Raw genomic sequence first — 144179 nt, 5'->3', positions numbered from 1 at the left:
TTTTGATAATGAATCCACATAGCAGGGTATAGACAATGTGTGCGAAGTCCAAGTGAAATGAAAGTTGCACAATTACTATACTTCAGATAAATGCTGTATAACCTTATTTATATATGGAATTTGAACTTATACATATAGAAACAGTAATTACAATAGGGGCTTCCCGGGAGCTGGTGTATGGCTAGTGGTTGAACTGGTAGTGTGATCTTAGGAAGGTATGTGTGGATGGGATAGGCAGATTCTGGATGTGGACATTGTGCACTGCACAATGAGGATAATTAATAGTATTGGATAGGTATGTTACAATTTACTATGTGTATGCATCTCCCCTATTCTCAGTCCAAACACACAGTCTTGAATGTATGCAAATGATGATGGCTTTGTGAAAGATGTGCCAGCTAATAACATTTAGGTAATGGCGAACAAGATCTAAGTGTGTCAAACCATTACAATGTATTCCTTTATAAACATCATTATATTGAAAGTTAGCGTTGGAATAAAAAACATAAGCAAATCATTTTTATCAACTCTAGATATACTTTCCTATATGAACATTTGTGCAATTATAAAAAGCCCAAATATTGAAATAGACATCTGTGATGCACACACGAAAAAATCAACCCCCATGTATCATCTTGACTTCTCTGTCATCCTGCCTGTCACACCAGAAGGGATGAGATGTTTACTCTGCAATATATTTTTGAAGCTGGGTATGATCATTTTAATCTTGGAGACTGAAGAGGTGAAATCACTGTAACATTTTATGTAACAAGTGGTTTGATAGTGCCACTAAAAATGGGCTCTGTAATAAAAGCAACCCCAAGGAATTAGCTATTGTGTTGACATTAAAAAGACAAATAGAATAACTGTAATAATGTCATTAGAATTTATGTTTTCCAAGAATTATGCACAACGTTGTCATCTGCATTACATCTATCAGTATCTTTTGCTCAGATTTGAATGTCAGTTTTGAGATGGATGACAAATATGTTTTATGAGGCTAGGTAAATATTAATAAAAATTATTCTTCCTTAAGAATCACCATCTGAAACAGTGAACCAACCTGTGTCAACAACTTGGCACAAGTTATCCATATGCAACTTCTAATCTATCAACAGGTGCCACAGACTCCACCTTGAGAAGGCATCCAGAGTCTGACTAATTCCCAACCCTCCCTGGCTGCCTGCTGAAACCAAACTCTTCTCTGCTTGCTAGTTGCAATAACATGCTAATTGATCGCATGTTGCCAGCTTTGCTCCTCCATTAAGAGCCAACTAATTACCCTTCAAATTACCAGAGTGGTCCTTTGAAACATAACTCCAACCATGTTTCTCCTGGACTGCTACAATCCAATGGTCGCTTTCAAACTGAACAAGTGTGCACAATGAATTACACAGCTTACAAGGCAGGATCCCTTGCCCATCCCTCTGATTGAAATCTCTCTCTCTCCCTTCCTCCTCCCCTCCTTCCACCTCATCTGATCATCCTTCTAGTTGGCTCTTGATGGAATATGAACATGAATGGCCCATTGTGGGAGTTCACGATAACAGCCACATATTAACGATAGATCTTCCTTCCTTCCTTTCACCCAGGCCCTTTATTGCTACATTCTGTTTCCATCATTGAGCAGGATAATTCGTGACATCATATACAAAATCACATACTGAGCAATTGTCAGGAAAAGCTTCAAGGTAACAGAAGGAAATGGGCTTCAAATTTGATCTAAGCAGTATACTAGAAAAAGAAACCCAAACAATACCACTTGGATAGAACTAGCATTGATGTCATGGACACAAATTCCTCAAAACCCACTTAAATAGAAGGTAAATGCACTTGCTGAATTACATTTTAATATGCAGTAATATATGGAGTGGGACTCAAAATTTAAAAAGAAAACATTTGAACAATGGAATAATGATGATGGTAATGAAAAGCACCAGGACACGTTTTTAATCTTTGCTGGAGACAATCCTTAACAAAGTGTGCTGAATGACATTGACTTCCACCTTTACAGAGAAATTCAGATGTGTTTTCAGACCCGGAAATCAAGAATCCGGAATCACAAGACTGTTCTCAAAGCACAGCCCTGGTTCCTCTCTGTCAATAATAAAATATGTATTATTTTGATTATTATTATTATTGCGATCAAAAATCTTCCAAGCCTTAGTGTGTGTTCATGGAATGCTCTTTGTCCGCATTTTCACCTCTGTGAATGATCTTGCTCGTTGTATTTCATTGGATTCTCATTTCCTAAAGCCATGCATTCTCAGGCTGAGTTCCAGGACAGTGTCAATACCAGGAACACTACAATCCTGCAATCACACTCCATTCTGGCCATGATAACCACTCAGGACCTTACCTGTGTCTCCTTGCAACACAGTTAGCTCACCCAACCTGCAACTCTGCACCAAGTCCAAAGAGCTGTGGATCAGGGTCTGAGTCATCCAGCTGGCTGCCATGACACTGACTTCCAAAGAAAATCACAGAAGTGGGCAAAGCCATTCCATTTGTCATACCACCGCTTCCTCCTGATGCCAGCACACACACCACCTGCCAATCCTACGGTCCTTAGTCTGTCATGATGCCAAATTTTCTGATTCCCTTGGACTCCCTTCATCCCCCATAGCCTCCTACTGTTTGTCAAATGTTGCATCAGCCATGCTTTTACGAGGATTCTTTATTTTATATCTGAAATTTAGGTTTAATTAGTACCTTGCATTTTTATTTGCTGCATGCATCTGGCTATGCTACCTGTGTTACTCTTTAAAACTCAATGCCCCCTGCCTCGAAAATATGCATTACAAGCATGCAGAAATTCCATAATTTTTTTATGCCTAACCTCATTAGCCCTCTGCCCTTAATCACCATCTTCTTTCTGCTTTCTCTATGAAAGAAAAATTACAAATATTTTTGACCAAAGGAAATTCCATAATATGAAATTAAGATCCCAGGCAGTTTTCCTGATGCATTCTTTTACACACCGAACTGGATTCCTCCCATTTAGGATGGTTTACATCATCCATCACAAACCCTAACCCAGTGAATTACACAATTATAGGCCGTTCAAATTTCTTCAGTTCTCAACTGTCTCTAGCAGCAAGGTCTCTCAGAATTCCTAAGAATGAATTCATGCTTTCTCCACTGTCCCATGCCTTCCTCATGTAAGATCTATGCCTCTATGCTCTTGGTGCATCTACTTTGGTGTTTCTTTATGAATGGACAATCACCTATGGCATTTGAATTCTCTTATGTTTATACCCAGGAAGATTCAGAAGATTCACACACAATGTTCTATCCCCAGTAGAGCCACATCTCCTGTTTTTAACGAGGACATTTCTCACAAATGATATAAACTTATCTGAATTAAAACATCATTGTATCTTTCCTCAAGAGGTGTATTACTCCTCCACAGACTCATTCCCACAGGCAGAGCCAGCACTGACTCCTCCTTCTTGCTTACCTTAGGATTACCATGTCTTTAACCCACGTGTTCCTTCCCTGGGAACAGGGTGTGTAAAAGAACAGGGCTATAAATGGGAATGAGCTTTCTGCAGACTGGATTATCCCTCTGCTCTTCCTTCTACTCTTCTGTGTTCATTTCTTCTTTCAGAATACAAAGCCCTTATTCAGCCTTCCCAATGTGGACCACAAATCCCGATACCCACTATCCTGTGCTCCTGTCCTCAGGGACTTGGTATTTGTCTTCTCTATGCTCCACCGGGTTACTTTTTGTCAAAGCATAAAAATAATTTAAATATTAAGGATATACAGTATTCTTTTTAAGTATGAAATTATTATGATTAATATATGACATGAATGACATTAAGAAACATTTATACCTTTTCCCTAGGTCCTAAGTAAAGAACTCAATAAACTAAGACAACTAGTTTTTTAAGACCTAATGAGAAAAGATAAAGTGTGTATAAATACAATAATCAATTGTAGTGATGATCTTTTAAATAAAATTTTTGAAATGTATTTTACTTTATATAAAAATAAATTGACTAGAAGTTATACTTTCATTCCCAAGGGAAATTTAGTGTTATTTTGCAAAACCTTACATATATTAATACTTTTGTGACTGTATTAACTTAACGTTACCATTATAATTGCCTATAGCAATTAAAAATTTATTAGCTTATTTCTTACTTTCTTACCTTTTGCAGAACTAGAAATCTATTTCTCCTTTATAATATAACCTAATCTGAAAGAAACTTAGTTTTATTTATTTTTTTTATTCTCAACTCTGTACTTCATGAAGCTCAGAATAATAGAAGTGAGGAAAATGCATACATTTCTCTTTATCCTAATGAGTAAAATAAATTTTTACTTTAAATTGTGTTTTATTTACTCCTGTTCATATCCCTTGATTCTCCAATAGAGCTTCTTCTTCAGATTCCTCGTTATACTCCCTTTTCCTTTGGTCAGGAATATTTGGGCCACAATCTTTATCTTACTGATCTCAGCAGATAAATTATGTGATGCCATTTGAAATGCAGAAAGAGATAATCAACAGCCATAGTTCCTATTAAACACAAAGACAACATGATAATGAATGCATTTTCCAGCATCCTGATAGATATACAGAGTTTTACTTTGGTTGAGCCTTTGGAATCTTTCGTAGGTACTTGCATTCTATATGAACAAAATGTCATATTTAAAGATACAACCTCTTTGGATTTGCTGAGGAAGAGAAGTAGATCACTTTGGTATATTTCATTCAGATTGGCAATCTGCTTATTCTTTTCCCTGAAAATGAGATATGCATTTTACATCAAATCAGGCTGGTGACAAATAAGCGTTTGTTTCTGTGATATTTCAACTGAATGCTGATAGTATATTATTTGGGGATTCTTGTCTGAACCTTGTGCAACTGTTTAGGCCTTTCTGTAGCCTAGATTTATACTTATTACACTGATTTTACTGTTTGACTTCTTCCAAAAGAGATAAAAGACATATTTTATACTTTACATGTATATTGCCAATACTTTATTAAATGCCTTGATATGATACTAACTGTATATTGGCATATTTCTTCCAAATAAAGTGAACCAGGTAATATACAATAGGTATTAGCCATAAAGACATTGTGACAGAACACCTGTATAATAAGCCTTATAATCTCATAGGGAAATTGAGCCCTTATCCTAAAATAAAGCATGTACAGTAAATGCCAAATGACACTTGGCTCCTTTTGATCACAAGTCTCCAACTAGTCATAAATCTACTGAGTATTTCACCAGTATGTATTTTAAAGCAGTTACATTAATAAAACCCACTGTCCTGTAACAGGAATCTGAGCTTTAATTCAATGTTTTTGATAAATAACTCGGCTGTCACATAACTCAATTTTGTGTTCTATTTAATATCATTATGACAGAAAATATATCACCCATCCATACTTAATTCGTGAGTTACTCATCTATGGTTTCTGTTAGCTTCCTATGCCTCCATAGAAGTAAAGACATCATTTTATATAATTATATGGCTCTGTTATTGGGGGAGGAGGAGAAAAATAGCAATTAAACAGATGGTTAGGGGGAAACACGTACTCATTATCATTTCTCCAACACTCTGTCTGAAATTAATGTTGCTTTATTAAGATCCAAAAAAGAAAAATAATTGAACTTAAGTTATCTTCTTACATTTTTTTCATGTCAAATTGTTTCAGGAGAAAGTGAAATGACCTACTTCTTATTGTGTGCAAAAAAATGAAGTTTCCGAGGTAAGGAGACTTGAGTCAAACCTATTGAGTTAGATAATTTTTGAAAAGTTTCATAAAAATCTTCTTAAGTCAGTAAGGAAATTCTTAAGTATTTGTTAAAAAAAATCAGTCTCTCACTAGAGTACCTACCAGCATAGATGATAAATGATAAAGAATCTTCATAGATGATAAAGAATCTGATGAGTAAAAGTCCCTGGGCATAGCTGGGAAGGAAAGCAGAGCTGGGAAGAGCTGGGAAGTTGCTGGAGTTTGCAAAGCAGTAGACTGATTTTTAAGTAACAGATTTTCTACAACATCACTTCATAGATAAATGAAGAATGAAGATCGATTTTTTAATAAAATTTTGTGAGACATTTTGCAAACAGAAATCTTCTTCTGGAACAATGAAAAAATACATGTGGAATTATAATTTATCTTAGATGCGTCATATCGAAAAAGTCAATGTTTTCTTGGCTAGCGTTAGTGAATAAAGAGAAAATGACAGTGAAGCAGCACTTATTTGCGTGAGTTCCACATGAGAATAACAGGAAGGCAGGCAACTGAATGTAAACTGTGTCCAATTCCACATGAAGGCAGCCATGGAAACGTGGAGTTTTTCCTCCATTTCTCCTTCTCCATTACCCTATCATTCTGATGAACTTCCAGAACATGTTAACTATTCTCCACTTACAATATACTGTTCTTTTTTATGGATGTACACAAATATGGAGCTGAAGAATATTCCAACAAAGAGGCTGCCCGGAGGGCCCTTCACTCTTCATAAAGACCTTTTGCCAGAAACTAACCCAGTGATTTCAGACAAAGCCTCTCCTTGGTCTGCTTGATTCCACTCATGACATTTGCCATCCTGTAAGCTAAGCTTGATCAATTTACTTCCTCTTTATTCTGGACTGGGCTTTTAAATGTGTAACAAGTGGTACTCTAGGAAAAATTATGTATCTATACGTGTGTGTGTCTGTGTGAGAGACAGTAGATGCTAAAGGATTACATTGGAATTAAAACCATACACAACATAAGCTACAAATAATAAGAAAATATGCAATTATTTTTAATATGAATGCTATACCCCTTACTTTTTCCACGTGATGCACTCTATTCTATCATATTGAACCCTAGTGTCTTGTACCATCACCATCACAAGATTTTTTACTCAATTATGGTTTCTCACCTTTTCAAAGTAGTAGTCATCTAATACACATCTAACATTAAGCTACCTTACTCTATGTCAATTTTGTAAGAATAGAGTCTTCCAAAGCAAAAATCGAGCTCCAATTCTTACCATTTGCCCATTTGCATTGAATAAGAATTCCTACCATAACTAAATTCAGGCTGCAACAGTAAAAACAAAATAATGTTATGAATAATAAAAGCAGTTCAATAAGTGTTATGAAGACTAGTCAGTCTCAGTTACTTTTGCTGCAAATGTGAACTACATCGTGTGGATGGAAAGTTAGGTTGGTTTCTGTTAACAATAACATGTAAGAAATAATAGGAAAGGTAATAATGATAATGTTAATAAGTATTTTTAAAAATATTAATGTTTTAAAATAGCAAATATGTACTCTTCTCTTGACCAAAATAATATACTATATAATATTTAATACCATATAAATTATATATACTACTATATATTCTAGTGCTATAGTATAGATATCATACTATGTTATATACAAAATACATATATATATATAATAGTATTATAATATATAGTATTATATTATATATAGATATGTGTGTGTTTGTGTGTGTGTGAGAGGGAGAGAGAGAGATGCCATGTATGGCATCACATAGAAGCAATCCCTACTATCTAAAAAATTCTTCCCTCTACTACTCAAATATTAAATGTAAGCATCATTACACTATTTCCTAAAAAAATTTCTAAGAATGTTTAGAAACACGTTCTTCATTGTTTGAAGAAACTCATGGTTGTTATTTCTTTGTACTCTGTACTCTGCCTTTCAATTGCATTCCCACCTGTAATCTCCAGAGGAACACATTATTTCTATGTTACATACCACTGCATCCTTAAGGAGCTAGGCAGATAGAGAAAACTGAAGTACTACATGCCACACACACATTTGAATTTCAAGGACAAGGAATTGTCATTGGATGGCTCATGAAATACTTCTTATATAGTCTAAACATTTTATCTATAATTCAAATATAATATTAGATTCTGTTCTGGTTTTACAGTCTTGATCTGTAGCCTCTTGAAACATGTATGCCACATACACCATATTGAATTCATACTCAGAGGTACAAAGTTGCAATAGATATCATTTTACTTCATATCTCTGAGAAGTCTAAACAATATGTAGTATCTTCACTTTGGGGAGTTAGCAGTGTTTATTCTTTATTTTATTTGAGAGCAGAATCATTTTAAATGGTGAGTTTTTGCGTAGGTGACACTGTTGAGGTTATTAGTGATAAAAAGCAAGCTTGTATACAGGCAGTACTAGTATGATCATTTTTCTTTTCTATTCTCACAGGTCAAAAGTATGGTCTGTTCACACTTGCTGAAGGAAGTTTCTTTGATCTTCCACTTCACTCATCCCCTAATGGAAACTCTCCCTCCATAGCAATTATGTGGTTAGAGTCAGTACACAGAGGAGACAACAGGAATAACTGTTTCAGACCAAGAAGTAAATTCTGAGGACCAGAGCATCCTTTCCTAACTTTCCACTTTGTCACTTGAATATACAAATCATACAATTCCATATAGACTTGCTTTGACTGTCTCTGCATTATAGAGGATAATATGAAGTTTTTCCAAATTCTGTAACTCCGGTATTGATTTTATTTTGGTGCATTATGATTTGAAGGTTAAATTTTAGTTCTATAAATAAACAAAACTGTATCAACATAGTGGGCAAGTTTTATCCAACCACAGTATGGGTAAACTTGCTGAAAGAAATTATTGAGAGAGATATTAAATTTTTAGAGTATCACGCATGTGGATTTCATCTTTTCCTTGTTGTTACACATTATGTTGGCTGGCCTCTTTGTTTCAAGTTGTGATTGGCACTGAGGTAATAAATAAGGGAATGGTTCAGTTGCTACAAAGCAGGAAATATAGAGAAGTAAGAAACTCTTAAGGACAGCCTTTCTACTAAAGCAATGAAAAAAGTAAAGAACTATGAGAGGACTATTTTTTTTTAAAATTCTGGAAAATACACAAAGAATGACAAAGAGAAAAGTAAATAAAACACTTAAGTTCGGAAAAATGTGCTGACATGGATCCATTGCTTTTTAAGATAGAGACAATTTTAAGGGATTCTCATGAATATTTTTTTCTAGAAGTACACAAATTAATGAACTTGATTTTAAAAATAGAAAAACTTGGATGGATCCTTAATAAAACTTTTCAGCAAGAACAGTGAAATCAGTGTCAGATGGTTTCACTCATGAATATAAGCAATTATTCAAGCCTGAAGGCTACTCACTTTCCTAAGGTCTTTCACAATGTGAAAGAAACATCTTTCAAATTATTTGATCATCCAGTATTACCGACATGCTACAACCAGAGACTAGTATTTAAGAATTAAAATACCTATGGACTAATATTCATTAAGATTACATAGAAATAGAATGCAAAAGCATAAAAATAGTATCTTGAAGAAATTCCATACTTTGTCCAAGTGAAATTTTTCATATAAATGTAAGATTAATTATGTATGCCAACCAACTAAAATAAACCATCATACAATCAAATGCTACAAAATATTGAATTATAACATACATTTTATGATTTAAAAAAAATCAAATAAAAGCCCCAGCAATGGGCAAAGAGACACTTCATCGGTGGTGTTGGGGCTTTTATCATTCAGGTGAATATGTGATAAACCTTTGTGCATCCCAGCTGGGTCAGTGGCCAAAGCTATTTCACGCCTGGAACACAGAAAAAAAAAATAAATAAATCATCAAATACAGTATCATGTTAAAAAGAATTTCCTCTATTTGATAAACATCACTTTCCACCAAGTGCTGGTGACTTACTTCTGAAATTGTAGCTCCTAGTGTTAAGTACCTCAGAAAACTTATGTCTTCAAGACTCCATCTTGAAACTCTGGTTTCTCCTCAGATTGCATAATCTTTTGGCTTTTACAAAATAGCCAGTCATAAGTTGTGCTGGAGGTGTGGCTCAAGTGATAGAGCACCAGTAATGAGCAAACAAGCCAAGGAAAAGGGCTTGAATTTGAATCCCAATAGTTAAAAAAGAAAAAGTAATTTTTTAAATCTTCCTGATACCTAGGGATAATCATTAGCACTGTGGCTGAAGGACACTGCAGACCAAAAATTAGAACAACAACATCACAATAAACAAACCAGGCCTGGTGGTATGTGCTTGTAATCACAACTACTTAATAAACATTGGCAAGCATATCAGAACAATTTTTTTCATGAGGAAAGACACAATATCTTTTTCAAAAAGGAACTAAATAGAAGAAAGGAGTAAGATGATATAACATTAAAAACCTAAGTCCTCAGATTTTAAAATTATCACTCAAAACAATGAAACCAATAGAATTAAATGCACCCATGGAAGTGTAAATACTGATCATTATAAATATAAAATTTTCTTGAAAAAAATTAAAAACAGTCATATACATGTATAGTAACATAAAATAGAAACACATTCTACAATTAATATGTGCTCATAAAATGTATTTATAGAGAAATTAAAGCCCTGAATTATTCTCATGTTTGGCAGATAAGATTTAACAATGTTATGATGACAACAAACCATACCATGCTTTCATGAACTCATTCAAATCAAAATCCTAATTTCTGTTTCCACAATAATTGACAAACCGATCTTAAAATTCATATGGTATTGGAAGGGAGGGTGAATCACAAAAAAACTCTGCTGAACAAGATAAGAACACTTTGGGCTGGGAAGGTGGTTCAGTGGTAGAGCGCTTGCCTTGCAGGCTTGAGGCCCTGGGTTCGATTCCTCAGCACCACATAAGCAAAAAAGAAAAAAGCCGGAAGTGGCGCTGTGACTCAAGTGGTAAAGTGCTAGCCTTGAGCTGAAGAGCTGAGGGACAGCGCCCAGGCCCAGAGTTCAGGCCCCACGACCCGAACCAAAAAAAAAAAAACAAAGATAAGAACACTTTCTAATCCCACAAAATAATTGCTTGGTAGTAAGCAGGGTAGTGCTGTCCAGTTCCAGTGTGGTTTTGCCCCAAGATATGTCAAAGGGGTCAATGAATTTAAAATTGGGGTTATCCAAACTAAATCTCACATCCATTTTAAAGTGATTTTCTACCAGAAAGTATATACAAGATGGAGAAATAAAGGCACAGAGCCTCAATTACGTGATTTTTTTCTGAAAGAGTAAAACTATATGCTGTAAGAAAGACACCTCCTCAGCAAATGGTGCCAAAATGACTACTGCTACCGCATGCATATGATAGAATCTAGTTCTCTGTGTCCCACCCCAGCTCAACAGCTCTATGCTTATGACCATATAGAATGCTGCTACTCAAAAGGAACTCCAAGCTATGGAAACTAGGGAGTTGTTTTTAATGCACAGTGTAAAAGTACTTCTTTTCCTTTGGCTTATCCTTTGTTGTCACTGTTTTGTATTTTGGAACCCCATATCTTTTCTATATGTTTGTCTGATTTGGGGAAGGAAAGGGGAATCACAAAACGGTGAGGCAAAGGGTAAACCGATGCAACAGTAATCCTCAATAGACATTGTTGGAAATGAACTTTACAACTTGGGGTGGGGGAGGGAGAAGGGAAGTCTGGGGGAGGAGTGGAAGAAAAACAAGGTAGTCAGTAACAATGTTCAACAAGAAATGTACTCATTTCCTGACTTATGTAACTATGAACCCCTCTGTACATCACCTTTATAATAAAATTAAATAAAATTAAAAAAGAAAGGCCCCCCCCAAAAGAAAGAAAGTCAAGTCCAAATGAATCACAGATTTCCCTAACATCTGATGCCCTGAAACTACTAAAAGGAAGTGGGTAAAATTCTGAAAGATATAGGCACAGGTAATTATTTTCTGAATAGGAAAATCTAATTGCACAGAATATGAGAGCAAGAATGGACAAATGGGACTACATCAAATTAAAAAGCTCTGCATAGCAAAAGAAACAATTATCAAGAGATACCCACATAATGGAAGAAAGTCTTTGCCAGTCATTTAGAGGATAAGAATTAATATCTGGAGAATATACAATGAAGTGAAAAAATAAACATTAAAGAAAAAACAACCTAATTAATAAATGGGCAAGTGAGTTTAACAGTCTCAGAAGAAATACAAATGAGTAAGAGAAATGTTGTACATTCTTGGCCATAAAGGAGATGCAAATCGACACTACACTAAGATTCTATCTTACTCCAGTCAGAATGGCCATCATTAAAGAAGCAAAAACATAAATGCTGGAAAGGAATCTGGATAAATGAACACTCATACACTGTTGTGGTTGACACATAACTAATGGACTCACTATAGGGGCTGTGCAAAAAAAAAACAAAAAAAGCAAACCTGAGAATTTACACACCATGTCACACCCTAAAGGGTTACTAGTCCTCGAGCCTGAACTTCATTAGTTCCTCGTGACAATGGGTGTACATATTAGACAGGGGGCTGCTTTTGCTCCTCATGTAACCCTGTTTCTGTGAAAGTAGACACACTGTGGCAATAGATATTCCTGGTCTCCAAATGGATCAAGCCTCTATACTAACTAAAGGGCAATGTGTATGCTCCCATGACATACAAGTCTTTTACCATCCCCAAGTCCCCTGGAAGGACAGAGGGAGAGACTGACTGGCTGTAGCCCAGCAGCTGCTTCCACAGCAAAGAACCCTTGGGGGAAGAGTTCGAAGTTCCTTATTCTGAACACACACATGGGAATGTCAAGACCTCTGACAATTTCTCTTGTGGTGTTCTCTGAGTTCATTGGCTTGCTGGAGGAGCCTCCATTGTAGGAAGAGAAAAGTGAATGGAAGTCAGCATTTGAGAAGGCTGCGATGCTGGTCCCCAGTAAAACCACCGGGATTGTTCTAGAAAAAACCTTCACAGTATCCATGGAGGGCCTAAAGAGATATGAAATTCAGAAGGAAGTTCTGACTGTTGCTCAGCTAAGCAACAGACCTTATGAACTGGCAGATTTGGAAGAAGGGAACCTGCAAAAGTAAGCCAGAATTTTCTCATTTGGGGCATATTCTTAGCAGTAAAGGAATCAATATGGTGGCCTGAAGTCTGTTTTAAGTAAACGCATTATGAAATTGTCCTCAAGGATTTGGAATGGAAATACTGTTTTAACACCTCTTGCCTATGAACAATATCCTCATCAGAGGATGGGATCTCTCTCCTCCCATAGTCTGTCTTACGTTCCTAGATATGTTATATATATATATATATATATATATATATATATATATATATATATATATATAATGTATACATATAATATATATATATATATGGGGTTAAATGTATAGGTATATATCGTATGCATACATGTGTAGAAGATTTAGAGCCTGAAACTTGCACTGGACAGATGAACTGCTTCACGTGGTAATTATAATGCAAACTATTGTGACACACATATGAGAAAACATCATGGGCTCAGGCAGCGATGTCACACCGTGTTTCTCATTTGCAGACTTCTCATATGAGAAAGTGAAGAGAAGGATCATCTTATGAGCAGAATCAGAAAAATCATTCCACACTATCATGTGTGTTTATTTGGGCAAAAATATACTATTTTTTAATCCAAGGCTCCAACGGTCAAGTAAATTTTCCATTACGAATAAATATATTGTATGCAATGAAGTTAATGTTAAGTACTTAACATTTTCAGTGAAAAGTTGTTTTTGTCACAATGACTATCATAGAAAATATAGTGGCAACATACTAAAGAGAACGGCAAAATTCCTGCAATAAATTGTTGTAAAAGGGAAATAAAACCCCTTATAAAAGTCCAAATAAAAATAAAAAAGTGAAAATTAAAGTAAAAATGTATTCTTCCCCTTCTTTTCAGAACAACCTCATTTCTATGTAAATATTCCTATCCCTCTTATTCTTGAGCACTTAAATATGTAAGACTTGAAATATAGTAGAAAAGGGACAGCTATTGAATACAGAAATTATAATCATTTTTTCCTACAAAGCCTATTATCACAGGCAAAATTACATTTAACTTTTGGTTCAAAAGCCAGACTAAATTCAATAAACTCTGAATGTGTTTGTATTACAGGATATATTTCACCTTACAGTGTGTACATACCTCCTTAATGAAGACAAGTTAATTGAACAGAGGAACTCTAGGAACTTAATTTTCGCCTATCACCAGCTCTATTTTTTTAAGCAGTCTCCAAAACATATGCCACTGTGTTCCCTGAGCATTGCTCTAATTCTGCTTCATTTTGGCTATGGCCAATTTTATTAGTTGGTCTTTTATGCTTCCCATATACTTAGGATTAGTACACAGTCTTTAAGGAGAAAAGAAGTACTTGGGGGCAGTAGGCTCTCTAATATAATAAAAATGACCATCTGTCATCATAGGTGAAAGACTATCTTTTACTTGTTTTGCAGACTGATGGTGGGTAATACCTAAATTCGTTTGAGTGGTTAGTGTCAATTGTTGATTATTATATGAGCAGAGATTTCTGTTTTTAGAGAATCACACACACATATGCACATATATATGCATACGTACACTTCACTTCTGTGAGATAATGGTTTGGAAGATTAAAGTGAAGTAGACTCTAGTAGAGAATATAGAATCTTGACAATTAGTTTTCTTTATGTCTGCCCATGCCATATGCTTTCCCTTACATGCAGGAAGATGGACTCCTTTGTTACCTGCCATGTATAATGCTCAATGGTACTTCACGCTAAAGCCATGTGAAAGTTGAATAGATGAATATTAATATTTTATTGGGAAAAGATGATAAAATATTTGATTCCTTATACTTGAAGAACACATGTGCACTTGTGTGTGCATGCACAGATGTGTTCATGCTGTTTCCCGAAGCCCAGGGCCCTCGGAATAATAACTGTTAATATTCACTGACTGTCACAGGAGAAAGGGGGTTGTATGACACTTAATCCGCAAAGCAAATTAAAACGGGTTTGGGGCTTGACATTCAATGCAAGCCTTTGAGATGAATGAAGGGCTTCTTGGATAGGTAAACAGTCCGGGTTACCACTCCTTTCGGCTTGATCTTGATTCAGTTTTTGTTTTCTGCCTCTGAGTTAACGCGTCCTTTCTCACTTCCACAGAGTTGAGCACCCCCTGTGGGGAGATTGTTGAAGTGCATATCCCCAGAACAATTTCATCCATCTGAATACTTCAAAGGTGCTTGTGTTCACTCTCTAGAAGGTACTGTGTGCTCTATATTGGTTGCTAGAACATGGTGATAAGGAAGATTTGTCTCCAGAATGCTTTGTCCTTCCTTATGCAATTTTGTATTGGGCCATCAAAGGTGACCTCCCTGTTTTTCAGATCTGTGTCCAGCAAAATGTCTGGGGAACTGGAGTGAACAGTGAGAAAAGTCTCCTGTGTTTGGAGACTCTGGGCATGCTCTTCTCCAGCCTTGCCCTTTCAAAGTACAATAGTACTGGAGTAAGAAGAAATAGAGAAGGGGAGATATACATTCCCTATTTACACATAGGAAACGAGTATGAAGGGCTTTCCGGTATTTTGGTATTTCTGGTTTCATTTTTAAGTCTCAATTAGAAATAATATTTGATAATATATCTAACACATATCAAAATGTGCACAATCTAAAGTTTGAAGTCATAAAAATGAGATAAATAGTTGTTTTGCCTAAGATGGAACAGTTTATCTTACCCCATTTGGTTGATAGCTTACTAAACAAGGCAAAGTTATGTCATAGAACACATCTTACTCTAACTCCACAAAGTATTAGTAAGCAGAGTGAAGATTATAAGGAAAGGAAGAGTGATGGTAAATGGTTTATTATTGGGGTGTATTTAATATTTTACTATTCTATCAAAAAATTACTTGGAAAGCATAAAGTTATTAAAGTATCTCAAAGCAGATGCTTCATGAGAAGAACAGTAAATTCTTTAAAGTATCTTCTTTCTTTCCAGGTGATCTAGAGGCAGTAACATTGGAGAGGGAGGAGAAGGAAAGAAAGAAAAACACAATAATTCGCATTACTGCGCATTTTGCTTTACTTTAAATTGAATGTAATTGGTTGTCACAGAAGATCAAAAGGCTGCAGAAGCAAATCCAGCATGTGCTTCAAAGTTAAAGGCTAAACCTATGAAAAGGTACTATCATTGACACCAGAGTTCCAGGAAAATAAAAATGCTTTTCGGTGGCTCATGCCTGAAATCCCAGCTGCTCAGCTGAGATCTGAGGATCATAGTTTGAAGCTGGTCTGGGCAGGAATAGCTCAGAGACTCTTATCTAGAATCAACTACCCAAAAGTCACAAGTAGAGTTGTGGCCCAAATAGTAGAGCATTAGCTTTGAGCATAAGCGCTGAGAGATGGTACTCACATCCAGAGTTCAAGCCCCAGGATGAACATGCGCGCACACACACACACACACACACACACATTTTTCCCACTAAGGGACAAACATAAACTGATAAGCAATTCAAACATAAAGCACATCTCATCTTAAACTCATTATATCGGTATTCATGACACTATCTTAAACATCAGGACTCTTATTTGATATTTGTAGTAAAAAATAAAATAAAATGTATTTGTTATACAGCATCACACCATTCGGAATCTGCCACAACCCTGATAGATATGGCACATTGGATTTGAGGAAATGATGCCATCGGCCGCAGGTCAGTGCCCAAGTCAGCTGATTCTGATTATTAAGACCATCCAAGGCCCCTAACCCCGATGCCTGGAACACACACAGGCCCAGCTGGCGGCAGCACGCAGCCTCTCCCGAGGCCCACACCTTTTGTCTGTTAGCAACTTTTGCTCTCATCGGGGTCACAGCAACCCCCAAACGTGCAGCAACCCAGCAGCGGGGAACAGGATTAGGTTTAGAGTGCTTAGCAGAGGCCGCTGCCCGCCGAGTGTGCCAATTATCCCCAGCACAATTGGGTGTTAACCAAAACCAGCTTCGTGGGCCTGTGAGGTGCCAGGGCCGTGGAACAGCACCTGGGAGCCCTCACTGTGAGGAGCGAGACCCAGACCCCTTCATTCTCTGAATGGAAGCAATGGCTTTGAATAGCAAATAAACTGTAAGGGTCGGTGTCCTTACACAGGACAGAGCAGGAGGCCAAAATGGAACCTGGGAATGGGATTGTCTCTGCCTTTTGACTTAAGTGATGTATTTAGACTCAGGCAGCAAGCAAATAAGCAGTGCCTACAGCCATTCGAGTCGATGCTGCAGTGCGGGGAGTTTCTCGAATTAAAAAGTCTGTTTCTTTTTGTTCTCTTTACCAGGTTCCATGAAAACAAGGAACTTGAATATCTTCCAGCTGTCCCTTATTTTTTCAGTTCCGAAACAAACAAGTGGACTGCTTTTACCATACAGCCATAAGCTATGAACAGATCAGCAGTGTAAAAAAGTCACATAATTGTAGGCATTGGTGGCTCACGCCTGCAATCCCAGCTACTGAAGGAGGCTGAGGTGTGAAGATCACAACTGATCATCAGAATTTTCCATTGTGCTCAAGACCCTTTCTCTCCCACACCCTCTCTTGCCCCCTTCCCTGGCACAGATTCCTCGTCCCCCGAAAACATTTCATTCCGGGATGAAATGTGTGTCTTGGAGAGGATTCAAACACATCACCTGTGACTTGTCCTTTCTCTTTATGCCCAGAGATTACGGGGAGATATATTTTCTCATTTTATACCAGAAGCCCATTTGAAAATACAGATATTTAGCATGTTATCTGGATAGGTTTAGAGGAACAACTTACTTAATTATGAGCTGTGTATCTGACTTTGATGCTCTGAGTTCTCCATCTGGGGTAGTTGGCTATTGTGAGTAGCAAATCAGAGTCCCAGAGTTTCACTGAGCTCATGATATCACCTCATTTTTCCAAAGCCACCAGCTAAGACTCCTGCACCTTCGCACACACTCAGTTCAGAGGTGATTAGAAAGTGTTAACATTGATCCTCTTTGAGTCGCCTTTCTAATCTCTGCCACAGGGAAACTTTAATTGTCTATGTTTACTTACCACCTGCTTCTTAAATAAAATGCATCATATAACCATCTATTCTGAAGAAAATGAATGACCCTTGCTTCATTTCTTGAATGCTTTCCTCCTTTCTCAGGAAAGACTGCTCAGTATTTCAGATTTCTATTTGATAACTTCTAAAACTGATAATGCAAGGTTTTCTCCATTTATCACTAGCTTGACCAGTAATTTCTGTACTCCTTGCCCTCCCAGGAACAGGGTCTATCTCCAGCTCCAAATGATGCCAATAATTCCATACTTTCTACTTTTCCACTTGAGTTATTTCACCAATTCCAGGAACTTATTTCTGCTCTCAGTTTCTATCATTTTTGCAACTTTCAATAACACAATTATAAGGTTCTCCTGTCCACAACATTGATATAGGCAACCTGATATGAAGTCACAATCAAATATTCTGAAAGATAAATGTTTACATTAAGGTTTGTAGCACCTATCTTGTGCAATTTATGGCTCTTCTTAATTTCTTTTCTTTTAATTTTTTAAATAAGTTTTTTTTTATCATAATAGATCTTTTAATGACTATTTAAAAAAGAACCCACTATGGTGGTTGTTTTGGGGAGGCATCTTTTTTCTTTAAACACTTAGCGCATTAAATAATCTGCAGAGAAAATTAAGTTCTGTACAAACTAAGGGAACCATTATAACACACCCCTTCCCCCTGCCAAAGCTCAACGTTGCACTGGTCTCTGCCAAAAATATCAGTTTATACATTAAGACAGAACCCATAGCATTATGGAGTTCACAAAGTTTCTCTTCAGATCATATAAATATTTCGCCCTATATAAGTTTTTTATTTGTGAAAATATTGTACAGAGGGATTACAGTTACATGAGCAAGATAATAAGTACATTTCTCATCAAGCATTCTTGCCTCCTCCTTTGTTGACCCCTACCATCCCTTCCCTCCCACCTCCTCAACTACATCCTCCCCCCACCTAAATTGTAAAGTTCATTTTTTCAACATAGCATCTTGTACATCTCATTGTTGCAGTGGGTCCACCTGTATACCTATTTAAACAATTTGTTTTTTCCCTTCTCCTCCCCAAAGTAGATTAGCATCAAATACAGTGGAAACGGGTTATACCGTGGGGGAGGGACATACAAAGCAACCAAAAAAAATCACATGGTACCCTATAAATATGTTAGAAAAATAGCAAGGAAGAAAAAACCACTTGTGTTCCTATCTTGGGGTTCATTTCACTTAACATCATCTTATCTGACCTTTTCTGCTTGTCCCAGCCATATACTAGTTATTGCAAATAAGGGAAACTATGGGACCTATGTTTCTTTAGGCCTACTTCACTTAATATAATTTTTTCCAAGTCTTTCCATTTCCTAACAAATGGGTGATGACATTCTTTCTGATGGAGGCATAGAATTCCATTCTCTGTGTGTGTGTGTGTGTGTGTGTGTGTGTGTATGTATCATATTTTCTTTTTTTATTGTGAAAATACTGTACAGAGGGGTTACAATTACATGGGCAAGATAATGAGTATATTTCTTATCAAGCATTGTTGCCTCCTCTTTTGTTTCCCCTTCCCATTCCATCCTCTCCCCCGCCACCCCCAATTCTTCCCCCACCTCCCCCTGCACAAAAGTTGTAAAGTTCGTTTTTGACATAATGACTTGTACATATCATTGTTACAATGGGTCCACCTGTATTCACATTTTCTTGATCCATTCATCAACTGAAGATGCTGAACAGAGGGGTTACAGTTCCATGAGTAAGATAAGTACATTTCTTGTCGAGTCTTGTCCCTAATTTCTAACAATGGCAAACTCATTCTTGAAATTTAGAATAAATCAACAAATGTTTTATGTTTTTTGATTTGTTCTCTCTAATCCCTGTCCTTTCATTATCTACACACAAAAAATTCAGTCTAAATTTCCATGCAACCTTTTCTGCAGCACTGTAACACATTAGTCAAGCTAGCTAAAAACTATTGATTTTCTGCCACTTCTACTAATTTTGCCCCAGCTATTCTTTTATTTCCCTAATAGCCACTATTCAACCAGTGGCTTTTGAGATCCTGTTTTATGCTTTGAAAATATGACAGATTCAGTCTTGGCATCAAGATGCTTGTAGGGCATTGTTAACAGATAAGGATTAAATACAGATGTCATAAAAAATTCAAGAGGTTCTCTGAAAAAAAAATAAGTTGAGCAGAGTACAGTGCCACACACCTGTCCTTCCAGCTTTCTGGAGGTTAAAGAATAATCAAGAATGTAAGGTAAACCTGAACTACATAGAGTTTAAGCCAGCTATTGACCTCAAAGACCTCAAAGACCTCACAGACCAAAGCACAATTAGAAAAAAATGGAGGAGATAAGCGAGGTTGGAAGAGATGGAGGAGCTTTTGAAAGCTGTGACATTGGTCAAGATGCATCGTACTTATAAACTGGCATGTTTAATTGAGACCCCTTTGTACAACTCCTTAAAGAACATAAAATATAATTTTTTTAATGCAGTCATTACACTAAAAGCCCAAAGTATCAAATGAAATAAAGATTTCAGGACACTGATTAAATATGAAAAGTTGTGATAAGAAAGTCAATTCACAAAATATTCCAGTTGAAATGGGAAGAAAAGAATGTCATAAAATATATGCCCATCAACCAGTAGATGTAAATTTGTTTCTGTTTTTAACTTCTGCTTTAATCTCAGCTTTAATTGGTAGCTGTCTTCTAGTAAGCAAAAACATTCCTGGAGATAAGAGTATAGATCCAGGGACCCCAGCCTCTCCATCTGCTCCCTCCAGCCTCCCTCCAATGCGACAGAAGGAGGATTGCTGGTAATTAATTGGAAGGCAGGAAGGGCAAATGCAGGAGGCACTTTTGGCATGATTTCCCTGTTTCCTCTCAGCTGACTCCGTGACCTCAGCCACTTGTCCTCAGGGACAGGGATTGGTCCTGCAGCTCTCAAGAGTGAGACCTTCCCACGCTGTACTTCCATCAGCCGCCATAAAGTCTGCACTCCCTTTCCCAGCCTCAGCCTCAACCCCAGCCTTTCCCTCTGTTCCAGTTGCTGTCTGTTATCTATCTGTCTGTTATCTACTGCCAGTTGTGGATCTGTATTTAGCCCTTACACACATGGACTTTGAACCACAGACAGACCCCTGGGCAGGCTTGGGGAGTCCTGGCTGGCTGTTTCTTTCACTGATAAGACAAGAGGCTCAGAAGTGTGTCATGACTGAAGCAAGTCTCCCAGCTACACAGGGCACCAGCCAGGCCTCTATTCCATGTGTCGGAGGATGGCTTTGGGAACATCTGAAGATCTGAAACAGGCCTGGTAATTAATAAGTTTTATAACTAAAAGACAGATCTGTGCTGAGTGACCTCTGAGATCAGTACTGCTGGCACTTTTCCTATCCTTCCAGTGAAAGGCATCCCTTACATATGTCTGCCCATGGTCATTTATACTTCTGTTCCTCCTGTACCCCACATGCAGTATCTTCTGACATTCAGTCCAGTTTGTATGTAAGTGAATGTGCTGAAGACTGTGTTTTGATAGAAAGGCATGGGATTCTTTTTTGGGGGGAGGGTGTTCTATTGGAATTTGAATTCAGGACCTTGCCTTTGCTTCGCTCACTTGCTGTGCTGGTAAGCCATACCTTCAGGCCTACCTATTTTGGAGATGGATATCTCACAAACTTTGCTGCTCAGGTGGGGCTTTGAACCCTGATCTTCTGGATCTCAGCCCTTTGAATGGCTAGGATTTACTAATGTTAGCTACTGGTTCCTCACAAAGTTCTGATTGTGTTTGGATATTTTAATTATATTCAGGTAGTTGGGCAAAGGAATTGCCACTCAGCAGAGCAGTTCATGAGCTCAGTATGCCAGAACAGTACTTGGCTTCTCTTGTGCTGAGAAGAAGCTCCTCACTTGAATGCATGGAGAGGTGTAAGCTCTTCGCCCAGGCCACTATTTCTGTACCATTACTCCTTCAGTGGGGCTGGTGAAGTGGATGTGCCAGCCAGACACACCCTACCCAGAGATGGAAATGAGGAAGGCACCACCCTGTAGAGATTCCACAGGGAGTTATGGAAGGGAATAGAAGGATGTGGCTTTTAATTTGCTTCTTGTAGGAAGGTCTTTTTGACTTATTCATTTATCTATTTATATTTGTCAGTTGTGGGGCTTGAACTCTGGGCCTGGGTGCTGTCCCTCAGCTCTTCAGCTTAAAGCTAGCACTCTACCACTTGAGCCATAGCATCACCCCTGTTTTTCTGGTGGCTAATTGGAGATAAGAGTCTCATGGACTTTCCTGCCAGGGCTGGCCTTAAACCTAGATCCTCAGATCTCAGCCTCCTGAGTAGCTAGAATTACAGGCATGAGCCACTGGCACCCTACTGCTTTTTGAATTATTTTGAATCTGAGTTTCACACTCCTGATTCTCCTGTCTCAGCCATCTGAAGGCTGGGTTGATCGACATGTCTTACCACGCCCGGGCTGTTTTCTGAACATGTACTCTGCAGAGATTCAGCCACTGTGCCATAGCCTTTCATGGGATGAGCACTGTGAACGCACTGTCCTCATCCTCGAGGGGTTTGTTCTCTCCATTGGCAGTTGGAGAAAATGAAGCACAGAGAGCTGACATAACCAGTTAGAAAAACAGGAGTGATAACTCAGACCTAATGTGTCTGTCTGACTTAATAGCTTTTATCCTTATCATCGAATACATTCTCTCCATGTTTAATTAAAATGCTTATAATAATCCCTCTCCTTTGCAAGACTGTGCCTCGTATGTATTATTTCCTCTCTTGTTCTCCATATGCGTTCCAGGGAGTCTAAGAATGAAGTTACAATCCATATCTTTCTTAGGTGGTAGACAAACAGTGAGGGACGGATTTGAGTAATTTGTTTTCCATTACTTGGGGGTGTGTTTAGCCTGATGGACAATGCCTGGTTTTAAAGACCTTCTAAAGTCATGTGCAAAACGACAGACAGATTTGTTTGGCAAAGGAATAGACACCCTCAAGACACCGAAGGCAGCGAGTTTCTGAGGAGACATGGACAGGCTGATGTCCCCTACAAAGATTTCCTGAAATTTTTATTTAATCAATAGAAAGAAGTAATTGAATGATTCTCCTTCAGCCCAGAGACTAACAGGTTAGCTCTTTATTTAATTATTCCAAAATTTACATTATGTGTTACTTGGAATCCTGATTTTGTGAAGACGATGTCTATGTTCTGACACTCACAAACTCATTTCTCCAGAAGGACTTAAAAAGAAAGCACTTTTGTCTGAGCACATCTTATCATATAGCAATTTCGAGGTGATCAAACACTCCAAAGACTTAATTTGGATCATTTAAAGACTCTGCTACAGTATTATTTTCAGATTAGTATTTGACCTTTTCATGTATGCATTCATTAGCCTAGCTATTTGTTTACAATACAATTCCATGTTAAATATAAATAAAAACAAGAGGAAATTTGTCATAACTTCTGACTTCGAGTTTCACCATAGGAAATTTCAGTAGTACTATAAGACCTGACTAACTCTCACTCTGCTTCTTTCTTGATACATATGCATATGTATACATACATACAAAACAAGTCTCAACAAGAGAAGGAAGTACATTATTTTCAAGTGCATATAAAATATTCCCCAAGGTAACACATCAAAAATTAAAGTATGATCTTCATCTACAATGGAATATGACTAAAAGGCAAAACATAAAATGCTGTAACATTTACAGATGTGTGAACATAATACATCCCAAATGAAATCCATTGGTTAAGGAAAGAAGATAAGAAAGGAAATAATCAAACATTGAGGGACAAAATTAAACAAGGCCAGAACATAGTGAAACTTTGAAATGCAGTAAAAATAGTGCTGAGAAATATATAAACTATATTTAAGAAGATAAAATTATTTGATACTTTTATTTTTATAAATTGACACTTATGATTAGACATCAAGAATATTCAAAAATTTTCCCTGAATTTGGAGTAAAAAAAAATCCTGGGCACTAGTGACTCACACCTGTAATCCTAGCTACACAAGAGGCTGATATCTGAGGATTGCATTTCAAAGCCAGCCTGGGCAGGAAAGTCCCTGAGACTCCTATCTCCAATAAACCACTAGAAAACCAGAAGTGGCACTGTGGCTCATGTGGTAGAATACTGGCCTTGAGCTGAAGAGCTGAGGGACAGTGCCTAGGTCCAGAGTTCAAGCCCCACAACAGACAAAAAAAGTAACAGTAATGGTTTCTTTCTCTTTTGATATCTCTTTCTAGATTTTCTATTTATTATTGAAAAGACTGGGATATGTATATATAATGTAATTCTTTTCTATTAAACTTTCTTAATTTTGCTATCCTTTATACTTTAACTTGCTATACTTTGGAGCCCTGTTTCTTAGTGTATACATATTTAAATTAGTGTATCATGTTGAAAAATTGTAGATATTTTACAAATACATGTGTGCATGTATTTATCTCCTTTAGCTTTTGGTCTTATCATCTCTGATACTGATGTAGCCCCTCTAGCTCTATTTCTATTGACATTGGCATGGAATACCTTATACATTCCTTACATTATCAACCACATTTGTGTCTCAGATCTAATATGAGTCCCCTGTAGTGGGAACCTGTTGATTCATTTTATGTTGAGTTCATTCTGTCCATCTGGGCTGTCTGTCTGTGATTTGGGAAAACTATACTCTAAGGTGTCTCCTACCTTCTACGCAGTCTTCACAGATGACTGTATTAAGGAGGAATGAACAAAGGAAAAAACAAAACATAGACATGTCTTCAGGGTTTCATAGGACGACCATCTACACATTCATCAGTATTGCACTTTGCTATCTTAGCCAACTTGACTCTGCTTCTTGTCCTGACTCACGTCTCCATTTGTTCTTTCTTCATTGTTCTACATACTTCCAGGGTATTGATATGTCAGAATCATTATAATTTGGACTAGTGGCTCATGCCTCTGTTATCCTAGCTACTCAGCAACCTGGCAGAGGATAGGGTTCTACCAGCCCTGGTAGAAACAAATCCACAGAATTCCATGCGCAAATAACAAGGAAAATTTGGCTAGAGATGTGACCTGAAGCTTTAGAGCACAGACTGTGTAAGTTCATGATAATTATTGCTTTAAAAACCATAAAATTCTAATGTTTATGTCATCTAAATGTTGATATTTGTTTATAGCCATTTTAATTCAGATCCTTTAGGCTCTCATTATAAAAAATCAGTTTCCAACAGAGACTGGACATTTTCAATTCAGTGTCGAGAGTCTACATTTTGCTTAAACATTATGTTTTAGCCAGTATTTATGATGTTGCTTTGGCAAAAGACCAGTTTGAGGAAAGACTGCCGATTATTTCCAGGCAGAGTTAGAAGTCAGCATTCCCTCCTGTCTATTGACTTGAAGTGGATGACCTGCTCTACTATTTCTGTGCAAGTGTGTGTATCTGCGGTGTGTATCTGGATAGAGACAGGTATTTTCTGTTTTCTGTTGTGTTTGGATACCATAGAGCAGGTGCTTTCTGGAATTTGTATTTTCTCTTTTGGCTCCCATTGCTTGTCTATAGCTACTGGCATTTCTATGTGGCTAGCTTTCCCATAGTAAGTATACCATAAAAGAACAAAAAGAAAGCCCAGGAAACCATTTCCAGTCATTCCTTGTCTCTAGAGTGCTTTCACTGACCTACATTCCTTCATTCTCACTGCATCTCTGTTTCTGTCTGTTATGTATGCCGGCTGCCCTACACCTATATAAATGTGTGTGTTTGTATATGTTTGGTTTGCTCACCAGAAGAGGAACATGGCAAAGCACATCTACTCCTTCTTCACCAAAACACAAATCTTTTGTGTAGTATTTTCCAAAGTACTACACATCTGTACAGATGAGAATTAAAAAAATCAAACTCCGTACACTGCAAATAGTTGATGTGACTTTTAGTTTATAGATCTTACCCATCTCTTGTTAGTTGAAGAAATTCTGTAAATTATATCTGTGTGTTTCCCATCGCCTAGATTTAGGAGACTACATCCTTACAGGGTTGGTACAGACACTCATTGGTCTTGTTGTGTCCTGAAATGAGAAGCATTTGCAGAGACTGAAGACAAAATTTTGGAAAGAATGCTTGAGAAGTGCTATTGATTTATTCCACCTTGAAGTACATAACCTCTAATAGTCTTTTTTAATGGAAGGCAATTGAATGCACATTTCCTCTGCAAATTGGGAAACAAAAATAATAACCAATAAAAGTTCAAGGAGCACCTATAAAGCCAAAATCACAAACAGTCAGTACCATTTTCTGGAAAAAGGAATATCTGGTTGTAGTGTTATGGAAACATATTGCAACTCTTTCCTAACTGAAAGGTAAAACAAAACGAATGGAGTAGTAATCTAGCAGGTGCAACCCAAAGTATCCTTTTGTCAGGATATTCAAATAAATGAACTTTTAGTAATAACATATGTTTTTTAATGTCATTTAGGGACCTATAGCACATTTGCCTTCTTTATAAATTTATTTACAGCTGTTTTTCACCAAGTGCACTGAAACCGAATAATACATATTTTCTAACTCAAAAGAAATTTCCAGAACAAAATGTTTAAATCTCTTGTGTATTACCCTGCTCAGAAGAAGGGGAGAAGCATGTCCCCCTCAACTCTGTTTAAATTGTATGTGGTCTGCTATGTGTTTCCCTGTGCTTATTTTTTTTTTGTCCTTAAAAAAGGATGCTTTTGAAAAACATAGATTGTGCCTGAAAGGCAAGATAGATATTAATGTGCTAAATGGAAATAAGAAGTGGAAATTTGCCCTTGTGAAGACAGTGTGACTTTGACCAAATTCAGTCTCCATTATGGGAGAAATTAATCAAGCATCAACATATGGTATTGAGCTCCCTGCCCCCTGGGCATTAACAGATCTCCCTTCATGGCAGTCTGTGTGAAACCATCTTTGTAGATGCCAGCATCTCCTTTATGCTCACCAGTGTCCCCGCATACACGCAACATGTCATAAGGATGGTAACAGGGGAGTACTCCTCCTTAAACAAAGTATGTATTTCTCACATTTAGAGTGACCAGATTCCAAAAGGACTGTGGATACCAGCTTTATTATATCCATAAAACTGGTTACATGAAAAAAAAGTACTCACAAGGAGAATTGAGGTACAACACACTTAGATTTATTTTTTAATTTAATATATATATATATTATTGTAAAGATACTGTATAGAGGGGTTACAGTTACGTAAGTCAAGTAATGGGTACATTTCCTATTGATCATTGTTACCTCCTCCTTTGTTTTTCTCCTACCATCCTTTCCCTCCCCACCTCCCCAACTCCTCCCTCTGCCCCCCACTCTGAGGCTGTAAAGTTCATTTTCAACATGGTGTCTTGTACATTTCATTGTTACAATAAGTCAACCTGTATTCTTATTTCAGCTTTTTGTATTTCCTTTCCCCTCCCCCAATTAGAAAAATGTATATACAAGATGCATTCATTGATTTCTTCACTGAGACAGCCAGGGTGATAAATTCAAATATTGAGCTATTCCTTGAGCAGCGACATGTAACTGGCATGCTGACATATGTAGACACACGAAGGAAGAGAATGGAATGTGGGAGGCACCTATGGTAATACAAGAGGACTAAGACAATTGACAAAGACAAGGCATTGTAATAATGTGAAAATGCCAGAGGATTTTATTCAGGACAATATGTTTAAAACTGTGATTCTGTGAGGCCTTTTATCAAAAGACTTACTTATCTGAGGTAAATGAGATAATATGGATGAAACCCAGTGAGAAATTCTTGGAAAGCTGTTGGCGAGTGTGATGCAAACACACCCACAAACACTTGTGCAGTCCAATAAGAGTTCAGGAACATGAAGTTCACGCAATGAAAAAACAAAACAAAACAGGATGAATAGTTAATAATTCCCAGATCCCTTCCTGCTTCCTTCGCCAGGCGATTTGGCTTACTACAAGGCATAAAAGACACTTTTTAGCTGGAATATTCTGTTCACGGTATTAGACTACATCAAGTAGAATGAGACTTGCCCAGAGGTATTTCCTTAGAGAAATATACTCAGGCAGTTACAATGCTACTCAATACATCTAGGCAGTTTTCCCTTGAAAATGAAGATACCTTCTGAAATTCACATCCTTATTATAATGCCATCCATAGATTCAAAAATATCTCCTATATCCTTACATACATTTGAGGTATTTAGAAGGTCAAAAAATATTAATTAGCCATCCAATCCTCAATATGAAGACAACTCCCACTTGTTGTTGCTATAGAACAGTCTATTTGATAAGTTATATAATTTTTCCATTGCAAAATATGCATTTTCAGCACATATGCCAAGTTCTGATAAGCAATATTGGTTGCATATATTTTCACTTATTTTAATTGATTGTATCTTCTGTGCTTGTGAACTGCTGAGATACGGTTTTGTGTTTACCATGTCAGTACAGATGGTTCAGCCAAATTGGCTGAAATTTGGCAAAGAAATTTTAATAAGTTGCTTCATAGTTGAGTAAAGTTCTAGACACGTTACATGAATTAGTGACTACAGTTGAACATGGCCTCTAGAATAACATTTGATCCTATATATTGTTGAACCATCATTATAAATTAAAGCTGATCAATGGTTGAACTATATTAAAAAGAAGTAAGAGAAGTGTGAGGTTATTAGCAAGTCATTCAACTTGGAAGAGATGCCCAAAGCAGTGTAATTACTCTCAGAAATGAAAAATGGATTTATGATAACAAAGATGAAAAAATATCTTAAAAGACTGAATTCAGTGCTTGACTTTGATTTATGTTTCCAGCTATTGGGTTTGTTAGTTTGGACTGGTTTATTCCATTTAGAAAAATGAAGACACTAGTGGCATTTAATATTGCTAACTTTTGCATGTATACCTTCATCCAAATAAGCTTGAAGTATTCTGATACTTTTCTGTGGGTCTGGAAGATTTTGCATAATTATTTTAGTGATTAGTATAAATGCCTATTTTACAAAACTACCATGTATAATAATGTAGCCATTTTAAAACTAATTATTTTAAAAATTAAGTAAGTTGTCACATAACTTATTAAATAATTAGAATAATTAACTAATATGTTTGTCTTAACTTTTGAAAACTGAAATTAAATTACTTAACTAATAAGTTTCTACAGAGGCAGAGAAATAACCACATAAATCCTATAAGATTCTTTACAAAATATGTGTATTCAAATTTTTTTTATCATAAAATAATTATGTTAAGGTCAAACATTTATTTTCTGAAGTATCCTTAACAGGATTTTTATACATGGAGAATTCATTCCAATTGTTAACAATATCACTGCTTACATACAAAGCTCTTTGTACTTTCAGCATATATTTTTTTCAACTCTTTTGAGAGATCTAAATGACGAACTTAAAAAGTTTAAATCTATCATGCATTTTAAAAGAACTAATATTCCGGCTCAGGACTCTGGCAATCACAATGCCATACATCTGCGAAAGGAATGGATTCTGTAGAACCCTTAACTCCAAAAACGCAAACTTCAAAAGGTTCCAGAAGATGTATTGCATTCTAGCTAACGTATCTGTCATGCACAAGAACTAGTTAACTAATTTGCTTGCTTTGGGGTCTTTTTTTTCCTTGAAACTATATATAATTCTTTGACTTCAAACTCATAAAATCTGTTGATGAGATTCAGCTTCAGAGGAATATTTCCTGACTCATAATATTTCAAAAAACACATTTCTGGAAACTTTGCTATATTAAATCTTATTAATACAGAGGTCTGGAGCAATCATTATTGAGTTGTCATCAGAGTCTACAGAATATAAATCTAAACAAATACATCTAGTATAAAAAGAATTCTTTATTAAAACCACCTTTGTTTAAGGTTCTATTACCTCAATATGTGACTTTGGTGTGTTTAAACAGGGCTATTCTTCATGTCACTGCAAATGGTCTGGCTAGCAAGCATTCCATCAAAGCTTTATTGAAGAGTGCCCGAGAAGTTATTCTTCTCTTAAGAAATGACATCAGGTCAGACAATCAAACTTCTAAGTAACAATAATTAATGTATAAATTTCTCTCAAAATTTTAAATTTTTCTTGTTACTCATTCTGTTTTCTTCCCCCTCACATTCCTGAAGATAAAATCAGTTGTCAAAACTGAGTATCTATTCTTAAAGCAAAGCCACTAATCAAAGGAACCTGAGATTTATAGGTATTAGTAGTTTACTTTCTTAGGCTACTTACAATACTGACATTTGATCCTTACAAAATGCACAGTTGGCTTTTTTTAAAAAATGTGTTTCCAAGGCAATGAAAGGCCTGAGCTTTGGAGCCCCACAGACGATTAAATGTGATTTGCTACAGCTAACAGAGCTGCAAGGTGGAAGCAATGTCCAGAAAAGTAAGATCTGCTTTTATAGAACCCACTGTCCACAGTTATGCGTGAAATAACATTTCACTTTTCACATGTTAAATAAGGAAATTCTGAGATCTCTCCACCCCCCCCAATTATCACAAACTCTGACTTGGCCATGGCTTTGTGACATGCTTTAACTAAACCACGATTATATAAGTGTTTCCACGACATTAATGGGCAAGGATAGAATGCCACGTGTGATTTTATTTCAAAACAAGGAAAGCACCATCTGCTTTCTCCAAAGGATGGGCAGACAGAGCTCGCCAACTTTGGAGCAGCTAATTTGCACTGCAGTTCAGCAATGGAAGCCATTCTATATCGGGGGGGGGGAATGGAGCTCACCACCTTTTTAAAGGAGGAGGACATTGAGTCGAATCTGTGCTGTGAAAGATTGAAACTCCTCTTGTGTACTTTTATTCACTCTTCATTTTCATAGACTATTGGTTCCCTTGTGTGAAGCAAGACTGTAAAACTAGATAACACTGCTTTCATAGTTTGAAATTCTTCCAGATGTGTGAAACCAAAACATGAATACATATGCATCTATTTCAACCGTCCTGAGAATAACTACTCATTCTGTGGCAGAGTTCAAGACATTAAAAGATATCACAAGCTATCTTTCTATATATAATTTATGCAGGTAGCTTATATAAATATATATATACACATTTATTAATCTATCTGCTATAAAATTGGAGAATCCTCATAAATCCTTGAGAATATGTTATTAGAGTGTGCGAATCCTAATTGTACTATAGTTTCCTAAATTTACTTTAAGAAATATTTTATTAGAAAAAAAAACAAAATTAAAAAGCATCTTAAACTGTCGCCTAGATCTCACTTCAGGCTGCCATGCATTTTCAGACCAACCTCAGAGATGGGATTAAGAATGGATTATAGAGGTTGACCTCAAGTTTTCATTTTGTTTGTGTGCCTTCCTCTAATGCTGTAGTTTCCTCAGACCTGATTATTGTGGAGGGTTTAGACAGAAGTGGAGTGGTTGGAATTCAATCAATATGAGACCCAGTGCAGAGAACAGGCTGGGCAAAGTGTTTTGAGATGCTATTCAAGCCGGCTCTCCACCTGAAGAATGGTTCTTGTTCTGCATTTCCCTGTAATGCACTATTGATCCCGAGAGCCTGCAAAATCTCCTCCCAGCATGCACTGCACCCAGAGATGGCTATCCCATTAAATTGTGGGCTTCCATTTGGAAAATATGTCATTTCGTAAAGCCAATTACTCTATAACATTTTACACCTACAAATTCATTTCAGAATATGTCGATTAATTAATATGTTAAACCACCAATGCAATTCTTGAAATTGCTTCAAGGAAAACGTCACCTCTTTGAATTCTTGAAAAGAAAAAAAAAACTTCATACCACCGGGAACCATTTTCTCCTCAATTCATTTTTACTATTTTTCTGATGACTAACATCATTTTTTCCAACCACATTAAAGCCATATTAATCCCCACACAAAACAAAAGCTGGATAAATTATTGCCCTACTATTTTTTGGAATGTTTCCACTGTTAACTTTCCTCCATGTATCGCTGTGATTTGCTTTACATTATCATTCTGGAAGTTGTAAACTTTTATGTTGCTATAGGTAGTTCATTGTTTTCTTTCTTTTCCACATGGTAGCTTTTGAAATCTTTCTGTTGTTGTTGAAAAAGTTCTTTCAAGAAATGTGAAGTAAAAGCATTACAGAGTGTAAGTACTTTGCAAGAGATTTTATTTCAAACTAGAACAATTAGAAATTAGGAATTTGTGACACAAAAAATTCAAATAATTTCCAGTGGAACTGATCATATCTATCTCAATTCAGACATATTTCTGGATCTAAAATATTATATATAAGATAATACACTAATTAATTATGTCTACTGTGAACCACAAAGAATTTGAAATTTCAGAAGAAGAGGATCAATTTGAAGTGAATGATATTTCCACATTGTGTTAAATAGCATTGTGTAATTAATCACATTTGATACCAGAATTTGAACTCAGGACCTGGCAATTTTGTTGCCACTTGGGACACGTACCATCCTTTTTCACTTTCATTATTTTTCAGACAGTCCAGTTCTTTCGCCCAAGGCCTTCCTTGTGGAGTGATACTCCTTTCTATACTTCCTGCACCGTTGGGTATATATATAGGCATGGACCTCTTTGCCTTGTTTTTATAACATTAAGTTCTCACTAGTTATTTTTTTTCCCAAGGTTGGCCTCAAACCAATAGTTTTCCATATCTATCTCTCAATCTGACAATTAATTTTTTATAATTTCTAAAGCAGTTTTGGGTTTTTACATTTTTCTAATATTTGTAACTCCTTTAATAACCAAACCCAAATAAGCAAGAGGGTTTAAATAATAATGTAATGACTACCTAGATGTTGACTGTATAATCAAAAGATCACTAATTTACATGTGTATTTAAAAATGACCATGAGAAAATAAGGAAAATTGTCATGCTCTCTAGTGTTTCTGTAACTATAAACAAGGCTATTTCTTATAATCAGCATACCATTAGCATTGTAATGAAATTAATGATTATTCCCTAACCTTATCTAGTATTCAACCAATGCTCAAATTTCCCATGTAATTTTTCAAATATATTAGCTATTTTAAAATTAATTGAGCAGCAGAACAAAATTTAATGCATATCTCTAAACTGTGAGTAAAAAGTCTCTGATGGAGAATATCCAAGGCCATATAATCAAATGTGAATTATGGGAAGAAAGCTCTGTCTGTGATTATCAATTTGAGATGTCCATTAGCTTACTTTTTTTGAGTAATATGACCTCATTTTATTTTAAGATCACATTATATTCAGAGATGTTGCTTTTTTGTTAGCCACTGGGTAAGGGCTTAAAACCTATCCTTAATTTGGATAATAAGAACTTCTTTTCTTTGAAATACCATTGAGTGTAATATCATTCAATATCATACTCTATGCCTCATCATGAACTTTGAATTCTAAACCATGTAAGAAAGATTGTCAATTTTATGTCTTCCCATTTCTACTCTTTTCAAAGATTTTATCATCTCTTTTCATGTGTTTGAGCTTAATTGGATTCAAATATTTTTTGCTTAAATAATTCATTTTAGCCATTTAAAAATTTTATTTTTAACTTCAAATAGGTTTACAAATGAGTTTAGCATTAAACAAACAAGTGCATGAATTCAGTGAGTGTTGATCACCCCCTTCATTATTCTTTTTGGGTATGCTTACTAGCAATACTTATTTTTACCTTACTTTATTTGGTAATGTCTAAATCAGTATAAAGCTAGTGCCACAGAGAACAAATTAATGACATTCCTCAATATCTATTGTTCAACAAAAATGTACTTTTACTGTCTATATCCCATGAAATCGGATGAGAAATTGGCTATATCTAAACTGTCATTCATGTTTGTTCCATTTTAATGACCCTTTCTTCCTTCCATTTTTCTTCCTTCCCTTTCTGAACCCTTTCTCTCCCTTCTTCTTTCCCTTCCTTCCTCACACCTTCCATCCCTTTTTCCTTCCTGGATTTTTTAGTGTATTTTTTTTTTTAATTGTAGAAATACTATACAGTTAAATGAGTAAGGTAATGAATACATTTCCTATTGTTACCTCCTCCTTTGTTTTCCCCTACCATCCCTTCCCTCCCCACCTCCCCAACTCATCCTTCCCCCCTGGATTTTTTGAAATCTATACTATCTGGTGATCAGTCAATTATGGGACATTCTGAAAGATCCCACCCCCCCAAAAATAAATGTAAGCTTATTGACAAAAAAAAAAATCAATGTTTCAGATAACGTTTTTAACCTGAGTTTATATTGCCTGTGAAGTATTGAAGTTCTCGGAGAGGTCTCCCTCAGCCTGCTCCTTGTAAGCACCATCTTCTGTGGGCCTCAGGGCACACAGAACATTTTAGCGTGATTCTAATAACTCAGCCAGATTTCCTTTGTGTCTCAATGCTCTAGACAGGGTGTCCTAATACAAGTCAGCTTGTATAAAATATTCAGCATCTGATTTTGATAGGAAAATGTTCAAACTAGCTCCAAAAAACTGTAGAAACCACAATATCACCATGTGTCTGGTCTCAACTTCCAGGGAAAGTTTTCTATGTATACATATTTTTTTCTGAAAAAATTTCCAATGTATGCATTGTCCTAATTTTCTATTGCAGATTTCAATTTATAGAAATTTCTAGTATCTTTTTTTTAATCTGGAAAGACAAAACATGATTTATTTATTTTTTTTTAATTTTATTTTATTTTATTTGAGAACATACTGTACAGAGGGGTTACAATTACATGGGCAGGATAATGCATACATTTCTTACCAAGCATTGCAGCCTCCTCCTTTGTTTACCCTTCACCTCCCTTCCCAGCCTCCCCCCTTCCCCCCACCCAATCATAACCCCCCCCCCCACCGACATTGTAAAGCTGGTTTTGACATGACATTTTGTACTTCTCATTGTTGCAACAGGTCCACCTGAATCTTTAAACGACTTGTTTGTCAAAACATGATTTAAAGAAAAGACTTGAGTAAAGTTGGCCACCAGTGGCGATCCTTGCTACTCAGAAGGCTGAAGTCTGAGTACCATGGTTCAAAGCCAGACTGAACAAGGAAATCCATTGGATCTTTATTTCCAGTTAACCACCAAAAAAGTCAGAAATAGAGCTGTGACTCAACTTGTAAAGCTTTAACCTTGAGCAAAATAATCTCAGGGACAGTGTCTAGGCTAGGCCTTAAATTCAATCCCAGGAAGGGCACACGCACACGCGTGCACGCGTGCACACACACACACACACACACACACACACACACACACACACACATACAGTTAAAAGTCAGATTTATGTCTCATCTTTCAGTTTTTGCCAAAATGTTAGCTTCATGGCTTTTAACAGGCCTTTAAATGCTTCCATTTATTATCACCCTATTTTTTTAATGTTAATATAAATGTCATTAAGTACTGGTCACAGAGTTAAATCTATATGTTGTAAAAGTAAATAATTTTACAACAAAAAGTTATATGCAAATTTGACTAAATAAATGAATTTTAAGAACTACTTAAAGACTGATGAATTACATATATTCAATAAAGACTGGTAAATTATGTCCTTAGGTATGACATATTTCTAAACACATTTTATATTAGAATTATTAATACTTTAGGGAGATAGTAGTTATCTTTCGGGGAGAAAAGTGCCTTGGTAACAGAAAATTCGATTTTAATTTTAAGATGAACACAACACAAAATTTTAACCTCTCTGTCACAACTGATAAAGAGGCAGCCCCAAAGTCATATTCTTAAGGGAGAACAATTAGATATGAGATCCTTTACACCGGCAGCATCCAAGAATACAAATTGCTTATATCTACATACAAGAAAACACTCCTGGGTGCCATAGAATGTGTTGTGTATCTACTCTGTTTAAACCATTATAATGAGTGTTAGAAGACTTCAACTCCCAGTGGAAGGAAGCTCTAATGGAAGGCCAGGAGAATTTGCCAGTATTTGCAGTCTTGTAGGCTCCTTCTATTGCATGCTGCTGAACTATTTAAGGTTTTCTTTTGTTAACAACAAGAAAAACTTTACCTAAGCCTTTCATTATCACAAACCATGATTATTTTTTTGTGCAGGTTTTTGTCTCCATGTCTAGGCTCCCAGTAAATTAACTAGCCTTTTAGATACTTAACAAGAATAGTAACCATACCCAGAGTCACAACTACAACTTACTTTCTCTCTCTTTCTCCTTCTCTCTCTCTCTCTCTCTCTCTCTCTCTCTCTCTCTCTCACATACACACACACACACACAAAAACACATTTCTATGCTTCTAAGACTTTCCACTTGCTAGTAGAGCTATACTTAAATATCCTAAAGTATATCAAGGTTATTGTCTTCTTTTTTAAAGAATAAAATAAGTAATGTAGAATAATTATGATGGGAGATTATTTAATATTTGCATATAAAATTGAGTCTGTGTTAGGTGCTTATATAAGTAAAAGACAACTGCAGGCAGGTTCAGTGAACACATAACATTCAAAGAAGAGAAAGACAGAGAGAGACAGAGAGAGAGAAAGAGAGAGAGAGAGAGAGCAGGCACTGGGCTTGCACTAGGCTTGCAGTAAAGTTTGCAGTTCTAGAGGGGATGCTGTACTGTCTCTTCTGCTAGCTCTGGACCTTGTCAGGAAAGAAGTGAACTGACTCCACACCGCAGAACTGACTCCACAGTTTTCAGGAAGCAAGAGATTTGTGCATAAAATAGCCTCTAATACTGCACATCAAATTTGTTAGATAAATGACGTGTTCACAAATCAACATTCAAAACTCGATTTTTAAAATAAAATTGGGACAAACATGCTTTCCATTAGAACTTTCATTATCTATGTTCTCTGGATGGAAATAAAGGATACAATGCTTTGATTCTCATTCAGAAGCACACAAAAGTTCTCTCCTATACTAGGACAGACTGGCATATAGCATAGAACAGTAATCAAAATATCCTAATTCAAGCATGTCATTAATTAATGAAGCACTATGGGACTGTGGAACAATTACTGAACTCATAGCCCAAGTTGTAACATGCTGTCCAGGGGAGAATAGGAGGTCCCTAGATCTAGCCCCAATACTGGCACAAAGCAAAATAAAAAGAATGAAAACCAAAATATTCATAAATCAGGAGTCTTATGAAATGACACACTAAGTACATCCAGAAATCTTAACTCCGTTCCAGATTTATTGGAAATACAAGAGATACAAGGATAATTTTAATGAAATCATACCTTCAGACAAATTCATAGCATATTTTTATATTAGACATTATTGTTTGATCTTTTAAATAGAACAGTAATAAATTAGATGGAGATGCTTATCTAGTTTGAAAGACTAAGAGATATACAAACCAACTAACATAGACAGACTTGATAAAATACAGATTTTTTTAAAAAATGTTATGAATAAAATTATGACTTTCTTTTGTAAAAGATAAATGATCCATGATAGTTGGATATAAAATGGACATCTAAAAATCAAAGATTAATATTTTTCATATTACTTATCAGTATTGTGATTTTTGCCATTTTTTTTGGATTCATGGACAATATTTGATAGAGAATTTATACACTTGAGAATTATTCTCAAACTTTAGAGTGAAGGGTACGAAGGTTTATTTTGCCATTGTTTTGACTTTTTGGTATGTTTGACATTATGTGTTCATGATTATGGAGGGAAGAAACTTCTGTCTCTTCTGGAAAAGCTAAGGGAAGTTCCATATATAAATAAAGACTTTGCTTTTCTTCCCTTCCTGCTAGGTTGGGCATAGTTGATTTCCTTGTCATTCCTTCATTTAGGATGACAGCATGCATGTGGATAGCCCAGTTTCTCCTTCTACCCAGGAGAAATACAACTGAGGGTCACTGGCAGATGGGTACAAGGTAAGCACTAAACTCAGGAGCATAGGTTCTAGGGAGGCCCTTAAGGTGGATGGAGGCCAGTGCACTTTTATCCGGGAAGATAGAATAGGACACAAAGAGAAGAGGCTCTTGGAGGGTCCAGGCTGTGTATTCAATCTTCACTACCCTCAGGTTGCCTGGGAAGCAGTTCAGTAGACATGATTGAAATCCTTAATGAGCTCACTTTCCTGAAGAAGAACATCCTAGATACATGGCGTGGTCCTGATTCTATCAATGGAGAGGACCTTAGTACAGAGCTGATATGACTCTGAAGAAAGCCCCCTGTGGCCTGGAACTCACACCCAAGTTCTAGATTCCTCTTTGGGACCTATGGGCATTCTGTACTCATCTCCACAACCATGCGTGCCCATTTTTGAAGGGAGGGAACCTCCAAGCATAAATGGAACCAATTGCTTTCTTCTTCGGTATATCCCCAACCAGTGTACATCTGCAGAGTGAATTCTGCACCGCTGTGAAAAGGATAAAGAACGAAGGGTAAGTGAAGAGAATGTACTCTTGCCATTGGGAACAGGACATGTAAATGTCCACACTCCAAGTTTCTGGTAAGTTCTGTGGGAAGAGAAGCACGAGGCAGCATGAGGCCTAGGCTGATCATAGAAGAAGAAGACAAATTAACTACCTGAATGCAGGAGGAGTGTTGATATCATGCTTGATGCTTTGGTATTGATCTCAGAGAAGCAGAGGACACCGGGGTGGTGATCAAGGGCTGGACAGCTGGGGTGTTGAGAAATGTCATTTTAGGGATATGCACTTTCAGTTAGACAGAAGGGAGAGTCATGAGATCTATTGCACTATCTGCCCACTGACCACAGGGAGTGACAGAATGTGTTCTTAAACATACCCAGAGGGTGGATATAAAGGATTCTCACCAGGGAAGTATAACTACTTGAGGAATATAGTTGTAATTATCTAGATTTAGTTATTAAACAAAGTACCTACAATTCAAGGCATGTTTGTGACCAAAAAAATGCAAAAGTTGCTTCTGATTTTCTACTGTATATGACAGGAGGTGTGGGAGGCATCTGTGACAGTTGCAGCCATTATCTGTCTGTCCAAGTGTGTTACATACAGCTCACGATTCCCATTGAGTGTAATGAAGCTAAGGTACCAAAGCAGGGCCTTCTGCTAGGGACTCTGCAGGGAAGATCAACATGACTCTTGTCACAGTTTCAGACACCAGTCAGGTTCTGGATAGATTTTTGAAAGTAAAATAAACAGGATTTACTCACAGACTGAGCTTGGATTTCAGAGGAAAGAGGAATCAACTCTAACCCCCAAATATTTGCTGAAAGGATTATAATTAAGTTGCTGCTTCCTGAGGCAGAAGGATGTCAGAGGAATGAGATAATGAGAAATAATCATAGTCCTTTCTTTGCACAGATCAGACTCTAAATTCAACATCAAATATTGCCTGCAGTAAACCCTTGTTACTTGCTGATGTTCTATTGGGACTCCCATTGCTTAGATTGACAGGTAGCTTCATGTACAAGAGCAGACATGGCTATAATGCATTTGGACCAGGCATTCCAAGCCAAAGGGCCAGTCTATAGGAAGGAAAGAAACCAGAAAATCACTTGTATGTGGAACTGCAGTTCGTTTTGTGTATATGGAGTGGAGACTAGTTATAGTAACGACTTCCATATCAAACTGGTTCAGAATGTCATCCAAGAGTTATGCCTCTCTTTACTTACTGACAATATCACCAAACCAAAATTTTACATCCAGTGGTGCCTACCTGTTTTCACTTTAAATTGATTGTAAGTCAAGTTACCCACTTTTTCTGTCCTCAGAGAACTTATGGTCAATTGTGATGCCCTTGGGTGGAGATGCTCTGTCCTGAGCTTCCATGGCAAAACCCCTGTATTCAGGCCTCTCCTACTCATTTGCAGCATTGGAATTCTCATCCAAAAATGTGTGAGAGAGAAGAGGAAGGGGAGCAAGAAACTCCAGGTTATTGCCTCTGCTTGCAAAAGAAAAAAGAAAAAATGAGTACATTTGAATGCATTTAGCATGCCAAAATATGTACTTGTTATGTGAGAAAAATTTACTATTGCATGTAATTAAGTTCTGGTTAATAATAGTCACAATTCTGAGTTCTCTTTGTACCAAAAAAAACCTTTGTCATCGTGGTTCATGATAGCATTTGGATCCTGCAGTCTCATTAGGCTAGTGCCCAAATTCAAGAATATTAATAGTATCTATTATGCACTAATCTGCACATACACTTTAAAAATAAAGTTGATTTACTATGGCTCATGGAGGAATTAGAGAAATGGGATTCCTGGTTACTGGGGGAATGAGGGGAGGAAGTTATATTTCATTTGTCATTCATGCTTTTGTAGTAATACATGGCTCACTCTATTGCTAAATTCTCTGTCAGAAAATAAATGCTGGAGAAAATCTGTATTCAAATGGCGGTGCTAGGCTTGTGTCTGCCATTATGTATATTGATGATCCTGCCTACTTATTTCCAATGGCCTACATGCAATTCTTTATTTCTATATCATAATCTACGAAATCTTCTGGAAGCTAGAGTTTTGGAATGTAGATATTTGTCTCTTCAGTTATGAAATGTTCCCATCACAGGGATAAAAATAGCTGAATTTTATGCACAGACAGGAGAATTTCTGATAACCTGGGATGCATAGTGTCATAAAATGTGATTAAAATCAAGTATACTTTTAGTAAATCTTAGCTGGATATCTCTATCTATCTATCTATCTATCTATCTATCTATCTATCTATCTATGTCTGCATATGTATATATGTTTATGTATAAAATACATGTAAGTCTGAACATCTGTATTATCATCTTAAAAACTGGAATACTTAAGGAAATAAAACACACCTTCTATCACTTCTACATGATCTTTCTGTAGTGTTCTATTAGCAAAATATTAGACATGATGGCAAATTAAACTTAGCAAGTTGGTTTTGGCTTATAGAGTTGAGGAATGTCACCTGTCCATTGACCAGCACTCTGTCCTAGGCTGCTTTCTATCACAGGGCCAGCATTTGGCATTAGCAAGGACACACGAGAGTTTTTCTTTAGTTGGAACAGCCTAACCAGGGTTTGGCAAGCTTTTTTAAGAGAGATCCAGAGAGTAAATATTTATGACTCTGTGGTCCATGTGCTCTCTCTTCAGCATCTCAGAGCACACATAGACGATATGTAAAGAATCACCTTGGCTGTCTTCCATTAAAATTTTCCATCCAAAAGAGGGTGCAGTCAAGACTTGATCTGAAGGACCTAGGTTTCTAGTTTGGACCTAAACAAGATACCAGCTCCATTCTCCAGCCACGTAAGAGCTTCCAGCTGCCTCCTCAATTAGAGAGAGTGCATGCTCTTCATCATCAAAGAGTGATGTGTACCTGCCACAGGAGCACCAGCCAGGTAGCGGCAGAGGATGTCGGCACTCAGCACCAGCAGAGTGGAAAAAACGAAAATAATAAAGCAGCCTCGGGCTTCCCCAATGGAAAATTATTTTAAACTAAAGCAGCCCTGTTAAAGGAGTTTTTAAGATGTCAAATGGTGCTCTCCCTTATACTTACATCCCATTCAAAATGAAGGGAGCAATAAAACGTCATCTTCGTTGGGGCTCTTTCATGAATATCTTTGAAGCCTGAAAGAGACCCATGCAAACATATAGAATATTTATATTAGGATGCAACATATTCTATATTATGCATGCATACAATTTACTTTTTTGTGAGTACTGGATTTTGAATCCAGGTCTTGCACTTGTGAAGCAGGTTCTTTACCACTTGAAGCAGTCCTTTTTGCTTTATTTTCTTTTCCTTAGAAGTCCTCCACCCTCTCCCCAAGTGTGGCCTCAGATTCTCCTTCTGCCTTTCCACATAGCTGAGACAACAGGTCTTGATGTAGAGAGAAGGTCTCATTACCTCTTTTCCCAGGCTGGCCTCCAACCATGATCCTCCCATATCTACCTTCCAGACAGCTGTGACATATACAATTTTAATAATAATAATGCAGTTGCATTAATGTGCAAAACCCCTTGCTATCACTCACTATTGAAGCTTTGCTTCTGTATAGAGGTGGAGTGAATTTATTGGTGGTGATGTTCTTGTGAGCACGAATGCAAACATCAATCGCTCTATGATTCGTGAGGCTCTTAATAATTGAAGCAGCAGTTCATTAATCAAAACGTAATTTGCTTCATGAGAGAATGTTTTAACATATGCACATATTATCTCAACAGCTGTGTGTCCTTGGGACATTCCCACAAACCCTCAGAAATGATAACTGAAATGATCACTGAAACCAGTTATTCAGGCAGAAGTATGTTCTTGCAAAAAAAAAGTCTAAGATTTGGAGTCAACCATGGCTTCTATTACACATAAATTATGTGATGCCAGGTAGTTGACACGGCGTCTTGGAGTGTAAATTCCTTTACTTACAATGCAGGTTATCATTGGCTAATTATTGTTTGGGTCACCCACAGGATTTCCTCACTCCAGACCCCAGGATTTCAATCTCTGCTTTACCAAAGAATACCTAAGGGAATTTAGGATAAACACATTGTCATGATTATTTTAGAAACTAGGACATGAGCAAAAATGGTGATGTTTTCAGCATAATACAAATAGGCTGTGATAGTCTCTACAGTAATAAAGCAAAATATAATTCACATCTAACAACCTAGATACTAACATATTGCTGCAAAAAAGGTTAAAATACAGACAAGCCCTCAGAGAACTGATATACTATTGAAAATAGACTTTAGGGAAGAAAATTGTGGGTATTTGTGTACACACAAATTATATAGATTATGGATAAGTTATATATTTATAAAAACATGTTATATTTATGATATTTTATTAAATTTAAATATTAAATTTATCTACTAGTTCAAATAATACTATGTCAGTTGCTTTTATCAACATAACTCCCGAAATTAACAAGTAAAATTCTAGTTACTGGTATCCATTTATATGCCATAAAAGATATACTTTGATTCTAGATAGTAAAATAATTGTATAGTTGAAGTTACAGTCAAATCTGATAACAATTTTGTATAAATACGTTCTGCTAAATCCAATATTCTAGTGTTTGCATGACATTTTCTTACACATTTCATATCTAATATGAGCTTTCCCTGCCAAACACTCCCACATACCCCATCCTTCAAAATTCAAATGAAATTTGGTTGAATTCCTTCCACAGGCTGTGGGTAATCCACGGCATTCTCAATTGTTTTAATGAGCTTCTGACAGTAATGGAAGACCTATCAGACCCTGGTGTTTGCTCATTTCCCGTGTGTTGACATTGACTTGCTCTTTTTATTGAAATCATGCATGATACTTCAATGTCATTAATTTTAAGATTTTTTTTAAATGAAAGATTGCGCAGACAGGTACATTTTAAATCGCTAGGTGATTCCTTATTTTCCTTTTTCCTAATCTTTTCCCAATAACCCTTCTTTGGAAATTCAACCTGCACAACTTTATAATCACAGAATAAAACAAACTCCTCCACCTCTCGTTAATATGCTCTGACAAATAATCGTGCACATTCAGCGAACCTGCCCTTTATGGAGTAGGAACAGAAGAGTAACATCTGGGAGACCAAGACAAAGGCTGTGAAGAAAGACCAGGGTGAAGAAGAAGAAAAAAGGAAGGAAAAAGTAGAAATCTTCCCAATCGGTCAGACTTTATTTCTCAATATCAGGCAGAACCTAGTGGTGCCAAGCTTTATCTGTACTGGGAGTTTGTGACGTGCCCTGGGAACACCTTTGCATATGCTGTCCCTAGTCCTTGAAATTCAACCCTCTAGTCCTTGAAATGCAACCGCCAAGAAGGCTCCTTAGGAAATCGATGTGAGGGAAACTAGTCTTTCCTAAATTCTGATGCCACATTTACTTTTCCTTATTTGTAAATGGAAGCTAATAGATGCTTGAAATAGCATCGAGAAGTGAAACAGACCATGTAGGGAGAAAGTGTCATGGTAATTTTGTCACTAGCTGTGTCTTTCCGGATACAGAATGCCTCTTTGTTAAAGGGAGCTGGCTACTGACACTCACAACTCCTCCTGTCAGATGGTTCACCAATGTAGCTCATCTCAGAACCTATAGAGTAAGAAGTCCTGCTCATGTCATATGAAATGCTCTGCCATGACTAGAACAGAGGAATTATATATAAAGGAACTTATAAAACTATTAAATCCTGTGTTTATTTTCTGTTAACATGAGTGCATATGTATGAATATGTATATCAATGTATGCAAATATAGTTACCTAGTTGTTTAGTAATACTTGTTTGCTTATTCATTTGTTCTTGCAAGAAAATCTTAGTGCTTTCTATACACAAGCATTTCTTTGAAGTAGGAAGCTTCAAGGACCCCTGGCACTCAAAACTTTAAAAAATTAACTTACAGCAATTTTGCATCTTGCATTATATCGAACCTTACCAATGAGTTACCCATGGATAAAGATAAAAATGGAGAATCACACTGATATGTATTAAATCCACTATAAGTTACTCATTTGATCATGTCTTGACACTTCCTTCTCTAAATAATAGTAAAGAAAAATGTTGATGAGGTCGGAAAATGCTTTATTACTGCTTGTGTAATGATCAGTGACATGAGGTTAATGGATATTTAATCGATCTTTGAATCATTTGTGATTGGAAAATCATTAAATTGTTTCATTCACTTTGAGAGCTACACTCATCACAAAGAAATTTAGTTGCATTGAACTTTGGCCATGAATTTGAAGGGCATCATATGGCATAATTAAATAAATACATAAATTTTACTTTATAAGGTGACTATTACCCTGCGGGGATATGCCACATTCTTGGTTTACATCCAGACTCCAGAAACCTTGGCAGACTTTTTTTTTTAAAAGACAAATCCTACCTCTTGTGAAATATGCCATTATATGTTCAATATATACCTACGATAGAGCAGAGTACATTTCTTTTGGAATATCATCTCATTATGTCATCTACAGAAAGAACCAGATGCCGTTCTCACCCACGGTATAAAGGTTGTATCAATACCTTTATCTCCGCAGCATGGAGGTTCAGTTGTAGCATGAATGTCAAGTTGAAAATCTGCAGTCTGTGAAGAGAAAGTAAGATAATTTTGAACTAGTCAAGCAGTCATGTAATCTACAGGAGCAACTCCACACATAGTGAGTAGAAGGTTGTACGTAGTACACCCATGGTGTGATGTGGTCTTCAATGCATGAGCTCTGCTTTTGTACTTATGCTGTTGTGAAGTGTCTTCCAACGCTGCACTATGTTGGTCTTTTGGCTTCGGCTGCATTAACTTCTACATAGCTGTAATGTTGGACCACCTTGTTCTCATAGTAAAATATATTAATCTCCTTCCTAGGAAAATAGTAAATAAAACTGCCTATGGTGTTAAAATGCTTAATAAAAGATCTCTGCCACGTGACAGTAAACTGCCACGTGTTTTTCTGATAATGCAAGAGGAAAACACAGAAAGTGTGGTGGAGTTCTGCATGTGTCACAGCTGCATGGAATCTTTACAGTGTTATTATGGTATGTGAGGTCTATGAGCATATGTGAAGATGAGATCTACGAAATGACATGCAATCAATCACTAGTTAGATTTTTTTTGCTCTCTTTTCTCATAGCTGTTGGCTGACATGTGAAGCCAGGGCCACTCCTAACTGAAATCTGTCTGAGAAATCTGTCTATTTGAGACGTTGCTCACATTCCGTCTTCACCGTCTTAATACCAATAGTTGCATCATTGAACCATTTCATGAGACTTTGCATGTATGGATAATATTGGTCAGAGATTGGTCTTGGCTTTGAAGCTGTGAGCACAGAGAAATGAATAATATTGTACAATACTAAATGTGATCAATTGCCCCCTGTATTTTTCTTCTTTGCAGATACTGATTTTCTATGTACAATTATAGATTTGATATTTCATCCCACACCTTAGGATAACATTAGTTGCAGAGCTTTTAAAGGAAGACAACAAGGATTTGATTATGATGCATTTTTGACCAGATAATATTTGATGATTGATGATCAACAGCAAATTCTGAGTAGTTTAAAAACATTTTTCCATGAAACATTTTGAAAGTGCTCTGGATTAGAATACAGAGAATTATGTAGAACCTCAAAGTCATACCAACATTTATAGATCTCTATACATAGAACTTTCATTGATATGTGTAAATATATATGGACATATATATATATATATATACATATATATATATATGACATTGGGAAATTCTGGATTTTTCTTTTTTCTCTTTTTTTAAACCATACTAATGACCTAATTCCTTTAGACAAATACAACAACAACAAAGTAATCAGTGTCATTGAATGTCCCTGAAATCCTTCCATCATTTATGAGGTCAATTCTGAGAAAGGAATCCCCCATTTCTAATCCTCAAACACAAAGAGAACATCCTAAGTCAAATCCACTCATGTTCACCTTTTTTCTTATTTCCTCTTAGTTCTGTACATTTTTGGCATGACATTCTTATTATTTCTCTGTATCCTACTTAACTGTAGCCAAATTTGGGACTTTCACTACTTAGTGTTGGCCCAGCTGTAAGACAGCACTACAAGTCTAATCACAATGCCTGTGTGCTCATTTTTGGTTTCTGTAGTAGTTTTCCCAGCACCTCAGCTGCTGTTCAATCCTCCACTTACTGAGGACAGAGATCTGTGACCGTGAGGACAGCATTAGATCACAGACATCAAGGAACCCACCCAGCATCCACTTCTGAGTGTGAGTACCATAGAAGGATGTTTATAGAGATCTAGTCATCTGGCAAAAACAAGACAAGTTGTACCTGTGGTACTGGAGTCATTTAAGGACATCCCTTCCTTCAAGATAGTTACTTGAAGTAGAGTAGTAATCACTGGAGAAATCGGCGTTGGTATGACCATCACATCTCAACACATGGTACCACTATCCATTTATTATTTCGTTTTTATGGATGATTTCCATTCAATTAGTTGATCTTCTTGGCTGTGCTGTTATTTGTATTCAGGGCCTTCCTTTCACCTTCCTTTCTCAGCTAGTGCTCTTCCACATTGCTAGGCCTGCCTTTTGCTGTTTATTTTGGAGACAGAGCCCGAGGAACTTAGCTGACTTAACTGGTACCTCCAGGGCCCCAAGCTCCCCAAGCCACATTAGCCAGTATTTTAGATTTGCAATACCTAGACCAAACAATGGTAACTTCAAAGTTACCCAGGTAAATACTCTCGGTTAGGAGATAATATATTTTAAAAATACACAGATTAAGAAAGAAAACAGTATCCAGTGAGACAGAGCAGACGAGAGAATCAAGAGACTGACTATAGAAGAAAGTGATCAGAGCTTTGATGGGTTTGGCAGTAGGATAGCGTGTTACCTTTCAGATTCTCTAATTATTTACAAATACTTCATTTAGAGGACTTGCTCTATTAGTAACTCCAGAGCAAAACACAAACTGTCACTGGTTTCTATTCTCTAATTCTCAAAGCCTCTTCATCTTTCATTTGCAGTATGTGCTCCTGTTCCCACAGGGCTGAATTTTACATGAAGAAAATGAAGGGTTGCCCTCTATGAATTGCATAGATTTTTGAAAGCAGTTCCTTGACAAACAGTGATCTGCATGAAATGGAGCAACACATAATTCATCTGCATTGTGTGCTTAAGATTATATAATCCTCAACAAAGTCCATATTCATCCGAAATAAATTTTCCAAATTGTGCCCTCACAAATGTTATGCAACTATTCATATTCATATATTCACATTCATAAATTCACAATGTCTTTAGTCTATTTCTGAATTTATAGAACAGATAGATGCATAGTTGAGTTATTACTTTGCTGTTGAACCCTATCATTACATACACTTAATGTAAAGTAGACAGAATGCCTTGATTATTAGTGATATTTCAAAAGAACTTTTAAAATTATTTTCATTATACTGAGGTTAAATTCATGTTCTAACAGTTGTTATGCATATGTTCTAGTATTTGAGACATACGGCAAAACTTTTTGCTTTAATTATTAGGGGGATCGGATCTCATTTACAAACTCCACTGTGATCCTCCTATTAATGATTCCCATGTAGCTAATAAAATGGTATGCACTTCCACACATAGCTGTTAGTTGAGATATTGTCTTGTAAACGTTTTGTTCAGACTGTGATTCAACTCCTTGGGCCCATTGCTATTCTCTAGTAGTTGAACTTACTACCTGTGCCACCTGTGTTAGTTCTAATGAAAGAACTTTTATCAAGAAACTATTTTTTTTAATTTGATAAATTGTTTCTGAAATTAAGTACTTACTCTGTGTTTAGTATCTTTCTTGGTTTGGTGTCTACATCAGCCAGCAAGAAGAAACAGTGCCCTAATCTTGGAGTTTCTACATGAGAAGAACTACCTGATGGTTACACAATGCTCTGGCTCAGGGTTCACCAATGTCACCACTTTGGAAATAATGCAGAGTGATGTATGTATACTAAGGTTTCCAGAGTTAGACAATAAGAATGTAGGCAGTGGAGGCATGGCTCAGGTGGTGGAGTGCCAGTGAGTAAAAATGTCAGATCCTGAATTGGAGTCCTGGTTCCAGATAAATAAAAAAAAAAGAAAGAAAATTGTAATATAAGATTTATAGAAATTATACTTAGCCAAGTGTTTGATGGAAGATATTTTACATATAATATGGACACAATATTTATATGTTCATTTCCTGATGAGATTAGCCTCAGAGTGGAACTTGGCAAACAGGGAGTTTGCTGAGCCCATTGGTTTAGAGGAAATTCTATAGTGACTGGCTAACCCCACATAACTGGATTCCTCATAGAACGGGAAATTTGAACTCAAGCATGCATGTCAAGACAACGTCAGACAATGATGAAGGCAGAATGCATTAGTAATTTAATGCCTAGGTCTGGAGCCAGGGGACAGCCATGACAGAGACCATCCTCATGGTTCGCGGAACCACCCACTGTGTGGGCATGTTAGTTTTGAACTTCTTCCTTCAGAACCCTGAGTTCATTCATTCATTTGACTCACATGACCCAGCTGCTGGAACTTAGAAGAATGGCCCCTAGCAGATGTGTAGTAGGAAAACTTCTCATAGGCTTACAAACCAGATCATTCCCATACAAGCAAATACATCCAAAGGACGAACTAACTAATAATTGTATGAACTGATACTAATTAATAGAATTTTTACATTGGTCCCAAGAGCTTCAGAGGCCAATGAACATATTTTTATAGTGGTACCATTGAGTGACAAGGCGAGGATTCCTTTCCCCCTAACTGCATTGCATAACACATCCAGCTCTACTCTTATTTCCTGAATATCTGTTAACCAGTTGTTCAAAAGAGCTTCCATTTAACAAAGTAGTGGATGAATACATTGCATCTGTTCCACATCACCCTTTTCAATGTTCTCCCCCCCCCCCCCCCCCCCCCCCCCCCCCCCCGCCCGTCCCTTCCCGCCCCACCCCTTCCCTCATCTTTGATAATTTTTGTGGAGTATACATTGAACTCTTGACTCCATTGGTGTCTCATTGGCAGGTATTTATCTATAGTTTAATCTGGTTTATAAGGAAATGGTTTTCTTATGGAGAGATAATTGGAAAATTTACCTTTTGAGATCAAGTTTACCCTCTCTCTCTCCCTCCCTCCCCCTTCCTGTCCAGGCTGAGCCCCTTCCACATCTGCTGTCTATGTTTATCTTGGAATATAGGCTGTCTATAACTTCATCATCTGCCTAGTTGTGCCGTGAGCTTTCCCTCTGAGCTCTGCTACACTCTCTCTGAACATACAGTGTCCTTTAATGAGGTCATGGCTGTGGTTCTCTTTCAAGGTCATTGTTCTCAGCTTGCAACAGTGTCTGCTTCTGCAAACCTACAAAAGCGTACCCTGCCCCCGAGACCGCACACCTGAGCCTGCTCGCCGCCTTTTTGCTGACTCTCAGCACTTTTCGATAATGGCTTTCCTTATTAAATTTTCTGCAGATTCAACTCAATTCTGGGAATTTATGACTATCATGTTTGCTGCTTTATCATCCTTATTTTGCATGCTTCATTTTTTTTTTGAATACTAGCTTTTATTTCTCTGAACTCCACACCTACCTGCTTAGGTAGGGCATTCCTGCCATATGTTCATTGCCTCTCTCTTGGGTACCTCTGTGCTTCTATTTGCTCTGCACTTAGCACATGCAGTCCAATTCTGGGAATGTTCTGGCTTTTTTTTTTTAACCAATGAAGCACATAGGATTTTTCTATTGTCTGTTTCTACTGAATAAGTTTGCCGTTGTTTCTGTATCTGTACTTACTTTTGTGTGTTTGTACAATAGTAAGCCTTGCATTTACGGCCCTTGCTTTTTCCCTCAAAGTTGGCAGTCTTTCACTTGAGCTATAACTCCACTTCTAGCTTTATGGTGGTTTGGAATCTCATGGAATTTTCTGCCTACGATGGATTTAAACCAGTATCTTCAAATCTTGCCCTCCTGAGTAGCTAGGATAACAGACACAAGACATTGGTACCCAGCAAGTTGATTATTTTTGTTTGATGCCTGATTTTACCACCGTAATCAATAGGAGAATTTGATCAGATCTTTTGCAAATAATGAATCACCAAGGAAACTTGTGTCTCACCTACTATTGCATGTCATTGTTGGGATGTTCTCTGACTAGACACATTGAAAATGAGTGTGCAGATGTCATGGCAAAACAAGGGTACTCTTTTTCTGGCGTAAAGTGTTATTTGCACTGAACAATTCATATAACTGGCCCAACATCTAATACCGACTTAGCCCTACCTGAACTTATATTAAAAGAGGATTTCCAATATAAGGGTTTGGGGATGTGTTGGAAGTGATGTTGCTATTTCAGTGCAGGATACTAACATCTTGGGGTGAAGGCTTTTCGTGGTGACTAACCTAAAACTCAGTCATGGCTGTGTCTTGCTTTATCATGACTAGAATGTGCCTTGCGATCTGAGAACCTTATATTTGCTCTGAGTTGAAAAGGAAGTCTGACATTATCCTCATGTTTCACAATACTGAAGTTCTCTCCAGTGTCTGAGGCTGATCTTTGTCAACCCCAGCATCTGGACACTGTTTCCTCTCTTTAGATTGGCTAATGAAGCCCCCAATTAAATGTATTTGCTAAAGGTGTCTATACAAAATTGATGTGATCACCAGAACTTTGTTTTTAATTATTAATGTGAAATGACAAAGAAGTAGTTAATGAAAAGGAAGTTCACATTCTGGTTACAGCTATCTCATTGCGTGTTACTGGCTGAGTGAAATTCAGTAGGAAATCTGTTCTGATCCTTATGAATAGATCAGTCATCTGTACAATTATATATAACATTTGGATTATCCAAATGGCTGCTTTTAATATAGGTAAAGTGGCTTGCCTGAAATACCATTAGGAATATAAGAGATCATATATTCAGCAGGAAAAAGGAGACTGAGGGTTTTTATTGTCCATTAATGACAATGTATTTGCATATCATATAAACAAATACACAAATAGGTAATGCAGTCCATTCTAAGACACTGGAAATAATCTCCATGTAGGACACCCTGGTGAAATAAAAATTCTATAACCTTTAAAAGGAATGAATAAATAAAAGGAAAGAAAGCACAGTCCTATGGTTGGCTAGAGTCCTTGTACCTGGATAAATGTATTTTAGCTTTCACCATGCTTTTCTGAATTTTATTACTCTTTGCATTCTGACTACTAACCAAAAACAGGATTCTTTCAGATTCCTGGGCAACTTGCCACTACTTTGGGCCAAGGGGCCAATAAAAATCATTAGCAATACATAAATTTTATCCAGTGGGCTTTCCTGAACATGTGTGAGTGTTGTAAGGTTAGAGTGCTGGAATCCGCATGCTCTGTCTCTTGTTCTGCTTCTCATTTGCAGATTGACTCAAGTCCGTCATATGATGATATTCCAATTTATATCAAATGAAGATCAATAGACGATTCATATATACTGATAAAAATTGTTGATTAGGTGGACACATTTACTAATGAAAAGCAACAGATGAGACAATTAGTTCTAGGATTTTTTTAAGTGTAGTAAAATGGTGCATATTCAATATTTTATTTATTTATTTATAGTTAGGCCAGCATGAATATGAGCATCAGAGGAAAATGTAGAATAAAGTGAGCATGTTCATCATTATCGTGAGAAACTACATCAGCCACTATGAAACTGATGATCTCTACCTTACCTTTGTGCTTTTTGCATCTGAAATCACATTTTTTCACTAGATTAAATTTCTATAGTCTCTTGTCAATGTTTTATAAATACTTTGTATTTCCCTTGTAAGAGGAAAAATGTTTTCTGTGAAAACATTTTTACCTAATTCTAGTATAAAATTTACTGACACAGGAAACTCTAGAGCACAGAGATTTTGAAAGATGGTTAGAAGTGTTTTTATTCTGATGTTAATGAGGGCAAATATCTTACCAGGTACCATATAACATTCAATCACTCACAGCATTTCTAGGGACCATAAATTCAGCATAGCTCCAACACCTATTTAAATACACTGAATAGAAGCAAGAAAATAATTATTAAAATTTGAAAAATAGAGAACACAAAAATGATAGCAATAAAATATTAAAATATTAAAAACCTGGATAAACCTCGTTTTGAGGCTGCCAATTTCACTGTTATTATTTATCTCACTAATTCAATTTCCAGAGCTTTGTTCCTTTCTGCTAAATACATATGATGTCTTTGATCCTAGAATTCACTGTTGAATTAAAAGTCTAAGTTTTTCCTTTGGAAGAAAAAAAATCAAAGGATATCTTTCTCAAATTTTAAACAGAAGATGACCAACTTTAAGCTGAAATAATCTAGAAATAGTCATCTACTTAAAAGATTATTCAACAAACAACAACCCTTTTGTGCACTAATAAATTAATAAAATTGAAGACAAAATTTCCTTTCCTTTGTTCTTTGTTTTAATTCAATATGTTATCAAAGGGTTAGTTTTTCTTTCATCAGCAAAGTTCAGAGGATCTAAAATTCGAGAAATATATTCTACACTCTGGCAGAGTTTTATTAAATTGTTCTAAACAGATGGATATCTATTTTTAAATCTCTGGGAAAAGAGTGATTCACACCATGACTAGGTAGTGAATTCTAGCATTCATCTTAATCTTGTGATCCTTCAAATATTTTCTGTGTATATGCATAAGTTTTTATTTACAACAGGATGCAATAAAAACAATCAAAGTTAAACTAGTTATTAGGCTAAGAGTGTAGAGATGAATATGTCTCCGTTGGAATGAAAATTGGATAGAAGACTATTTTTTTTCAATTTTTATATTTCCCTGTACATTTCTCCAGTGCATTAAAATATTTTTAAAAGTAATCTTTGTCAAATTTTAGCATATTTAAATTGCAAAACAATTGTAGAAAAATTAATTTACTTTAAAAAATTATTGTAAAGATACTGTGCAGAGGAGTTACAGTTACATGAGTAAGGTAATGAGTACATTTCCTATCGAGCATTGTTACCCCTACTTTGTTCTTTTCAATTAAATTAGATATAAGTTGATTGCCTTTGGGCCATGTTTATAATCCTAGCTATTTAGGAGTCTGAGATCTTAGGATCAAAGTTGAAAGCCAGCCCTAGAAGGAAAGTCCTAGAAATTCTCCAGTTAATCACCAAAAAGCCAGAAGTGGAGCTGTTGCTCAGTGGTATAGCACTAGCGAGGGACAACACCCAAGCTCCAATTTCAAGCCCTAGAAATCACACAGACACAGACACAGACACACACACACACACATACTCACACACACACACTCATACACTTAGATTTTTGTTCCTTAGTGGAGCATAAATCTTCATTCCTAAAGTGTATTTTTTTCCACTTATAATGATTTTTTCCAGATGGCAAACAATGAACACTAGAAATGATCAATTAGTGATAATCATTGCTTTGCATTTTTCTTTTCTTATTTAAAATATCATCTGGAATTAACATGAATCTAGATACCCATGTGCAGACATTTAGGTTGCTGAAGAGTGTTAACACAGAAATTACCTGAACAGCTTGTTTGGAAATCTTGCACTTAATTTTTTCTCCATGAAATTATACTATTTTTCCAGCATAATTTCACAAAATCACTATGTGTAGTAGATACAGTAGTGCTTTTCCCAAATGCCCACTTCAGAATTGATGGATCCAACTTTGTCTACCTGTAGTAAGCTAAGGACTTGCAGCTGCCTGCTTCAGTGGTAATTGCCATTGGCTACAGAGAATGACAGAAGGACAGATCTAGCCTTCTCCTAGGGTTGCCTCGTAGCCAGCCATTGCTGAGAAGGAATATGGACACCTGGCGCTGTGGGCTCTATCTCTGATTGCTCCAATTTGGAATCCCAACTCCATAGCACCCCAAGCAGTTACATTGTAACTGACTGGCCTTCCTACAGTTCTTCTTTCCTGATCAGTTAGATTGGCCTCCTAAAATGATTCCTCAATAATGTACATGCAGGAAACACTCCTTCTTTGTGTCCGTTTCTAGAGAACCCACCTTAGGACTCCTAAGTCTTGGCAATGGTAAGTCTTCATATTAAAATTCATTCGGCAATCTCTGTACACAACTTGTCAGTATGTGTCCTACCATTTGTTTAAATGTCACCTGAATTGTAACACCTTCTTATGTTTTCATATATGTACTGAAATAAGTCCACAACTATACTTGAAAAAAAAAACTCTGATGTGAAAGATCTGGAAGATGTTTCATATTACCATGACATTTAATGTATTTATTTGTGCAATACCTGTGACCTGGTCTTCAATATAGGTACTTACAATAAGAGAGCGTAGTATTGGTATGTAATAAAAGTGTTTTACTTTGGCTCCCAATACTCCTATTGTTCTCATCCTTATTTGGATTTTCTTTGCATTTTTATTCATATTTACATTCATTACATGTATCATTGAATATGTCAACATTATAAGCCAGCTTAATTAATTTTTTCTCTTTATAGCAAAGGTGCTGAGTGGTGGGGGTGGGTTAAAATGAGGTAATGAGTACATTTGTGTTTAAACACTGTTACGCCCTCCTTCATTTTCTCCACTTCCCCCTTCTTAATCCCCTCCCCCCAAGTTGTAAGGTACATATCCAGTTAATTATTTTTAAAGAATAAAAAAGTGAATCAAAGTTCATAATCTGTAAAAATCAATGGCTGCAATGAGGAGAAGACACTGTTTAATTGATAGAGGTAGGGACTGCATTGGAAACACAAACCAGTGTTGAAGAAGTATCAGGAAGCAGGCTGTATTCACACCCCATGTAAAGTCATGTCTCGACCAGTTTGGCTATAAGTTAATGAGAAAATTCCAGGGTACAAATTTGGAATACCGAAAGATATCAAGTTGGCATTGATTGACAACATAGGGAAGTTTATTTCACGATTGTACCACAAAACAGACTCATTGAACCCTCTTCACTGTTTCAGGGAAGATAGCAATCCAATATATAAGTCTGTGCTATGAATCTTCCAGAATAATATTACAATGGAACATAATAATAATATCTGGAGCAGGAACATAAAGAAGGCGGGGCTGAAGAAATAGGACAGCAAAGGTTCAAACTCAGAGATGTTTTCAGAGGAGAAGACTGACTGCATCTGGATATCTGGATGTGAAAGACAAGCAAAGTGACTCAAAGAACTCCAAGCTGGGCACTGGTGGATCACAACTGGAATCTTTGCTATTCAGGGAGCTCAGACTTAAAAGGTTGGTGATCAAAGTCAGCCAAAAGTTACAACGGAACACCAAAGCTTTTATTTGCATGAGTGGACACATAATCCCAATGATGAATAACCTTGGGTTGAATTTATGCCAGTTTTGGAAGAGAAACATTTGCCACTGGATACACTACTACTACCAACAGGAGGAAAAAGACAGCCTTAGGTCAAGTACAGCAGCCTCATTGTGAAGACATGGTGGGGGCAGAAAAGCATTTTGGGTAATGCTCAGTAGAACAAAGCATATTATCAAAATTTTAGAGATTCCCTTCTTTCAGTTTCAATAGAATATTTTTGTTTACAATCCAAAACAATGGCCTAATTCCATTGCCAAGGTAATAAAACCCAGTTCTTCGTGCAAGTATTATGTTCTACCTCTATTTACTCAATGTCTTCTTTAGGTTGCCTAAGTTCAACTTTTTTTTTTTCACACTAAATTTATCTCTGCAATGCTTCTTTTGGAAACTGTCTCCTCAGCTTTCTTCGTATGTCACTCTAAATAGTCTGGATGTGTTTAGGCCATCCTCAAAGGCTTTGCAATGAGCCATTCACCAAGTAGAATTTCCTTGCTCTCCTACCCTTGACCATTTTGAACAAGGTTGTGATGTTAGCTCACATCTCTTGGGTTCAGGAACTGAATGCTCATGCTCCATTGCCCATACCTTTACCTTCGTCTCCAGCTGATTTTTGCCATCCTTCCTCTCCGCCTTGCCTATTTTATTTTTAGGAGTCCTGTTGCCATTTCTTGTTTTTGCTTTGAAATAAATCTGTGGATGTGACTAAATGCAAAAACAGAATATCCACTCGGTTGCTTCTTTTCATATATTTAATATAATACACTACCTAGTTATATAACAAGTGATATGTTAAAATGAAAGCAAGCCTCTCTTCCTTTGAATATATTTAAATATTTAAATTTTTTCCTGTTCCAACAGAAGTCTGTACAGCCTCCACATGATTGCTAAAGCTCCAGGATTGTGTGAAATTAGTTTATATATAAAATTATTATAATATATTGAGAAAAATGTGCTTTCTTTTCTCTTTATAATTTAAAATTCTTATTTTTCTATAGACAGTGTATTTCAACATATTATAATTCTACTTCAGACCACTACCATGTGCTATTTCGTATATATTCCTCCACAGTACGTTTCACTGACTAAGGTTAGGTCGCTTGTGAGATTTTTTTATTTCTTTCTTGGAATAGAAGTACATGATTTTTTTTTTCTAAAAGACATATTATTTCTTCCCCACCACAAAATTCCCTATGTAGAGTTTGAATCTTTTAAAAGTCCGTGTCACAAATCCAACTTCCATGTTTGCGTTTTCAACTGGCTTTTTTTTTCTTCTTAACCAGTAAAAGGCTGAAAGTTTTGGGCTAAGAAAATTTCTCACAGTTGAACCTGAATCCTTGTGCTTTTTTTGGGGGGGAGGGCAGTGGTCCGGTTGTGGGGTCTGAACTCTGCCTGGGCGCTGTCCCTCAGCTCAAGGCTAGCGCTCTACCACTTGAGACACAGCACCACTTCGGGCATTATTTTCTGCTTTTGTGGTGCTGAGGAATCAAACCCAGGGCCTCAAGCATGCAAAGCAAGTGCTCTACCACTGAGCCACCTTGTGCTTTGAAACTGATCCTGCAAGCTTCTGGAGTCTTTCCCTCCCATACTCAAGATTGTGATTCTGGCCTTCTCTGTATTTGCTCTCCTGTGCTACTCAACTGGAAGGGCAGACTCCCAGAAGGCAAGATGTGGGACCTCAAAGTCCTCGGGTCCCATCTGCTCACCCCATGAACTGGCAAACTGTGGCCCAGAACACTTAAACCACACAGCTCACTCAAACTGCTCACTCAAACTCACTCACACCAGCTCACTCAAACTGTCTCTGTGCAACTCCTCCTCCCAGCCTCAGCCTCCTTCTCCTCTCTTCCTCCTTAGGTATATTTTGCAATCTGTATTTTTTAAATTTTATTTTATGTTGTACAGAAGGGTTACAGTTATATTACTTGTAGATCATTGTAGATCATTGTTACTCCTTCCCTTGTTGTGATTTGTTCCAACCTTTGGGCCCTTTCAGAGGCTTTAACTCTTTTGCTTCCTTCCGAGTAAAAGAGCCATTACAATGCATTTGATCACAATGCAGCATTCACCTTCAGAGGAGTCGTCCACCCTTTCCCCAGATATTTGTGGCTATTTCAACCCTGTGGTTATATTTCAGTATCTTTCCTTTGGCTTAGTACTTTAAATTGACTGTGTGTGTGTGTGTGTGTGTGTGTGCGCGCGCGCGCGCGCGCGTGTGGGACGCAAGTCTGTGTATTGCCTTTCTTGCGAGGCTTAAGTTTGGGTCTTAAATTCAGGGCTTGGGTGCTGCCTCTGAGCTTCTTTTGCTCAAGGTTAGTGCCTTATTGCTTAAGCCACAGCTCCATTTTTTTCTTTTGGCAGTTTATTGGAGATCAGAGTCTCCTAGACATCCCCACTTGGGCTGGCTTAGAAATGCAATCCTAAAATCTCAGGCTTCTCAGTTGCTAGGATTACAAGCTTGAACCACCAGTCCCTGGCTTACGGTTTTTGGTGTTTTTTTTTTTTAACTTTTTCTTCTTGATTTATCTTCTGCATTCTATGCTTAAAGAATTGAAATTCTGTAAGTCACAGTCCATGTGTATATATTCTGGTTTTCTTCCATTTAATCATTAGCTTTGCCTCTTATGTGAAGACCCTGGAGAAAGGAAGGGATCTGCGCAGGCATCTCTTTTTTTTCTATTTTTTCTTTTTTTTTTTATTGTGAAAATACCTACTGAGGGGTTACAATTACATTGGCAAGATAATGAGTACATTTCTTATCAACCATTGTAGCCTCCTCCTTTGTTTCCCCTTCTCAACCCTCCCCATCCCACCCACTCCTCCCCCTCCCCCCCAGCCAAAATTGTAAAGTTCCTTTTTCGATATAACAACTTGTACATCTCATTGTTGCAATGAGGCCATCTGTATTTCATATCAAGCATTGTTGCCTCCTCCTTTGTTTCTCCTTACCATTCCTGCCCTCCGATCCCACCCCATAACATCTTGTACATCTCATTGTTGCAATGGGTCCACCTGTATCCTTATTTAAACAATTTGTTTCTTCCCTTCCCTTCCACAAATTATACCAACATCAAATACAGTGAAAACAGGGGTTATACCATGGGGGAGTCATGGGGGAGGCATGGGGAAGGGACATACAAAGCAACAAAGAATCATCTTATAAATATGTTAGAAAAAATAGGAAGAAAGAAAAAAACATTTGAGTCCTTATCTTGGGGTTCATTTCACCTAACAACATCTCATCTGACCATTTCTGCTTGTCTCAGACATATACTAGTTATTGCAAATAAGGGAAACCATGGCACCTATGTTTCTTTGGGCCTGGCTTACTTCACTTAATATAATTTTTTCCAAGTTTTTCCATTTCCTAACAAATGTCATTCTTTCTGATGGAGGCATAAAATTCCATTGTGTATATATACCACATTTCTTGACCCATTCATCTACTGAGGGGCATCTGGGTTGGTTCCATATCCTAGCTATGGTAAATAATGCTGCAGTAAACATGGTTGTGCTGGTAGCTTTAGTACGGTCTTGTTTGTGATCATTTGGGCAAATCTGTGCAGACATCTTTGTCTCCTTTTCTCTGCCTGACCCTATCTCCCCAAGTCTGCTCTGGTGGACTTCTTTCAAGTTGTAGTTTCCTTGTCTCTAATACTCTCATTGTGCCTTCCCATTTCTTTCCCATCTTTTTTTTTTTTTACTTACACATGTCCCTCACACACACTGAAAGGAAGTGGCATTAATTTAGAAGGCTACCATCCATAGCTAGCTGTTTTTAATCGAACATGGCACTTTGAATTCTCAATCTCAGTCCAGCTGTTGCGTGCTTTGCATAGACAGAGGGTCTCTTTGCATGGTGAAGGTGACAAGCACACATTTTATTGGAAAAGGGACTATGTCCCTTCCTTCCCAGCCCAATGCACACTTCCTGATTGCACACTGTCCCCAGATGGGTTACAGTACCTTGTCAAGTTTGTCTTCAGTTATTAAATTATCTTCTTTTAAAAACAATGACAATCCTTCTTTGTTTCAGTTAGAAAGTACTTGGTGCCTAGCAAATCCCACCCTATCCTTGCTGTATTTCTTATCTCTTGCTACACTGTACAGTCCCAGCATAAATCCAGGTGGTTGTACTATCTGGAAACAGCAACTCGGCTCTGCTCTGCCTGAGTTCACAGGCACTCCAACTCAGGGCCCACTCTATTGATTAAACCATTCAGTATTTTCAAAGCCTTTCAATTTTGGTAACATTTAATTATTTTATTGTAAAGATACTGTACAGAGGGGGTAAGTTACATGAATAAGGTAATGAGTACATTTCCTATCAAGCATTGTTACCCCCTCTTTTGTTTTTCCCTGCCATCCCTTCCCTCCCAACTTCCCTAACTCATCCCTCCTTCTGCCAATTTGTAAAGTTCATTTTCAACATAGTGTCTTATATGTCTCATTGTTACAATGGGTCAACTTGTATCCTTGTTTCAGCATCTTGTTATTTCCCTTCCCCTCCCCAAATTAGAAATATATATATATATATATATATATATACACATATATATATGTATATATATATACATATATATATATACATATATATATATACATATATATATATGTGTATATATATATATATATACACACACACACACACACAAATATATATAAAAGATGCAGTGCACAGGAATCAAAAACAGTGAAAACAGTGGTTATACTGTGAGGAAAGCACATACAAAAGAAACAAAAAAAAAAATCACATAGTACATTAAAAACAACAGCGACAAAGATCAAACCTCTTGTGTCCCTATCTTGGGATTCATTTTGCTTAGCACTATTTTATGTGGCCATTTGTACATAGCTTTTGAACTTTTCTACATTCTTGTTAGGATTATCCTAGATATATACCAATTCTTGCAAATAAGGGAAACTGTGGGCCCTATGTTTCTTTGGATCTGGCTTACTTAATATGATTTTTCCAAGTCTTTTCATTTCCTAACAAATGAGGCAGTGTCAATCTTTTTGATAGAGGCATAGAATTCCACCCTATGTATCTATGTATGTACGTATGTACGTATGTATGTATGCATGTATGCATGTATGTATGTATACATATATGAACAACGTTTTCTTTTTTCACACTAGGTCTTCCTTTTTCCTTCATAGCTGGATAAGTTTGAAGTGGCCATGTCTTGTCAGCAGTTGCCAGTAGAGTTGTAAGATGGCATAGATCAATTCATATTTAAGTCAAATATAGTAAAAGCAACTACAGCATTGGGTGATTGGTCTAAGAATATAGACCTTCTCAGGGATGAATCAGGAACAGGTTTAGATATTTTTCAGCAATGTGCATACTGAAAGTTCATTATGCCATCTTTCCACTCATCTATAGAAACTGTATATTTGCTGCCTGACAATGGACCTGTCACAGGAAAAATTTATTTGTTAACATCAGCCATAGGTGAAGAGGCCTTTTAAGGAAACGTTACACTTAAGCTGTGGTTCAGGAGTTGACCCCTGTCCAGCATATGAGGAGAGACCTTAGGTTCAATCACACACTACTACGAGAAGAGAGCTAAAGACCATTTATCTCTGTACTATCACAGCATCACAAATCCACATGAATAAATGTAAAGTGTAGCAACTTGCTCTGTCTTCTGTTGTCATCATGAAATTACTACAAGAATCTGACTTATCTCCTACGACTCATACTTCCAACATAAGCTATGCTGTGTTAAAAATATGATGGATTTCTCAATAGAAAATTCTTTTTACAAGGCTGACATAAAAATGAAATTATCTCTAAAGTATTTACATTATTAATGAATTCATCAGCTTGTGTCTGTTTGCAGTGATTTCTGTTATGAAAAGAAATATTAGGAACCAGATAAAAGTAGTTAAATGAAGCTCAGCCCTCTTAATTGATCAACATTCGTCATACCGTTTATAAATATGTATCAAGAAAAAGCAGGAATCAAACAATGATACATTCCAAAAAACCAAATGGTTCTACAGAAAAAAGTAAAGCCATATCATATATATTTTTCTGGTTTTGTGCATTTATTCCTGAATAAATTTAATTCTTTCCACAATTACACATTAATTTTAGGAAGACATGCAGTTTTAGATCAGTGTTTTGCTTCATGTGTTTGTGAGCTTAACAATTGTTTGAATATGCTATTTCTGAGAAAACATATATTAAGTGATCAATTAAGATTCCATCATTGTCCAAGGTCTCTGCATTTTAAGGTTTGTAGAAAAGCATTCTGCAACTGAAATTAGAAAATGTTAAGTGTAGCTTATTCTTTGCTATTAGTTTACTTGGTAAATATGAGTCGATCCATTACTACTGCTTGCTTTTAAAGTTTAAACTGGGGGTTTCCACATCAATTAGAAATGACAGAATACCATTAAGATACTTTAGAAATAAAAATCATTTTGCACACACATCAAGTATTATTTTAAGTAATGAATAGCTAAGTACTACCACAGAAAATGAAAATGAGTTATTTTCCAAGTAGAGGAAAATGAATTCTTGCTGGCATGGAAATGAGTAGGTAATGCCCCTCGTTCTCTAAGGAGCTGTAACTTTTGAATTGTCATTTTTCTGAGTTGTAATAGAAATCATCTCAATTGCTAAACTGCTAAGCATTATGAATTGTGAAATATCTCTGAACCGGAAATATTATAGGAATCATTAGTATTTTCCTTAGAGCTACCTGGGTTAATTCCGGTTGTTCATAGAAAGGGAGCTCAATACATAAACGAGTAGAGCCACAGCTAAGCTACCTCTCAGGACCTGCTATGGATTTAAATCATAGATCTTTTATACTTTAAATGCACTCTTTTATACTTTCTGAAGGCTTTTTTATGTAACATCCGAGAATCTAGTGCTGTAGTTTGTGCCCATGGAAAGTTGTAAATTGATTAATCTTAAAGCCCTTAATCTGGAGCAAAATGTTAACTATATTTTTCACAACTTGAACTCTCTTTAATGTTACAGGTAAGTAAAATGTTATGATCTTTCAGTCAAATTATCATGTATGGAGGTTAAACTCTGAAATGAGTATTTGTAAACATTGGTGTGTTCAAGTGTAATTTTCCTATTGTAATTGTTGCTGATGAGATGGAAAACACACAAATACAGGAGCTGAAACAATTATACATGTCTACCATATTGATCTGTTTATTACAATTCTCACTGATTCATAGGAAGGAACTCTTACTGTTTCATGAAGGCCTGATTCCTTTCAAAAGTTGCTTTTGAAATAGTCCATGAGCACTGCCCAAGCATTTCCTGTACCCCAGAAGCTCTTCGTGTCTTCTTTTCTGTTTCTTCTCTGCTCTTCCTCCATTCCCAAAGAGAAGATGAGACTTGTTCTCCATGCAAGCCAAAATGCCGCTCTGTGTTCTGAGCTAACTTCTAATTCTATTAATTTCACCAGAATGGGAAACAGTTGAAAGAACATTGAAGCTACCAAAAAAGCTGTAGAATATAACTGCATCCCATGTTCCTCTTGTCTCTATTGCCAAAATGTTCCCATTTGTTTCTTTGAGTCTTTGGTATTATTTAGCTTCCGCTGGCTTTGGTTTTCTTGCTGGGGCTCTACTCCAATAGTTTGCCTTTCTCGCCTGCTTGCCACCCACCTACTGAAACTGCAGCCATTCTGTTTGTTAAGTGATGGACCTCAGAGGTGAATTTTCTTTCAAAGGCAGGTACTCATTTGTCCTTGGGGGAAATATTCCATTCTCTACAAGATGTATCTGTACACTTCCCCTGTGTGATGACCCCTATACAATCAGACCACTAACCTCTGGTTAAATCTGTGTAACCCCAAAACGATTTCGACTTTACCAACTTTGTTGATGTACAAAACTGAATATTCAAAGTTTTGGCAGTAGATGGTGGTGAATCTTGTTCAATAGTTGAACTATGATGACACAAAAACATTTTTCGGACTAAATGGCTTTTAAAAAATATGGAAAGCCAAAAATCGTATTGATCTATATTAATTAGTTTCATAATATACAAAATAATTTAGTTTTCAAATAGTTGAAAGGAGCCAGTGGCTCATACCTGTAATCTGAGCTACTCAAGAGGTTGAGATTAAGGATCATGATTCCAAGTGAGCCTGCACAGGAAATCTATGAGATTCTTATCTCCAATTAACCAAATAATCACACACACAAAAAAAAGCTGAAAATGGATTTGTTGCTCATAGTGGTAGAGTTAGCTTAGAACTCTCTCTCTTTCTCTCTCTTTCTCTTCCTCTCTCTCTCTCTCTCTCTAACATACACACAGACAAGTTTTGAGAAGTAAAATACTTAAGATATGTATTTTAAGAAAGTAAGGATATACTGAACCTTTCAAAGAAGTCTTGAATAACCTAGATATGGTGGCTCATACCTGTAATCTCAGCATTCAGAGGTACAAATATCATGAGTTAAAGCACAGCCTTGGCACTTTTCTGAGTCTAAAGGTACCTTATTTGGGGTCACATGGCAACCAACATTTAATTCATAAACAGTATGATACAGTGTGCTGTGAGAATTAGCTTTCTTTATCTGACCTTTTCAAAGCTGGATTTTGGCATGATTTACCCTTAATAAAGGAAGTTTTGTGAAAACATAGCTGCTCTCCTCACTTTGCTGACTGTGTGTTGTGAGTTCTTATGCTATAGAAGAGAGCTACGTGAACTTCAGCAAGTTTAGGTAGCTGTTATAAAAACACAAGGACCATAAAACTTCTTACCACAAGTGCTTCTTGCCATCTGACTCTCAGCAAGGAAACCTTTTCCAAATTCTCTTCTAGAATCTTACTTTGCTAATGGGAGGAATGAACTCATGATCTGAGATGTCCAGTAAGCATAGTGTCTTTTAGTAATTCATGTGTATACTAATTGGTTCAAACAAATCTCTCTGAAGTCTGAGCTCTACGTTTGTTAGCCTTTGGGAAAAACAATTAAAACACACAAAGCCTTAAGTATTGGAAAGCATATATGCTAAAAATATAACATACAGACTTATGTCTGCTTGGCAAACTCTATTATTGGCACCTTATGAATAAATTAGTAAGGTGATACAGAACCTGCAATTAGAGAAAGTGCTGCTTTAACACCTTCTAAGTGTGTTGTCTCCTGGAATTCTTCTCATGCTTTTTTCCTTCTGATCTCAAAATACAGGGAGGTCTATGAACCTGTCTAGACCACACCCCAGCACAGAGTTAACAGCTATCAGTGACTCCCTGGTTGTAACTCAGCAGCACGTGGAGATGGCATTGTCTCCTCAGTGTCTGTGTGCTGCTCAGATTATTGCCAGGCATTTTAATATATCATGGGAAATTGAAGAAGATAATGACTCTATTATTTTAATTGGTTAACGTTATCTTATCTTTGGAAATGTAATACTTAGTATGACCATATGTTGCTAATAATGATATTAGCAATGACTAAAACGTTCTAAATATATTATTAGGGTTTTGAACAGCACAATATAGTCAGTTTTGTAAGAATAAACACTTGGTGAACATCTATCTTCCATATTTTCTGACATACCACCTTCATTTCTAGCAGCATTCCAAAAAATGTTTCCTTCCTAACCTTGGTGTAAAGATAGAGGAAGATGTTTTAATCTGCCAGACTTTTAACCTGGTACCTACAGATTATCTGTTGTAGAACAAAAGCAAAGAGAAGTAAGCATCTAAGAAGGAAGAAGACGCAGAAACATTAACAGAGAAAGTAAGTAGGAAGCACAACCAGACAGAGAGGATAGAAGTAGTAAGTGTTTCTACAAAACACATTATATAAAATTCTGAAACTGTTTACAACTAAAACTGAAATTTCTGACTTTCGATCTTTAGTAACGGATATCTTTAGCGTAGTTTTACTGCATAAAATAAATGTAATATATTAGTATGTAGTTTATAATGATCAATTTACGTATGAATAGTTGTCAAATCAAACCCTGAAAATGAAATGAACATGCACACCTGCATGCACACATGCACACACACATCCACACATCCCCACACACACATTATCATTGATTTGATTCCTGAAAAAAAATTTAAGAATACTCTCTCAAACTTACAATATTTTATCTCTTCCTCATAAACACAAAAAACAATGGAGAAAACAACGTATCTGAATGCCATTCATACATGAAGTGTGTATGTGAATGTTATTTTTATATTACAAGTGAGAGTCTTTGTTTTATATTGTACTTTCTATAAATAAGCCTGCCAACATTCATTTTCCTTCATTAACCTCTATGGGTCTGTCTTTCTCAGCTGATGGTTTAAATTAAAACTTAGATATGTTTCAAACACTGTCTTCTCTTCTACCCAGCCTTTACTTTAAGGAGAAAAATCACCATCAATTTTTGGAGCTCTTGATTACTTATCTCCATGAAAATTCATATCTAAAAATTTCGGAGGGTAAGGATCCTGATTATTTGAAGGAGAAAACAATGAATATCTATGTCTACTCCTGACTGTCAAATGTTTCATTTTCTGTACAGTGGTGGTAGTTCATTCTCAAAGGAGACACCAGGCCAGATTTTGTAGACAAAATTTGCAAAGGTTCTGGTCCAATTCACTGCTTAAATCACACATAACGATCTTTCCATGGGAATTAAGATGTCATCTTTGCCTAATGATGTCAAATAAGTTTATCATTCAACAAATGTGGAGCCAGTTGGGACAGGGCAATGTGTGGAATTGGACTCACCTTTCCTGTCTGAGCAGTTCATTTCCCTTGGTTTATAAATGACATCGTGAATATGGCTTCATTTTGGTAACAAGAAAACGTAAAGTTCCCCTCACAATCTGGAAGAACAAAATCAATCCCAACATGGATCTTAAAATAAGAACATCTGTCTGCAGCAGGAAACAGTAATGATTTATGGTTCCGACATCATTGGTTGATGTGTTGTTTCACTTTAGGGTAATTTTACAGCATTTAATCGACTATTCAAATCGACATAAACTGAGGTAATGCTCCCTAAAATTGCCATAAAAAAGAACAAAAAATGTAGAATATAAATGTCTGGTTTCCTGTGTGAATGTTTTGGTTTGGAAATAGGCATTTGTGTGGAAAGAGCGGAATGATTCCAAACCCAAGCAGGCCTCCAGACAGCTTTGAAGTCGTGACGCTGTTTGATGCCCATGCACCGGGGAAGAGTATGTGGCTGAGCGGCCCAGTGGCGGAGCTCAAGGGCCAGTTTCTCTGCTGAGGATTTTGGTTATGGTTTTAAATGCACACATTTTTTTCTGTAGAGTCAGAAAAGCTACCCAAAGATCAATGAGTCCCATGTGGTTACCTGATTTCTTTGGCCAGAAATCTTTTTTTTTTTTAATGTTTTAAAATTCTTAACCCAAGCATACAGTCTCATATAAAATTGTTTCTGACCCTAAAACACGACCTGACTATGGAATACTTCAAAAAAGTTCGAAGAGCTCTAAATTAATACCACTGTATTAAAAATACAGTAATTCCAGAAGACTGTAGGAGTCTGTCCTGAAAGTATGCTGAAGTATGGAATCTGTCATTTGTGAATAGAACTAAGACTCAGCCTGGAGAGGGAGCTGAACACAAATCCAAGCATAGAAAGACAAATAATCTCATGTTTACACGCAAAGGTGGACTGGATAAACACTGGCATAGATTTGAGTGGAGTCCTGGCTACCAGAGGTTGGGAGAACAGAGGGGAGGGAGAGCTAGAAATTGGTTAGCATTGGTTTCCAATCACTGATAAAGGAACGAAGCTAAGTCCAAGGCGAGAATTGGTGGAATGTGTTTATTACGGATGTGAAGGACATGCCAAAAACGTTAGTGATGGTAGAATCTCCAGATATTGCCTGCAGTTATCGGAACTAAATATTTTTGTGGAAAAAAAGCCTCTCATCACCTACCTTTGTAATCTCTATTTCACAAAGAAGGGATGTAAGCTTCCCTAGAACTTTTCCACACAATAGGGTTCTCTCCGTTTGAGTAAACTGAGGGCTCAAGACACCATTCCACACGGGTCCTAAACTAACATTAGTAATATTAATAAAAAATACTTAACAACATTACTAGTTCTATTTCATTGGTATTAACAGATCAAATTTACCCAGGGGGAGGGATAGTCTGAGTCTCATTGGCCTAAGCTGGATTTCTGACTCTTCTGAGCATTTCATCTTGCAGTGTCATCTCTTTTTTAAATCTAATATTATTTTATTGCAAGACTGATATCAAAGGGGTTACAGTTATATAAAAAGGTAATGAGCATTTCTTGTTGAACATTGTTACCCACTCCCTTGTTTTTCCCCTACTTTTTCTCCCCGACTTCCCTTCCCCCAAGTTGTAAAGTTCATTTCCAACATAGTACTATATCATCTTAAATTCCCTTCTTTCTCTAGCAAATTATGTCTCTCTATCTTTTTCAAACATAATTTTTATTTAACTTCCTTTTGGAGACAAATGTAAGCCTTGCCTTTCAATGTTAAGGTCAAAATTGTTTACAAAACTGTTAAATACTCATGTATATGTGTGAATAGATATACTGGAAGTTTATATTCTATATATTTTGTGTATAGTTATTGGTTATGACAGAGAGTGAATTCTTCAAAGCACCTGGTAACATGGTTTATTATCTTTCTGTAGGTTATTCTATAATATTAAAAATAAAATGTTACTTTAACATTAGCTCTTTATTGGAATTCACAGACAATATTACATTGTTAATATTTGAAAAAGTAAAACAATTTTTTTTCTTCTTTTTTCCAGTCCTGGGGCTTAAACTCAGGGTCTGGGCATGTCCCTGATCTTTTTTCACTCAAGGCTAGCACTCTAACGCTTGAGCCACAGCACCACTTCTGGACTTTTTGCTTATGTGGTGCTGAGGAATTGAACCCAGGGTTTCATGCATGCTACATAAGCACTCTACCACTAATCTACCTTCCCAGCCATAAAGCCCACTTAATTCAACTTTTTAAGATGATTTCTATGTTGTTTTCTATGTCCCTCCCCCATGGTATAACCCATGCTTTCACTATGTTTGATGTTGGTATAATTTGTAGAGGGGAAGGGAAAAAAACAAACCGTTTAACTAGGGATACAGGAGGACCCATTGCAACAATGAGATGTACAAGTTGTTATGTCGAAAAACGAACTTTACAACTTTGGTGGTGGGGGGGGGGGGGGCAGGAGGATCAGGTGGGGGAGGGGCAGTATGGGAAGGGATGGGAAGGGGAAACAAAGAGGAGGCAACAATGCTTGATAAGAAGTGTACTCATTATCTTGCCCATGTAATTGTAACTCCTCTGTACGGTATTCCCACAATAAAAAAAACTTAAAAAAAAAAGAAAGGCACCAACAAAGATTGGATTGGTTGTGGGGCTTGAACTCTGAGCCTGGGAGCTATCCCTAAGCTTTTCAGCTCAAGGCTGGTGCCCTACCACTTGAGCCACAGTACTACTTAAAACAATTTCTCCTACAATATATATTAGAAAAAACTTAGAGCCTTAGATAGGTGTTGAGATGTAAAAGAATTCCAAATTTTATTATGAGAGGAAGTTAGAGAAATTATTTTTCTTATGATATTGGAAGTAGCTTGTAATATAAGTACATGAAGATTTGTACATTTTTATATATCATAAGGTTTAAAATTCTTTCAAGGGAAAGATTCAAATCACAATTTTGCTTTTACTTCTTTTCTTCTGATGGACAACTAAGTTTGTGTTAATAGATTTACAGAAATGAGTCCTTGCTGCAAATCATGTCTTACCACATGAAAATATACTTAGTAGTTTTTTTCCAAATTTATTTTTCACACCAGATGAAAGTTATGTCATTCTAAACTATTATCTATTTTTTCTAGGTATATAAAACTGCCCATATAGTCCCTCAAATTATTTCTATGTCTCTAAAAGGGTTTCCTATTATTTAAATGTACCTTCTAAATTCAACTTCACTGAATGCTGAAAAAGACTGTTTTCAAACCATTTTCAAGACACGAATACACTGAATTTTGGAGGACAGGATCAAATGTGGGGTAGTTAAGGCCACTGGAATGTGGATTGATCATGACTATCTGAACAGTTTGTCGTCTCTGAAGAATAAACACATTCTCGATAAATGTGAAATCATACAAACAAACACTAATCCTAAAACATGTAAAGTAATCTACAACCAACACATTTTGTTCCATTGACAAGGCTGTACACAGTTTGCTTTTCCAAGTTAGTAATACTTGACAGAAGAAAACGTTAAATAGGAACATGGAGGATTGTCAACTTGAAGATCACTTTAGCCCAGACTGAGCATGATATAAAACCAAGTGAGTTTGACAATTTTTCTTAATAAATTAAAAACTTTTTCAATAACTTATATGGAAAATATATTTTTTGGTTTCCTGACCTTTTGTTATTAATTAGAAAAATTATTAACTGGGTATGTTTCCGGACATTAGTTGAGCTTAATTTTTAGACCTTTCTTTTTATTTTCAAGTGATCGTACACTCTGAAAAAAATGTCATGCACATTGTATATATGTCATAAATATCAAAATGAAAACACTTTGCAATTAATTTATATAATATAAAAATATAAAAATGGTTATAGGAATTGGTACTGAGGAACATAGCTGGGATTACCGTTCAAAACATGGACATAAATACTGACACATCAACTAGTTCCAGTAATCTGGTTACTCAGAAGACAAAGATTGAGAGAGTCATAGTTCAAGTCAAAGACTTCATCTCACCAAGAAACCAAACATGTTGGTGTAAGCCTGTTGATGCAGCTACATTGTTACCATAAATAGAAAGGCCATGGTCTGGGCTGGCTTAGACTTAAATGAGAGAATCTATATGAAAATTAACAGGCAAAAATGATTAGTTGTGCAATTCTGCCTGTTCTTAATTTCAAAGGAAAATACTTCTAAAAGCAAGCAAATAATCCAATTAATAATTAAAATAAGGAAAGAAATGTAGACTTCAAACATAAAGACCAAAGATCAGCCCACAGATCCAAGTATTCATGACTGTAATTTTGACAATTAAGGTCAAGTTACAGAGTGTAAAAGTTCTGGTGGACTGGGTGATAAGATTCCTTTCTTCAACCCAATTCCCACCCAATATTTTAATGAATGAATGGGAGTTTCACAGAGTTACTCAATCGTGCCATACACCTCAGGACAAAGACAGTTTATCCTACATACACCCTCTCTGTGGTAGACAGCTGAGTGCTTCCACCGCATCGGGATGCCCCTTCAGGGCGGAGGAAATGACCAGCTGCTAGGAAATATCAATAAAGGCCACAGCACAGGAAGTTAACTATTTATCAGATACTTGAGATGAAAAAAAAATTGCTATTTCATGGTGACTTTTTATCCCTGTACCATCTGGTCCTGAGGTGCTTATTACATTGATTATTGACTCATTAAAGTCAATGAGGTGAATAACACAATTAAACTTGTTTACTTGTCATGTAATTGTCAGTTAATGTTGAAATGTAACTTGCAGCCTCCGTACTGCACAACCCAAGCCCATCCCAACTGCACTTAGTGATATCTGAAATTAACCTCAGATTAGTATCACTCAGAATTATAGGGTAGTTTAAAATGTATGAATAGAGGAGGCTGTTTTTTAATACACACATTCCACATACAGTCACAATGCAAATTAGCCCTCATAATTGAAAGATTAGAACATAAAAACTGTCCAATAGGAACCAAATACAGAACACATTGTTGATGGATGTATCTGGAAAGAGAATGCCTAGATCTATTCGTGGAAGTATGGCAGCGAGAGGAAGCAATTGGCAGAGCAGGAGAGTTTGTCATCATATGCCTAAGAAGTCATTATCCCACAAGCTTTGAAAGTCACACACACACACACACACACACACACACACACACAACTGTAGTCATAGAAATTTTAAAATGTTATCTCAATCACAAAAAAAATGCAGAAATGTCTTCCAATTTAATATCAAACCCAGGTTTTAAGACCTTATGAACACTTATGGATGTATAATAATAAATGATTTATGGTACACATTTTCAGATGATATCAATGCCTGATTAAAGCCTAGTAGAAATGATCTTTCAAATAATTTAGCATAAATTGTAGACCAATAACAATGTAAGAGTTTTAATATTTTGAAGCACCCCAAGAACATTATTAACCATTAATCTTAAGTAAGGAGCACATTGAAACATATATTCCCATACACCTTATGTCTTGCTGACAGTGGTTTTTTGTTTTTTGTTTTTTGGGAGGGTCAGGTCTTGGGGCCTGAACTCTGGGCCTGGGCACTGTCCCTCAGCTCTTCAGCTCAAGACTACACTCTACCCCTTGAGCCACAGTGCCACTTCCAGCTTTTTTCTTTTTGCTTATGTGGTGCTGAGGAATTGAACCCAGGGCTTCATGCATGCAAGGCAAGCACTCTACCACTGAGCCACCTTCCTAGCCCCCGCTGACAGTGTTTTGAATGTAAAACTCAATTCACATTGTAAACTATTTTCATTAAGTAGCAATGATGTGGACAATCAAACTCAACTAGCTATGTTATTATGTTATTATGGATAAATATTACAGCTCTTTATGTTAGGACACTAAAATAGAAGATCAATTAATTCCTATAAATACCTATGACATCAGTGGAAGAAAATACCAGAAAAATCATCTTTTTGATAAATCTCTCCCAATATTTGAGATACTTAACTGTTTAAAGGTGATGAAATTATTTCTTCATTTTAACATACAAGGGGAATTTTTAAAGAGCTAAGATAACTTCATGCTTTTCTATGATCATGGTTGTATTTTATTTTTTTCTTATTGGTTGTAGGTATTGAACTTGGGATCTGGGCACTGTCTGTAAGCATTTAGACTCAAGGCTACTGCTCTATCACTTTGAGCCACAGCACCCCTTTTGGTTTTTTGGTGATTAACTGGAGGTAAGAGTCTCACAGACTTTCCTGCCAAACCTGGTTTTGAACACTGATCCTCAGATCTCAACCTCTTGAGTAGCTGGGAATTCAGTTGTGAGCCACAGAGCCTGGCTTAATGATCATAGGTATTTTTCATATTCAAAATATATAATATTTCAGGGTTGAGATGAGTCATTTGTTTTAGACTGTCAGAGGACACTGATTTGTCATACTAAACAATGTTTCCATGTATATATGAGATAGAATTGTAATGGTTACTGGTTATGCACAAATAAGGATGTTGGCTGATCTGTATACATACTGAATTTATTGATAATTTTCAAATGGTAAAAGTCCATTCCATTAACGAGTTCATTGCTAATCGCACATTACAAAGATACTATATAAAACTAGATTAATTTCAGTTTGGCTCAACCTCAGGACTAACTAACCCATTCAAACACATGCAGTAATTATGTAAAGAAAACAGTCCATTTACTCTTTTGCACAGGGAATTTAAATTATGTAAAAATAAACATACATTCAGAAACTCTATAAATTCTTGGTAGATTCAACTGAAAAAGAGTTGATGACATACTTTAGAAAAATTTTCTTGTAGGACATCAATCTCTGCAAATACATTCTACTTAGAAAAAAATTGTATAAAACCAGGCTATTAATTGTCAGATCAAGTAACTTTCTTATACAGGGAAATTGATCCTTAAATGGACACTGGGGATGAAATAGCAGCTAATCCATATGGACTAGCGAAAGTAAATACAGGATTAAATATTTCATCTCAGAAAGTGAGAAAAGGAAGATTGGAGGCTGTATAGCTCACTTAAAGCATCATTAATAGTTACAACAAATAGGAGCGAAGCTGACTTAACTGTGAACAATTTGGGCTGAAAGAAGTCACTAACTTTAAAACATATAGGCTTTTATGGCAAAAATATGCTTTCTTGTCTAATATCAATAGTAATTTTACATACAATGAATGTTACCCAGGAGGGGGAAAAAGCATTTTTATGAAATCAATGGTATATAAAATGCATAGTAATTTTTTATACCTTGTGAAAAATATAAATGTATGTCTCATGTGAGAAATAAATTTTGAAAGTATTATGGAACATTTTCAAATAAAGTGCAATAAAATGCTTCATAATACAGAGTAAGTAGTAATACATTCAGATGTGGAACATAAAAGTAGACAAGTAACACATCCACAGGAAGGCAAATTACTATCTTCCAAACTTTTCATTAGCCTGAAAAGGTCTAAAAGACCATGAGGTCTGCAAAGTTACTCAGAAGGACTGAAGCTCTATATCTCATCCAAAACCTCAAAATGTTTAATTCATTTACAAGCCCCTCATTTGTCCCTTTACCTGTTACAGATGAAGACTTTTAGGATAAACTTAGAACACATCTGCCGTGAATTGCTCAGCATCGTGGTTTATTCTGTGAGAAAACAAATTTCCAGATTTCATCTAAAGAGCTTTGAAAATTACCAAAGTGACTCAATGTAACTGTGAAGGATTTCAATCCACTCTGGTGTCCAATGTTTTAATGGTGTGAATGTAAATGAATCAAAACCATGGAGATTAAATTTCCATTAAAATACATAGTCTCAAAAATCAAGGGCAAAGTAATTCCAAAAAGATATTTTGGTACATTAACTTCAAGTGTTTCATAGCGGTGCAAGACATCCAGATAAAGGAACTGGCAAGAAGCCTATGACATCCAGTTGCAGGACACTTTTGATTTTGCACTCAGAAAAACTGGTGCTAAAAATGTACAATGAAACACTCAGATTCTGACACAACTTCACAAAACCTTATGGATAATAACATACTTACACATATGAGGCCAAATAATGTATCTGTGTCTTGTTTTTTTTTGTATAAAATGGACATTTTAGTTGAAATTAAGTGAAAAAGTATCTTCCTATTCAATCGTATCTTCCTATTTAATTATATTTTAGATTGATTTACTACCATGTCACCTAGAAAGGTAATCAAATTGAGGAACCTAAATTATAAAAGAGAAATGGAAAATTGTTGTATGCTTGGACAAGGAAATGGAAAATAAAGTCCATTTATTTACCCTTAGAAAACCTGTTTTTTTAACCATATTGAGATACAATTTGCAGACCATAAAAAGTTCCAGTTTTGTGTTGAGTTGGATGATTCTTTAGAATATTTGCTGTTATTCAATTATTACCATACTTTTAGAACATTTCACCTTTCCAAAAAGAAACTTTATTTTTATCTGCAATCACTATTTTCTATAACTATCCTCTACTTCACTGAACAACCATGAATCTTCTTTCTGGCTCTTTGTGCCTGTTCTGCACATTTAAAATTATCATAACCATATGATAACATGTGATGTTATTTGTTCACATTGCAGCAACGATCAATATTTTCAATATTTCTTATCACCAAGCGATATCCCAGAAGGATACCACATCACTGGATTCATTCATCAGTTGAAGGATATTAGGGCTTTTTATGGTTGATGGCATTATCCACACACAGGTTTTATTCATGTTTCCATTTCTCCAGGGTATTTGCCTATCAATGCAACTCCTGAGTCACTTGGTCACTCTACATTAAACCTGTTGAGGGAATGTCAGACTGTGTTCTCATAATACATATGCATTGAGCTTGCCTCCAGCAATTTGTGAGCGTTACGAAGTCTCACAGTCTCACTCATATTTGCTATGGTTGTCTTTTGCTTCTAGCTATCTTGGTGCATGTGAAGTGGTTTATTTTTATAATTTAAATTTTACATCGCTAGTAGTTATGGGAGAGACTTGTGCCTCATCTGTAGAAATTTGCATTCCAGAAGATGTCTACATCTGCCTGGGCAAAGATGTGTAATATCATATGTAATATCATATGAAACATAATTTATGACAGAGCAACATTAGGAAATGCATGGATAAGTAACACAGAAAAAATGTAGTAGCAAAGTTCATATTCATGTGTCTGAAGGGACCTCAAGTATGAAAATTAACAGAATTCCCTGTGAAGAAGGTCATTATTAGAATCCTCTTACAGTGGTTCATGCCTATAATCCTAACTACTCAGTAGGCTGAGATCTGAGGATTGCCACTTGTTCAAAGCCAGCCAGGGCAGGAAAGTCCATGAGATTCTTATCCCTAATTAACCACCTAATAACTGGAAGTGGCGCTGTGGCTCAAAGTAGTAGAGCACTAGGCTTGAGAAAAAGAGCTCAGGAATAGTGTTGGAGCCCTAAGGTCAAGCCCCAGGAACAACAACAACAATAACAAAAAATGTTAGTAGAGCTACTCTTCATTAAAGATGACTCATTAGGCATAAAAATCTAAGGCAATAATGAGCTTAACACTTTTCAAAGAATCTGAAAAAGCCTGGATTATAGTGACATGAAGACTGCATAACTCCATGAGCACTGCTTACACAATATCTCTAACCAGGCAGATACTTAAGAAATGCCTGTAGGAACTTATGCATTAGTCAGAGACACATAAATGATGTGTTAAAGGACAGGTGTAATTTCAACAGATAAACTATTCTGTAGCTTCATTACTTTTAACTTATTCATTTATCATGGAAGCCAAGAGGCCTAATGGGAAGGTCAGGGGTGTGGAAACTTTTAGGGAAAAGGCAAGAGGAGTAGACGCATGATTTGCAACTTTCCCCCAGAGTTTGGTGAGTGATGACATGGTTCCTTTTTATTTCAACTTGACGAATCCGAGAGTCTCCTTTTCTTTCTACCAATGCCCTTTGTGATTTTGGTAGCTCCACTTTGGCCTATTTGACCTATGGTTTCCCCTGCTTTCCTAGCTTGGAAAAAAGAGTCATGAACCCTGAGATCTGAGGATGAAGTTAGGTAAGTACTACGGTGCAAGGAAGTGGTATGCCAGAATGACCAAGTGAGGATTGACTGGTATATTGGCTACAATGAAGACCCAGCTCTGGAGTACAGTTATAAAGATGGACATGCGGTACACATCTGCTCGATGCCATATCTGTTCTCTTTAAGTTCAGTCTGGTGTTTTAAGTTGCCACTTCTCTTTCCCCTGGCTCTTGGCCCTAGTAGCAGATGGTCTTTGCCCAGATTTCGCTCAGCTACTGTTTTAGCCCCAAATTTTGAAATATTTTAAGAAAAAGAAAATAGAAAATGTGCATGCTTCCTAAACTTCTTTATATATTCAGAACTGGAATTATGAGCTTGAAAGCAAGGCATGCTATATAGGCCTTTCTCCTTGTTTCTGGCCAGCCCTCAAGAATGAGTTTATAGAACTAATGTTATGGAAGATGAACAAGAATAAACATTATTTTTTAAAGGTGATAACTTTATCCAAAGTAATGTATTTAGTTATGAAACATGAGGCCTTAACCTCTACCCCTCTCTTAAGGTAATGGAATGTACAAGGAGCCTATATGCTCCGTTTCGTGTGTGTGGTGGTTTTATAGAGAAGGCTACCAGGTTCACTTCTCTGTGGTCTTGTATGATGACTCTGGCAGTTTTCCTGCCTGCCTTTCTATCTTCTTTCTCCCTTCCAGCTACATCAGTTTGTTTGCTGCTCTGGGGGACAGCATCTTTCAGCTTTTTGCTCTTGCTTTTCCCTCTGCATAGAATCACCTTTTTATATCTGGCCATGGAGAATTCTCACTCATTTCTAAAGGAGTAAAGGCTGGACTCTTTGTTTCTTTTAATAGCCCTCAATGGCATTTTAGAGAATTATGTGCGTATGTATGTGTTTGTCTATATATATATATATGTCAACTTCCATTAGCTACAGTAAAAATTCATGATGGCAGGAAAAAAATAACACTGTATATTTTCCTGAAGGACCACTTTGGAAGATGTAATGCCTGTGTTGTTTTCATATTGGCCTAAAATTGTTACACTGGCTATCTGCAATTTTTCTTGATGACGGAGATATCTCTACAGTTATTTTTATTTGAAGAAGTGGACATCAGTTAGTTCTTTCTTGAAAGACAGACATATATCAGTTACAAAGTCTTCTAGATAATAGATTGGAATGAGTGTTCACCCTGCATTACCCATGAACATGAGGAACAGGCAATAGATTTTGCTTTGGTTACAGTATCTGTTACAGAAGGGTAATCAAGAGTAATAAAGAGTAATAAAAATGAAGATCAATTTTTTGAGTTCCAGGTATATTTTAGATATGAGACCCTTGTATGTTGTAAGGATAGTGAAGACTTTCTCCCAATCTGTGGGCTTTCTATTGATCTTGCTAGCTATGTCCTTTGCCATGCAGAAGCTCTGCAACTTCATGCAATCCCATTTGTCCAACCTTTTTTTGATTTGTTATGTTTCTGAGTCTCTTAAGAAAATTTTGGCCTGTGCCAAAGAGATCTAGGATTCAATTTCATGCAGTCGCATTTGTCCAACCTTTTTTTGATTTGTTATGTTTCTGAGTCTCTTAAGAAAATTTTGGCCTGTGCCAAGGAGATCTAGGATTTAGCCTATTCCATCCTGTAATGTTTTCAGAGTGTCTGCTTTGACTCCGATGTCTTTGATCCATTTGGAGTTGATTTTGGTGCAAGGTGATATATAAGGATCTAGTTTAGTTTTCTACAAATAGTTAACCAGTTTTGCCAGCACCATGTACTGAAGAGGCTGTCTTTCTTCCATTCTATTTTTTTTAGCTCCCTTGTCAAAGATTAGATGGTTATAGGTCGGTGGGTTCATTTCTGGGTTTTCAGTTCGATTCCATTGGTCCTGAGGTCGGTACTTGTGCCAGCACCAAGCTGTTTTGATTACTATGGCTTTGTAGTAGAGTTTGAAATTTGTTATTGATATTCCTCCAGCACTGTTCTTTCTGTTAAGGATTGTTTTTGCTATTCGGGGGTCTTTTATTGTTCCATATAAATTTTTGGATTGCCTCTTCTATTTCCTTGAAGAAACAGGTTGGAATGTTGATAGGTATCACATTGAATTTGTAGGTAGCCTTGGGAAGTATTGCCATTTTCATGATGTTTATCTTTCCAATCCAGGAGCAAGAGAGGTTTTTTTTTTCACTTTCTAAGTTCTGTTTTGATTTCCATTTTCAGGTTTTTAAAGTTTTCATCATAGTGTTCCTTCACTTCTTTGGTTAAGTTAATTCCTAGGTATTTTATTTTTTGTGGGGCTATTACTAATGGAGTTGCTTTCCTGATTTCAGCCACACTTTTATCATTGTTGGCATACAGAAAAGCTATTGATTTTTGAGCATTAATTTTATACCCTGATACTTTGCCAAAGTTTTGAATCAGCTTGAGACAAATTCTCAAAGAAACAACTGCCCAATAAATACAATGCTTGATTAGAAATGTACTCATTATCTTGCCCATGTAATTGTAACCCCTCTGTACAGTATTTTTAAAATAAAAATAAAAAAAGACTTAAAGAGAAACTTATTTGAAGAGGAAAGAAGAATGACTAATAGACACATGAAGAAATACTCAACCTCCCTAGCCATAAAAGAAATGCAAATCAAAACAACATTGAGATACCATTTCATCCCAGTTAGAATGGCTATAATCAAGAACTCTAAAACAACAGATGCTGGAGGGGCTATGGACAGAAGGGTACCCTACTGCATTGTTGGTGGGAGTGTAAACTTGTTCAACCACTTTGGAAAGCAGTATGGAGGTTCCTCAAAAGACTCCACATAGAGCTCCCCTATGACCCAGCAATCCCACTTTTGGGCATTTACCCAATTGATCATGAACAAGACCATACTAAAACTACCAGCACAACTATGTTTATTGCAATGTTGTTTACCATAGCTAACACATGGAACCAACCCAGATGTCTCTCAGTAAATGAATGGATCAAGAAAATGTGGTATATATACACAATGGATTTCTATGCCTCCATCAGAAAGAATAACATTGCCCATTTGTTAGGAAATGGAAAGACTTGGAAAAAATTATATTAAGTGAAGTAAGCCAGGCCCAAAGAAGCATTGGCCCCATGGTTTCCCTTACTTGCAATAACTAGAATATGTCTGAGACAAGCAGAAATGGTCAGATAAGTTGATGTCAGGCGAAATGAACCCCAAGATAAAGACTCACATTTTTTTTTATTTCTTGCTATTGTTTTTAACATATTTATAAGATATTTCTTTGTTGCTTTCTATGTCCCTCCCCCACAGTATAACCCTTGTTTTCACTGTATTTGATGTTGGTATAATTTGTGGAGGGGAAGGGAAAAAACGAATTGTTTAAATAGGGATACAGGTGGACCCATTGCAACAAGATGTTATGTTGAAAAATGAACTTTACAACTTTGGTGCGAAGGCGGACAAGGGACTGGGGAGGGCAGGGTAGATGGGAAGAGATGGTAAGGGGAAACAAAGGAGGAGTCAACAATGCTTGATAAGAAATGAACTCATTACTTTGCTCATATAACTCTAACCCCTCTGTATGGTATTTCATAATAAAAGCAATAAAAAATGAAGGTCAGTTTATTTAGGTAATAATGAGAGGAGCAGAATCAGAATGATTAAAAATTCTCATGTTAAAGAGAATAATAGAAAGCATCAATGGCATTTCTGCATATTGATCAGTCCTGCTTTTGACAAAATTACTCAGCATTCACTCTTTCTATGCATTGCATTGCATCCATTGGCAATGCAAATGTTCAGAATGTAGCTTCTGATAACTGAAGCATCTTAATTTTAATCAAACTAAACACATAAACAAAGAAGCCAAATTTGAGAGAAACAGAGACAGAGAGACAAAGAGAAAGAAGGAGGTAGGGACAGAGGAAGGAAGGAAGGAAGGAAGGAAGGAAGGAGGGAGGGAAGGAAGTAACAATTCTGTGAATCACAGGAAGTTGAACAATATTTGGTAAGATTTTTGAGTTTATTTCAATGAGAGAGAAAGGAGATATTGCCCCCTTGTAGGTAGAATTTGGGGTGTTGGTACCCATGTTAAAATTCATGGTTCAAAAACTTACCAGCCCCAAATATGGCCTGCCACAGAGTTAGGAACTGTGGCAGAAAATCATGGACAGGTTAATTCTTAACTACATAAAGGATTTGAGGTTTGGGAACAGGCAGTACTAACAAGGACTACTTACCAAAACAAGCAAATAATTCAGTATTAAGAAGCCATTTTATGTTTTACATTATGCAATAAACAGTGAGAAGGAAAATTCAGAAGAATGAATATGTTGATAAAATTAATGATGTGCAGAATAAAATCCAATATCACATATGGAAAATTCTCCCTTCAATAACATGATCATATATAGACTTTGGATACATAGAATAAGAACAGAATGGATGTTATTAAAAGGGACTTAAGTTCATTTATGCAAATTGAGATTAAAAATAAAAGCAAAACAGGTCAATATTAAAATAATGATATGGGTGACATAAGAGACATGACACAAAAACAGATTAGCTTTTGGAGGATGGAATAAATTACTGGTAGAAGTTTCATACTTACAAGTAAGAACACAGAATTACTCAGTTTTTCTCTGTATTGTGTCATGATACAATACAGAGAATAATTCAAAAGCAAGGGGAGCCAGATAAATGTGTGTGAACACTGTTCCAACCATTTTTCATTCTTTTCCAATTACCCATGGACCATGAATGAGAAAGACAGAGTGTGTTCTGCCACTTGTTTCCAGCAATGCACTTTTGGATACAATGTTTTATTTTCTTTAGGAAATCTGAATCTCTTTGGTTAGAAGAGGAAAGAGGAACATAATTCTCTCTTGACTATCCTGAGTATTTGTTCTGATGCTGATTTTCCAACTACCCCATAATCCTGACATAAAATACTCTATGTTCCCAAATGGTCTGACCTCCATTTGCATTCAAGTTGGTTTTAGTAAATTTATTAGAATAACTTTCCACTTTAACTCATTCTAAGTGAGTGAGTTGCCTTTGCTTGCCACTTTCGCTCACTCTAAACCATGTAATTTAAAGAGAAGGACAAATAATTCGAGTGCTTCATTCCCTTTTCTAAACAACGTGTTATTTTTCCCTTCTGTCTTATTGAAAATTTGAATGGAGCTCCACCATGTTGCATGGAGTTCACTCACTTGGCCCCGCTCATTTTTGCCCCACACCAATCTCAATTTCCTCTGTGTATTGCCAACTCACCTCTAGACACGTGTGAACCATGCATGCCCAGAAAACTGGTTTTGCCCAGATCTTCTCAAAACTCTCACATGCTGAAAACTGCATATGTTAAAACTGCAGGTTCTGAACCCTTCAGTGTGAAGGTTACCATACTTCATTTCTGATAAAAACAGATTGGTTGATCATTCTGGTCCAACCAAGAGCTCATGCTGGGAGAGGAATAACAAATTACTACTTTAAAAACTAGTCTGGTTTTTCCTTGAGCCAGTTCCACAAATAATTGAGCAACTAGAAAATTTACCAAATAATGATAAAGGTTTTGGGGAAGATAGGTCCAGACCCTTCATTTTTCTTTATTCCTTGTCTTTTTCTTCATCCTTTGCCTTTCCTCTTTTTTCCTCCCATCGTTCCTGATCAGAAGTAAAGCAAAATCTCATGTTCAATTTCTTGTCTACCAGCTAAAACCCACCAGGCTTTGGAAATCCCCCTCTCCATTGAGCTCTTAGGCACAATCCCTTACATCTGTAGTACTCTGGTTTTATTGTTCTTCTTATCTATTTCTCTTCCTTTCCTCAGCCTTCAGTAACTGTGTGCACTCCTGAGAACTTAGTTCTTGTATCTATGTGATGCTTTGGCCCTGGCTTTTCTTCGTCTTCTACTTTCTGGTAATTTCCATCCTGGATATCTAGACTCTGCTCTTCTCTTAAGATTTAAAAGCTTCGGCCACCCAGTGAGCACCAGTTCTCTTGTTGTACACATCTCCTTTACTATCTTCAACACACCCAGTAGTCACCATCAACTTCTTTTGTCTGTTTCTGTCCTCACCCCTGCCAAGTCTCCCTCTTTCTAAATTTAAATCTATTACCGAAATTACAAAAGCGAGTAACTTAAATTTGACCTCTTCCCTTTCCAACCTCTTTCCAAAATAACAACAACAACAACAACCCTATTGTGATTTTCTCATTTCTTGTCTGAACTATTTTTATAACCTCCATAGTGGACTTCTGGCTAGCTGGATTCCCTCAATGTTCCTCTCATGTGCACATTGCTGACAAATTTATGTCCTAAAAATTAAATGTGAATGGTATTTCATTGAATAAAAGACCTCTGCTCTCATTAGAGCATTCTATGTAGAATTCAATCACCTTCATATGGCCTTAACACAGTGTGTAACGAACATTATGGTTTGGCATGACACTTGCTTATAGAGGTATGCCTTCCTGCCAGTCACCACAGGGGATATTTGGGTGTTTTGCACCCAGGGCCTAGACAATCTCTGCTCATAATGTCACACTATTTCCTGCAGAGGCTCAGCAGCAGCCACAGTCACAGGGCAGACTCAAGTCAAGGCATTTGAGACACAGTCATCACAAAGTATTCCAAATTGTCCTTAAGACCTTTATTTTCTGCCAATAAGCTTTCAGTTCATATGCTAAGAGCTCTATCTTGCTGATGCTTAAAAAGCATATCATTAATTCTTTTAAAAAAAGGTTGAAAAGCAAAACTATGCAACTTAAAGATTTATTCACTTAAGATTTGTTTAATTACAAATCTGGGAATGGAAAGTAGTATTCCAGTAGCTGTTCATGTTTCAGTTTATGTAGGTACTATGCACATTTCAGTATATGCATGTATACGTATATATGTCTGTAGAAACAGAGAGAAGGTAATCTGAGGTACAATGATATGAACATTTTTATTTTTATTTTGTCAGTTATGAAGCTAGAACTCTAGACCTGAGAGCTGTCCCTGAGCTCTTCAGCTCAAGGCAAGCACTCTACCACTTGAGCCACAGCACCTTTTCTGGTTTTCTGGTGGTTTATTGGTGGTTTATTGGAGTCTCAAGGACTTTCCTGTCTGGGCTGGCTTTGAACCACAATCCTCAGACCTCAGCTTCCTGAGTAGCTAGGACTACAGGTGTGGGCCACCAGCTCCTGGCTTAAATATATTTTGATTGATAAAAATCCACATGATACAAATAATAGATGTCTTTCAAAGACTAAGAAAAATGATATTTTGCATGTAAATTAAAATGAAATTATTTCCTGAAATAAAAACATATAAGTATATTGTTGTTTGACAATTTTCAGACTTAATCAAATTAACTGCTAATAAATCTTGTTTCTCTCAGGAAGAGGAATGGCATATTGTATTTTTGAAAGCAACGAAATTCCAGTGTATGTTTTTAATTTGATTTTCATTTGAAAATATCACAAGTCTTCATGAAAGCTTTTATAACCTGAGTATTTTCTTTGTAGTCTACTTGATTGCACACACCTTCCTCTAACTTCAGCCAACTAATTTCATCGTTTTAGGCAAACCAACATGTCTTTTTTATTTTTCTTCTCATTCTGAGCTCAGGTCTTGAATCATGGCTCAAATAGTTGCAATCGTGAAAATGAAAGGCCAGTACTTGATCCTCTAATCTTCTTGAAAATATTGACTCTGTGTCCATAGATGTTCATCATTGCTAGGGGATAAATCGGTAAGACAATCTTAATGGATTTAGATCAGTGAATACAGCCACACAGGCTCCCAGGGCACAGGCTAATAACTAAGTCAATATGCTCAAACTGCTTGTCTGTGTGCAATGATTTTATTAGAGAAAAGACATATTGGTCCATTTCTCCTAATTGTTTTAGAGGTTTGAAGTCTTGATGATCATTTCCCAAACTGATTTTAAATGGGAAAAAGACATGTATTAGTTATTCTCGTTATGGTTTTTTTCAGGGGGGAAACTGGGTTTTGAACTCAGAGCCTTGCACTTGCTAGGAAGGTGCTCGATATGGAGCCATGCTTCCAGTCCTTTAATGAAAGGGATACTTTTTTTCCCTATCTGGCTGTTCCCTGCTGAGTGGAGGTTTCAAAGGGGCCCATGACAGCTGTCAGGGAAGGCTGAGAGACCCAAGAGATTTCTAAGCAGTTGGAGTGATGCTGGTCCTCAGGTCTTAGGTGGTTAGTTTTTATATCCATGGCTATATGTAGTTAGAATTGAACTTTCATTTACTTTAAGTCCTAAGCTGGGTGCCAAGATGATAGAGGAGCTTGGTGAGTTCTTGTTCTCCAATGGAAATAAAACCAGGTATGATGAGTAAAGTTGTAAGGCCTTTATTTAGTAAAGTGAAAGTTAAGACCACTCAAGAGAGTGAGCATCAGGTCTGGGAAACAGGTTATCCCTGAAATGGTTATTTTTGATATAGAATCTTACTTCCTGCACAGACATATGCCTCAATAGGAATTCACCTATTTTAAGCTTCTTACTATAGAAAGATTAAAAGGAACACACCAGCATGCTTATCTTGCCTCCATAAAGATGAAATCCTTTGAACATTTCTACCTGTGTTTTCCTGGAATTACAATCTTCTGGACCTCATCTTCCCATATAGCTAAGATGACAAGCATGCATCTTCATTCCCAGAAAGGAATATGTTTTTTTTTAATTGTGAAAATACCATACAGAGGGGTTACAATTACATCGGCAAGATAATGAGTGCATTTCTTATCAAGCATTGTAGCCTCCTCCTTTGTTTCCCCTTCCCATCCCTTCCCATCTCCCCCGTACCTTCTCCCCACAACCAAAATTTGTGGAGGGGAAAGGCAAAAACAAATCGTTTAAATAGGGATACAGGTGGACCCATTGCAACAGTGAGATGTACAAGTCCTTATGTGGAAAAACGAACTTTACAACTGAAATATGGGTTTTGAATGGGCCTCTCGAACTTTCCAGCCTAAACTGGATTAGAACTCCCTTTTTCAGCTTTCCAAGCATCTAAGATCACAGACATGAGGCCACCAGACTCAACCTTTGATCAAAATGATAACAAAAACGTAGCAGAGAAATATGAAATTCCAATACAAAGGCCAAGAAAGTTATCATTTCAAATAAAGTGAAGACTGATGAATGGTTCATTAGTCTTATCAGTTAATCTGTTAATGGTTAACAGATTAAAAAGGTTTCCTCTTACTATATATAACATTTACTAACCATACAATGCTATTTACCATCAAAACACTGCATGTTCTATCTATTTCCATCTTCTAGTAAAATAGATCTTTCTGGACCCTTCTTCCTGGACATGTTCTTAGGCCTTGAAACAAACTCTCCTTTCAGTGACAGCACAGATCTAGGAAACCATATTCTCTCTTGTTACCCAGTGGTGTCAATTTTTATTTGAAGAAGAGAGTGATGTGCAGCTGCTACTCCACCAGGGTGACTGGCATATCATTTCAGAGCTCCATCCTAATTAGATCAATAAAAGTTAATCCCTATGAGAGTATAAATAAGGCTTGCCAATTACACACTTAATTTGCAGGGAAGAAGTACTATTCTCAGTAAGTGGAACTATTAAGACCAATCCATTGCTCTTCAACATTCATTTCTCTGGATCGCTGAGCTGCAGTGGTACCCAGTTAGAGGTGGGAGAGGGTAAGGTTGTGAAGATGAATGGCATGTTGATGCTTACGGAGTCATTATGAAAAAATAAGACATAGTGTTGCGAAAGGCATTGATGCTTGTGTAATAGATACTCTAGGTGCTTCTTTAAGCCTTAGTTCAGAGACACTTACAAATGTCTGCATTAAAATGACTTAAAAATCACTTCACTATAGAGGTGCTATATTGGTCAATGGGCAATACTGCACCACAGTCAGGAGCTCTGTCTGTGCTACAGATATAGTTTAGATAATTTTGTCATCATTGCTAACAATTAAATAGGCTCCCAGAGCAGTTCCAAGTATCTGAGCAGATGTGTCCATCACCAGTAGATCCACTTTCTTTTAACCAAGAATCAATCTGTCTCTGTGCTTTATTTGTCCTGAAATATCATCCATTACAAGGCAGTTATTTATTTCATCATTGAATGCAAAATAACTCCTCTTCCAACTAGGTAATAAACAAATGTTAAAAAAAAACTTGGCAACTGTTCTGATAAGATAAACCAATTAGGGTATTTTCTTATTTGATATATTGTTTGGAAGAACATATAATTGTTTTTAAGTTGAGCTTTCCGGTCTTAGATATTACTGTCAGCATTTATTTTAAAGTAAAATAATCTAAAACTTCAATCTTTTTACATTTAGGCACAAACACATATAGGCACATTAGATTTGTAAAGATATACACTTGGAAAACATATTATTGAATAATCATGGCATTTCAAAGCTAGTTACAAGCATGCATGTTAGTTATTCAAAAATCTTGATGCTTAATCAGTAAAATAGAAATATCTATCTTATATTAAGCAAGGGAATGCATTCCATTTCTTTTAGGTAATAAATAAGAGTTACATCAAGGTTTATGAAAGTATGAGTAATGGATCATAACTACTGATGTTTGACTATACCTAATCCTACTGACAGGACATCGCTCTGTTCTTCTCTGTCACAGGCAGATTCAGATCAGCCTCGCTCTCTGCTCTGCACGTTGGGGAGCAGGGACATTTCCTTTCACCTCAGGCCACCAGGGAGATGAAAGTTCATCCCTGGATGTCACGGTGGAAGGTGACATGGCCTCTGTCCCAGGCTCCAAGTTTCTGTACCTTTCACACTCAAGATTGTATATACATTTTCGGTGCATGGATTCAACTCCATTATATTACCTGTGCGCCCAGAAATGAAAATGATCACTCATCTACGAACATACCTAAAAATCAAACAAGAAAACAAAAGTATAATCTCCAAACCAGAGACTTCAACCCATGGAAACTGAAAAGTAGATTTTCGTTTGCTCTCTGAAATTCTATTCACTTTTATGCAGAAAACTGGTGGCATTGTTGATGAATACAAATCACAAGATTAAGAAAGACATACTTTTTTTCAAACTGAACAAAACTGGGATACAGTGATGTCAGGACCCTTGACATGGTGGCTGTAGAGTGGGGAATGCAAGCTCAAAGTTGAGCTTCATAGTGGGCTTTCACTTGGTTGGCTGCTTCCTGACCACGATCTCAGATGATCTGCTTACATTTTTCTGGGCCCTGTAAGTGATCTGTGTGGCCTCTAAGAATTCAGGTAACACTTTTGTTCAGAGACACAAGCCTTCAAAAAGGGGGGAGGGGGAAATATGATGGAAAAAGAGAAACTGAATAAAGTGGTGTCGCTGACTGATGTTGACCACTTACAGTTGGAAGAAAGTTTTACAAACAGCTATTCTTTTCAGATCGGCCCTATTGAGCAACATTCCTGTGGAATGTTAACATGACTCACTGAGAGCCCTTCAGATTTTTTTCCTACTTTATATATTCAGATTTACAATAGCAGATGACGATTGATTGGCCAGCTGGGTTATGACAGGCGGGCTTGCTCCAACTCTCAGAGGAGAACTAACCGTCCTGAAGTAACGGTTGTTTCATCATTTAATCAGAGAGTTGAATGTAATTGCATCAGAGGAACTCGGCATTCACACACTCACGTGACTGCCTACAAACTTCAAAGCTGAACTTTCTGAAGAGTATTTGTTTCTTACGGAACTAAAGTAAGAATGAGCTGTATTGAAAGGGTGAGGAAAGCTATACACAGGGGACCTCTGTTTTATTGTCGTTTAGCTCATGGAGCAAATATGTTTAGTGGTTTTGGTCTACTTCCTTCGAAAAATGTCCACATTAAAAATGACCACCCAGGTTAGCAGAGTTTGGCAGAATACTCACATCCTAGGAAACAGAAGTCTCTCTCCAGAGCCAATGTCCACTTCCAACTCTTACTCCATTCCTTTTCCTTTGGGAAGAGATTTAAGTAGAATCAAGAGAAGTTATTCTATGGGCCTAAAAAATACAATAAACGGTGCACATTAAACCCATAGCTATTAAATCAATATAATTTATTATCCTCCATTTTTAACCATAAATGAAGACCGTCAACTATGGGATCAACCAAGAGTGAACTATTCCCCAGTTGGTTACAAAATTTATTTGAGTGTCACAGAATTGTGACCTGGTAACCTGCCTGGGCTAATAGAGCCAGAATGTGACAAATGAGGAGGTAGCTGGTCGGTATAATATTCTTTCCTAAAACAGTATAGCATTGTCAGAAAGTCTTACAATCATTATTCCCTGTCACAGTGCCATAGAATGGATTGTCAGCCTCCTTCATTTGTTTTACTTTCCTTCTTCTCAGCAAAGGACTGACTCTTGCTTAACTTAAGAGCTCTAAAGCCAGGAAAGAGCCTTTTCTAGCCTTCATCTAATTGTAATTTTGGAGCAGGGAATTTTGGATCAGGGTGAGAGTATGATGTTTGCTTTGAAGAGCCTGGACAGCCCACATAAGATAGTATTAAGCAGCATGGTTTCTTTGAAATACTTTTATCAACATGGTGGGTTTGAGGAGCAAATTTCTGTAGAGGACATCACCATAAATATTACTGTCCTAAAGAAAATCCATGTGATAGTTTCAAAGTAAAATAAACTTTTGGTTTCTAACAAACTGAGTCAAAATTCTGAACAGATTAACAATGATATATATTACCAGATGGTTTCTAATTTACACCACTGGGGATTATTATAGATGTGGCAAATAACTTAAGAGTTTGCTCTACTTGCTCAGTGAAGTGAACAGGAAATATTTTAAGATAAGTTTAGGACATGTTAGCAGAAATTGTAGATTTGTACTAATTTGATATAAAGGAACTAGTTCTCGGGGTTTCAAAATCATTCAGTGAACTTTCTTCCTCTTTGTCCTCTTTCTACTCTTTGTTCCCCTCCTTCTTTTTCCTCCTCTTTTCTCTTGTTCCTCTTCCTCCTTCTACTCTTCCTCCTTCCCATCTTCCTCTTCTTCCTCATCTCCCACTTCCTCTTCATTTCACTTTTTGTTTGGAGAGAAGCTGATGTGAAAGAGATTTTCTTATCAAAATGTTGCATGTGTTCATAGATGTGTTCAGTATATTCTCCAATAAATCTCTGTGCTGTTTAAAATTCCAATATAAAACTTCAGTGCAATTTTTAAAATTACTTTTTATAATTGTGTTGTGCCAGTCCTAGGGCTAGAACTCAGGGTCTGGGTACTATTCTTGAGTTTTTTTTCTTTCCTCATGGCTAGCATTCTATCACTGGATCTACAACTCCACTTTCAGTTTTTGTTTTTGTTTTATTCATAAATTTCTTTGTGTGTGGTTAAGTGGAGATAAGAGTCATGGACTTATTCTGCCCAGGAAGGCTGAGAACTGTGATCCTCAGGTCTCAGCCTCCTAGGTAGGTAGGTTACAGGCATGAGCTACCAGTGCCCAATTCTTCAATATTTCTTCACCTTGGCCCAGTCATGGAATCCATTATTTACATCTTCAGGAACCCAACTAACTTTTAAAATTCTTAAAGGAAATTATTGTGGATAAAATCTACAAAAAATCCTATAGAACATTATGATAGAACCAATGAGAGATTGTGAATTCCTTGGAAGTAGAGCCTGAATAATCATTTTAGACTTGGAGTTTACGTGCTTGTCTTCCAAAGGAAATCAATTATTGCTTTTGAGTTGTGGGAAACTCGCCATATTTTGGTGACATTTTTATTTTAGCTGCAAATTTACCTGGTCAAGTGAAACCACTTGAGATTTGATATTCAAAGTTTTACTCACTTTGTCAATAACTTAATTGTTGGTCTATTTGACTTTCAATCCATATTAAAGTGGCAAATCATGTTGCAGATGATTACATTAATCAATTAAAGAAACTGAAAGACACATCACATTATAATGCAAATACTTCTGTAATTCAGTGACTAATGTGAAACAATCTGTGATTTATTTTTAGTGAGAAAGTTTACATCATTCCAGTTTTGCTAACAATGGAAAGGAAACACATCTCCCCAGTAAGTGGCATTTTCAATACCATTTCCATCACAATTCTCTACTAATTTTGGTTTTTGTTTCTCTCTCAGTTGAATAGAACAATTTCTGTCTCATTATGGTCTTTTTCAATTAAAATGAACTCATGTGGATGGGTAAATATTTGCATTGTTATAATATTGGATTAATAGCACTCACAGACACAGCAATTAGGTCTGCCATACCCACATTTAACATGTCCAATTTTAATCAAGTCTATGGGAAATGCAACTGAATTTTTTTCTCATAGTCTTCTTTGGTATTGCTAGAGGACTTTATTTATTACACATGTAATATTGTTCCCACATTAGGTGTCATATGAAATGGGAGAAAGCATGAAGAACTGATCAACTCTGAATTCTACTTCATATTCTAATGGATATAAAAGTCTTTACATGAAGCTAATAAATGATGACTAAAACTAATAGTTTCAGGCTTGCCCCACCTTGCTTCTCTTATAGGCTATAAGTATTGTAAATAATACTATTAAAGTCTCAGTGGCTACAGAAAAAGAAAGGAGATGTAAGAAACACTCATTTAGTGAGTACTGTTACGAAGGCGGATCTTTGCTGTATGTCATTACCTGCGCAATGCTGACTGGTAATGTTCAGGAGTCCCTTATGAGGGAAACACTTGCATTTCTCCGGGAAGCGGTGATGTGCAGCCACCTGCAGGCCCTGGGACTGGCTTCTTCACTGGATTACAAGGTGTTCTCTTTTCTTTCTTTCTTTTTTTTATACAGCCTAGGTACACCTAGATAACAGCACAACTGTCCTCTGAGCAGAACATGTATCATGGGAGTCGTTGGAGGATGCAGATTCTAATTTGTCGGAGTGACAAGACCTGAGTAATCACATTTCTATCATGCTTTCTGGAGGTGTCGGCCATCTCTTTAAGGGGCAGAAACCTAGATGATACTGGTGTTCATTCCTGAATTACATTTTAAAAATTCATTCTGAACAAGATTTTCAGTAAGCTTACAATGTTAACAGATGGTATGAAACCAAGAATGATTTTACTTGCGTCTATCTCATCTCTCTCAAAGAGTCTTTACCTTCTCTTGGGCGATGATGAAATTCTTAACATTTATGATTCTGAGCTGGAAATGAGTTTACTGATCTCTGAAAGAGGAATCTTACTATTAACATAATAATGATAATAAAGAGGCAGTACCCATATATCTTAAATAATATTTCAGTTTTTTAGGGTACTCTTTTTAGCTTTAGTTGTGTACAGGCATGTTTTTTCTAATTATAGTTCAAATGTGCAATTGTTCTTAAATGAAGACCAATTATATTCTGTACCTGTTAAAGGAATTTTACAACACCAAGTAATTTATATAAAACATGAGGATTATAAAATAGCATTATTTTATTTTCCATCGATGCCATTTATACACAAAGTATGTAATTATTAGTTATGAACATTGGGAACAAGTGCACATTACTCAATAGCAAAATTGTGGATATTTATGCTCATAACTTGACATTTTCTTTGCTTCCAAAAATCAAATCTAAGTGTAAGGTGCCTGTAGCTCATGCCTATAATCCTAGCTATTCAAGATACCAAGACATGGAAGATTGTAGTTTGAAGCCAACTGTGCCATAAAATGCCTTAACTCCATCTCAAATTAACCAGCAAAAATTTGAGCTGGAAGTATTTTCCAACTAGTAGTGTACCATCTGAGAAAGCAAGCTGAGGGAGTCCAAAACCCTGACTTGGCCACAGACAAAGCCGATCAAATCTAAAGATATCAGTGTCCTTTCTGTTAAAATTATTTGCTCTGGTTTTCACAAAACAAAATTTAGCAAACACAAAAACAAAAGTTATAAGTTGAGTAACTCCGAGCTCAGCAAGGTAGCAATAAAGAAAATAAGAGGGGGAAAATAGTAGAAGTAATAAATAATAATCCTTGTGTTTAAAAATCTTTCATATCCTGTGGATCATGAACAGTTCGCCTTTGTTTGGAGTGTTTACAATATTATTTATCTTGATTACTAAGGTTTATTTTTGTTGCTATCATAAATTTTGCACCAAGTTCTATTTTAGTTGAACCTAGCCTTGACCATAGAAACCATTATTCATGAATGTTTGTTATATTATTAGCAGCAAAAGCATTAAAATTCTTTTCTCATCAATATTAAAGAAGAAAATATTCATCAATTAAAAATCATTTAATACATCCTTATTGTTTACTACTGATTATTACATTTCTTGCTCCTCCAAATAATATGTAAACAAAATTACAATCAATGATTTTTAATAGTTTTATTATTCTAAAACTCTAGTTTCAAAATGTGTTATATTATTTTCTGGCCTTATCATCTAGCTTTTCTTTATTCCTCTGAATCATCCACTACCCAGTTCTTACCCTACAGTTAATGATAGTAGCCTGCGATGCATGTGGATCACAGTAAAGCCAGGAAGATCTCCAAAATCCATTACCTCCAGATTCATCTAGGAGACTGCTCATCTCCATGAGGTTGTCTTCCAACCCTGCAATCTCTCAATATTCAATATTATTTTATCAATTCCACTTAGTGTATTAGGATATTCTCCTTGCTCTTCTCTATCTCCTCCATTTTAGCAGGTTTCTATAGGGCACTATTTTCGTTTCTTTACATAATAGCCATGCATCTCTCTGTCACTGCGACTGCTTTTTTATCCCTTCACCTTTCCTCCCTATTTTCCCTCCTTATTTTTTCCCTCACATTTTTAATCACAAATATAATTGAACAACTTTGGAACTTGGTTTGGAAAGGGACTGTAAGGGAAGAAAAATAAAACTATTTAACTAATAACACATTTTTAGTAGTTTCTAGATTGATTTTACCTTAGAAAGAAAGAAAAACTAAACAATTCATGTCTTATGTTTAACCTCTAGCCCTCACCTTTGTTCCTGTATGACTCTACAGGGACTTTTTACTTTTCTCCTTTATTAAACTAAAATTCATAGAGGTTAGATTTTGTGATTAGAGTAATTGCTCTTTATCTCACAATTTCCAACTTGCTGAAAAATCCAGCATCATACATTCTATACTACTCTGAATAATTTGTATTTCTTGAATGTTTACACTAAAACATTTAAGAATTGTTTGGCTTGTTTTAATGTGATATATATCACTTTATATCCATGAAGTGTGATGATAAATCTCTTTAGGATCCTACATATTGTTAAAAATAGAAGAATAAAAAAGGAATAAGGAGATAAAGAGGTAAATGAGAAAGAGGAGGAAGCAGAAAAAACTACAAATCCATTTTTTAGATTATTTGAGAGAAAAATCATCCACATTCAAGCAACTATAATAGTCATTTATGCAAATTTGTTTTATTTGATAGCACTTACAAAATCTGTATTTCAATGCAAACTGATATCAAAGTAGAATACGAGAGACTCGTACAGTTGAAGTTGGCAGCATTCCTCAGGCAATAGAAAAACTAAACTGTGCCTTTTGTAGCCACTCACCATTTCCTTCTGTGTTTGCAAAAAGTAAAGAGAAGAGACATGGTAAAACCAGTAGTAAAATATCAAAATCTTCATGACTAAACAAGCAGATTGATGATCAGAGAGAACAATGCATTTCAGAATCCTTTCATCCCCTCTTTACTGGGTGCCTAAGTCTGTGATTCGTAGCAAATGCTGGAATTGATCACAGCTGCAGGTCTCATCTGTTAGAGATGCGGATGGGTTAGAACATATTTTTTCCCCCAAAGTTTAGCCCTTACTCCGCCCAAGAGTCAAACATTTTGCATTTCAATGATATCTCCCTTCTCACTTCTATATTGCTCCTGGGATCATTATAGGATCCAGAAAGTTAAAGATCCCCAAATAAAAACAACTTTATTAATTATTACCATTCTCCTGATTCAGAAAATAGGGATAAAAGGATCTATTTTAAGACCGGTTTTATTTCTGCTTTATAACTTTTATTGTGTGTACATATGCACACATGTGTATATTAACCCATTACCTCGCTTGGGGAGTAATCCAGTTGGTTAAACTCTTTCAGATGAAGTAAATCTATTCATTACATTTTTTTAAGTTAAAAAGTCGAAAGCAAAGGAGGGTCTGGTACTCACTGAGTACCAACTAAAATCCTTGGCAGGTTCCTATTTACAGCATGCGTAATTTAATGATCAATGGATATAAAATAAAGGCAGCCTATATTTTTTCACATGTGCTTTGTTTTCGTAAGCACATCAGAAATGTGCATACCAGACAAGACATTTTCATTACACTTAACAACTTTTGATTTCCCGAACTTTCCCAAAGGGTTTTCAAGCCTTTAAAGATGGTCAAAAAAGTCTATATCAGAGGAGTTCCGGGAAGATGGCGGAGGAGAAGCTGGAATCTGAACAAGCTCTCGCATAGAAAGCAGTTTTAGAGTTCCAGTGAACAGTCCTAAGCCAGAGAATCACACCAAGTGTGCCATCACAGGACAGAGAGTTAGACAAGAGAGGGGAAGCCAAGACAAGGAGACACATCTGACCGCCTGCCAGCAGCCGCGGCGGCGGCGGCAGGGTCGCAGCGGCTACCGCAGCCGCGGCCATACCTGAGCGCTCACACAGAGAGTCCGGGACGAAGGAGCCAGACGCAGAGGGCGAGAGGATTCTACTCAACACCAGCAAGAACCGACAAGGAGCGGACAACTTCATCCTGCACTTTGCAGACCAGAGACGACCCAGGATCCAAGACTCGGCGTGAGTAGCCCCACTTCCTCACTCCTTCTCAGGGAGCAGAGGAGGGAAGGCCACCCCTCCCCCCCCAGCACCGGTGATCTCCATCTTGGATACCGACAAAGCTCAGAGGAGCTGCTAGCTCCAACTCAGGCCTTGGAATAAAACGAGTCATTTAACAGGTCACAAGAACTTAACGGCGAAGTGACCTGCCAGACTCAGCTCCATCCAGGGAAAAGTCACCCAGCTCAGGCACCAGCCATTGGAGTGGCTTTCCTCACTGGGTAACCAGAGCCAGAGGCTGCCCCTCCCTCTAGCAGCCTCCACAATCAATTGAAAAACAGAAACCCTGAGAATGGCTCCAGGGTGGGCTCTGTGAATTTTTCACAAAATAGCCCCAGGGAAAAGCTACTGTTTGTTGAAAGGCCTCAACTCTACCAGAACCTAGCCTCATCACCCCTCTTTTGTGATTCTCAAAGCAGATCACCCTCCCATTAAACTAACCTGGGAGGGGGATCTCAAAATCTTGGGTAAAGCAGAGCATTTTTCTGCCTGTTCGAACAAACTGACTTAAGAAACCAATCAAGCCACAGGACCTCAAGCTGACCAGAGACTCCAACAAGAGGCTGGTAACAGACAAAAGGGAGATACAGGATTCTTCCCAAACCTCCCAAAAAAAAAATCAAAAAAAAAATCAAAGAACTTTTTTTTTCTTCTTTTCTTTTTTCTTTTTCTTTTTTTTTTTTTTTTGGTACCTTATATATATAAAATTTTTTTTTCCTTTTCTAAAACTTTTATTAATCTTTAATTTTTGCCTTTTTTGAAAAAATAATTGTTTTCCAGTAACTTTTTTTTCCTCTTATAATTTTTATTTTAGGAATACGTGAATGTACGTTTTCCTTTCTTTTCTTGTCTTCTCTCTTTTTATTTCTTTCTTTCTTAATTATCTTTTTGTTTTTTGTCTAGCTCTACTGAACTTCTGATCTTTTTTTTTCTCCCTTTCTTATCCTTTTCACCTTTTCCTTTCTTTTGTTCTTCTGTATGTGCCTTAACTCTTGTCCTGCACATCCTGATAAACCCATAGTTAACTAGTAGACCCTATCCCCCATTGTGTACACACTTAATCCACAAATTTATTACTCAATCCAAAACCTCTGAGACTTAAATTCCTTAATAGCAGTACTACCTCTTTATACCTATATAATATTTTAAGCATTTTTTAAGTTTTTCACATCTCCTCTATCTCCCTCCTGTTTTCTCATTACATTCACATTCCTCTCTAAATAGATGGTCTTTCAATCTCCATAACTATATAAATTTTTACGTTTCTAATTTTTTTTCTGGTCTCTTTTCATTTCCCTTTACCTTTCTTCTTTTTCTCTCCCTCTCTACTTGCATCCTACCCAACCTATTTCCTGCATTGAGATTAGGACATAGTTAACTCTCCCTGTGCCTCCCCACACCAATCTATTCCTAATTTTTACCCACATCTCTCCCTAACCCTAAAAATTTCTGGTTTCCCAAATTCTTCTCTGCGGTTCGAAGCCCATTAACATATAGTTGTTTGATGTTGAATAGATGTATCTGTTGAACTAGATTGTATCTGTAGACTATTGACTGTATAAATGCAAACGTTGGTTGATGGTTGCCTTAAGATAGTGTTCTAGCACAAAACTGGTGCTATTTTCATCTCAAATGGGCAGAGTAAGCCGAAAAAACACAAGAAAAATGGCAAATCCAGGTATCTCAATTCCCAATCTTGATAATCAGGGGTCAGATCAGATAATGAACAATCCAGAGGAGAGTTCCCAAATAGCTCTACAAACACTGGTGGCAAATATGATAAATGAGAAGTTTGACAACTTACAAAGGACTCTGTATGAGCGTGATAGGGAGAGAGAGGAGGCATCCCAAAAGTTTATGCAGGAATATCATAAGCGTGAGGAAGCTACTCAAAAAATGATACAGGATTTGCGTGAACAACTTGAGAATACTCAAAGAGAAAGGGAGGAATGGCGTGAGCAGGCTGAGAACACTCAAAGAGAACTGCAGGAATCCCAGGAACGGGAGGAAAGAGAACTGCAGGAATCCCACAAACGGGAGGAAGCTAATCAAAGAGTAATTCAGGAATTGAGAGACCAGGTAGAGAACACACAAAGATCAGTAAAGGCATTCATGGAATCCATTAACAAAGAGCTGAAGGAAGTCAGGGAGACCACAAAGGGAATGCTGAATGGAACCCAACAGAAGGAATGGGAGTCCAAAGAAATCATAACCAATCAACTAAGTGATTTGAGAACAAACACTGAACACCAAATTAAGGAAGTAAAGAAATTCATACAAGACCTAAAACAGAGCTTCAACAAAGAACTTGAAGCCATCAAAGCTGACCAATTAGAAGGAAAAGAGATAAAAAACAAAGTAGAGAGTCTTGACAGTAGGTTAGACCATGCAGAAGATCGAATCTCAGGGATTGAAGACAGCCTAGATATTATAGAGAAAGAACATACAACCATCCAAGACAAGTCCAAGAAGTATGATAGATCTATTCAACACCTAGAAGACACCATCAGAAGGCCTAATCTAAGGATAATGGGTGTAGAGGAGCACCTAGAAACAGAAGTTAATGGTCTAGGAAATTTGTTTAACAGGATCCTAGCAGAGAACTTCCCAAACATACAAAAAGATAGGCCTATTCAGATACAAGAAGCTTTTAGAACCCCAAATAGACCAGACCAGAATAGGACATCCCACCGTCACATTATAATCCACACAGGATCAACTCAGACCAAGGAAAAGATCCTTAAAGCTGTCAAGGAGAAAAGGTTAATCACCTATAAAGGGAAACCAATTAGAATCACCTCAGATTTCTCAGCAGAGACAATCAAAGCAAGAAGAGCCTGGAATGATGTATGCCATGCCCTAAAAACAAACAACTATCAACCAAGAATACTGTACCCAGCTAAACTCTCCTTCATAACTGAAGGCCAAATAAAAACCTTCCATAGCAAAGAAAAATTGAAACAATACATCTCCACCAAACCAGCCCTACAAAAGATTCTTAAAGATGTCCTACACATAGAAAACCAACAAGACCGCAACAAAGGCCAAGAAACTGCACCCAAACTGAGAATCCAAGAACCATAGGAAGAACATAGTTTTCGCAGCCCCCAAGAAGGTGGATAACATGGCAGGAACTCCCAAATACCTCTCAGTCCTATCTCTTAATGTTAACGGACTGAACTCTCCAATTAAGCGACATAGACTGTCTAGTTGGATTAAAAAACAAGACCCTTCTATCTGCTGCCTGCAGGAGTCACATCTTGCCCGTAAAAACAAACACATTTTCAATGTTAAAGGCTGGAACAAAATCTACCAAGCAAACGGCCCCCATAAACAGGCGGGAGTTGCAATCTTAATATCAGATAAAATAGACTTCAAATTAAAATTCGTGAGAAGAGATAAAGAAGGTCGCTACATACTAATTAAAGGATCTCTCCTTCAGGAGGATATTACAATTCTAAATATCTATTCGCCAAACAATGGAGCACCCAAATTTATCAAAGAAACACTACTTTCCCTCAAATCCCATATAGATCCAAAGACATTAATTGTTGGGGATTTTAACACACCACTCTCCCCACTAGATAGATCAACTCGGCAAAAACTCAACAGAGAAACCGCAGATCTAAACAGCTGCATAGATCAACTAGACTTAACAGACATCTACCGAACATTTCACCCAGCAGCATCAGAATACACGTTTTTCTCAGCAGCACATGGAACGTTTTCTAAAATAGACCACATTTTAGGCCACAAAGCAAACTTGTCTAAATTCAGAAACATTGAAGTTATACCTTGCATTCTCTCTGACCACAAGGGAATAAAATTAGAACTCAACACCAAAAGCCACCAAAGAAAGTCCAGTATCACATGGAGGCTGAACAACACACTGCTGAATCAAGAGTGGGTCATGGAAGAGATTAGAAAGGAAATTCAAATGTTCATGCTATTCAACAAAAATGAACACACAAATTACCAGCTCCTCTGGGACACAGCAAAGGCAGTACTCAGAGGCAAGTTTATAGCTCTGAGCTCCCATATCAACAAATTGGAGAAATCTGAAACTAGCAATTTAATGACACATCTAAACCTCCTTGAAAAAGAGCAGCAAGATAAACCCCAATCCAGTAGACGGAAAGAAATAATCAAAATTAAATCAGAATTAAATGAATTAGAATCCAAAAAAACTATAGAAAGAATCAACAAAACAAAGAGTTGGTTCTTCGAAAAACTTAACAAAATTGACAGACCCTTAGCAAATCTTATCAGAAAAAGAAGAGAACACACCCAAATTAATAAACTCAGAGATGAAAATGGAAACATCACCACGGAAACAACCAAGATTCAGAACAGTATAAGGGAATACTTCTCAAAACTTTATGCTAATAAGTTTGAGAACTTGACAGAAATGGACCTTTTCCTAGCAAATATTGACATGCCAAAACTAAACCAAGATGAGTTAAACCAGCTTAACAGGCCCATATCAAGCATTGAAATAGAAACAGCAATAAGAGACCTCCCAGCTAAGAAAAGTCCAGGACCAGATGGTTTTACAGCGGAATTTTACAAGGCCTTCAAAGCAGAGCTCACACCAATACTCCTCCAACTCTTCAATGAAATTGAAAGAGAAAGCTCACTACCGAACACATTCTATGAAGCCATCATAACCCTCATCCCAAAACCAGGCAGGGACTCATCAAAGAAAGAGAACTATAGACCCATTTCTTTGATGAACATTGATGCAAAACTTCTCAACAAAATTTTGGCCAATCGACTTCAACAATTCATCCAAAAAATCATACACCACGATCAAACAGGATTCATTTCAGGGATGCAAAGCTGGTTCAATATACGCAAATCAATTAATATTATTCATCACATCAACAGGAGCAAGAATAAGAACCACATGGTTATCTCAATAGATGCAGAAAAAGCATTCGACAAGATCCAACACCCCTTTATGATGAAGGTTTTGGAAAAATTAGGAATCCATGGAACATTCCTCAATACGATAAAGGCTGTATATGACAAACCTACAGCCAGCATTATACTCAATGGTGAAAAACTAAAGCCATTTCCTCTTAACTCAGGAACAAGACAAGGATGCCCACTCTCTCCACTTCTCTTCAATCTAGTATTAGAATGCCTAGCTACAGCAATAAGACAAGATGCAGACATAAAGGGGATCCAAATAGGGAAAGAAGAAATAAAACTCTCCCTCTTTGCAGATGACATGATCTTGTATTTAAAGAATCCCATAGACTCCACTCCCAAATTACTCAAGCTGATTCAAAACTTCGGCAAAGTAGCAGGTTATAAAATTAACCCCCAAAAATCAATGGCTTTTCTGTATGCCAACAATGAGAAAAGTGTGGCTGAAATTAGGAAAGCAACTCCATTTGTAATAGCCCCACAAAAAATAAAATACCTAGGAATTAACTTAACTAAAGAAGTGAAGGACCTCTATGATGAAAACTTTAAAATCTTGAAAAAGGAAATCAACACAGAACTTAAAAAATGGCAAAACCTCCCATGCTCCTGGATTGGAAAGATTAACATCGTGAAAATGGCAATACTTCCCAAGGCTATCTACAAATTCAACGCAATACCTATCAAAATTCCACCCTCATTCTTCAAGGAAATAGAAGAGGCAATCCAAAAATTCATATGGAACAATAAAAGACCCCGAATAGCAAAAACGCTCCTGAATGGAAAGAACACTGCTGGAGGAATATCAATACCAAACTTCAAACTCTACTATAAAGCCATAGTAATCAAAACAGCTTGGTATTGGCATAAGAACAGACCTCAGGACCAATGGAATAGAATTGAAAACCCAGAAATGAACCCACAGACCTATAGCCATCTAATCTTCGATAAGGGAGCTAAAACAATAGAATGGAAGAAAGACAACCTCTTCAGTAAATGGTGCTGGCAAAATTGGTTAACTACATGTAGAAAACTTAAGCTAGATCCTTATATATCACCCTGCACCAGAATCAACTCCAAATGGATCAAAGACCTTGAACTCAAAGCAGACACTCTGAAAACATTACAGGATGGAATAAGAGAAACCCTAGGTCTCCTTGGCTCAGGCCGAAATTTTCTGAATAGAGACCTGGAAACACAACAAATCAAAGAAAGGTTGGACAAATGGGATTGCATAAAGTTGCAGAGCTTCTGCAGGGCAAATGACATAGCTAGCAAGATCAATAGAAAGCCCACGGATTGGGAGAAGATCTTTACTAGCCATACAACGGACAAGGGTCTCATATCTAAAATATACTTGGAACTCAAAAAATTAAACCCCCCAACAACAAATCCTCAAAGAAACAACTGCCCAATAAATAAGTGGGCGAAAGACTTAAAGAGAAACTTCTCTGAAGAAGAAAGAAGGATGGCCAATAGACACATGAAGAAATGTTCAACATCCCTAGCCATAAAAGAAATGCAAATCAAAACAACATTGAGATATCACCTCACTCCAGTGAGAACGGCAAAAATCAAGAACTCTAACAACAACAGATGCTGGAGGGGATGTGGACAGAAAGGAACCTTAATTCATTGTTGGTGGGAATGTAAACTTGTTCAACCACTTTGGAAAGCAGTATGGAGGTTCCTCAAAAGACTCCACATAGAGCTCCCCTATGACCCAGCAATCCCACTTTTGGGCATTTACCCTAATGTTTACAAACAAGACCACACTAAAGCTACCAGCACAACTATGTTTATTGCAGCATTATTTACCATAGCTAAGATATGGAACCAACCCAGATGCCCCTCAGTAGATGAATGGATCAAGAAAATGTGGTATATATACACAATGGAATTCTATGCCTCCATCAGAAAGAATGACATTGCCCCATTTGTTAGGAAATGGAAAAACTTGGAAAAAATTATATTAAGTGAAGTAAGCCAGGCCCAAAGAAACGTAGGTCCCATGGTTTCCCTTATTTGTAATATCTAGTATATGTATGAGTCAAGCGGAAAAGGTCAGATAATGTGATGTCAGGAAAATGAACCCTTAGATGTGTATTTTAATGTTTTTTTCTTTCATGCATGTGTTTCTAACACATTTATAAGATTATCTCTTTGTTGCTTTGTATGTCCCTCCCCCACAGTATAACCCTTGCTTTCACTATATTTGATGTCAGTATAACTTGTGGAGGAGATGGGGAAAAACCAGTTGTTTAAGGATACAGGTGGACCTGTTGCAACAATGAGAAGTACAAGTTGTCATGTCCAAAACGAACTTTACAATGTTGGTGGGGGGGGGGGGGTGCTGGGGGGAGGGAGGAAGGAGAAGGATTGGGATTAGGGGGGGAGGGGGGAGGCTGGGAAGGGATGTGAAGGATAAACAAAGGAGGAGGCTGCAATGCTTGGTAAGAAATGTACACATTATCCTGCCCATGTAACTGTAACTCCTCTCTACAGTATGTTCACAAATAAAATTAAATTAAATTAAAAAAAAAAAAAAAGTCTATATCAGCACCCAGCGAGAATTTATAGATGCATATTACCCATTAGCAATACATTTTATCCTGTTATAAATTTTTCTCATGTCATCTAACAAGCTACACCTTCTTCTACAAATGGGAGGAGTTTTGTGGGTTTTCTTATGCTGTTATTTTTGCTGTTGTCTTTGTCATGAAGTTTGCTGTTTGATGTTACCATCTGGTTTAAATTATGAAAGATTCCTCTCATTTCAAATCTGTCATCAAATTATAGTGAAGGTAGATAAGATATCAGAGCCAATTAGGCAAGGAGAGAATCTTTCAAAATAAACTTTTTGCTTCATTAGTTGCTTATATGCAGAGCACAAATGCAATACTTATTGATGGTTTTGCAAGTCAGTTGCCTATAACACTTGAAAAACATCCACAGGGCCACAGCCGTCCAGACACGATTTAAATAATTATCCAAGGTCCACAAAGATCATACACACATCCAAAAAGACTGCAGCATTATATGCATCTTTTTCACTGGGGAAACCAATGCATCTTTGTCAAGTGTAAGGGTCAGGAAAGTGTTTCTTGCCATTATCCAAACCTAGATCGAGCATCTAGTGATGGAGGAGAAAGCCGGATCTGCTCCTGTACCAATGCATGCCCAGATCCAAGGAAAAGGCAGACAATCACAATCATCCTTGTCCATTCTGGACCCAAAAGCCCATCTGGCTTGCAGAAAAAGTATTAAACTGGTAATTTAGATTCTGTGCAAGCATTGTCGGTCTACAAATTCTGGAACTGGGGCTAGAATGAATTTCTAATGCCCATCAATTAGACTTAATGAAGCTTGAAGGCATCAAGGGAGTTGGGCCGCTGGCAAGGTGTCTACACCACCACGTAGGTCCCAATTCACAGCCACCTAAACTGTGACATTGACATGACACAAAGGCGAAGTTCAAGCTGAATGAAGGTTTCCGGGTAATTCCACACCTAAATATTACAAGCAAAATTCTATGGCATGAGGAAATTGTTGTCGTTTTCAAGAGCAATTGTCCACAAGAGATATCTCAACTGAGAAACAGTAAACCATGAATTGATGAATAACACAAACTGTCTTCTTTTTCCAAAATATTTTGACTACTAACAAAATACTTTATTTTTAGAGTCAATCAAAACTATATATATATACATATACATTATACTTATATGTAATTGTAATGCCTATAATTATATATAATATACTATATTACATAGTATGTAATTGTATATTATATAAAATATAATCATACATACAATATAATATATAATATATACATATACAATATAATTATATATATTGTAAATATGGTGTGTGCCTTTAATATTTCTGTACATAGTAATGTTATACTTCATTAGCTTCTTGCTATGTTGTAAAAGAGGTTTTTTGGTTTTTTCAAGTCTTCCTAATTATTTATGTGCCAATATATTTCTGTGCTAATGGCAGAATTACTGTTTTTTTTCCAAAGGTACAAGTAAATAAGTATTATTCCCAAATTTTGATTTTACCAAAGAAGAAATCAATGACAGACACAAGGGGATCAGATCAAGAACATTTGCCCCAGGACATAATGGGATGATGAGCTCTGGGTCATGTGGATAACTTAAGAGTTCTGCAGAACCTTGCATGTAGCTGAGGTCATACTGACAAGAGTGACACAGAGATATATAACCAAGATTTTTCTGTATGTATAAATTAAATATTTATAATCAGAGATCAAGTTAACCAAGGAAAGATTCCATTATCCAGAGAATGCATGATGATAAATATATTGTTCCCATTTCATAATTCAACTTATGAACTACGAACAACATAAAGTGACTCCTTTTTTTTTCTGCAGTGCTACGTGAATACTATAGCACTGTGCCACATCTCCAGCCCTGAATTTGTTTTGAGTCCTCATATGGGCACACAGATGGTGAAAGTTAATGAAGGGAAGCCACCAAAAACTCTCAAATTATTTCCGAATGGGTTCTCTAAAACATGTCACAGGCCTGGGAACAAACTCTATGATATTCCTGTGAAATCAATTAGGTGAATTCTTGTTCAAGCTGTTGTTTATTTTTCGTTTCTCCTTTTATTCCCTTGCATTCTTTCCCTCCTTTTTTCTTCCTAGCATCAAGTACTTTTGTGTTGGGTAACAAAATACCTAACATTGCTTGGCCCTATGAGCAGAATGGCACCTTGCTGGGAGTTTGAAAAGGAAGAGCCTCTTCACGTGATGGTGCACAGGATGAAGAAGAGAGAGAGAGGGAGCGAGAGAGAGAGACAGAGACAGAGAGAGACAGAGACAGAGACACAGAGAGACAGAGAAAGACACAAAGACAGAAAGACACAGAGAAAGAGAAAGAGAGAGAAAGACAGACAGACACACTGAGAGAAGCAGGAAACCATATATAACCTACTTCCTGAATTATGGTAAACTCCTAAACTTTCCAGAGCATCTCCAGAAGAGCTCCTCCAGCTGGATAACAAATGTTCACCAAATGAGCTTCTGAAGGACATTTTTTATTCTACCCCCCAATCTAGTATATTATACTCATGTAGTCATGTGGAGCTAAATACACTTCAGTGGGAGGATATGGTGGCTCCTGTCTACAATCCCATCTGTTTCACAAGCAGAGGTAGAACGAGGAAAAGGATGAGACTATTTCAAACACAGAGGGGAACAACTGGACTGGAGAACAACACACTGAGGAGACCAACTGGACCTGAAGCATGCTGGTGGTGGTATAGCATTTCCCCAGCAAGCAGAGATCCCTGATTATAAATCCCATTTTTGCCAAATTGGGTTATATTATCCAAATAATTTTTTTAAAAAGATAGCTAAAATTATGTGATGGCTTTCACTTGCCTTCCTCAGTCTTTGTATTTACCCCATTCCCCAAATCATAATAGATATTAAAAACAAACAAACAAAAAACGTTTCACATGTACCAGTAAGGATTTAAAATGGTGATTGATTTTTCAATCACAATAACATTCTGTGTTTCAGGAATCTTGAATCTCCAGATTACATTTGAGAAAATCAGCATGAAGCCACAGTGAACACTAGTAACAGTCATATGAAAAATGTTGATTTCTGCTTTTCTCAATGGTATTTTTTTTAATATCTTAAGTTTTCTATTGTTATTTAGTTTTTTTATTCCTCAACATTCTTTAATGAGGTGTTTAGGGAAAATTCACAAAAACGTGATTGTTTCAAATATATGACTATTTGTATGATAAACAGTATATAAAAATTAAAAAGTCCCCCTACTGGAATCAAGCAATAAATTAATAAAGTAATAGTGACTTTAGTTCAGGACTGTCTTATTCTTGCTTACCTAATTTGTCTTTAAGGGTAGAATATAGACCAGCAGATTTGACCTGAAGGAAATTATTGGATATTCAAGGCTCTCTGATCCCCAGCAAGGTTTCCCTTTGTACCATTAATTTCCACTGAGTCCCACACTGCTATAGCTTGTATTCTTATACATGTATTTGAAGACGTAGTTGAGTATTTTCTACTAGCCACATTTAACTTTCTTCAATTTCCTAAGAAACTGTTTGAAGCCTTCAGAGCACTTAGTAATGCAATCTGTGAAGTGTTGTATTAACTCATGAGAGAGACTATTTGGATCAATCTTTCGTCTTTCAAGCAATATAAATAGAGGGCTGAAAAGTGCTTCAAAACATTAATTACTTTATAAGCATTAGACATAATTATAATTGCTATTGTCGCATTATTTGGAGGAAATAAGAAATTTTAATTTCTGTAATTATGCATATCCTAAAGTTTTAATATGGTATTTATGTAATTCCTTTCAATCAAAGCATTTTATGTAGGTTCAAAACTAATTAATGTACCCTAAATAATATTTTTTTCATTTTTTATTGTGAAAATACTGTACAGAGGGGTTACAATTACATGGGCAAGATGAGTACATTTCTTATCAAGCATTGTAGCCTCCTCCTTTGTTTCCCCTTCCCATCCCTTCCCATCCTCCCCCCTGCCCTCCCAATCCTCCATGCTATTCAAATGTTTTTTTCTTTCATGTGATTGTTTCTAACGCATTTATAAGATTATTTCTTTGTTGCTTTGTATGTCCCTCTCCCGCAGTGTAACCCCTGTTTTCACTGTATTTGATGTAGGTATAACTTGTGGAGGGGAAGGGGAAAAACAAATCGTTTAAATAGGGATACAGGTGGACCCATTGTAACAATGAGATGTACAAGTCATTATGTCGAAAGCGAACTTTACCCTAAATAATATTAAGACTTTATTATTTGTCCTGTTGTAGATATTAATATAAAATCTATTAATATTTCACTCAAAAATAATCAACTTCTTTTTTGTGATTTTTTTACCAAAATGAAAGAACAAGTCTTCTAAGGTAAATTCTAAGCAATATCTGCCGTTTTGAATTTTTTCAGAAATTGTTTTAGTTTCAAAAATGAATGTTTTCTGTAAGCTAGTAAGCATGCTAAAACATAGACATCTAATATTTATTGAACATAGACCGCCTGGTAAATATTTTATAAAAAATAATGAATGAAAACCCTCATTATATTTACACTATAGATGTAAACTTCCATATTGTGTGGGAGAGAAATCTGAGGCTTAGAAATGATGTAGAATAAAGCACACTATAGTTAGTGTGGCTGCAACTAAGGTTCTAGGGATTCAGGGTCCTGTCTGTGCCTTGTAAACTCTCAAGCTGCTCCTCCATAACCCAGCCAAACACTATGAATTAGTCCTGGAGTAATTCTAACACTTGCATATCATTTCCATTTTCCCCATAGTGTTCTACTTTTTGTTTGTTTCTCATCACTGCAGTATTTAAAGTCCCCGATAAAATTTTATGATATAGGAAGCTTGTATCTCCAGCCACTTATTTCCCCTATTAGATTGTATTTGAAGACACTTTTAGCAAATTCAAATTTGGCACATTTAAATTTTTTAATGTTTTCTGGTACCATATACATTAATTCTAAGGGGTAACATTTTGAATTTCACAGGTCATTTCAAATATTGCTTTTGAATGCTTGTTTTGTATGTAATATAGTAACACTGCTTATCTGAATAAATAAACCATCTACTATTTCCAGGAGGTCATTTATGTTTTTCTGGACTATATCTCGAGGCTGATAATTTATTCCTCTTGTTCATGAATACAAGAGAGGCTCTATTCATAATCTGTTCGTTTAATGAAATTGAATTAGAAGATGAAGCCAGAGAGGAAACTTGGTCTGCTCCATGCCTCTTACGTCCAAAGTCATTGTGGCTTCAGTGAATTCTCTTCTTGAGGGTGATCCCAGGTTCTCCACATTCTTTTGCATTTTTATACAGCAATTTATTCATTTTTAGGGTTGGATTCACACAGAAGGATTTATTCATATATTCGTTTATTCCCTCATTTACATAACATGATTGAATACGCCATCTACTCAGGGATATGTTTATTTAACCTTAATCTTGAGCAGAACACCATGCCAGGCACAGAGAAGGGGGAAGTGAAAAACTTGGGTCAGAATGAAGAATCGTCTGACTCTTGCCCCATATTTTTAACTTTTCTTCCAGTGCCATTATGCACTGCCTATTTGTTCTGATGTGACTTGATATTCTTAGTCATTTCAAAGCAATGTCGTCAATGTGAAAAATAAATGGAGTGCCTGACTTATGACCCAAATGAGCTGTGATAGGCGAGGAAAATCAGATCAGTGTATGCCACTGGCATGTGATGTTTCCATAGGATGGGGATGTGTGAAATACATTACACCAGAAGTACATAGCAAGAGCTTACGATGAGCTTTGCATCCATCCCTTTCAGATCCAGGCTGCCTGTTCATCACCTTTATCTCAGGATGAATTCTCCTGAAGTCTAAGAGTGAGTAATGCTCTTCAGAAAGCACAACTGTGCCTGTGTGCTTGGATATCAATTGCATTTACACAGCAAATTTTGTGGTGTCTGGTGAAACACAGGCTTGAAATTCTTCGCAAACCGAGGTCACCTTCTTGCAGGCATTCTGGTCAGGCACCAGGAAGCCCAGTCCCAGAGATGCTTTCCAATCTAGGAAACCCTGTGGAAACAAAGTGACAGGACCACAGGGATCATTTTTGCAAGTCCATTGCACCAGTAAAATAGAAAATATAATTATTCCACAATAATTTTTATATTGAAGCCCCTAGCGACATCAAAGAAGAAAATTGGGGTTTTGTCGACACAGTTTGTCTGTTTCCTTCAAAACATAAATATTTCATGTAACCCACTATGTTCATAAACAATGATATATTTTCCACAAACAGTAAATTCTCCAACCTATCGATATAATTTATAAGGTTTATAACGGTCAGTATTTAGTGATATGCCACTAATAGAATATAATTTGGTATAAATCAGATAGATCATATATATCTGATATATACATATCAGATATAAACTTATCCTATAAATCTGATATATATATAAGATATAAACTAAGTATAATACATAAAAACTGTTCTTTGTCACTGATTGAATTTTTTACTCAATTTGTTATTCTGGATGCCATAACCAAGACAGACGAAATAAAAGGTTTAGATAACATACAACTCAGAGCAAAGATTCCCATGTTAATTCAATATTGAAATGTCCTATTCACATCCTTGTTAGGAAAACAAAACAACCATAGAATTATACTTTCCATTGTGCTACATTTAAAAAAATAGTGAACATATTCTGTATAAATCTTTTTTAGAAAATCTGTGTTCAGGAGTCAAAGCAGACACCCTGAAAACATTACAGGATGAGATAGGAGAAACCCTAGGTCTCCTTGTCACAGGCTGAAATTTTCTTAATGGAGACCCAGAAACAGCAAATCAAAGAAAGGTTGGACAAATGGGATTGCATGAAGTTGTAGAATTTCTGCATGGATAAGGACATAGCTAGCAAGATCAATAGAAAGCCCACAGATTTGGAGAAGATCTTAACTAGCTATACAACGGACAAGGGTCTCATATCTCATATCATATCTCATATCTCCCAACAACAAATCCTCAAAGAAACAACTGCCCAATAAATAAGTGGGCTAAAGACTTAAAGAGAAACTTCTCTGAAGAGGGAAGAAGGATGGCCAATAGACACATGAAGAAATGCTCAAACTCTCTAGCCATAAAAGAAATGCAAATCAAAACAACATTGAGATATCACCTCACTCCAGTTAGAATGGCTATAATCAAGAATTCTAATAACAACAGATGCTGGAGGGGATGTGGACAGAAGGGAACCCTACTGCATTGTTGGTGGGCGTGTAAACTTGTTCAACCACTTTCAAAAGTAGTATGGAGTTCCTCAAAAGACTCCACATAGAGCTCCCTTATGACCCAGCAATCCCACTTTTGGGCATTTACCCAAATGATCATGAACAAGACCATACTAAAGCTACCAGCACAGCTATGTTTATTGCAGTGTTATTTACCATAGCTAAGATATGGAACCAACCCAGATGCCCCTCAGTAGATGAATGGATCAAGAAAATGTGGTATATACACACAATGGAATTCTATGTCTCCATCAGAAAGAATGTCATTGTCCCATTTGTTAGGAAATGGAAAGACTTGGAAAAAATTACATTAAATGAAGTAAGCCAGGCCCAAAGTAATATAGGTCGATGGTTTCCCTTATTTGCAATAACTAGTATATATCTGAGACAAGCAGAAAAAGTCAGATAAGATGATGTTAAGCAAAATGAACCCCAAGATAAGGACACAAGTGTTTTTTTCTTTCTTGCTATTGTTTCTAATGTATTTATAAGGTACCACATGGTATTTTTTGTTGCTTTGTATGTCCCTCCCCCATGGTATAACCCATGTTTTCACTGTATTTGATGTTGGTATAATTTGGTGAGTGGAAGGGAAAAATTGTTTAAATAGGGATACAGGTGGACCTATTGCAACAATTAAATGTAAAAGATGTTATGACAAAAAAATGAACTTTACAAATAAAGTTTACAAATAAAGTTCGCTTTTCCACATAGCATCTTGTATATCTCATTGTTGCAATGGGACCACCTGTATTCCTATTTAAATAATTTGTTTGGGGGGAGCGGGGAGGAGACGGGAAGGTATGGAAAGGGGAATCAAAGGAGGAGGCAACAGTACTTGATAAGAAATGTACTCATTATCTTGCTCATGTGATTGTAACCCCTCTGTACAGTATTTTCACAATAAAAACTTATTGATAAAAAAGGAAAATCTATGTTCAAATTTGATTGATTTATTTCCACCAAAAAGTTAAGTAATCACAAATTTTGAATACTAGAATGCAAATGTTTTGTTTTCAACTTGTATTTTTGGATTTCTCTCCAAACAAAAAACAGAGTTTTGGTGCTGGGAAGGTGGCTCAGTGGTAGAGCACTTGCCTTGTATGCATGAGGGCCTGGGTTCGATTCCCCAGCACCACATAAACAAAAAGAAAAAAAAAGCCGTAAGTGGCTCTGTGGCTCAAGTGGTAGAGTGCTAGTCTTGAGCTGAAGAGCTGAGGGACAGCACCCAGGCACAGAGTTCAGGCCCCACGACCGAACCCCACCCCCCAAAAAAAAAACATAGTTGTAACACATAAGTAATTTAACAATCAACATTAGAATACATTAAAAATGAATTCTCTGTTTATCCCTCATTTCTCATAAAATGAGGAATAGTAGAAACTGTGCTGTTATATAAAATAAAATGATTGGTGAAGGAGACAATTTCCTTATGTTTTATTGGGTATGATACACTAGGTCTCTAATAATATAGAAATTGCAAATAAAAATGTAAAGGATTGGTTTGCACAGTATATTATTTTACTGTTACTATCATTACAAGTATCTTCCAAAATTAAAAAAAAAAATAGCATGTACTTTCTAAAGAGCAAAAAAGCAGTGATTGCAAACCATTGGGAATTTATTCTAGGTGTTTATTTAATCATGACAAGTGAAATAACATTAAATAAATTATGTTCTATCTTCAGGCTAAACTAGTTCCTATGAAGGGCAGGCATTTTGTAAGTGCTTAATATTTGTCATTATATTAAAAACAGCTCTTGTAATACCATGAAGCTGCAGCCCATTGGCCCTTGCAGAATTGTAACTGTTGCTGGAAATGTGTTGTTTTTTGTGCCTTTGGCAAAGTTCTTGATTTCCTTCCATTGTCGTAATGCATTATGTGAAGCTACATTACCACCAGCCATTCAGGATGCTTCAAAACCTTCATCCAAGTATACCATTGGGTAGATGCTTTTGTTTTGTTTTGTTTTGTTTTGTTTGTTTTTTTCCATCTCAGCCATTTAATTTCTTTAGATAAGCAAAAGGGGAAAAATTGGGGTTAAAAAGTTACACTTAATATTTGAACACAAAAATAATTATAAACTCACCATGCTTTCATCAGTAATTTCTGTGAAGGTATTTTTACATTTTAATTATATCATTTCCTCTTTGAAACAATTTTTGACTTTTTAAATGATGGTTTCTAATTGAGATAGTTTTTATAAAAAAGTACAAAGAGGAGGTAACAATGCTTGATAAGAAATGTACTCAATATCTTGCCCATGTAATTGTAACTCCTCTGTACAGTATTCTCACAATAAAAAGTATAATTTTATGAAATAATAGTTTTGTACATATATATATATATATATGAATCACCTCTGCTCTCCCTCTCTACTCCTTTCCCCTCCCCTCTCGTCTTCTCTCCTCTTTCTTTTTGTAGAAACAACAATGACAGCTTATGCTAGGTGAATTGATGAATAGAGAGTTATGCATTTGGACAATGGAAGGTTATTCACTTTTATAAAGCCACAAAGTAACATGGAGAAACTTTATAGACATAATGCTGAGCAAAAGAATCTTGTCTGAAAAGTCATTTCACTGTATGATTCCAACTATATAGTCATAAAAAATACAACTATGGAGACAGTAAAACAATTAGTGAATTTTAGAGAGTGGGCCTTTTTAAAAAAATATCTAATCCCACTTCTGCAGATATTTTGTATGTCCATTTAGTAGGGATATTTCTACAGGCTCTTGTCCTTCTATCGTTGTTTCTGTATCTCTCAATATGGAGGAAAATATCCTCTTCATTTGCTCAAATACTTTGCATATTTGATTTTTAAGCATAAAGTTCCTCTGTTTGTCAAGAATTTTGTAACTTTCAATTCTTTTGAAACCTAGAAGTCAAAATGCCCTCTTCAGGATTCTTGCAATAGTTCTCAATCTCACTTCTGAAGTATCTCACCTTTGAAGCAGAAGGTATATTTTTATTGAACTGTATAATAAAATTAATTTCTCTTGAAGGACATAAGAAATGTCCAGGTTACATTATACAGAAAATCTTCCAGGTAACCAAATCTTCATGTTTTGTTTAACCATCACCATTTTCAGATGGCAAACTAGAAATAGTGGAAAGGCTAGTTAGATGCCCATTTTAACCCTTAGTTAGAGAAATGTCTTACATTTTAGAACACGTTCACATATAATCAAAAAAAATATCCCAGGGAATGTGATATTTATCTGATTAGCCTGGTATTCAAAGTAAAATTAGGGACCTGAATATGCAAAAATTGTACCTCCATCACCAACATAGAGTCTGTAAAAATCATGAGCAAAAATAATAATTCAAAGGGAAAAAGAATATGTAATAATACAGAAGTAAAATTGGATGTAAAATTAATCATGCTAGGCTTTACCAGGATGATTATCAGAGATTAAACCATCATAAAATATTTAACCAGTGGGAAGATCTAAGCACTGGAAAATTTTATACAATAAAAAAAGATTCTAGATAAATAAACTTGACTATGACTATAATATTTTGATTATTAAAAAGTAGTTGAAAAATAAATGTGGTCAATGAAAACATGCTTATATACTGTTAGTGTGACTGCAACCAGTACTGTGTTTGTTCTGGTTTATATGAGACATATCATCAGGGACTTGTATGTGGAGGGCTTTGTCTCCAGCTGGTAGTACTGTGGAGTGGGGTGGACACAAGAAGGAGAAGTCTAGTTGGATTAAGTAAATTGGGACAGATTACTGAAGATATAAGGGAACCCCAATGCTTTCTTTTCTTTCTTCTTATCACTGTCTGTATTAAGGTGAACTTTTTGCTGGATCAGATTTCTTGCTGAAGTATTCAGACTCCTCATTGGCCAAGAATGACCATCAATCAGAACCTTTGAAAATGGGGAGCCAAAATAATTTCTTTCACTTTTAATTTTATTTTCATAAATAACTTTTCTACTGTGATCTATAGCTAACATATTACTGGAAAAAAAAAACAGAAATATCTGAAAAAAATCGACAAATAAAATTACCACATAATCCAGAGAGATGGAGAGGAGACAGACACAGAACCTACTTGCTTTATTTCATCTTCTTTCAACTCTGCTCAAAAGTTAACCTTCTTTACATCATTTATAATATTTATTCATGATCTTATGTTTTGTGTATTACTCCATGTTTTATATAATTGTTGGTTACTGAGTTTTGTTATTGTTATTTCTCCTCAGTACTTGATTTAAGCTCCAGGAGGTGGGAGGGTTTTGGTTTATTTAGTTTCTTCAGTTCCAGGAATAAGGACTTGCACCCATTACACAACCCATAATTATTTACAGAGTCAATCTGTATAGCTTCTGTGCATTGTTGCTTGGCCAAGAATATAATCTTTCACTTTTCAAACTTTCTGCTTTCCTTATGAACACAGTACAAGCAACATCTCTCCTGTTAGGACCTTTTAATTCCTCCCTTCCTAATTACATATTCCCTCCAAAATATTTCAAAGCATTCAATTTCTATTTTAGAATCTTCTACCTTGTACCATGTTTTTAACTTAGGAAGGCCATAGCTGCTTCCCCTAAAGAATGTAAACTACTTTTAGTTATGGTTGTATGGAGAGAGGCAGTCTGCTGTGGGCCCCGAGGGCCTCCTCTATGTAGCTTTGCCAGATAAAATAAAGGATGCCCAGTTACATTTAAATTTCAGATAAACAACAAATGCAATATTTGGAACACATTTATACTAAAATATTTATGCTCCTGAAATTCAGTGTAAATTCTAGGCCATCTCTAGGTTTTCTTTCTTTCCTTGCTCATGGCATAAAGGTGAACATAATATCTTCCCCAAATGAATGCAAGTAAATTCTCCCAGTCTGGGGCCTTCCATTTCAATTCCCTTCACATAGCCCTTGGCACTGCAATCTCTAAATCACTGACTTAGGCAAATGCAAAGGCATAGTTGCTGCTTAAATCACTCAGAAGTTATTATAAACTCCCAGATAACCCTCTCAACACCTCTTCCCCCACCCACCATACTGTCTCAATGAAATAAGGGCATTTCTCTTTCTCTTTAAGATCAGGAGTGACTGGGGGGGGGGGGGAGGGGGAGGGATAGGAAGATCCATTTTGTAAGATCCTGTGCCATTTTGAAAAGTAGTTCTTGCAGAATAAAACGTACCGAAACAGTACAGAGATTGTTCAGACAATTCCCAGATAAACCTTTATCAATTCTCCTTCTCATGTTTTCAACTTACACATCCAAGATTTCATTGTCAAAAGGAAGATATTAATAGTCACACAATCTTTGCCTGTACTGAGGTCTGATTTCAGAACCTTTTCTTCGTAGGCCAAGTAATCTGCCACTCAAACCTTAGTCCCTGCCTTGGTGGAATATGAACAGTTGTGTTGCTTTGAGAGAATTTCAGCCATTTTACTACTCTTTCTTTCTTTCCAGCATCCTACTTCTAGTCAGTTGTCATAACCCTATAAATGAGATAATTAACAACAAGAATCATTTTGAGTTTTAGAATGTGTTTCCATATTTTTTCCTTATGTTTTACTTTGAAAAAGTGAGAATTATAAGCATTGTGGTTAGAATGTAAATATCTTTGTTTGAGATGCCATGCAGCTTCCCTTCGGACCTCATTTTATTTTTAACCCTCGGGCCCATGAATAGGTAATATTTGTCTGTTTACTATTTCTATAATCTGAACATACACTTCTTTCCTGTACTATTCTAATGAACTCACTTTTACTGTACAAATTATTGGCTCATGAGCAATATTTATTTAACAATTACAACTTTTCTCCAAATTTTACCAGAATGTCAATTATATATTTATTTCCCTATGTGTCAGTTACTTCACTAGTTCCCATAGACTAAGTAGGACACCATGATCAACTTCACTTTTAAAACTATAACAAAGTATAGAGAGGTGGTGATTTTATTGTCCCCTAGAATGGTTTAAAAATATTTTTCTATCCTTTTGAAATTATTTTACTTAGTTATTCATTTATAGTTCCCTTTTTATTTTATTATCTTTAAGTAGGTGCATAAAAGAGTTGCTATTTAACAAAGCAGTTTTTAAATACAATGCATCTTCACCACTGTCATCCCTTTCAACATTCTCACAAACCCTTTCCTAACCATCCCTTCCCTCACTTTTCTTAACTTCAGGCCTAAAGCATATTACTATAAAAGTTTATTGGTCTAGCAGCCTGAGAATTTGGTCCTAAGCAGTTGAAGAGAAAGGATGTATGTTAATTTGAGTACCTGATGGACCATTTTTTTCATTCAATCCCAAGTACATTCCCACTCATGATCATGAGCTATCACTAACTAGAGCAATATATCAATAAGATGTCATAGAGAGCAGAGTGTTGGCTTTCCCATTTCTTCAGCCATTGCTAAAGTCAAAATAGGAGTTAGGTTGAGACATACAGAAAGCAGCTAAGCCACTACATGCAGAATAGCCTTGACTCCCTCACATCAGGGGTGTTCCAGCTCACTGGCAGTGTGCACTGATGACATTATCTAGTGGCTGGGTGTGGGGTGAGGTCTGAGAATTGTACATCAGTGTTCACTGGGTTTTAGGTGCATCTCAAAGTTGTAAGAGTAAGCATGCTTCCGACATTTCTATGAGCCATGGGTCATCTCTTGTAGAAAATTACCAAGTTAAGAGGAACTGGTGAATTAAAAGCAAATAAAAGTAGCAGGTCAAGAAATTTATGGATACAATGATCCGTTGTGAGGTTAATGGGTACAGCCTCATATTAATTGTTTCTCTGGCAGAATTAATAAATTACTCAGCACTCAGCATGAAAGACTGGATAATATTTCTCCTGTTGGTTTTTTTTTTCTTCATCACTGAAGGACATAAGAGTAAACAAAAGTTTAAAATATAATGTAATGCTGTTACTGTCTGAGTAGTTCTCTGTTAGTGGTGAACCAGGCCGTTTGTAGTAATTTTAACCACTTCATCTAGTTGCAAAGGCCAATAGTTACTGGTTGATAGCTCACCTCTTCATTCTTTGAAGTCTGTGTCCTCTGGGCTCATTCCTATAGCTCTTGCACCTGTTCTTCCTGCTGTTCACTTGGCTAACTCTATCCATTGTTCACTTCGCCAGTTAAGTGTATTTATCTTTGAAAACTAGGTCCTTAGCAGGTGGTGCTATTTTAGTAAACACAGGAAATGGAGATGGAACCTGATGAGAGGATGTTAGTCATTGACATATCCTTGATGAATGAATCTAGCTCAGGCCTGTTTCTTTAGCCCACTCTTTGCTTCCTGTCTGCCATGAGGTGAAATAGTTCTACCATGCCTTCCCTAGTTCTCTGGAATGAAACCTCTGAAAATGTGAAGTAAAATAATAACTAGAGAGTAGAATGGTTAGATGCTAATGCAAAATAGGCATTGGCTAAGTGAGCAAAACACTAAGCTAAACCTCACATGAATGAAGTAGAAGAATGATCGATAAGAAGATGAATAGAGCTAAGTTTCCTCCTGTTTGTTGGTACTAGATTGTGGAACAACTGAATCGGAATTTAATCGTGATAGGTTGTTGGTCTCAGGCCATGTAGGAATAAATGGTAACATATTGTTACAGCTGCAATAATAAATGGAAGAATGAAGTGAAAAGTGAGCAATCGTGTTAGTAGAGCTATATCTATATTCCCTTCAAATTCGTTCTACCCTATTTAACCTAGTTCAGGAGATAGCTGAGAGGATTTATTAATAATGGTAGTACTTCAGAATGAAATATGTTCATGGTAAATACAAATAATAAAGGTAATTATTGTAATTGCAAATAGTAGGTGGGTACCAATATTTCAATTTTCCATAAACATTGAGGAGCCATAATATAGAACTCACCTTATATTTAAGAATAAACAGTTAGAGAACACAAAGGTTCCATTCGCTGAAGATATGGGATGATTCATCTACAATTGATGTCTCTGAAAATGTGAGTGACAGATAAGGATGTGGTTACAGTACCTTATGTATAGTGTATAGATAATAATAGTTCTGTGATAATTTATAAGATTAAACACATTCCTAAGAAGGAGCCAAACTTTATCATCCAAAAAATATGACAGAGGATGAATAAGTAAATGAAAGAGAGATTAATGATTTTGATTAGGGGTTATGGTTTTTGGATATTAGTCTCTTTCTGATAGTTAATCTTGATTTCTCCCTTGATTGGATTAGGGAACACCTTGGAAACAGCTCAGGGTGTATTTGGGAAGGAATTTTCAGAAATAATTAGACCATGAGAGCTCTGACCTAATGAATGAGTCAATCCCTGGATAGATTGATAATATGCTATCATAACTGGAGAAGATAAAAGGTGGGAGATAAGAGTCTGAATGGAAGAAATTGATCTTCAAGATTCTATAACTAGGGTGTATCTAAGACTGACCCCTTCCTCTATTCCTTTTCTTCTTCCTCTCTGCTGTAAGCTCTTGCCAATGTGATCCTCTGTCTCAAAACAGGTCCAGAATCAAAAAGCCTATTGAACATACTCTAAAATTTCTGAATCCATGAGCCAAATAATTTTTTTCTCTGCTTCACAGTTGTCAGAAATCTTATCACACAGCAATTAACACAACTAGTATATTCATCTTCTTTCTGGTTTCCCTGGTGAACATTGGATAAACCATTGATGAAGGACAGATGTTTGTCTACCCTGGCACCTAATAGAGTTGCAAAATACTGGGCCTTTGTTTTCAGTCTCACCATAGAACAGTTTTATGTCAGAAATGCTCATATTCTTATGACTATGCATGCATATTACACATACAATTTAAAATTAGGTCATGGAGTCTCAACAAATAAAACTGTTAAGGCAACTAAGTAGGTGGATTGAACACATGCCTGACAGATGTAGGACAAACTTAGCTATATTACAGGAGAAAATTGACTTATTAAATCCAAAGCAGGTTGCATAACTTCAACTTAGGAAAGAAAAACATTCATGAGTATCATGTGTATAAAAGAGACATTCAAAATCATAAAGCTACAGATTCTTTTTTTCTTCTGTCTTCAGATCTATTCTTTCTTCTAGTAGACTGACAATCTCCAGTCCTTGGAAAATTCCCTCTACTGACAGTCATTACATCTTATACATTGAGAATTTAATCACATCAAGAATAAACGCTCCCTCTAAAATGTCTAAAAGGAAGACCTTGTGTTAGATGAACCTTGAATTTTGTGCTGAATCGGTGTTGGTCAGGAGCCTGAGGTCACCCGAAATCAACAGAGGCATTCAGTTGGCACAACGTGATACTGAAAAGGAAGAGGCCATAGAGTAGTTGTGACTCTCAGAAGTTGAGCACAAAAATTCTGAGTTCTTACATTGTAGGGATGGCAGTGAGAAAACATACGAAATTGTTGCTGCGTCTACACCTAACATTATTTGGAATTATAGCTCTTTTAATTATTGTTTACCTTGATGGACAAGACTGTGTGGTGAGACTTTTGAAATGCAATAGTTGTTATGCTAGACAAAGGTTCATAGCTCAGAACTATCAATGCATAGATAATAAAGATGATCTAGACATAGTGATTATATTTTGTCTTCATTTTGTGAAAAGCACACTAGCTATTAACTTACTAGCTATTTACTTACAGTTTTCAGGTCCTTATTCAGAAACATGGCTATCAGTTCTAGACACAATAACCCATCTTAGGGATAGAATGCCAGTCATTTGATCTACAAAATATTAGATAAACAAGAAAGCATATGGCTTCTAAATTTTCATCATCTAGGACACCAATGTTCAACTTCATTGCTGATTGTTCTTTGTTTAGCCCCTGGAGTGTGCAACACTCAAGCTTGTTGACTCAGTTTTAGTTCAACATCACTAAGAAAAATCAGTTTGGTTGGAATACTGTGGATATAACTGATAAATAAAATGGTCTCGATGATAGAAACCATGTAATTATCCATGTTGAACAGTCATTCATGTTCCTTTTTATTGTAAAAATACTGTGCAGAGGGGTTACAGTTACTTGAGCAAGGTAATGAACACATTTGTTATCAAGCATTGTTGCCTCCTCCTTTGTTTTCCCCCTACCATCCCTTCCCTCCCACCTCCACAACTACACTCCCCCATATCTAAATTGTAAAGTTCATTTTTCAACATAGGGTCTTCTACATCTCATTGTTGCAATGGGTCAACCTGTATACCTATTTAAACAGTTTGTTTTTTCCCTTCCCTTCCCCAAATTATACTGCCATCAAATACAGTGAAAACAGGGGTTACCTAATGTATGTATAAGTATACATTGACTTGTAGTTTTGGGCACTTTGTACTATTGTGATTCTTTCTTTTTAATTGTGAAAATACCATACAGAAGGGTTACAATTATATGGGCAAGATAGTGAGTACATTCCTTAACAAGCATTATTGCCTCCTCCTTTGTTTCCCCATACCATCCCTTCCCCTCTCCACCCTACCCCACACACCCCTACCCACCTCCCCCACCCACTCCACCCCTCACCCCACCAAAGTTGTAAAGTTTGTTTTTCGACATAACGTCTTGTACATCTCATTGTTTCAATGGGTCCATCTGTAACCCTATTTAAAGGATTTGTTTTCCCCTTCCCCTCCACAAATTATATCAACATCAAATACAGTGAAAGCAGGGCTTATACCATGGGGGAGGTACATACAAAGCAACAAAGAAATCATCTTATAAATATGTTGGAAACAATTGCAAGAAAGAAAAAAAACATTTGAATCCCTATCTTGGGGTCCATTACTCAATGGAAAATGCTTTTGCCACAAAAGTCTAAAATCTTTGTCAGCATATTGTGTTTATACACCACACAAACCTTGGGGGAAATGAGAGATTTAGAGTTATTTATATTTTCATGACAATCTCCTTCGGTTTTCTTGGTAAATTTGGTTTATAAGAAACACATTGACAAGATGATAAGGAAGCTGGAGGACTCTGCTGGAAGATTTGGGGAAGATAGGAACATAATAGAATTTTTGTTGTCAAACAATTTTTTTCTTTTGGGCAGAAAAGATGAGATGTAATTAGAGGACTCTAAGGTCCCCAAAGCTACATAAAGATGTATATAAGTTCTAGGGATCAAACGAACAAATGTAGATTGTATAAGTTAGAATTAAACAACTGAGTTAAATAGAATGGATGGTCCAAAGCTTTGGACAGTGCATGTTCAGATATCCAAAAAAACATGATTCCCCCAAAATGAATATATTCACCCAAGTTTACCTGTGGAAATCGGTTGAGCTTAGTAGAGACCCTTCTGCCTGTCTGCAACTAGAATTACCTGATCAGTTTTTGAGGAAGCCTAGTGTCCTTGTTTTACATCATCATATGAATTCACAAATATGATATGAAAGGTAAGCATACATCATAATTCTGACATTAAATGATTGAACAGTATAACTTACAAGCTTTTCTTCTTCTAAAGAATAAGCCAACCCTAGAGCAGCTACACAAATTAGGAAGCCTCAGGTAGATGGTGATACAATATCCTGAGGGAGGGAATGTGAAAATGGCAAGGTTTGGAGTGGATTGTTTCTATGTGTTGTGGAAATGTTATGTAATACATTTAGTGGACCATCTGTGATGATTTCTACTAGCAAGGTTGTTGGATTATTCTGGGTCTTGGAAAATCAGTATATGATATAAATTTTTGTCAGTGCATTAGGTGATAGTTAATGATACACACAAAGATACAATTCCCCAAGAAAAATACCCGTTATAAACACTGAAAAAAAAAATCAAATCCTGGGCCACTCCAACACCTATTGAGGATAGGAAAGGAAATGTACCCCACAATTTATATGTATAGAAAGAGATACTATGAAATGTTTTGATATACTCACATGAAGGAAACAATTTTAACATGCAATGATTTGATCCAGCTATTGGCGATAGAACTACATACCAAAGAAAATTGGAAATTCAGAGAATAAAGTGGCCCCAAACCAAAAGCAGATGAATTTGAACCGTGCTGCAAAGATTCCTGTCTCCTAAGTGGGCATCAACTTATTGTAGAAACATAAAATTAAACTTAGGATACAGAGATTCCACCAATATCCTCGGCTTGACTGAAGATTATCTCTTCGTATTGTTCCAGAACTTATAACATTTAAAATTCCATAAATTAATTAACTTGCTTTGAATAGCCAGAGAACAATAATTAAATCTTAATGTCTGTCCTAGTGGGAAGCATCGAGTCATAGAGTAAAGAGGGTTGCTTTGTATTTTCCTTACTTGCACCTAGGGAAATAAGACAAAACTGAGTTTCACAGCCAAAGCATATTTTGGCAAAGTCCTGCAGGATTGGAAAGTAGAGATCTTTCTCTAGGCTCTGGAATTTAAATATGAAGTTCCACTAATTAGGAAACTGTGATCTCAGTCATGTAAAAATTCTCCACGTTCCAGGTTTATATCACTCAGTGGCACTATTGGCCTTTATCAATTAAACATGCTTGTGAAATCTATAGTCTAATTTAATTTGTAATTCATGAATTGTAAGTGCTTTTGTTTATTAGAAGCAATTTCTTAATTCTGCCTCAACTGCTTGTCTTGTTGAGTCAGACCCGGAAGCGCCAGCCAGTTCCTACACATGCTGTTATTGCACATTCCCTATGGCGGATGGCAGAGGCTAACACTCAGGAGCTGTGTTTACAACCTGTGCTGTATTTGGTGTTCTTTCTACGTGATTTCAGGAGAAATTGAATCTAAGTGCTAAACTCTGACCTTATACCTAAGAAGACATCAACCAAGTCATATTAGAAAAATGTTTAGAAAAGCTCAAAGAAGGAGATGAGGTTTAACACTGGGATTTATTTGACATGAATGATAAAAACTTCATCATTAAGAATATTCAATGCCAATGGTATTGAAGTGGAGTAGGTACCTTAATCAGCAGGTAAAAACATGAGCAAAATTCACCTTGCTATTGGTCTGGAAGACACTTAGTAATTGGTTTCTCCCTCTTCCTCTTCCATCTACAATGATTTCATGGCATTTTTACACATTCTCAATAAAGCAATACATATTTGATATTCCTGTTGTCTGCACCATGTGACCACTGTCTACCATCTCTTGTTTGATTACCTTGTTGGCTCTACTTTTGTGTAGCCATGATCCTCCTAACTGGATATCTGCCACACCATAGTTCACGTATATAACATATAATGCCTGAGTATTTTAGCAGATGATTTTCAAGTTCAACTCTTTTCCCACAGTCTCTTGAAGGAGACGCTGTTGTCTTTTCTGAATATCAGCCATATTGTCTTCCCATCAGTGAAGTTTCCTGTTCAGATTCTTTGATCTACTTCTGTGGTCCTCAAAGGTCTACACTTAAGAGCTGTTCTTTTCATTAAATCTGCAATAAGATTTCCTCTTATGTATATTTGCTTTTTATTCCAATTATATAACCAATTGTTTTCATTAGCTTCTTTGAGTATCTTTCTTTGATCTTAAGATATAACTTCAGGGTATTTTTTGGCAAAATAATCCACCAGGAAAATATTCAAGTGTTATGTTTATGATTTATGATTTTTTAATTATCCTTTTCACTTCTTTTATTAAGTAGTTGTACAAATGGCTTAGATTCCATGTCAGAATATAATACAATGTTTCTTGGTGAGTGTCGCCCTTTCCTTTAATCTCCACCATTTTCCCCTTCCCACACATACCCACAATTCACATAATTTATATTTCACCATGTATGTGGAATACAATGATTACATTTGCCCACATTCCTCATGAAAATGCCTATACTGCCAAAAGATTCATACTTTCAAAACTTATTTCCAATATACCAAATATTAAATTCATATATAATTTTTAGATAACATAATATAAAAATCTATTAAAGACTACAAAATGTCAGTCAAATTGCAATGTTGACTCAGATATTTCTTTCTTAGACAGTAATGTATATATAGCATATTAGTAGAATCAAAATGAATAAATATGTTATCAAAATGTACTCTTTAATTGGAGAAAAGGTAATTCTTTAAGACACTACAAGGACACTTGCAATAGCCAGGAAATGGAAACAACACAGATGCCCCACTACAGATGAATGGATCCAAAAACTGTGCTAGCTAATATTCCATTATGTAATGGAATATTATGCAGCCATTAGAAAGGACAAAATAATGGTATTTGTAGGGAAATGGATGGAACCAGAAGAAATCATGTGGAGTGAGGTAAGCGAAGAGCAAAGACACAAATGGCACATGGTCTCCCTGATAAGTTGATGTTAAATCCAAAATGTAAGGTGATACGACGAAGTTAACAAGACTTGAAAAATAAAGGATCTCCACTCATCTGGTCGAATCATTACTAAATAACCCTATGCTGCTCATCACACATATGGTATATATGTGCACACCAGAGGGAAACTAGGAGGAGACGCAGAACTAGAGGGAATCAGGGAAAAACATACAACAGCGGGACCCATCAGCTGCACTGGACATTGATCAAAACGAACTAAGCAACTCAGTGGCAGCAATGGGAGGGAGGGAATGAGCAGGAAAGAGGGAACAGCTGACGCTATGCAAAAAGAAAGGAATGTGCACATCACCCGATGTGGAAGAAATAACTGTATTTTCAAAGCTCATAGAACTCATAAACTTTATTTACCAGGATAGACAATTGGCCCCATGTGTTTGTGAATTTAACTAAGCATCACTAACCCACAATATTGTAAAATTTGTGAAATTATGTAATCACTTAATCACAATAAAGAATTTGAAAAAAAGGTGTAGCAAGTTTTCAGACGTATCTTTAAAGTTGACCTAGTTTCTAGTTATAATTATTCTAAATAACTATGGTTAGATCAACAGATTTTTATGCTTGAAACTACATGGGTAGCTTGTGTCTAGTCTGAGAACCATAATAGAACTGTTTTTTTTCTGCATATAATTTCATCACTAAATGAATGTTTCTGGGTTTATCTGTTTTAAGTTTTCTAAGTACAGAGGCTAATTGTTTGCTTCCCCCCTCCTCTAATTTTTTTTTTTGCCAGTCCTGGGGCTTGAAAAAAAATAAGACACTACAATGGTTGATGAAATTAATGCCTAGTGGTATATATACCTCTGAATTTTAAAGGAATTTCACCCTGTCTAAATAAAAATTACAATTATATTTGGGTTCTTTTGTCAAATGATCTATCTGTTTTTCAAATGTTGAATATAGCTTATCAGTGAATTTGTATTCCTGTAAATGGTTCTATGTCATAATCTTGAGCATATGATCCTTTGTTATGAACTATATTTGTAGAATGTGATAATTCTGAAATAATTTTTGTTCTTCTATAATTGTCAAAAATATATCTTTTATTATATTCATTAGCCTGTTCCCTCTAGTGTTTCTCTTGATGATATTTTGAATTGAGAGGAAATTTAAAATATTCTAGTGTATGTCAATAGCACCTCTTAAAATGGAATTGAATTTTTAGGTAATTAAAATTATAATCTATTTAAAGAAAAGTTATTGTCATATTAGTGAGAAATAAGTAGAAAGATGATTACCAAATGCAATTCTGTATGAAGATATGCATATTTTATATTAAGAATCATATTATTCTTAAAGAAAAAATTATTGGAACAAAATTAGTAAACAAATACCTGCCATTTTTTAAAATACAAGTAAAAAGATAAGGCTAATATTTTAATATTAAAGTTGTTTTTGCATACTCAATTCCAACACTATCAAGACGCAGAAGACATGAGTAAATAATAATTTTAAATTTATTCTATAACATCATGGGGTTGTTCTTTAATAGTAAAGATGAATTTAAATAGGAGAGTCCATATGTAGATGCAATGAATAGAAATACAATAATGTCACTGTTAAAAGTTTCACAAAGAAGGGGGAGTGAGAGGACAATAGAAATGTTGGCTCCAATGGAGAAAATTGAAATGGAAAGGATGCTAAATTTTCACATATGGTTCTTTGTCAAGAGTGGCTATTGTAGACTATCTTTGCTTATTTCTTCATCAACAGTCTCTTTAGACATCCCTAGTGACCCCACGGCCAGAGATCCTGACCCTCAGTATGAACAGCACTGAACACAAGTGAACAAAAATTGCTCTGGGCCATGTTATTTTTGAACTACAAAATGGCTTACATAGTTAAAAATAGAAATTGGAGCCCATATGTCAACAGTTACATGAATGAGAACACTGAGTGTCTGCTTTCAGACCAGCTGCCTTTTTTTTTTAAAAGGAGACAGCATAACACATTATTGAAGGCCATGTATTTGTCTATGGGGTCCTGGGCAAACTTGTCTTGCACATGCTATTTTTACTAAAATGTAAGAAAAAATCCTTCTCCGCCTGATAATCATTATATTCAGAATTACATGGAATAAAAAATAATCATAAACTTATTAAAATATTAATCTAAAAATTCCATTAAAGGTAAATATATACCTCAAGAGAATAAAGGATGACACAGTTTTTTTTAAATTAATGATGCCATAAATAAAGTAAATAACAGTAATGAGGATTTACGTGCAGTGAGGATGGTTACTCAGTTTCAGTCTTCTTCTAAAAATATTTTTTCTTGTAATTCTAAAAAACTGCTCACAAGCAAAACAAATTCACACTGGAGATGTAGTTAAAAACTATGGGCATTAAAAGTTATCTGGGAGCAACAGATGTGATGTTAGATGGTCCTGTATTTCACATGAAATGAGGGAGACACTAAGAAGTCAAGAGATTGTAAATATGGGTATGTATTAAACTATGATCCAAAGCTGAAGATGAACTACAAGTAGTTTTAGGAAGTTTTTCTTGGAAAATATTCCTCATTTAGAGATTAGCTTTTGCTTATTTTAGAGTTTTTCAGGATATGTCTAATTGTATTAGAACTTATTCATCTCAAAAAAACTCTGCTGATTAAAACTTGTTTGGAGAGCCCTCTGGTGTGCTAGTGCACAAAATGAGCAGGAAAGCCTGAATTATTGCATTCCAATCATTCATCCACTGTGGCATTGAGTAATCATTTACTGTATGCTTATATAAAGTCAGGTATAGTAGTGTACAGAAGGGTATTTTTTCATGAAATGTATTACACAGAGAACTTTAAATGGATGCCACCTCTATACATAATCTCTAACTTGCTTCCTATGGATGAGTCCATCAGAAGGAAATACATTTTGGGGGTGTTTTTTAAAGGAGCAAAAGCATTCATTTCTTTTAAAAAAAGTATAAAACATTGCATAGCCACCCTTTTGCATAAAATTGATTTGAGACCCCCATATCTATTCTAACACTGAGAATTTTCCTAGTGACTTCATAGAATAGAATCAACAGAGGCTTTGACTGACCAAAGTGGAATGCTTACCTTGAAAGTTGAACCTACACCTCAGACCAATTATGTACCAGATGAGCAGTGATCTTCAACTTTTCTAAATAAAATGAGGAAATGCTTTACATTAAAGACTCCCCTCAGGTATACCTCCATAGGAAGCTTTTACTTTTCTTCTTGGGCATTCATTCTCTGAGTTTTCTTTTCTGCAATGATAGAATTTTAGATTCACTGCACCATATATGCAGCATGGTAGCTTCTTTTCCCTCTGGGAAATCTGTCTTTATTGAGTGTCTTATCTCCTACACTTGGTTACAAACTCTGACCAGGCAGCTACTGTATGGTATTTTTGAACACCTCAAGGCATGTAACATTATATCTGGATATAAGTGGATGGATCATGTGGCAGTGGAAAATATAGGTCAAACTTGTATAATCAAATAGTTCAAGGATTCAGTTAAAATTATGACTGACTCAAATCCTATACATGTAAGTATGATTTATACATGTAAATAAGAAAGCTGGATTTTGGAGCTATAAAGAAGAGTGAGTTTTGATCTTTTATTTCTTTCTTTCCTAAGACATTTACTTATTTTCTAGTCTCCTTTACTTGTTGTATGTGATATGCCAAGAAATTTATTTGGTTCTAGGTTTAGAAAAATTAAAGTAAAACTCTCCTTAATTATCTATATACTTTTCACTACAAGGGACACAGAAGCTGATAGAGACTAGTCCAATTTAAACTGGTCTTTCAGACTACAAGCTCATCATAATCTTAGCTTTTAAATTTCCATTATCCAGCATATCAGTTCCAACTTTTTTCTCTGTGAGGTCTTCAGTCACTCTTACAAAACTCTGGCTGATAATTTCTACCACTAAAATTCTAGAACCGTTTACAACTTGTACTTTATTTGTCTTCTTTGGTTACAATTAGATTTTTAATGATGGAGATTCTTAAAATTATTATCTTAAAAGTATTGCATGCTTTCCTGACACATAGATGACTCAGTAAACATTCAACCAGTTATTTGTTCAAATATTGTAATACAGAAATAAAAGTGAGGCTCATTACACAATGCTAAAATCAAGTATTGGGAGAAAATATTTTTGAATTACTTTAAATAAACTACAGGAGATGTGCAGAGAAGACAAAGTACCAAGTTCAAAAATCTGGGTCATTATTGTTGCATGATCATGAAGTTTAGTTTGTCTTTCAAACCAGATCTTTTTTTTTTTTTTTGTCGGTGTGGGGCTTGAACTCTGGGCCTGGGTGCTGTCCCTCTGCTCTTCAGCTCAAGGCTAGTGCTCTATTGCTTTAGCCACAGCCCTACTTCCCGTTTTCTGGTGGCTTATTGGAGGTAAGAGTCTCACAGACTTTCCTGCCAGGCTGGCTTTGAACTGTGATCCTCAGGCCTCAGCCTCCTGAGTCAGTAGCTAGGATTACAAGCACGAACCAGCATTCAAGCCAGATCTTTTAAAGAGGGAAGAGCAAAGACAATTACCCAGTACACTGACAAACCAGTAGGGAATATTACAATTCTCTTGAATTTTCTAGTCAGTACCTTATTTTTTTAGTTTTTATTATTTTTGTTTATTTTATTGTTATAGTAAAGGTGATGTACAGAGGGTTTGCAGTTACATAAGTCAGGCAATGAGTACATTTCTTTTTGAACATTGTCACTTTTTCCCTTATTTTCTCCTAGATTTTTCCCTCTTGACACTCCTCCCCCCATAAGCTGTATAGTTCATTCCCAACATAGTGTCTAGAGAGTATCACTGCTGCAGTTGTTTGCCCTTTGATCCACCATTTCTGTGCTTCCCTTTACCCTCCTCCAAACAGATACAAAACAAAATTTAAAAAAAACAGTGATAAAGAAAAAAAAAAACAAGGACCAAAACAACAGAAAACCTCTTGTTTCCATTTCTTGGAGTTCAAGAAACATCATTTTATATGATAATATGCCTATATCTATTGAGGCTTTGTGATCCTCTCCTAAGAATATCTTCCTTCGGTCTCACTGTGTCAATGTCTAGAGTCTTGCATAATTTATCAGGTCCAAGTGTGTATTTTTGTCTTTTACCATTCAGTGAGTTTACTTTTAGAATTATAGGCACTTTATAGTTACAACAAATGAGGGAAACTACAAAACCTGTGTTTCTTCTGACTTATTTCACTTCATATAATTTTTTTCAAGTCTTTCCATTTCCTTGCAAATGGTACAATGTCATTCTTTCTGATGGAAGCATAGAATTCTATTGTGTATATATACATATTCTTGATCCCTTCATCTCTAGCAGGGCATCTAGATTGATTCCATATCCTTGCTGTGGTAAACAATGCTGCAATGAATATGGTTGAACTGAAAGACGGCCTTATTTGTGGTCTATTGGAAAAATGCCCAGGAGTGGGACTGCTATAGGTGAGCTCTATGTTGAATGTTTTGAGGAACCTCCATACTGCTTTCCATAGTGGTTGAACAAGTTCACATTCCCACCAACAGCATAGTAGAATTCCCTTTTGACAATATCCATGCCAGCATCTGTTAATGTTAATTTTCTTGGTAATGGACATTCTAACTATGGTGAGGTAGAATCTTAACATTGTTATGATTTGCATTTCTTTTATGGCCAGAGACTGAACAATTTTTTTTTTTTTGGTCATGGGGCTTGAACTCTGGGCCTGGGCTCTGTCCTCAGCTCTTCAGCTCAAGGCCAGTGCTCTACCACTTGAGCCACAGTGCTGCTTCAGGTTTTCTGGTGGTTTATTGGAGACAAGAGTCTCACAGACTTTCCTGCCCAGGCTGGATTTGAACGGCGATCCTTAGATCTCACCTCCTGAGTAGCTAGGATTAAAGGCATGAGCCAAATGCGCCTGGCTGAACATTTTTTCATCTGTTTGTTGGCCATTCTTAATAGGGCCCTTAGTCACTTGTTAAAACTTCTTAAGTAACTTTCATGCTTAGATCTTGGCAAAAATAGGTTAAATATTGTTATGATATAGCACAATGTTTTAATTTATAAACTTAGTTAACAAAGTCAATTTTATCATTATAAGGCCAATTCTATTCCCTAAAATTACATTTATTTAAAGTTATGTCTCTTTTTGGTTTTATTTTACAATAAAGATGATCTGTTGACAAAAACAGATTCAGAATCACAACAGACCAAATAAAGACTGGATAAATCAGATTGTATCAAGCTGAAGAGTTTTTGCATGCAAAGGACAGAATGGGCGATTTGTAATAGTTATGCATCAAGGACCTTATATCTAAACTATAGTTAGAGCTCAGAAAATTAACTCCCTCCCAAAAATTAAACCCTCAAAAAAAATCCAATTAATAAATGTACTAAAGACTTAATGAAAGGTTTTTTTTTGTTTTCTTTTTCTTTTGTCAGTCATGGAGCTTGAACTCAGGGCCTGAGCACTGTCCCTGAGCTCTTTGTGCTGAAGGCTAGCTCTTTAACCTGTTGAACCACAGCACTACTTCTAGTTTTCCAATGCCGGTTTGAATTGTGATCCTCAGATATCAGCCTCCTGAGTAGGTGGGATTACAGTTGTGAGCATCAGCAATCAACATGAAAGATAATTTTTATGCACGATTATATTTCACTCTATACAAACTCTCATTAATAAAATCCATTCTTTTGTTCATGCACAAAAATTCAATGAGTTTCACTTAAACATCACAAACTATATATATCAGCAAACCTATCAACAATAAAGAGGCTCTGTATACACATAAAGTTGTTGGTGCCAACTAAATATGCTAATTTGAGTGGGCACTCATGCATAGAGAATTATATTCTAATCCATAGCACAATTTCTTTTTCCAGCTCTTTTGCTCAGTAAACTCTGGCAAAAAGTTTATTGAGCAGAAATAACACTGCTGCTGTTTTTATTTCTAAGAACTCCAAAACACAGAATAGCAAAGTAGCTCTCTAATTTCAGGCACTAGAACACAATGCCTGCTCTTTGGGGCACTGGTACGTGTGCCCTTGTTCCATTCACTTCCTTGAGAACTATTCATGTCCATTTGTAACATGACCCTGAACTTTAACCTCTGCTACTATGCTACTTAGAAATATGTATCTTTTCTTAGTGAGGACCATAACCCAGCTATTAAACAGAGTTGCTCCTATCATCAGACTTCCAGTATGTTTGTTTAATCTATGCTCTTTTCTCTGCTTTTTATCTTGGATAATGTCCCAAAAGATATACACAAATGATCTTCATATAATATTCTAACTGATTTATAAATTCTAGTTTCCACTCCTTAGTCAGTTTGAAATATTTGACTGTCTCCTTTTGACTGCAGAGTTCAGTTGAATTTATATAACAAAGTGCAAAGACTTTCAGACCTTCTCATTCATATAGTTGGTTTTTGTCACATCACTTCCAACAAAACTGTGAATGTAATGCTGTCAGATTGTCAGTCTATTACTCATTTATATAAGCTCAAGAAAGAATATGTTTTTAAATGCTTAATACAAGATTTGGATTTTCTCTTCTCTAAAGTATCTTTTTATGACTCTTCAGTGTGATATTTTCCTTTTCAGATTTGTATCTTCTGGCTAAACTCTAATATTTTTTCCACCAGTATATTGATTGTTTTTTGAGTTTGTATGATGCTTCCTCAAGTAAATATCTTTTTAAAATTTAGTTCAATATCTCATTCTTTTACTTTAGAACATATGGATAAAAGACTTTAGTTGGCCATTCTTCTCTTTTCCTGGTGTTTATTTTCTGCAGAATTCATATGCAGAACAACAATGCTTTGAATTTGTAGCACCTATAGTACTAACCCATCTAGTAACCTCTTTTTTTCTTAGTTTTCAATGTTATTCTTCCTATACAAAATATTACATTATTATTACATTATTAGGTTATTATTAGATTACATTATTATTACATTAAATCATTCATAATTTCTTCTACCAAATTAACATATCAACATTCTTCTGCATAATAGTGTTGTATAATCTAGGGTCCACCTTTTTTATTTATTCAGTTCTGTTTATTCAGATCCATTTGTCCTTTCTATAGCCAGACAGTATAGAGTCATTTTACACTAGTTATTTATTAGGTATTACATCTTCTAATTTAAGTTCACATTACTATTTGAAATACAAATTTGCCTCACTTTCTTCTGTCAGGATTAAGCTAGCATAACCCATATAGTAGTCCTGGATTTTTTAACTCAAGACCTGGACCTGTCCATGAGCTTGTTTGCTCAAACCTAGAGTTCTACCACTTGAGCCATACCACATCTGGCTTTTTGGTGGTTACTATGTCTCAGGGACTTTCCTGATTGGTCTGGCTTTGAACCAGAATTCTCAGAGCTCAGTCTCATGAGTAGATGAGATTATAGGCCTGAGCCACCAATGTTAGGTTTAAACATATTTGATTTATCATATAAATAGCTTCTTAGTTAGGTAGCAGTGGCTCATATCTGTACCTGAACCACCTGTATTGGTTTAAAGCCAAACCAAGTAGGAAAATCTCTGGAAATCCTATCTTTCACTTTACCAGAAAATCTTCCATTGTGTTGTGATTCAAAGTGGTAGGGTGCTAGCTTTGAGCACAAAAAGCTCAGGGACAACACCCAGGCCCTGAGTTCAAGTCCCACCAACAATAATAAAAAAAATAAAAATATCTTGTTACATAAAGACATATGAATGACCCTTGCCAGTATACTTTCATTAAACTAATAAGCTCAAATATATTGATGACATCAATAGATGTCATTATTCCTTGTTTTAAATTATTTTCTAAAAGTGAACATTTTTGAATAGTTGTATGTGAAACTCAGATATAAAATATCAGGGTATTAATGTTTCCATAGTAAATGGTAGTAGAAAACTATGAAGATTCTCAAGTTTGCACTGATTTCCTTGGATCATTATTTACCATTGGGGAAGCAAGTAGCTTTTCATTCAACTTTGGTGCCTGGGGGAAGGGGAGGGAGGCTGGGGGAGGATTGGGTAGGGAAGCAGGGGGAGGATGGGAAGGGTTGGGAAGGGGAAACAAAGGAGGAGGCTACAATGCTTGATAAGAAATGTACTCATTATCTAGCCTATGTAATTGTAACCTCCTGTACAGTTTTTCACAATAAAAAATAAATAAAATTAAAAATCAAAAAATAAAAAAGAATAAGTTTGGAAAAAAAAAAAGAATTTCCTACAATTATTCATTTTCTCTAGAGAATTCCAGTTAACTGCCATGCTCAGTACTGAATTGCCCTAACATGGTAACTCAGGAAAAGCCATTTCTTGAGAACTTGTCAGAAAGTAAAAGTTTACTGCCTTCCAACATCTATCTGTCAGGGGTTTAACAGAGTAAAACTCCACAGTATTAATTCTCTAATGATAGCAAAACCTTCTGCATTTCTAAAAAACTTTCAATATTGACCTTTTAATTTTTCTGGTCACGATCTCTTGGTTATTCTAGGCTTTGTTACTGCAAGTATCTTGTACTTGTATCAAGTACAAATATCAAGTATCTTGTAAAACAATAGTTTCACCAATGTTCCACTTATCTTTAAAAAAAGAAACAACTTTCAGAGCCATGAAAGTGAGTCTTTTTCAAATAGATCATGAGATAAGCTCTAGAGGCCTTACACCCAAAAATCACTGGCTGTGAATCCGCTGTAATGGCTACCTGGAGCCTTTGTATCAATTTGAGTTATGATGTTTTGAATCTCCCTTCGGCTTGCCTTATTTTCATGGATAATAGAAGAAACAGCATCCTTTTGCTAAGATCAGTTTCCACTGAACCGGTGTTTCCTTGAGGATGTTGTAGGTTATATCACAGAGTGTTTTCATCTTTAGGGCTCCTGAGGGATGTTCTTTATATTCTTAATGTCAGGAAGTGGGAGAATGAGGGATGGGTGTGCCTACTCACTTCCTTATGTTACTTAGAAGAGAGTCCAGATTTATTATATATAACTTAGATGGAATTCTTTTTGGAAATGAGAGCTAAGACAATGTTTTAAGGCAATAGAAAGGCAATGTTTAAAAATGTAATAAAAATAAGGTGGAACCTTTTTGAGTGGAGAAAATGAAAATAAATATTATACACTGCTAAAAGAAAAAATAGAAAAAATACAACATACTTAAAAATATAACTAAGGCAAATACTTGTATGTCAACACAAGTTGTTTTTAATAAAAAGACAAAAGATTTAATGACAGTGTGCTTCTTAGATATTGAAAACATTCTAAGTATTCCCGAGAAGTAGCTACATAAACACATTTACTTGAACTGTAAGCAAGTGATATTTTGTATATTTATACGTTTTATATATTCTTACTGCAATAAAATGTATTGTCATGACAAGTGCATACAACACACTAAGACATAACAAAAAAAATAAAATGTATAAATTAAAGTGTTAGACAAGTATACACCAGGCAAAATAAATGATATTCACTATATTTGTATTGGAAAAACAAGAATTTAAGAGAAAGGTAATTAAATGAGATATAGAAGACAATTTCATCGAAGACCCAACATGTAAAGGACAAATGTGTGTGTATGTGCTATTACATATATAATAAATACACCAGATATATAAGAAGACTTTGAGAGAAATTCGTATTGTGAGAATTTTTTGTATACTTTGTCCTTGACAAACATGTAAATAAAATATTGGTAGTATTTAAATGATATCATTAGTGATAGTTCAATAACATGCATAAAGATGACATGCCCTAAAAATAGAGAACAAATCTTTCTTATCATTATCAGTGAATCACTTATCCTCATTGTCTGGGCTATCTCATATTCCTAAGAGCAAGAGCAAAACCCATCTTTGCCATTAGCACAAGCAACAGAACTTGAATCGCTAAGTGTAACTTTAAAAGCATCAAACATTTATCATTTGTGGCAACTCTATAATATATGTTAGGGTGGTAAGTGTAACTAACTTTTGACAATGTGTGTGTGCTTTGTGGAATAAAAGGAAGAAATAGCCATCAAAATGTCCTGCGTTGCTAAATTTGAACTAAAAGGCCAGCTTAGAAGTCTTAGGAGACCTAGGGTTTCTCCTATTCCATCCTGTAATGTTAAACCCTAGGTCTCCTTGGCTCAGGCCGAAATTTTCTGAATAGAGACCTGGAAACACAACAAATCAAAGAAAGGTTGGACAAATGGGATTGCATAAAGTTGCAGAGCTTCTGCAGGGCAAATGACATAGCTAGCAAGATCAATAGAAAGCCCACGGATTGGGAGAAGATCTTTACTAGCCATACAACGGACAAGGGTCTCATATCTAAAATATACTTGGAACTCAAAAAATTAAACCCCCCAACAACAAATCCTCAAAGAAACAACTGCCCAATAAATAAGTGGGCGAAAGACTTAAAGAGAAACTTCTCTGAAGAAGAAAGAAGGATGGCCAATAGACACATGAAGAAATGTTCAACATCCCTAGCCATAAAAGAAATGCAAATCAAAACAACATTGAGATATCACCTCACTCCAGTGAGAACGGCAAAAATCAAGAACTCTAACAACAACAGATGCTGGAGGGGATGTGGACAGAAAGGAACCTTAATTCATTGTTGGTGGGAATGTAAACTTGTTCAACCACTTTGGAAAGCAGTATGGAGGTTCCTCAAAAGACTCCACATAGAGCTCCCCTATGACCCAGCAATCCCACTTTTGGGCATTTACCCTAATGTTTACAAACAAGACCACACTAAAGCTACCAGCACAACTATGTTTATTGCAGCATTATTTACCATAGCTAAGATATGGAACCAACCCAGATGCCCCTCAGTAGATGAATGGATCAAGAAAATGTGGTATATATACACAATGGAATTCTATGCCTCCATCAGAAAGAATGACATTGCCCCATTTGTTAGGAAATGGAAAAACTTGGAAAAAATTATATTAAGCGAAGTAAGCCAGGCCCAAAGAAACGTAGGTCCCATGGTTTCCCTTATTTGTAATATCTAGTATATGTATGAGTCAAGCGGAAAAGGTCAGATAATGTGATGTCAGGAAAATGAACCCTTAGATGTGTATTTTAATGTTTTTTTCTTTCATGCATGTGTTTCTAACACATTTATAAGATTATCTCTTTGTTGCTTTGTATGTCCCTCCCCCACAGTATAACCCTTGCTTTCACTATATTTGATGTCAGTATAACTTGTGGAGGAGATGGGGAAAAACCAGTTGTTTAAGGATACAGGTGGACCTGTTGCAACAATGAGAAGTACAAGTTGTCATGTCCAAAACGAACTTTACAATGTTGGTGGGGGGGGGGGGTGCTGGGGGGAGGGAGGAAGGAGAAGGATTGGGATTAGGGGGGGAGGGGGGAGGCTGGGAAGGGATGTGAAGGATAAACAAAGGAGGAGACTGCAATGCTTGGTAAGAAATGTACACATTATCCTGCCCATGTAACTGTAACTCCTCTGTACAGTATGTTCACAAATAAAATTAAATTAAATTAAAAAAAAAAAAAAAAAAAAAAAAAGAAGTCTTAGGAGTTTAGTCTAACTCTGATACTGAGAATGAACCAGAAGTACAGTGAAGGAGGCCTCTCCTGTCCTCACTCCTGGCAGAAGCTCGCTTCTGGGGAAGTTGTCTGTCCATGAATCTTCGGGGGCTGTCAATCTGGAGGCTCCTTTGCTCTGTGGGAGGACCCTCTCTTCACAAGCCTGCAGAAGTGTCCCACTTAATTCCCATTAAGCCTAAAGGCATGGTTGCATTTAGCTCACTCCCTTGGGCTGTGTGTGCCAACAGACAAGTGGACAAAGACAGGAAATTCCACTGTGACATTTGTAATTGATCTAATTAACACAAGCCACTGGAGCTTTGGCTGCAATAGGGAGATAGGGAAGGAGTCATTTGGTAACCAGTTGGCCCTTTCTTATTTCCCCACCTCCAGTTCCCTCTGTAGCTGGTCCAGCAGAACAGTGATGGTGGAGCAGAACAGTTATACCCACGCTGAATCGTCTGAGTGGAGGATGAGGTACAACGGGTGTGCAGACTGGAGAGCAGGTGATGCACTACGCATGGGAACCACAGCTCCCTTCTGCAATCACTATCAGAAAGTTTCCCCAGACGTGCGAGCACAGGGAACTCTGAAGGAAGTATAACCGCCAGGAGTGAAGCTATTGTGAGAACCGGTGACACCGAGACAGTGGATGCGGCTGGTCGCCAAAGCAGACCCTTCCCAGAGCAGGTCAGCACATCCTCCAGTGACTCTGCAGAGCGATGCTGATCACTCTCAGCTGCCAGCTTCTCCCTTGCCTGTTGGAAGCAGCCGCATGGCCCTGACATGCTTGGGAGTTTATGTCTCACTCCCTTTCTCCCAGGGGCGACTAGGATTTTATAGCTCACGGATGACGTTCACGGTGCATCGAGCTGGTTTCCATGCTTGTGGGCACAACCAGTCCTGCGTGGCAATTTGCACTCTGAGGTTCCCTGTGAGATTCTCAGTGTACACTGCTCCTTTAGGATCTTGCAAGTGCTGATGCTTCCTCAGTCTTTTATGCTTTGCCTCTCTCTGTCTTTGTGTCTCTGTGTCTTTGTCTCTGTCTCTGTCTCTGTCTCTCTGTCTCTGTCTCTCTGTCTCTCTCTGTCTCTGTCTCTCTGTCTCTCTGTCTCTGTCTCTCTGTTTCTCTCTCTGTCTCTCTGTCTCTGTCTGTCTGTCTGTCTGTCTGTCTGTCTGTCTCTCTCTCTCTCTCTCTCTCTCTCTCTCTCTCTCTCTCTCTCTCTCATTTTTCCCATTGAAAATACTAGCTCCATAAATCTGGCTCAGGCATTTCTGAAAACTCTGCTTAAGATGTCTATGTAAGATGAATATCAAACAGAATGGCACAACTTTAAGCACTATTTTTTTTAAACTAATAAGAGCTATTAGGAGATGTGTATACATTTCTGTGAGTGAAGAGCAGATATTCCATAGTTCATAATCTGGCTAAACTACATGCTCCAATTTAGTGCAGTGTTCTGCTCCGACACTCACAGAAATCCCAGAGTTACTTCCTGAAAAAAATACCTCAGAAGATCGATTTCGGGCAGAAGTATTCAGTAATAGAACGATTTTGGAATGAATGTTTTAACGAAGCGAGTAAAATCATAGCGATTATTCACTTCATTCCTACATTGTACATGGACCCCAAAATACCCTGTACTCACCAACCTAGTGCTGATTCCTGGTTCTTCCAAGCAATATCAGACCCAGTTGGGTCCTAGTGTAAATAGCTTTCTGAAAACGTATAGACTGAAGAGGAAAATTTGTCTCCTTATTTTCCATATGCCTTAGAAATTCATAAAATTTTCCTAGCAGCTTCATGGCCAGTCCAGTGTTCAAGTGAAAGTAGAAATACGATGATCATTTTACTCTGTACAATTGTATCAATCCACACATGGGTGAGGGACACCTCCAATTTCATTCTGTACACATTTTTACAAGGACACCTTTCTTTTTCAGTTTTAAAAACTCGAATAAAATTATCTCTATATATGTAGCTTGATCTTCCAATTGCCACCTTAGTTTGCATTAGAGAACATTATCATGTTGGCTTATGAGTTTTGAGAAGCAGTTGAATAAAAAGATCTCAAAACCAATTTCTGAGCTGGTGAAATGCTGCAAGAGTAGAAGGAAGCCATTAATCTATGACCATAAAATGCACAGTGCCAATAAAAACAGTTTTGAACTCAATATGGTATTGAACCAATTTATAAACAGGAAAATAAAAAAATTAGAGCAGTAAATTATTTAGGCAGAAAAGAAAACTCATCTATCATCGTTGGAGAAACAGTTGAAGAGTCTGTTTTGAAAGCATTTGTATTATTTTAAAAGCTTAGGGCCACTGTGGGGAATTTTCCTTCAATAAGGATATAAAACATGTTCCCTCAGTGTTTATGTTGATAAACTTAATTCATTTCAAATTTAGCAGATACTTACAAGTCAATATAAATATGAAAAGTTAAATATGAAAAAACAAGCTGAGAATTTTATCAATTTTATTCCATGTTAAAAAAAATACACAACTAATTGTGGAACAAGAGACTATTTAAATTCTCTTAAGTTAACCAAATCCTAAAACTAATCTAGTATAAAATTTCAGTCCTTATTCAAACTGTGATGTTAATTGGTTCAACTATAACCTCTTATTAATTCTCTTGTTATTCAAAACCTATAATTCCTAATATCTAATGAGAAGAACTTGGCATTAATGCCAAAGAATCATTTTTCTTTATGTTTATTAGAATGTTTAGTAAGTTGAGTTTGGACCAATCATCCTAGAATTTTCCAGTGACTATAACAAGAGTCTCTTTTAAAATGTAGTATAATTTTGCAACTATAATTCCTTGGATAAAGTGGCTTATATTAAAACACCCAGGTTGTGGAAGTAAATGTTAGCCCTCAGTAGACTCAATTTCTTAGACTCATATGAATCTTGATTTTCTTGAATCACAAAATAGTAGACTAAAACAACATCTCTATGAAATCTTTCCAAAAAGTTAAGATTCCACTGAAAAACATATTTTTAGGAATTAATTTGACTGATTCTAAAATAAGCACTAATATTCACATATGATTAGAAAAAGAGTGAATAGAAATAATTAGAAGTAAAATAAAAATGAGTTGCTGAATTGGTACTCAGTATCTTTAGGTAGCTCTAGCTCATGGTTGTGTCACTATAGCTTTTGATGAGTGTGGGAAAACCCAAGAATGCCCTTGGCATGACATTGATAAATGTGGGAAGTACATGTGAATATTTCAGGCTGATAGATATTTTTTTTTACCTTCTGCAAGGCTGTTTTACAGGAAATGACGATCTCTGCTACTTAAAAGATTCTCTCAGGCCCAAAGAAAGATTTTTAATCATGAAACCAGTTGTTTGTATCTACTTCCCCATTGGCTTGTTTGTCACTGAGAAAATACAGTTATGCTAGCTGAGAAATTGCTTGTTGTGCCTTGTCCTTAGTTTTCACAGCCTAAACCACTTTGTGTGACACATTTCATCCACTGACTATAGCATGAAAGAAGTCACCAGCCTTATCCAGAACTCCTGATTTCTGCTTCTGCCTTCTTACTTCCCCCCCTCCAGTTCTTTCGCCCCCTCTCTCCAATGGGCCATATGCTGAGCTTGACCCCTACCCGTCACACTTATATCACTTATATCAGGAAGCTGCAAATCAAGGCTGGGAGAGTAGGAACTTGTGGAGACTTTGCAGCATGCTGAGGTCAGATGCAGACAGCCTCATGAATTGTCTCTTGACATGGAATTTTATGATTCCTTAGGGTCTTAGGAAAGACAACTATAATTAGGCCTCATTCCCGCTATGTATCTGAAGGGGATCTACATGAATCTCTCTATGTTTGATGAAAAGTCAAGTGGTTGTTTCCGCCACTTTAATTGCTTCTCTCACGTTGTCTCTTCATGAATGCTGTAATGCTTGCTTCACAAGCAGCTGCAGTTCAGAGCTGCTGCAGAGAAAATACAAAGCTCTTCTCCACCCATTGTTCCATGCCTGCCCGCAGTTTGACTTAGTGCAAACAGTCTCCTTGTTACTTGGAGAAACTCAGGAAGCATCATCAGTCATATTAGGAAAAGAGCTACCACACTATTTTAAGTCATTTAGAACTTTACATACCAACCAATAATTTAGTAACTTTCATACCTATTGATATAAATGTTATTTATGATATACTTAAAACATTCTCCTTATCTGCACTAAAATTCAAAATAACTTCATAAATATAATGAATTCTAAGATCATATTACGAAAAGATGATCAATTACTTATTGAATGCACTTGTGATCAATGCCATTTAGATACTAGTACTTTAAGAAAAGATAAAACCAAAGAATTAATATTTAAATATCATAATTCTAACAATGATACTTGAGATTTTAGTAAGTTAAAATTATTTAAAATGATTATTTCAATAACCATGTGAAAGGACTAATATGTTAGGGAAACAAAGAGGATAAACCATGATATTAAAAATGTAAAATTAAAACTTACCTCCTAGGATTGAGAATAAGAATAGATTAAAAATATACAACCAGAAGCCACTGTGGTTGGTAGAACTTTCAAGGTCTAGGATCTAAGTTCTCTAATCAGATGGTAGAGAAAATGTCTCCAAATCTAGGCAGCTCTGATAACAATAGATTTTCAAAAAAGATTTTCAAATCTCTTGAATCCATGGAAGAAGTGAATTCCTCAAAGTTCTGGACATCAGCTTACACAGAGAGATAAATACACCCACAACACAAACAAACATATCTGAAATAGGAAGATTCTTGGGCATTCAATAATACTTCAATAAGGATTACTGAATTTTCAATTTCAAGTGTTTTTAAATTGATTCATTTTGGTGCCTGTATGAGAGATTCGAGGGGTTTCCACTAAAAAGGTCAACCCAAAAGCTATGTGAGGTTCATATGTAGTTACTGCTGCATTCATTATCTGTAAATACACAATATTTTATTGACTTAAGTTAATATGAAAAGGTAAAATGCCAAATGTTGCCCCATTTCTCAGTTTGTGGATGTGAAAACAAAGTCTCACTAAAATTTGGTAAATCACCCAGAATTACAAATGTGACCATGAGACTGTAACACAAAATTTTTCAGGTTTTAAGTCCATACCCTTATGATAACATGAGAGGGGCTAGTCAGTACTGGTTCTCAGTCTCCAACGTAACATCTGTGAGAACGACCTATTAGTACACGTTTACTACACCTCACAGCTATGGCTAAAAATTAAGTGACTAGTGAACACATGTGATTGGAAAATATGAAAATCAGTCAACACTTAAACACTTAGAAAATACCTCGAAAACAACAATTAAGTACCAGACATTTAAAGTGCCAATATATTTACCAAAACAAGTCATACTGTAATAAAGATAATCTGATTCTGCTAAATTCCGAGAATTCACAAGGATTCAGAACTCTGCTTGTTTTCAGCTATCCTTCCCCTGGCTTTTGTCATGGAAGTATAATTATCTATAAAAAGAAAATTTCTGTGTGGCATGTTCTATGAGAAGCTGAAAAGAGAGAATTAGAAGATTTCCATTCTAGATATCTATTTTAAGAGTTTTTAAATAAGACATCCCAGGTAATTATACTGTAGAAGTATCTTTTCCTGTCTGTAGACACCATTTTAAGTAAAAAATGTGGAACAAAACCATCAAAGTAAGTAGGAAGAAAATATGATCATTTTCACAACAATCCTGAGAGAAAAATCACATAATGACTACAAAATTAAAGAAGATTTAAAACTTGCTTGCTCTAGTAAAATATTTAGATAATAAAATATTTAGTTGTCTACTATTTCTTTGAAGCTTGATCTTAACCTTTTCTCATTTGCTCGTTCAGGTGACTTTCACCTTCTAGAAAGGAAATAAAAATGGTAAAATTCACTGTGTATGGGTGACAGAAAAGAGAGGGAAAGTGGAAAGGGGCAGGAATGACATTGACCAAGACACATTGTATCATAAACTGCTTTGTTGAATGGCCACTCCTTTGTACAACTACTTAAAGATCATTTTAAAAATGTTTGTTGTAAAGATTGAATCCATATTATGGACTATATATTGTTTTTCATTTTCCTAATAAAATGAACGGATGGCATTTAGCTGCTTCTATTTCAGAAAAATACACTGTAAATTATCTGGCAATAAATAAATTGCAAAGCCGGGTGCCGGTGGCTCACACCTGTAATTCTAGCTACTCAGGAGGCTGATATCTGAGGATTGAGGTTCAAAGCCACCTCAGGCAGGAAAGTCCGTGAGACTCTTATCTCCAATAAAAACCACTAGGAAACTGGAAATGGCACTGTGGCTCAAGCAGTAGAGCGCTCACCTTGAGCTGAAGAGTGCTGGGACAGCGCCTAAGTCCAGAGTTCAAGCCCCACAACCGACAGAAAATAAATAAATAAATTGGAGCTATTTTTCAAAAATATTAATCAAACTGTTACTTTGCTGGACTGAGGCATAGCTCAAGTACTATCATAAATTCCTGAGCTCCCATATCAAATCAAAAGACCATGTTCAGTTAACTATTCTGGTTTTCTAAAAATATTAAATAATGTGCTATAATCATTTTTTTCTCAAAAAGTAATTTCTTAACTTACAATATTGTTGTTAAAATATATGTGCATATAAAAATAAAGGCACCTCTAATCATTCTTTTGTTGTTTGTTTGTTTTTTGTAGGTCGTAAGGACTGAATTCTGGGCCTTGGCACTTTCTCTCAGTTCTTCAGCTCAAGGTGAGCACTCTACCACTTGAGCCACAGCACCGATTCCAGTTTTCTTGTGGTTTATTGGAGATAAGAGTCTCACAGACTTTCCTGCCCAGGCTGACCTTGAACCATGATCCTCAGATCTCAGCCTCCTGAGTAGCTAGGATTACAGACGTGAGCCATAGACACCTGGCTGTAATCACATTTTTAAAACTAAAAATTTCCCATATTATATAATATGCTAATAACATTGGTTTCAGTATATTTCTCTAAATAATCATTAGCAAAGTTTAAATGATTCTTTCAAATGCTTAACCTTTTTTTTTTTTTTTTTTTTTGCTAGTATTGTGGACTGAGCCAGGAGTGTTATACATATCAGACAGTTGCTTTCCACTTGAGCTGTCTGAGCCATAACCTAGAACTTTCTGTTTATTTCTTTCTAAGTCTAACCTAGACAATGAACTTTTACCAGTGGATGTTAGCAGGTTTAAGTATGAAACACTAAAAATATACTACTTTAAAAGCTAAAATGAGGAACTGAAAATAATTGACTGAAAAATTATGGTAAAGTTTCTACAAAAAGCATCACCTGCAACATGAAAAATTTAGCACGCTCTTCTCATTCTCTACACAACTGAGGGTGGACAGACGACACTAAAACAGACAGTGACTGACTTCCATCTTCTGGAAGCAATGGTCAGGTTAATAACTTGACCTGCATCTTCCATA

The sequence above is a fragment of the Dipodomys spectabilis genome, unplaced genomic scaffold (assembly GCF_019054845.1).
Source record: "Dipodomys spectabilis isolate Male_0828 unplaced genomic scaffold, ASM1905484v1 ptg000215l, whole genome shotgun sequence".
In the NCBI taxonomy this organism is placed as follows: Eukaryota; Metazoa; Chordata; class Mammalia; order Rodentia; family Heteromyidae; genus Dipodomys; species Dipodomys spectabilis.
This window is presented reverse-complemented; position numbering follows the sequence as displayed.